We start from the raw sequence: 122,072 nt of genomic DNA, 5'->3' as shown, positions 1-122,072 counted from the left end.
ACCAACACAGCCTCACAACATCCAGAGCCTGAGGGTACTCAGGAGGACAAATCTCATCCACCCCCGGGGCCTTGCCACCAAAGGAGCTTTTTAACCACCTCGGTGACCTCGGCACCAGAGATGGGAGAACCCGACCCGGAATCCCCAGGCTTCCGGGTCGGGTTCCTCAATGGAAGACGAGTTGGTGGGTTAAGGAGGTCTTCGAAGTATTCCGCCCACCGACACACGATGGAAACAGTGTTGGTATTGCACTGCCTCCCCTCCTGAGACACCGGATAGTGGACCAGAATCGTTTTGAAGCCGTACAATTCAAAGCTGGCTCTAATGCAGTACTAAAAAAACAATAAAAATAAAGGAAAAGTAAAAAAACAAAAACGAAATTAAACTAAAAGACTTAATAAATAAAGTGGGCATTACATTAACAGTTAATAAGATAAATGAATGAATTAATTCTTCAATATTAGCAGAGAAACGGAAACTTTACACTACCTGCTGATGCAAAGGAGAAATTGCGAACACCGCATTTACTGGACATCTTAAAGTAAGTAGAGGCGCAAATAAGATGCAAATAATTAGGATGCTGCTAAGGTCTGCCACTCCGACAGACATCAATAGAGCGACACGAAGATTACAGGCTAAAATGGATAAAACTGCGAACTTGACACAATGACCAGATTTGTTAACTAACAATGGTAAATTGAGGATTAACCAGTAAACAATTGTTTTGGAATTACACGCAGTTACCTATAAGATTTTTGGAGATTTAATATCCCAATAGTTCTCCTTATAACCAGAATGTTAAAAACATCCTGTTGTTAAAAAACACATCTTATTTAGCTAACTATTTGCCTAGGGGTCCTTTAGGCCAGGATAATTTAAAGATTTTCCTCGTATATACATTCATGAAAAGAAATAAGGGTAATTTGATTATTTGGATATTTTGGATCTGGTCAGGATAGCGAGGTGGCGGTGATGATAAAAGGGTAACAGTTTGAAAATGATATCAGTAAATGAAAGTTGACTCTGAGGAACATCAAAGCTGCAATGGCACCCAACATTGGAACTCCTGCTGTGCAAAGAACATCTTGAACGGGACATAAGGTGATACCTTGGGTTTACAACGATGCTTTGTGATTCAGCCTATGAGAAGGCATGAATATAGTTGCTCCAGGAGGATGATTTGGAGAGAAGTTTCACACCCAGGGGGTGTGGAGCCAGGACAAGCTGCTGTGGTTTGAAACTCTTGTGAACTTGTCACAGGTGGTGAAAGTGTTTTGATGGCCGATTCACTTGGAACCAGGTTGGACACAGGAGAGGTGGTCCCACAGGGATTACCTGAAACCTTACACTGACTGTAAAGGGGTTTTGGAGTTTTCCGGTGTTGCCCAAAGAGGAAGCATCAGAGAAGATGGTCCGCGGTCAAAACGCAAAGATCCAATTACAGAGGTCTAGACAAATATGGACACAGAGGCGTGTCCATGTGAGGAGGACAAGGGCCGATAGTGGTGGCTGTGTGCTGGGTGTGAGGTGGACCAGTTGGTGCCCCTGGAGAACCAGGGCAGGCTGGTGTGGAGGTCCAGGCGTGGCTGCTGCTGCCTGGGACATCCATGCTGCATGTGGAGGTTAGGAGACCCAGAGCAGGCTGCTGCTGCTGCTGCCTGGGACATCCATGCTGCATGTGGAGGTTAGGAGACCCAGAGCAGGCTCATGCTGCTGGGACAAGACCCAGAGCAGGCTCATGCTGCTGCGGGGAGATCCATGCTGCATGTGGAGGATAGGAGACCCAGAGCAGGCTCATGCTGCTGGGCAAAGACCCAGAGCAGGCTGCTGCTGCCTGGAGATCCATGCTGCATGTGGAGGTTAGCAGACCCAGGGCAGGCTCATGCTGCTGCGGGGACATCCATGCAGCATGTGGAGGTTAGGAGACCCAGAGCGGGCTGCTGCTGCCTGGAGATCCATGCTGCATGTGGATGTTAGCAGACCCAGGGCAGACTGCTGCTGCTGCTGCTGGGAGATCCATGCAGCATGTGGAGGATAGGAGAACCAGAGCAGGCTCATGCTGCTGCCTGGAGATCCATGCTGGATGTGGAGGTAAGGAGAACCAGGGCAGGCTCATGCTGCTGGGCAAAGACCCAGAGCAGGCTGCTGCTGCCTGGAGATCCATGCTGGATGTGGAGGTTAGGAGAACCAGGGCAGGCTCATGCTGCTGCGGGGACATCCATGCAGCATGTGGAGGTTAGGAGACCTAGAGCGGGCTGCTGCTGCCTGGAGATCCATGCTGCATGTGGATGTTAGCAGACCCAGGGCAGACTGCTGCTGCTGCTGGGAGATCCATGCAGCATGTGGAGGATAGGAGACCCAGAGCAGGCTCATGCTGCTGGGCAAAGACCCAGAGCGGGCTGCTGCTGCCTGGAGATCCATGCTGCATGTGGAGGTTAGCAGACCCAGAGCAGGCTGCTCCTGCTGCGGGGAGATCCATGCAGCATGTGGAGGATAGGAAACCCAGAGCAGGCTGCTGCTGGTGCGGGGAGATCCATGCTGCATGTGGAGGTTAGCAGACCCAGAGCAGGCTGCTGCTGGTGCGGGGAGATCCATGCTGCATGTGGAGGTTAGCAGACCCAGAGCAGGCTGCTGCTGCTGGGACATCCATGCTGCATGTGGAGGTTAGCAGACCCAGAGCAGGCTGCTGCTGGTGCGGGGAGATCCATGCTGCATGTGGAGGTTAGCAGACCCAGAGCAGGCTGCTCCTGCTGCGGGGACATCCATGCAGCATGTGGAGGTTAGGAGACCCTGAGCAGGCTCATGCTGCTGCGGGGAGATCCATGCTGGATGTGGAGGTAAGGAGAACCAGAGCAGGCTCATGCTGCTGCCTGGAGATCCATGCTGGATGTGGAGGTAAGGAGAACCAGAGCAGGATGCTGCTGCTGGGCAAAGACCCAGAGCGGGCTGCTGCTGCCTGGGACATCCATGCTGCATATGGATGTTAGCAGACCCAGAGCAGGCTGCTTCTGCTGCGGGGACATCCATGCTGCATGTGGAGGTTAGGAGAACCAGGGCAGGCTCATGCTGCTGGGACAAGACCCAGAGCAGGCTCATGCTGCGGGGACATCCATGCTGGATGTGGAGGTAAGGAGACCCAGAGCAGGCTCATGCTGCTGGGCAAAGACCCAGAGCGGGCTGCTGCTGCCTGGAGATCCATGCTGGCTGTGGGGTTAGCAGACCCAGAGCGGGCTCATTCTGCTGGTGCGGGGAGATCCATGCTTCATGTGGAGCATAGAGAACCAGAGCAGGCTGCTGCTGGCTGGAGATCCATGCTGGCTGTGGAGGTTAGCAGACCCAGAGCGGGCTGCTGCTGCTGGGCAAAGACCCAGAGCGGGCTGCTGCTGCTGGGACATCCATGCTGGATGTGGAGGTAAGGAGACCCAGAGCAGGCTCATGCTGCTGGGCAAAGACCCAGAGCAGGCTCATGCTGCGGGGACATCCAGCATGGGGTGGATACGAATTTAACTGGAGTAGCTCAAAGGAGAAAATAGAAATATAATAATAATAATAATAATAATAATAATAATAATAATAATAATAAAAAGTAAAAAAAAATTATAATAATATTAATAATGATATTAATAATGATGATGATAAAAGAGAAAAGAAAAGACAAAAAAGAAAAAAAGTCCCACCTCCAGCATAGGGGGGGGGGGGGTCTGTGTCACACAGCTCTGCCCCAGAATAGTGCACCTTGGCTGGGCTAGTGAGGCTGGACAGCTCCCTTCCAGCCCTGGAAGTCCAGCATGGGGTGGATACGAAATCAACTGGAGTAGCTCATCCCAGCTTTACCATGGGAACAATTTTGATTTTTTTCTCTAAGTTCTCCAGCATGGGGTGGATACGAAATCAACTGGAGTAGCCCAGGGAGATACAAGGGTCTGGAGGGATCCTGGGGCCTTACGCGAAAAAACCCCTTCCGCAGATATGCAAGAGCGAGTCATTCGACGAGCTCTGATGGGAAATATTTCTAAGTCTTTCAACGCTTAGTCTCTGGAGTCTGTCAGGGGGACTCCCAGGGCCCATCTTTTCCACCCAGACCGATCTGCAAACGTGGCCTGCCATAGGAGGGCCTCCGTCGGCCCCGGTGCGCGGCACCGGCGCTTCGGCGGTCGGTTCCTCCAGGCTCGACTCCAGACCCCGTAGTGGGCCGCACGCTCGGAAGCGAGACCCAGACGCCCCGTCTGACCCAGCGGTCCCGCACCAAGCCTCCGCCGCCGGGCGCACGTCCCCCCCGGTCCCGGCCTCCTGGCCCGCGCTGGCGGTGCGCTTGGGAAACACGCCTTTCTCTCACCCTCCGGTCGAGCCCCCGTGCGGCTGTCCGCCCGCAAGCCAATCGACTAGGGCTCGGGGCGCCACCGGGCTACGGAGGAGCACCAGCGCCTCCGCCCGGTGCCCGCACCCTCCCCCCCCCTTGCTCTGCCTACGGGCCCGGCGCGTGCCGGGTTCTGGAGGCCTACCTGGTTGATCCTGCCAGTAGCATATGCTTGTCTCAAAGATTAAGCCATGCAAGTCTAAGTACACACGGCCGGTACAGTGAAACTGCGAATGGCTCATTAAATCAGTTATGGTTCATTTGATCGCTCCACCGTTACTTGGATAACTGTGGCAATTCTAGAGCTAATACATGCAAACGAGCGCTGACCCTCTGGGTCGTTCCAATGCTAGAAATGCATTTTCTAGCATTGGAGAAAACTTAATTTATTATGATGATTAATCTGCTGGGACAAGATGTAGTGCAAACATAAAATAAGGATTTATAGATCACTCGGTGATAAAATTTTACAACCGCTGGGGCCTAAATTTGGAAGAACTGTAGGAAATGCAATAGTAATAATAATGGACAAATGACAATGTAAAGAACATCACTCTGAGTGCGGTCTGCCTAATTTTCCTTCCATCTAGAGGTTTTGAAATTGAACACATGAGAGCTGGGAACAGCATTCAAACAGGGGAATATAGAATTACAACCAGGGTTGAGTAGATAAACTGTCTGTTAAAGCCAACAGGGATTATTAAAAAAATCAATTAAAAGGGGTTAGAATTGCAGTACACTTTAGGCATAAGAAGTGTCACCTGCTTTCAATTAGAAGTCCTTTTAGTTTAATGCATGTGAAGCTGAAGCCACTCTATTTATTCACTGGATTGCTGATAAACCCGAAAAACTGAAGACACTGGCTGCCATTTTGCTACTCCCTAATCTCACAGAATCCCATAGGATTTGGCTGTAACAACAAAGCAGTTTTCTGGCTGTGGGAAAACATTTCACAGGTAATTTTACAGTCAGTAGAAGTACTAACACTATCAAGTACTGAGAAAGTCACATGCTGAAATATTTTGCATGTACTTCCTTTTTCTCAGCTGAGCCTTATGCTTATGCGCGATTAGATTCATGTCTGCCATGTGCTCTGAACAGCCTGAAGCCTTTCTTTACTTTGCGTTCTTTACGTACCAATTATTTTTATGTTGTATTACTGTGTTTTTTTCAACTGCTCTGTTCCACTGACTTACATGATCCTGTTTGATTTTCTGTGTTGTGACATTTACACTGATGTTGCATTATGTTGATCATTATGGTTTTATGATAAAGAGTGGAAACTGTCTGCTTCGGACACACACACACACACACCAAGACCTACTCTTTATGTATTCTTTTGCTTTGACATGGGGAGACCTGGGATCTGATTGGCACTAAAGATCCTTTAAAATTAGATGGTAATGGCAACTCCTAGTTTCAATACAGGGTTTTCTGGCTCAGGCTGGCCGAGAGCGGATTTCCATGAGGGTCTTACAAGTTTTTACCACCTCTGCACTGAACCTTTCCTGCTGGTGCTCCTGGTTTTGTAAGTGGGAGAGTGGTGGATGTTTATCCATCTGGGTGGTGAATGTAGGATCGAGTAGGAGGGTTTTAAGCCATTTTAAGTAGAAGTGCGCATGTGCAACCAGCAAAGCATGGACACTGGCGTTACGTGAGCGTGTCAGAATGATTGGCATGTGGGACAACCACAGAGGGGGATACTTATATAATGTCCATGGGTGAGAGCAGGTTCAAAACTTTGACAAATCCATGCCCTTTGGCCGAACAGCAAAGATTGGTTAGAGTTTTTACAGGCCTGCAGCTCCCACAGAGAATTATTTTTTTTAAACCTCCTTTTTGTGAAAACAATGTATTAACTACTTTCAGGATGGAAGGATGATTTTATTCAGTATAACAAATGGTGTTTCTGAACAGGATTACCAAATATAGCTTCAAAACCCAGGATGTTTTTTGATTCAAGCTAACAGTGCTAACAATTGCACTACCATGCAAGCCCTTATGCACAAAAGCTGCATCTATTTCGTTAGACTTTTAGGTTTCTGTGACAGTTCTCTTGTTTTAACTCATCTCAGTGACAGACTGTTTAGAACAGGTGTCCCCGACATGGTGCCGAACGGTACCAGGTAGACCCCAAGGACCAATGTGGTGCCCTCAAGCCTGTTCAAAAATAGCACAACCCTCCAATGAGCTGTATCTAAAATGTGATTTTATTTAGCTGCTCTTCCTTTTTAATCACTTGTATTTACATAGATTTTAAATGATAAATGCAAAAAAACTACACCACATTACTACACTGGTAAAAATAGCTAAAGAAATAAAACTCTATAGCCCCATTTACTCTACCCTTGTTAAACCGATCCATGCCGAGCTCGGACCGAGCATGGATCAGTTAACCATGCCGAGCTTGGTTCTGACGACCGTTTACACACCCTAGCACGGTTCCTCGCCTCCTAGTGACGATCTACGTCACTACTGCTCCCTGGGATTGAAGGAGGGACTCAAGCAAATAAAAATAGCGGGGCCCGTAACATTCAGGAAATCATGCTTGGTTATAATTGCTTTTTGCGGAGAGTCAGGAGAAGGCAACCTTTGGTGAATTTACTTGACGGAGTTGGCTTTTGGGATGTGGGTAAGAAACAAATGTCTAATCAGGGCTTTGTGATTTATGTATTATTGGCCTAATCCTGCTTCGCTACTAAAGGCCCATTTTTACCCCGGTTTAAGATTTGACAATAAAATAAGGAATCATTGATCAGAGGTAGAACGGTTTAAATACATATTTAATTCATAGAAATTAAATATGGAGACAGAGTACATACCATTACAAGATGTTGTTCTCACCGGTGGATAAGTCTGTCTGTCTGAAGTAAGTTTTACCAAGACATTCCTTTTATCAACTTTAAACTCCTCCTGCATGGCTCAGTGGGAGGATGACTGACCCCCTCTCCTTCTGACCACCCCCTCAGGACAATAAAACTCCATGTTTATCTTACGCTGGAGCAGGAATGGACAGACCCAACTCTGCTTTCCTCAGTAACCCTAACTAAGATATATTTTTAATTCTCAACAACCCCTCTGTTTTGATCCCTCAAAGATCAAACCAATAACTAGGCTAAACTAAGTCTATGTCTTGAAACCCTTAAACAAAATGTAAATAGTAAGATGTAATATTGTAACCCACTGTCCCCTCTGTTGGCGACTTATGAAATCAAATGAAGTTCAAATGTTCCCCTTAAATGTAAACTAACCCAAGTATAAGCTAAAAAGCTACTAAACCTATCTGAATCTCTAACCTACTAGAATTAAGAAAAGTAAGCACCTTTATCCGAGAGGTGCAAGGCTAAGATAAATGTGCAACTACCAGAAACTATTATATGATCTAAATATGACTTTAAGAGTTCTAACCTAGATTAACAAAATGTCTTCTTAGAAATAAAGATAACCCATGAAAGCACTACACTCAGATCAAACCACAGAATAAAAAACAGATTTTCATGCAATGCAAAACCAAGATTCTAACGATACTAATATTGAACACCTTATGAATATGGAACTTATAAGACATATGCAGTGATTACAAAACTCTCATTTTCTTTTTTCTTTTTTACACAATGCATTCAATTGTGGTCATGATGTCTTGCATCTCGGAGATGTCTTCTTCTCGCCTTTAAAGAAGATGGTGTAAAGAGCCAGTGTTCCAACCGTGGTCTCCACACAACTGTATGTTAATCTTTATTAAAAATAAAAAACGAAAACGAAATAAAATTCCAGTTGCCCCTTCCGTGGGTGGCTCTGCGAGATAAGTTGTTCCGGTGATCTGTCCTGGAACTTTTGTTTGGCTGGTACACACGGCTCTGGAATCAGATGGGCCCCTGACCTCTGGCCCACCACATCAGTCTGTGACTCCTTCGAGGTTGGGGGTCGGTGGACTCCATTCACATTTCTCCTAATTTTATGTCTCCTGAAACTTACACGACAACCGTTTAGATATCACATGTTGTGTGCTACCTGTAATTCCGGAGGTTGACTTCTGGTCCCGAAAAGCTCCTTTCAGTCATATGGAATCATATCCTGTAATGAAATTAACTGAACACTCCCAAAAGAAACACACTTATCTTTTTCACCCCAACTTCAATGTAGTCTGTGCACAGAATTATAGTCAATTGTGTTTAGAATTCTCCCCATTAATCTGAACCAACCTTCTTGTTGTTTCCCCTCCAGCCTATGAGAAACCTATTTTAGAAATGTAATAGTTAATGAGACATTTTATTGCAATTCCTCTTTCCTGACGCTGGGCCTCTGATTGTCCTGCAAAAGAATGCCTGCACAAAAACTTTATACCTCCGGTGGGAATCGCCATGTCTGTGGAATCTAAAATTAGTTAATTTAGTTTGAAATCAAAGTACATTTTCCTGTAAGAATGTCAGAATGTTCTCTGGATTAAAGATTACCATTCAGCACACCACTCCACACAAAACCTTTCAGCAGTCACCACACCTCACTTCTGTACCATTTCCTCCATACTCAGATGTGTATGCTGCGAAAAAGTTCCTATTATTTTTCCTATCATTTTATCCAGTTGTTACAAATCCTGATCCAGTTTACTGCAACAGATATACGTGGCTTTGAATCCTTAACAAACCTACCTGACACACCAATGGTTTTAAAGTAAACTAAATATGCATTAAGTTACCCTCTGTTTATCTCTGTTTTATCCAGTTTTTTGAGGTTTATGTAGTTTTTCTGTTTAATTTAACATTCACTTTATTGTCCTGCTTAAACTGTTTAAGCCTTTTTCCAAGAACCCCCTCATATAATCTATCTGTAGCAGATACGTGGTGTCTGACACTCCGCCCATTAAATCTAATGTATGGTTCCGGTCTGTTTTGGGAGTCAACTGAACAAACATTCCAGAGAGCCATGGGTAAGGTCTTTTGTGAGGGTTTCTTTTTGTTTAAACAACCGTTATCTGATTTACAATGCAGTTACATACCTCCGTGGTGTCCTGCACAAGAATCCTTCCTCCGAATTACTTGTGCCAAGGGTTGATATAAAGTTTAAGATCTGAATAACTTTACAATATAGTGTTATCATATAAATGTTTATGTCATATCCCTCTGCTTGGAACAAAATTAATTTTGTTACAAAACATTAACAAAGAATAGTATTAGTCATCACAGGGAATCAATTAACTGCAAATAATTATCTGAATTGAAGTATGAAAAACACTGCCTTATATCCTGGATTCAGATCAAAACTTAATGCAATTTCATAATCCCACAGATCTACAAGAAGTCCTCCAAAAGTTGTGTAAGATCAGTGTACCCATTGAAATAATGATTATTCTAATGTGCTCACAGCAAGTTGATGGTATGAGAATGCTGACTGTTCCAAGGTACTTACATACTGATAAAATATTGGGTTTTACCTGAATAAAACACCTGGTAACGGCAAAGTCTGGTGAAAATCTGATAATTTTTAGCATGCAACAGTTATATTGTACAATAGAAAAATCTCAATACTTATGAGTTATCAAGAGATAGCCTAACAGATCCGTTTAACCTAAAAAGTGTATCTCTGCAATGAATAGGAAACCAGACGTCACACCCAGATCACCACTGTGCCTGCTAGTGAGAGGTCCCCTGCGTCATAGAAGCTGATAAGAACTTCCAGTCTGTAAATTTATGGCATGCAGCTGTGAGCATGCAGCATCACAGAACCCTAAATGTGAAAAATATCCCCATTTTTTTTTTTTTGCTCTCCGCCTCTCTGCCTACTCGGACGCTCTTTTCTCTGCTCCCTGCTTGCTTGCATTTTCCTCCCCTTTTTATCTCCTTTTTATCTCTTAACCAAAATTACAGAAAGTTGGATTTAGTTATTTTATTTTATTTATTTTCTGTGATTTATTTTTGATTTTGGTTTTTTCCCCGTGTCGACTCTTTTAGTTTTCAGCTAATCCACACAAGATGCCGCTTTACAACAGCCCAGAGGAGGCAGTTCTCAGGAAAAATGCTCTTATGGAAAGACTTCAACATGAAGCGGATATGAAGGAGAACCACCCGATTCAAAGGATGCCTACCTTCACCACAATGGACTTTGACAAGCTTTTACAGAAGATAGCTGTTATGGAACTGAAAATCTGTCGACTCGAAGTGAATTATGATGTAAACGCCACGCATGGAAATGAAACAACCCTGCCTGTGTTTCTGAATGGTGACCACCAGCCCAGCGACTCGGCGAACAAACAGTCCCCGGAGGAAAATGAGAATCCCTGGATCACTCAGGGTGCAAGACCAAAGGATCAACGGACCCCGCACCCAGACAAAGAAAACTGGCCGAGACTACAGAGAGATGTCCCAAGACAAATGAAACAACAACGGGCTGTTCTCAAAACAAATGATAGGAGTAAACCTGCTGGAAATGCAGGAATTCCTTTACGAAACAGATTCGCTCCGCTCCAAAATGTGACCAGGGAGGATCACGACAACAATCAGAGGTATGTCAACGATTTTCGTTCTAAGACATCACAGAAAAGACATGCCACAGGGCCAAGGACCCTGATATTATGCAATGGATCTGTAAGGGGGATTAAACATTTCTGTAACAAGAAGAACACAGAGGTGTTGATTTATAACCCTTCGAACTTTGGCCTGGTGTCTGAAATATCAGACAACCTTCAGAGGATCATGAAAGAACGCCCGACCTTGGAAAAACTCATAATACAAGCTGAAGCCCTGGGCGACATCACCCGGATAAGAAAATCAGAAGTATTGAAAGAGGATTACATTCGTTTGTTGAACTTAGTTCATGGCCTTAATGTCAAGGTTTTTCTTAGCGGGCCTCACTCACCAGTTAACTGTGGAGACGAGATTTTTTCCAGAATTCTGATGTTAAACAAATGGCTGGAAAAAACATGCAAACAAACAACTGTAACCTTCATAGACAACTTTAACATCTTTTGGGAGAGGAGACATCTGTTCAACAGAGATGGCTTCTCTCTAAATAGGTCAGGTGCAAAACGGCTGATTTCAAACATCTTCTATTCTGTGAACCATACGTCATCAGCTTTGTCCCAAAACAAAGAACATCCAGTGCCAAAACAAAAGATAAGCCCAGTGCAGCCCGAACAAACCAAGATAAAGATGGCCAGAAAGATGACACAGAAAGAGGCTACGTCAGAGCTACAGGAGGATCCATCCCAGATCTCAGCAGCACAAAGACAGGACCAAGAATCTCTATTGTCACGAACACCGGTCCGGACTACACCCGCCTCGCCTTCCTCTCCACAAAGCCCAGAGGTTCCTTTTCTGGAATTTTCTCCCAACATGAACAAAGTATTTAAGATTGGCCTACAGATGACATCCTCTCCATATAGCCACAGCTCTGTGACTAAACCAGCATCTTCCAAAGGCCGCAGAGCCCCAGATCCTCCTCTACGTATCACGGAACATGCCTGTCCTCAAGACCTTCAGATTACTTCGCGGTGATACACAGCGGGCCCTCGCTGCACGTTTATCAGACAAGACAGTTTCGAGAATCAGCTTGGGTCTTTTCCCGGGAATTACGGAATATCTGTGATGATTCGTGGCAGAAAAAAGAAAAACAAAAGGATAAACAGGAACAAATACTTGAAAGTCATTAACTGTCAGATGCAACCTGCCACAGAGACATCATCAACCACCAAATCATATAAACTAGGTTTATTAAACATTAGATCTCTGTCAGGAAAATCCCTTTTAATTAATGACTTTATTATTGACAACAATCTTGATGTTATGTTTTTAACAGAAACATGGTTACATGAATCTAATGAAGCAGCCATTCTGCTGGAGTCGACTCCTCCAAACTACAATTTCCTTTGTGAGAGCAGACAGCAAAGGAAAGGTGGAGGAGTAGCAACATTGTTTAATGATTCACTAAAGTGTAAAAAGGTGTTTTTGGGAAAATTTGACTCTTTTGAACATTTGGCTCTCAAGGTAAAGAGCCCGGTACGAACTATGTTTCTGAATGTTTACAGGCCTCCTAAGTCCACATCAAACTTTTTTAAGGATTTTAGTGACCTCTTGTCTGTGATATGCGTCGACTATGAATGTTTAATTATTGTGGGAGACTTCAACTTTCACGTTGACAACCCTGAAGACAGAAGTGCAAAAGAACTGTGTGACACACTTAGAAACTTTGGTTTAACTCAGAATGTTAAACAGCCAACACACAAGCAGGGGCATATTTTAGACTTAATCATCACTAAAGGTCTAAACATTTCACAGGTCAATGTAACTGATGTTGCCTTATCCGATCACTTCTCCGTTACCTTTGAATGTATCATTACCAGTGACTCATTTAGCCAAAGGGACATCGTAAGAAAACGCACCTTTAAGGACAATGCCACTGAAACTTTTAGTGAAGCTTACTCTGCTACTTCAACCTTGGGCTGCAACTCAGTAGATGAGCTAGTAGATAACTTTCAGTCTAAAGTCTCAGACATTATTGACTGCATTGCTCCAGTTAAAGTGAAAGCTTTTTCCGGGAAGAAAAAATCTCCTTGGAGGAATGCTCCAGCAGTTAGAAGTGAAAAAAGGGAATGTCGAAAAGCTGAACGCAGGTGGAGAAAGAATAGACTCCTGGTTCACTATGACATCTATAAAGAGAGACTTAACAGATATAACTTACAATTGAAAAATGCAAGAGAATCTTTCTTCTCTGAGATCATTAAGAAAAACATTAATAATGCTCGTGTCTTATTTTCCACAGTCGACAGGTTAACAAATCCTCCTGTGTCCGTGGCTTCAGAACTCCACTCCACCAGGGCCTGCAATGAATTTGCAAACTTCTTTACTGAAAAAATCCAAAAGATTAGAGGATCTGTTTGTACATCCATACTAAGTTCAGTACCAACGTTATCTCCTACCAGAATTGATTTTGACCAAATGTCCCAATTCAGCCAAATAAACTCCAAAAGCTTAGAGCAGATAATTCAGCAGTTAAGTTCCTCCTCAAGCTGCCTTGATGTTCTCCCCGCAGCTTTCTTTAAAAAAATTTTACCTGTCATAGCGTCTGATTTGACTCAGATAATAAACGCGTCCCTTCTGTCAGGTGTTTTCCCCCAGTCCCTAAAAACAGCAATTATCAAACCACTGTTAAAAAAGAACAATTTAGACAAACTTCTACTCCAGAACTACAGGCCCATCTCAAACCTCCCCTTTATCAGTAAGATCATTGAAAAAGTTGTATTTCAACAATTAAACACCTTCTTAACTACGACCAGCCGCTTTGATGGTTTCCAGTCAGGTTTCCGTGCTCACCACAGTACAGAGACCGCCCTTATCAAGGTTTTTAATGACATCCATATAAATACAGACTGTGGAAGAACCACCGTGCTGGTTCTGTTGGACCTCAGTGCAGCATTTGATACTGTTGATCACTCCATCCTGTTAGAACGCCTGGAGAACTGGGTCGGCCTTTCTGGTACAGCTCTCAACTGGTTTAAATCCTACTTAAAGGACAGGGACTTTTTTGTATCAGTAGGTAACTTTACATCAGAGATGACAAAAATCACATGTGGGGTTCCCCAAGGGTCCATCCTGGGTCCCCTCCTATTCAATATCTACATGCTCCCTCTAGCTCAGATAATAAAAAACAACAACATCAGCTACCATAACTATGCAGATGACACACAGCTCTACATCACCATGTCACCAGGTGACTATGAACCAATTCAGGAACTGAGTAAATGCCTAGAAGAAACCAATGCATGGATGTGCCAAAATTTTCTCCAATTGAATAAAAACAAAACTGAAGTAATAATATTTGGACCAATAGAGGAGAGATCAAAAGTTAACACACAGCTTCAGTCGCTTCAGCTAAAAACCACCAATCAGGCCCGAAATCTGGGAGTAGTGATGGACTCAGACCTGAACCTTCAAAAGCATCTAAAGACAATTACAAGGTCAGCTTTCTATCACCTGAGGAACATTTCTAGGATTAAAGGACTGATGTCTCAGCAGGATCTGGAAAAACTAATCCATGCGTTTATATTTAGTAGAATTGATTACTGCAACGGTGTTTTCACAGGACTTCCTAAAAAGTGGGTCAGACAGCTGCAGCTGATCCAGAATGCTGCTGCCCGCGTCCTCACTAAGACTAAGAAAGTAGAGCACATCACCCCAGTTCTAAGGTCCTTACACTGGCTCCCTGTATCTCAGAGAATAGACTTTAAAATACTTCTGTTAGTCTATAAATCCTTAAATGGCTTAGCACCTAAATACATCACAGACTTGTTATCAGTGTATCAACCCTCCAGACCACTAAGGTCTTCTGGCTCCAGCCTACTCTGCATACCTAGAACCAGAACTAAACATGGAGAAGCAGCATTTAGTTCCTATGCTCCGCTTATCTGGAACAAACTTCCAGAAAACTGTAAAAGTGTGGAAAGCCTGAGTTCTTTTAAATCAAGATTAAAAACACATCTGTTTAAAACTGCCTTTGACTGTTCTAGTTAAACAGTTTTACTGTTTTTAATGTTCTTTTTTGTTACTACATTCTATCCCTACTTGCTTTTATTCTATTTTCTATCTACATTTTATTATTTTGGTATATCTTAATCATGTAAAGCACTTTGTATTGTCTTGTACTGAATTGTGCTATATAAATAAATTTGCCTTGCCTTGCCTTGCCTCACCCCAGTGAATTTTCTGCTAATAATTGTGATGGTAAAATACACCTTCTGCTGTCAATTATGAGCAATACGGTCCTGGACATAATAGAATTAAAATTCATGTTTAAAAGGAACATATCAGTTATATAGTAAAACATTTAAGAGACAGTAGTATATTTTTCAAAACCGCAAACCTGTACTGCTGGTATCTGCCCAATCGGCTGCCTTAAGAAGTTATTACCTGCACCAATCCATTTGCCTAGAAGCTCAAGAGTTGGAGACACAGAAAAAATATTAGAAATCACATTCCATTCAATTTGGTCAGAAGTATAGTGGTAGAAATAGAAGTCTGAATTACCTTAACAAAAAGTCTGTTATCAGTCTGTGGTCCTTGAGATGGACTGGACTGATATGTACAGCAGATCAGGCAGAAAAGAGATTGGAGTTTAGACGTCGCACTCACAGCTTCCAAGTATGGAACTCCACATTTCGTCCCCCACGTGTTGGAGTGATTCGCTGTCGATGCACCTCAGTGACAAAGTTCTGGTCCATGACTCAGAAACTGGATGAGACATTCAACTCCGGTGTATGCAGACAGTCATTTTTCCTTGACAGCTTAGGATCTGTGCTGTTCATAGGCGTTGGCCATTGTTCCAGGGTGAGGAAACATTGTTCATGGGAGCGTTATCCCCTAGATGGGGCACTGACCTTCTTGAAGGTGAGGTGGTATTAGGACTTCTTGCCAGGATTTAGTGATGTGAAACAGTCCTTGGCCCAGTGTCCAGCGTAAGCAACTGTCCCAGATGTGATGGGTGCCCCACGACACACATATCGGCTGTAAATGCTCAGTTTCATTCTTCCAATCCCAAATCGGCACCGATCTGCGTCTCATGTCAGACGTGTCCATACTCCAGAACGAACAGACCTGTAACAAAATTAAGATAGAAAAAGAAAAACAGGGGGGAGGGAGCTCCCCCACCTTAAATTAAAATAGAGACAGTTCTCGATGGAATCAGCTGCTTACTGTCACTCCTTCCTATATTGTTTTCCAATAACTGTAATTTTACCAACTTTTAGTAATTAACAAACTCAAGCATTGTGTATCACCCTTCCTTTGAGTCACAGGCAAATGGTGTATCAAATATTGTCTGAGCGAGCGTATCAAGATTGAAATTCATCAGCTGAGATATTGAAGAGGGCACATTGTTTTTGTTGTTGTAACACTATTACTCTAAATAATTCCCCTAAATTGGACTGATTTATTTAGGATCCACACCTGTGTGTTAGATCCAGCCTACTGATTTTTTTCAGAAGATATCAAGAGTCCCAGTCAAACTCAGGAACCTTCTGCTAAAGTGTATAAAGAAAATGCTGTGTAACTCCATCTATCAAGGAAAAAAATATAAAAAACACCAAAGGTACATTTTAAAACAGCTCTAAAATCAGTTATGCGCCTGTGTTTAGTAAATTGTTAAGTCAAATACTGCCGGCCACAAACAATCACCAGCAACTGATGTTGAAAAGTTCATTCACCAGAATTTGCACATTACCAAATGAACAAAGAAAAAAGATTCCTCGGGCTCTAAATTACTGTGTAACAAGGGCATCTGCATTTTGTGGGACTATGAAAATGTGATTACATATAATGAATAATTTGGGGACCGTCCTGTGATGATCCCGTAATATTTTCTATTTCTACTAGGTGTTGGCACTCTGCAATATCAGTATCTATAATAAAATGATACACGGCATTAACATTTGTCATAGATTCCTCAATTTTAGCTGCTTTATTTGAGGATAACTTCAAAACTGACTCATGACTAAATGCAGTGTTAACAAAATCTGTCAAATTAACCGCAATATCCGTTTGCACACACTATAAAGGTACAGTTTAACCCAACTTTTAACTCTGTTTAGTTCTGCTTAATGTGGTTTTCCCAGGCCTGCAAATGAGCAAAAGTTTATAGGGTGGCTATTTTCTGCTCCCTATTAATCAGCCAGATTTAAGTCTGATGAATTATATTTATTTATTTATCTATTATAACTAGGGCTATCAAACAATGAAAACCATTTAATCACTATTTAATCGCAAATTATATTTCATGTCTGAAAGTATATATATTCATTAGGCATTTTAAAACGCTATTTTGCAATAGATAATGCTAGCTAAAATTACACTCTAACAGAAGGCATTTTCCCTTTTTTGTGTTTTCCCAATTTATAATGCCTCAAACAGATGTTCAATGTTCCGCCAAATTTTCAACAACTTTTCCAAACTTCTAACCACTTTCTAACTTTTAGGCTACAGTTCAAAATAAAAAGTTTTCTCCAAAACTCACCAAAATGCAGCTGTTCATGCTCTCCAATGCAACTCACCCATACAGCTTGCAGCCAATACCTCAAACGTTTTACTGCATTGAAAGTTCTCCTGCACTTCAACAAACATTATTAATGCATCAACCTTTTTTCTAATGATTTCCAAATTCCCCTTAGTTTTTCACCCATATTTTTACTTATCACTTTTACTTAACAAAATTAAACTGCTCCCCAGTCATTGCTCTAATCTTGAGGCCCACGCGCGTGGAGAAATTCACACCCTCATGAAGAGACACACACACACACACACACACACACACACACACACACACACACACACACACACACACACACACACACACACACACACACACACACACACACACACACACTCTCCGCTGAGTTGCAGGGTCCAACCAATCTCTCCTTCTCTCAAAACCATGGATCCCATATTACCGAGACATTCAAAACATCAGACAAGACATAACAAATATAACATTTAAGACAGACAGCCTTGCGCGCGCAGAGGGTCTCCTTTTAATACCCTTCCACTCGACGAAACCAACTATTCATTTTAATACCACCTCGGTCTAATCGTCGTGCAATCAGAATCCCCGTTCTGATGCTAGAGAACAATGTAAATGTTCCCTTGGGGCCCCTTTTTTAATCGTTTATCTTCTTTTACAGCTCACTTTAAAGGTCTTGCTGTCTTAGCCTCAACTTTTAGATGGTTTTGTATTCTTGGCCGTTCCTATCGCTACGTTTCTGTGGAGAGTCCCCTTTCTCCGAGGTAACGTTCCACCTCAGTCTTAAAATTCACCAGACTCGTCAGTCCTGGAGAGGGAGCGACCAACTTCCGAGACTTTGTTTTATCTTTGTATTTTATATTTTTTATTGTCTTTTCTTTTACAGCTTCAACATTTAAGTTTTAACTGTATATTTTTTATTTCTCTTATTTTACGGTTTTTCCGACGTGGACATACAGATAACTCTCATTCTCTCATTTCTCGGTTTCAACATAAATTCTATTTAAACGTATTTGTACTGTTCAGCCTCTGATATTTTGAGAAGAAAGCTTCTCATTTACAGCAACACTTGATTTAGCCTACATCTAATCTTTAGCCAATAGGAGAATCAAAATCTCCTTACTTTTTTTCGGGTCGACCCTGTTTTGCTGTAAGTGATTACTTCTTCGTGCCCAAATTCAAAATGTTCCTCCACTTTAATGTCAAATCCGGGTCACGGCTGACCAAATTGTGATTTATGTATTATTGGCCTAATCCTGCTTCGCTACTAAAGGCCCATTTTTACCCCGGTTTAAGATTTGACAATAAAATAAGGAATCATTGATCAGAGGTAGAATGGTTTAAATACATATTTAATTCATAGAAATTAAATATGGAGACAGAGTACATACCATTACAAGATGTTGTTCTCACCGGTGGATAAGTCTGTCTGTCTGAAGTAAGTTTTACCAAGACATTCCTTTTATCAACTTTAAACTCCTCCTGCATGGCTCAGTGGGAGGATGACTGACCCCCTCTCCTTCTGACCACCCCCTCAGGACAATAAAACTCCATGTTTATCTTACGCTGGAGCAGGAATGGACAGACCCAACTCTGCTTTCCTCAGTAACCCTAACTAAGATATATTTTTAATTCTCAACAGCTTACAGACGCAGGAAACGACAGACATTGAGGTTTGTCACACTGCTAAGCAGAATCATCACTGGAAACCGTGTGGCACGGCAAGGAAGCTAGTATTTTTCTGAATTTCTGAAACCGCAGCATTAGTCATCTGACGGTCTGCTCATGTGCTGTTTGTTATCCGAGAACTGAGCCAGGAAAAAACCGGGCTGAGCCCACTCATCGAACTGGTCTAGATTTAGCGCAGTCCATTTGTGTCTGGCACGGTTCAGTTCAGTTTGCGAACCATTTACACTCGATAGTTATCTCTGTTACCGAGCTCGGACTGGTCTTGGCACGGTTAAAAAGGGGTAGTGTAAACGGGGTATATGTAGCCAAACCTTGTTAGATACAGTCTTTCCTATTAGAGGAGGTGAAAAAGTGGAAAATGTATTATCTTCATCAATGAACATAGAAATTAAAGACAGAATGAAATGCTTTTAAAATTCAGCACCAATCCACAGTTAAAAAGCTCTCTCTAGCAACTCTATATACACTACTATCCAAAAGAAAAAAAGCAACTGGTGACTGAAAGAAAACATTTTAGAAAGAAACCTCTTACCACACCTAAAGAGACTGTTTTTATTTTGAAACAAATGTAGGAGGATATAAATGTTCCACAGTATAATTTTTCAAATATAAAATGGAAAAAAAACCTCTTAAAACTCTTACACTGTAATGCATAATTTAAACAACATTTTCAATGCAAGTGTTAAGATAAGTCAATGAACTTATGCAGATAAACAGTAAAACTATTTCAGAAATAATTAAAAATTGGTTTTCACAGGATGCGACATTTCCTGGATCACAAACCAGTAGTTTTTACAAGTTTTAAACAGTTTTGACTTAAAAGAAAAAAGCTAACAATGATGAATCAAGGTGTGTAGACATTAGGACTATTCCACAATGAAAAGGTTCTTTTGACAGGTGACTTTGCAGAGTTTAATGTTGGTCAGGTGACACTCCTTTTGTGAGCAGTTTCAATCTAAAGCTATACTACACCCCCTGACTTCAACTACACAGTTCAAGTTCAGTCCTTTACTCCATGCTGTCTGGGTCTGCCTGGGCCATGTAGGCATCCAACTCTGCGTCCAGGTGACCTTTGGTCTTTGACATATAAGCATCCAGTTGGTTGTCCAGCTGTTCACGGGTTACAGCTGGCCGACCACTTCCTCTACCCCGCCCACGACCACGCCCTCCTCGACCAGCAAATCCACCACGACCACGAAGTCCACCACGGCCTGTATGACAAGGCAAGGAAAGTTTATTTGTATAGCACCTTTCATGAACAAGGCAAAGTGCTTTACATGATGCAAACACAAGAAAAGAAAACACAGGTAAAAGGAGTATTGCAGTGGCATAAAAAGTACAAAAAAGAACATCTGAACCACATACTGAAATAATGAAGTTTCTTTTACATTAGTTATTTATTAGTTCCCAGAAATGCTGACAACCCAGGTTTGCAGTTTAACAAACCTCTTGGCAGCTTCTGTACTGTTACCCATCAACTATCCTCAAAAATAAAACAATTAAATGTGTTTTACTATAAGGTTTCTCTCTTAAAGACTTTGTTAGCTAATGACTTGATTTGTGATAATCAGATTTATTTTGTCCCAGAAACATGGCTGCGACAGGATTACGTTAGAATAAATGAGTTAACTCATTATTTAAATTTTCACATTTCCAGAAATACGGGATGTAGAAGAGGAGCAATTTCAACTATTTCAGTTTGATTTATTAATTAGTCTAAGACCAATTAATCTAAACTAAACTGTAACGCACTAAATTCACTTCTGTTTGTCATTTTGTATCATCCATCAGGCCCTTAGTCTCAGTTTGTGGATAAGTTCTCCGACTTCATATCTGTTTTAGTGACAAGGTTATTATAGTGGGGTATTTTAACATTCACATTGTGACTGATTGTGATAATCTTAATATAACATTTAATACTATCCTTGACTCAATAAATTCTATTCAAAATGTGCATAAACCTACGCATTCTTGCCTTCATCCTTAGGCCAGAGTTGTGAAGAAGTATTCCTAAATTCTTCGCAATCAATGCCATATGTCAGCACAAGGTCCAATCTGATAATTTTTAATAACCTTTGAGTTCAATTTAACTGAGTTCTCAACTCTAAAAACGTTCTATTATAGTAGCTCAGACAATACTGTATCAAACTTTAAAGATTCTGTCGCCCTTTTAATTTCCTCAGTATCACAGAAAAACACAGCAGATGGCAGCAATTTTCTTCCTTCCTCTTCACAAATTGATGCTTTTGTTGATTGTGTTACGTCATCATTGCATTTTGCATTAGACAACGTAGCCCCTTTGAAAAAGAAGCCGATTACACTGAAAGCTGACTCCCTGGTTTAAATACTGAATAAAACAAAGTAGTTTTAAGTTATTTACTGTATTATTACACTGTTACACATTAATCTATGGGTTTGTTTATCAATGTAGATCTACAACCTCATTGGTGAATCAGGCTGAGTTTCATCAGGCCCACATGGTCCGACATTTTCTCCTCAGCTGCAACACTTAAAGCACACATGGGTTCATGCTGCGTCTTTATGCATGATCCAGCTGCTGATGTTTTCCCTCTTTTTAGCTCCATGCACTTCCAGCCTGTTACAGTTTATAACCATCATCATCATCATCATCACCTTTTACAGCGACAGGTTTCTCATCTCAGTCTTCGCGCTGACCAGACAAATCTCCTCTATGGTGCAGGGCGCTCTAGTGCGTAATTACGCAAGCCTAAGGCTGAGTTTTAAGTTGTTCTCTGAGTGCATTTTGTCTGTTTGCCTTCTGCGTACGTGGTACTGGACCATACCGGCTTACTTTCACTATTGGTTAAGACCAAAATTATTTATAACTGACCACTCTTCTCGCTGCTCTGTTAACACGAGTTGCAGTAGAAATTACTGATGGCCACAAGTTGTGAAAGAAGCAGAAACAGCTCCGTAGAAGGCAGGGTTTAGACAGCTCTGGATGGACAGAGCTATGAACGGATCATCCGCAGCCCATATGGGCTTTGTCATTTTATTGCGTGAGAAATGCCATGTGTTGCGTGTGAGCGTGTGAAGTCAGTGAAATGTGTGTGTCACACGGTCAATGCGTGAGAGTTGAGAGCCCTGAACATAGCTCTAGATCAGGGGTTAAAGCAAAAATCCATTTGACTGAACATTTTTTCTAGACAGCCAATATATTCCCGGGGCCATGGATGTCATGCCACATTAGTTACCTCACTTGCTTATTTTGCAAAGTCAACTTTAACCAAATCTGGTAGTTTTAGAATTTCAGCTTCAGAGACGTGGCCCCCTCCTGGAAAGCCCTCTCCATCATCTACTTCACTTTCCACATCTACAACGTCACCTGGTTAACTGTCATCTCTGCAGCATCAAGTCCTTCCTTCTCACTTTTGCCAAACTGGTTCACAGTCCACTCACCTCTCGACTTTACAATTTCATCTCCCTTCCCCTCCTTGTCCCCCAGAAACCCTCCATAAACTGCAATTAGTACATAAGAGAGCAGCTTGCATCATTACAACATCGACTTCATACCTGTACATTAACTCCACTGGCTCCCTGTCACATTCAATATAAATCAATCCTATGAACATAAAAGGCCAACCACAACCTAGGACAATGCAGGACACACTAACACTATGATGAGTTCATACATTTCAATTTAACAGATCGTACACATATACATATATGTGTACGATCATATATATATATATATATATATATACACACACACATACATACATACATACATAGTACTTGTTGATGACTGTGTTCAGACAACATAGCACCTCCTCATGCAGTGTTGCATGGGATCCAAATGTTGTTCACAGACCGTCTGATTTTCCTACGTTAGTGGCAGTAAAGCTTGCTCCAGCAGTTGATGTGCTGTTTGCGGTAGCTAATGCGGACAAGACTGCATTGGTTACAGAAAAGTAACTTGACATTGTTAGCTGTTGTCTGCCCCTTGCAGCTGATCTTTGGCTGGCTGCAGTGGTGTAGTGGTCCCTGGAGAAGTGGGTATACTCTCATTGTTTGCCCTTTTAGACGCAGCTCAGAAAAATGCTGCTCAGAAACAATGCCATGTAAGACTGCTCTATTTAGTTTACCCAAAAATCCATCACTAGGGTTTTAGATATTTAGTTTATCTAGATATTTGGCCTAAAACATTTAGATTAAAATATTTCCTTGAGGTGTGAAAATACTGTTGTCTCTTTTTTTAAAGATTTTATCCAGCTTCTGGCAGGTAATGTAAAATTTTCTTTGGTTTATATTGAAGGAATTCCTACACTACATCCACAATCAACATTTCATTACTTTACTGTAGGTTTTTTAATATATACCTAGATGATAAGGCATATGGAAAGTCCTAAATTGAATGAGAAAGAGAATCTATAGAAAGAGATAAAGGTAATGACGAGGAGAACATAAAAACTCAAATCTTTGCAAATTATTAATTGTCAAATATACCAGCTGAAACACCCAAAGAACTGTTGATCCTGTTGATTTAGATGCCCTGACAATGAATGTTTATCCCCTCGATTTTAAAAAGTCAAAAAGGACCTCAGTTCGGTCATTTTTATCATTTAAGGAACAAAGCAAAGGTAAAACCTATTCTTTTAAGGCAAAACTATGGAAACCCTACTCTAAGCCTTCATTTCATCATGGCTGGATTAGCGTGATTCTCTTTATCTCTGAATCGTCAGTCCTCACTCAGATGTCTGCAGCTGGTTCAAATGCTGCTGCACAACTTTTAATGGAAAAACATAAAACAAAGTATATTACCCGATCCTGGCCTCCCTTCACTGGTTGCCTGCTTATCTTAAAGTTCAGTTTAATGAACTTCTGTTTGTTTTTAAGGATTTAAACAGCTTATTATTATTGTTGTTTTTTTAAATTGTTGAGTCTTTACCCAAGTCATTTTATTAGATGTTATTTTGTTTTACCTCCTGTTAAAGTGCTCTTTAAATAATGATGACAATGATGATGATTATGATCACAAGAAACTTTTGCATCATCACCCAGAAGCTGGAAAGAAGAGACAAAAACATTTTTCACACCTCACTTAGTAACTCAAGGAATTATTTTAAACGAAATATTTAAGGCTAAAATATTAAACTGTTTATTGGTTGTTGTTTTTTCTTCAATCCCACTGTTATGTTTAGTAATTTCTGCCAAAAGCTGCAGCATTTTCATGTAATCCATCTGAATGCAGTATTTGCAAGCCATACTTTGATTGGATGGAAAGAAACCTGTCTGTGATTGGTTGGTAACGTGGACAGCTTTTGAAGTCGAGCCAACGGAGAAACCATACACATTATATATTGTGTCTATGGGAAAAAAAGCCGAGCGAGCGCACAGCTGGTCTTGAGCGTGGAAGTAGCAGGTCACGGACAGACACGGAGCCGAGCGCGAGCAAGCATCGTGGGTTGAGTAGAGTTTATCAGAGCGCGCGCGTGACGTTTAAACACTGAATACCTGTCTCACTGCGCGCTCAAACAAAAGAGACAAATATTGCTCTAGAAGTTGGTATACGTAATTCTGACTGAAAAATAAGTGGTCATATGCCATACACCCGCGTACACGCCTGTACTACACCACTGCCTGTCCGACTTCATGTGAGATCGTGAAGCATTGACACCCATTGTGCAAAGCTTAATTTTTTTTTTTACAAACACGGCAAAATCCTTCGTCATCCTTACCGTTGACAGACTGCAGCCATGTCCCAAATTTCTCGTTTTCCATCCACTTTTGTTGAAATTTGCATTTTCCCATTCTCTAAATCTTTCTGTGCCTCGAGCTTCTTTTCCAAACATTGTAAAAACATACGGCTTTACGATCAACCGGAAGCAGTTCAGCGCAAACACGCAGAATCAGTTATATCTGATATTTTATCTGACAAAACTGTTTTTATGACCGTATTTTTTTTTTGAAAAAAAAAATAATGCCACCAATAATCACATTTAATGACTTTTAATGCTAATTAAGGCCTTGATTTTAAAACATTTTATTTAGTGACTTTTAATGCCCCGCGGAAACCCTGTTAATCTGTTTGCATCAAAATCTTTGTGATTTTATTTAACGAGTGGCTATAAGAGCACTACGTTAGTATAAATCAGTCAACTCCCTCCAATTATTTAAATTCTCAGTACTTGTCCTGTTAGATCTCAGTGCTGCATTCCATACAGTTGATCACAATATTCTACTAGAAAGACTTGAACATACTGTAAAGATTAAGGGGAAAGCATTAGGCTGGTTTAAATCTTATCTGTATGACAGATTCAGTTTTTTCATGTTAATAATAAATCTTCAAACTCTAGGGTCACTTGTGACCACAAAGCCCAGATGTTCCTTTTCTGGAATTTTCTCACAACATGAACAAAGTATTTAAGATTGGCCTACAGTTGACATCCTCTCCACATAGCCATTCTCACAACCGCAGCTCTGTAACTAAACCAGCATATTCTAAAAGCCTCAGAGCCCCAGATCCTCCCCCTCAACGTATCACGCAACATTCCTGTGCTAAGGACCTTCAGATAACCTCTCTGTGATACACACCGGGCCCTGGGAGCACGTTTATCAGACATGACAGTTTCCAGCATCAGCTGGGGCCATTTGCCGGAGATTATGGAATATCTGTGATGATCCGTGGCAGAAATAAGAAAAACAGAAGGATAACAAAAAGGAACAAAAACTTAAAAGTCATAAACTGTCAGATGGAACCTGTCACAGAGACATCAACCACCAAGTCATATAAACTGGGTTTACTAAACATTAGATCTGTCAGGAAAATCCCTTTTAATTAGTGACTTCATTATTGACAATAATCTTGATGTTATGTTTTTAACAGAAACATGGTTACATGAATTTAATGAGGCAGCTATTCTGATGGAGTCGACTCCTCCAAACTGCAATTTTCTTTGTGAGAACAGACAGCAAAAGAAAGGTGGAGGAGTGGCAACATTGTTTAATGATTCACTAAAGTGTAAAAAGGTGTTTTTGGGAAAATTCAACACTTTTGAACATTTGGCTCTCCAGGTAAAGAGCCCGGTACGAACTATGTTTCTGAATGTTTACAGGCCTCCTAAGTCCACATCAAACTTTTTAAAGGATTTTAGTGACCTCCTGTCTGTGATATGTGTTCATTATGACTGTTTAATTATTGTGGGAGATTTCAACTTTCACGTTGACAACCCTGAAGACAGGTGCAAAAGAACAGTGACACGCTTAGAAACTTTGGTTTAACTCAACATGTTAAACAGCCAACACACAAACAGGGACTTATTTTAGACTTGATCATCACTAAAGGTCTAAAGATTTCTAAAGTCAATGTAACTGACGTTGCCCTAGCTGATCATTTTTCTGTTACCTTTGAAAGCATAATTTCCAGTGACTCATTTAGCCAAAGGGAAATCCTAAGAAAATGCACCTTTAAGGACAATGCCACAGAAAGTTTTATTCAAGTTTACTCTGCTACTTCAACCTTGGGCTGCAACTCAGTAGATAAACTAGTAGATAACTTTCATTCTAAAGTCTCAGACATAATAGACTGAATTGCTCCAGTTAAAGTGAAGGTTTTTTCCGGGAAGAAAAAATCTCCGTGGAGAAGTGCTCCAGCAGTTAGAGGCGAAAAAAGAGAGTGTTGAAAAGCTGAATGCAAGTGGAGAAAGACCAGACTCCAGGTTCACTATGACATCTATAAAGAGAGACTTTACAGATATAACTTAGAACTGAAAAATGCAAGAGAATCTTTCTTCTCTGAGATCATCAACAAAAACATTAATAATGCTCGTGTCTTATTTACCAGTCGACAGGTTAACAAATCCTCCTGTGTCCGTGGCTTCCGAACTCCACTCCACCAAGGCCTGCAATGAATTTGCTAACTTTACTGAGAAAATCTTAAAAATTAGAGGATCAGTTTGTACATCCAAACTAACTCCAGAACCAAAGCTGTATTCAGCTGGAACTTATCCTGACAAAATGTCCCAATTCACCCAAATAAACTACAAAAGCTAAGAGGAGATCATTCAGCAGCTACGTTCCTCCTCCTGCTGCCTTGATGTTCTACCCACAGTTTTCTTTAAGAAAGTTTTGCCTGTCATAGCGTCTGATTTGACTCAGATAATAAACACGTTCCTTCTGTCAGGTGTTTTCCCCCAGTCCCTAAAAACAGAAATGATCAAACCACTGCTGAAAAAGAACAATTTAGACAAACTACTACTCCAGAACTATAGGCCCATCTCAAACCTCCCCCTTTATCAGTAAGATTATTGAAAAAGCTGTGTTTCAACAATTAAACACCTTCTGAACAATGACCAGCCGCTTTGACGTTTTCCATTCTGGCTTTCGTGCTCACCACAGTACAGAGACCCCCCTTATCAAGGTGTTTACTGACATCCATATAAATGCAGACTGTGGAAAAACCACAGTGCTGGTTCTGTTGGACCTCAGTGCAGCATTCGATACTGTCGATCACTCCATCCTGTTAGAGCGCTTGGAAAACTGGGTCGGCCTTTCTGGTACAGCTCTCAACTGGTTCAAATCCTACTTAAAGGACAGGGACTTTTTTGTATCATTAGGTAACTTTACATCCCAGTCGACAAAATTTACATGTGTGTAAAATCCTTCTGTTAGTTTAAAAATCCCTGAATGGCTTATCACCTAAGAGTTCCGACGGTGCCTCCCGGCAGCGGCTTGGGCATACAGCTCTGACCAACTCGCGGACATTTTCATAAAAAATGTCGCCAAACTTGCTAGAAACTACTCATCTACCCAGCCGACCAGTACATGATTGCCAGCGCCTGCTGGATTATGGTCATGTAGTGTTTTTGGACTTGTAACCACTACTACGCTCGATTGGCTTCGGAATTCTCCGGGAGGAAGTCCCGGGGGCCTGCGAGGCGGCGGACTCGACGAGCAGCTCATGCCGGTGGAGGGCGAAGCGGAAGCAGTGCAGCCGGCTGAAGAAACGCGGTTGTCGCGGAGGTTTACCAGCTAAGCTAAAGGCTAACCCCTTTAGATCGCCGCTCCCATCCATCTTGCTCTCCAACGTCCGCTCACTGGACAACCAAATAGACCATTTACAACTCGAGCTCTCTGCAAAGAGGGAGTTTAGAGACTGCTGCACTCTGATCCTGACGGAGACATGGCTTACCTCATCAATCCCGGACAACGCCGTTAGCCTGGAGGGGCTAGCTACTTTCCACGCCGACATAAGTACAACTCAGCGGTAAGACCCGAGGAGGCGGACTCTGCGTTTACATCAATAACACCTAGTGTAAAAATGCTAGAATAGTCAAAAGCTTTTGCTCTCCGGACATTGAGCTCCTGATTATTAGCTGCAGACCGTTTTATCTGCATAGAGTTTACTGTTGTTATCATCACAGCGGTTTACGTGCCTCCCAGCGCAAACACAAAAGAGGCCATGAGTGTTTTCTATCGGAATATCTCTGAGCTGCAATATGCACACACAGAGGGGGTTTTCATCATTGCTGGGGATTTTAACCAGGCAAATATGTTCTCCCTCATTTCTACCAACACGTGGATTTTGCTACTCTGGGAGAGAACACTCTAGACTTAGTTTACACAAATATTAAAGACGCATTCAAGGCAGCCCTCCGCCCCCACCTCGGCTCTTCAGACCACCTTTCTGTGATGCTAATTCCTGCATACAGGCCCCTGCTGATCAAAGCTAAACCTACAGTGAGGCAGGTGAGGGTGCGGACTGAGGGAGCAATGGAGGCGCTCCAGGACTGTTTTGAGTGCTCTGACTGGGACATGTTCAAAGCTGCAGCAACTTATGAGGACAAGATCGACATTGATAAATATGCCATGACTGTGTCAGCCTACATCAACAAATGCATTGAGGACGTCAGCACCACTAAGACATCATCACCCGAGCCAACCAAAGACCCTGGATTACTGAGGAGGTCCGTTAAGCGCTAAAAGCACGGAACTCAGCCTTCAAGTCTGGTGACAAGGAGGCACTGAGAACAGCGAGAGCCAACTTGAACCATGCCATCAGGTTAGCGAAGCGGAGCCACACTAAGAAAATCCAGGAGCTTTTCCACGACGCCAGCAACACCAGGAGCATGTGGCAAGGCATACGGGCGATCACTGACTACAACACGCCCTCCCCCCCGGTGGGTGAACTTGATGCTGACTTCCTTAACGGACTAAACAGGACTCCAGCAGTGAAGGCTGTTCCCCATCAGGAAGAGGAGGTCCTCTGCCTTGACACCGCCGACGTGTGGAAGACTCTGAGGAGAGTCAACCCGCGGAAGGCCCCAGGTCCAGACAACATACCTGGGCGGGTCCTCAAGGAGTGTGCAAGTCAGCTGGCTGGTGTCCTCACAGACATTTTTAACACCTCGCTGGACCAAACCACAGTGCCTGCATGCTTTAAGTCTGCCAACATCATTCCAGTGCCGAAGAAACCTCAAGTCACCTGTTTCAACGACTACCGGCCTGTTGCACTGACTCCCATCATGATGAAGTGCTTTGAAAGGCCTGATCAAAGACGACAACGACCGGGACTACCGAGAAGAGGTGGAGCAGCTGGTGGGTTGGTGCAGAGACAACATCCTGATCCTGAACGTGCAGAAGATGAAGGAGATCATGGTCGACTTCTGGAAAAACCAGCCTCGCCATGCTCCACTGCTCATCAACAGCTCAGCTGTGGAGGTGGTCAGCAGCACCAAATTCCTGGGGGTGCACATCACAGACAACCTCACCTGATCTGTGAACACCACGTCACTGGTGAAGAGGGCACAGAAGCGCCTGTACTTCCTGCGGAGGATGAGGAGAGCCCACCTGCCACCTCCCATCCTCATGACCTTCTACAGAAGCACCATAGAGAGCATTCTGACCAGCTGTCTCTCTGCGTGGTGTGAAGGCTGCAGTGCCTCCGACTGGAAGAACATGAGGAGAGTGGTGAGGACAGCAGAAGGGATCATCGGGGCTCCTCTTCCCTCCATTAAGTGTCCCGAGCCCATAACATCATCAGTGACCCCTCACACCCCCACCATGGACTGTTCTCCCTGCTGCCTTCTGGGAAGAGGTTTCCGCAGCATCCGCTGCAGGTCCACCAGGTTTTGCAAAAGCTTTTTCCTTGGCGCCATCAGACTGTTAAACTGCTTAACTATAAACTGGACTCTGCACCACATTTGCATCATTGTATCTCTAGCATACAAATGCTGCCGAACCTAGTTTCTAAATGCACTCTTGCACAAATGCCCTTTGCACAATCATTCTGCACATACAAATGGTTTTAAACTACTCACTTGTACACTGTGATCGCACACTGTCACTGTCTCCTGCATTGTTTACATTGCAATTGTTTACATTTCAATTGTTTACTTTTAATCACTGCAGCACTTTATACTGTAATTTACTGTAAGTACTCTAAGTCTAAATACATCACAGACTTGTTATCAGTGTATCAACCCTCCAGACCACTAAGGTCGTCTGGCTTCAGCCTACTCTGCATACCAAGAACCAGAACTAAACATGGAGAAGCAGCATTTACTTCCTATGCTCCACTGATCTGGAACAAACTTCCAGAAAACTGTAAAAGTGCTGTAAGCCTGAGTTCCTTTAAATCAAGATTAAAAACACATTTGTTTAGGATTGCCTTCGACTGGTTTTAATTGAACTGTATTACTGAAACATCATTAGTTTACTTTGTAGTCCAACAGTTTTTTTTTATTTTCCTATATTTTAATCATGTAAAGCACTTTGCATTGTCTCTGTACTGAAATGTGCTATACAAATAAATTTGCCTTGCCGAGTACCACAGGGTTCAGTCCTCAGGCCAATTCTCTTTACTATATATATATATATATATATATATATATATACACACATGCAAAATTATCAGACAAGCATGGGATTAATTTCAACTCTTTACTATATATATATATATATATATATATACACACACATGCAAAATTATCAGACAAGCATGGGATTAATTTCGACTGTTATGCTGATGACACTCAGCTATATTTATCCATAAATCCTGATGAATCTAATCAATTACTTCAACTACAGGCATGTCTTCATGACATCAAAACCTGGATTACTTTAAATTTCCTGCTTTTAGGTACAAGGCAGAAGTTGTAATCTTTGGACCAGAGTGCTCAAAAAATAAACTTCTTTATTATTCACTTAATCTGGATGGCATTAAATTGGCCGCTGGTAATAAAGTAAAAAAATCCTGGTGTTATTTTTCACCAAGACTTTCACTTAAATCCCATATTAAACAGGTTTCCAGAGCTCTGTAGATCCATCCATTCACTTAGCTCTCAGCAGTAATGATTTATGGAATTCTTCATAAATAAAATTGAATCTATTAAAAATAAAATCATTGGTACCCTCCCAAACATGGCCCCCTTCACATTGGCTCTCAAAAGCCTGGGGCTTTGCAAATCACATGCAGTGTTTCCATACACATTTACAAGTCTAATTTAATTTACCTGCTGTCATGGTTTGCTGGCAAGGACCTAGGCAGCAACGAGGCAGAGGCAGGTGCATGGTGAAAAAAAGACTTTACTTAAGGAAAACTTACAGGATGCACAGGAGAACAGGAAACAACCAAGGCTCAGAAACGGGGTCTCAAAAGGAAAACACGTCCGGCTCGGGGACAGGCTTCAACCAGAGGCTACAACACAGAGCTACCCGACAACAGGGAAACAAACCAAAGGAACTTAAATACGGCTGGGAATTAAACATCAACAGGTGATTCTGATCCTGCTTTGCTATGTCTTGTCTTGTCTTTCTGAGCACTTTCTTCATATCAACCAAATTAATGGATCCATGGAAAACATGGATCTGGTAAGCTGCTCTCTCAATACTATTGATACATTTTTTTCGACGGGTAGGCAACAAAAGGGGGACCCGTCCGGTCCTGATTTGAATAATTTTGTGAGATACACCCTAAATTCCTGGATGGAAAACGGTGTGTCTTTCGACTTTGTCATTCCTGGACGTTTGAAACTTTTACATTTGGATTAAGGATACTTGGATCTCTACTTATTGGTTTTTGTGGATTTTTGAAGTATCAGCAAATAAAGCGGATGTCGGTAGCCATTTGGCCTTGATCAGGCTGCCGGCTGCATATGACGCGCTCACTATGGTTGTGAACAGACAAACCTGGAAGGTGAAGGAGCAGAGCCGAAAGCTGGCTGTACTGGAACGCAGACTGACTTTGTTGGTTGAACTTAAGGGGGTGATGGGATAAAATGTGGAAGTGAAATGTGGATAAGCCCAACAAATCGGAAAATTGGATTTACCATTTGGAGCCAGCAAAATGACTTAAAGCTGACAGGAAAGGCAGTGCAGCTTGCCCACATAACAAATAACATATATGGATTATGCCCTCCCTATCTCTACTCCTGGATTGTTATGGTGGAGAATGCTCAGAAAAGCTCCCAGCTACCCCCCTTCCCCGAGGACACCTGTGGATGCTTTTTCTGAACTGTTGGCTGGCTGATAACATCAAGGACAATGGAGAGTGTTCACGGAGATATAAACACTTTCACCCAAACACACACACATAACTGATACTCATAAAACTGATGAACTTACGTACACGTGACGGGTCTCAAATGTTTACCTTCTGCATATATGTGTCTTGTGTTATTTGTGCTTTTCGTGCTATGAGGGGTTTTTTTTGTCAGTTGTTTGACTCTTTATTTGTGAGAGCATAAATAGTCCACAAGGCAGCGCCAACCGACATAGAATTTCTCTGTTTTCTCTGGGCTTCGCACAATGAGCGGGGCTTTGTGCAGTAATAAAAACTGTCTGCCACAAGGGAAAAGTAAGGGGATGAGGAGTTTACAGACCTATCCATTTTATAACCTTTTTATTATAAAAAGTTGTTTTAAGATGATTTGAGGCAAGATTGCACACCTCCAAACTTCCTCTGTGCAGTCAGTTCATCAGGATTATGAGCCAATTTAATCCTTCTCGCACTGCTTAGTTGAAGCAGACCTGTGGACGGGGTGATATTTGGCGCTTCTTACCTCGTTGCGCATGTAAATAAATCACGCTGTGTGAGTTTAAGCAGATGTTGTTCTGTTTCAAAACACGCAAACATTTGGTTTGTGTCTCTGTCTTTAGACAGCAAGAGCACAACATAAACAAGTGACGGGGAGAGAAAGAGAGATCTGTCCAAGTCTCTTGGCACAATCTGATCCGGTCTGCGTGAATGTCTGGTGGGGCCAGATCACAGTTGGGCAGGGCCGTAAAGAGGGAGGGGGCAATGGCCCCCTAGCCCCTCTTGTTCCGGCGCCAGTGCGCACGGAGCAGGATCGCTTTCTGTAGCAGAGAAACAGGAGGAGACCTCAGCACTTAAAGCCTTTAACCTATATAAAAATAACTTTGCTGTGATCAAAAAACCCGCAATACCTTACTTAAAAACTGTCCTCTCTGAACTCGTGTGATGAAAAATAATACACCCCCCATCCATCCAACCATGATGGATGGCACACACAAACACACACACACACACGTCCCTGAGCAGTACAGGCAAAAAGAAGCAATGCTTTGTACTGGTGTAGAGCGTGAGAAATAGGGTTGGGGGCGGTGTTAAAGGGACTAAAGAAATGTAATGCCATCAGTTGCATGGTGTCCTCCCATATCTCTGGAGTACAGATTAGTGGATGAGTAGCAGGATATGATGAACTTCTCTGCCTCTGTCTGACCACTGTCTTCTTGCCGCCACCCGCTGGACCGGAGTGGTACATCACTATGTCATACACGTCATTTGGCTGTTTTACATAAATGGCCTCTAGGCTAATGGAAATAGGAAAACCCAAAAGCCCCAGGGTTTTGTTTAACTGGGTAATACAAAACCTGGGGCTTTCAATTGAAAAGTGGGTCATGATTACCTCGTCCTCAGTAAGTGAGCCAGCATTGGAGGGATCTTTAAAACCTGATCGGTGTTTGGACTGTTTAGACCCAGCTGAGCTTCCAAAGTTACATAAAATTTTAGCTTCATCTAAACCTTCGTCTTCTATGTTAGACCAAATCAGAACCAAATTATTTAAGGAAGTATTCCCTTTGACCACTGCCCCATTTTACATGATTAATCTATCATAGTAAACGCATATGTACCGCAGGGTTTTAAGGTAGCATTATTCAACCTTTATACAAGAAACCTTCTCTTGATCAAGATTACTAAAAAAATTACAGACCTATAGCTAATTTTCCTTTCTTGTCTAAAATCCTTGAGAAAATCCTTGCTAATCAATTAAAGAACATCAACATAGCAATGACGTGTTTGAAAAGTTTAAGTCAGGATTCAGAGCTCATCATAGCACTGAAACAGCTCTGGTGAATGTCACTAATGATATTCTCATGGCCTCAGATAAGCAGGGCAGTCAAAAGTAGCCGGTCAACGGCGGCAATTCGGTGTCTATATCAGCTCTTGCCGCCGCCTACATTTCCTCGATTATATAATGGAGCAATATTTGTGCCTTCTGGTTGAGCGCGCAGGAACCAATCCAAGCTCAACTCTGAAAAACTGTTCTCGCGCGATGCTCGCGGAGAAACAGCCAAGGGAGCGCACAGCACAGCTGGTGTTGAGCATGGAATGAGCATGGAATGAGCAGGTCGAGCGCGCAAGCAGAGAAGGACCTGAGCGCACACGAGACCGGTTTTGAGCGCGTGCGTGTTGTCTTACTGTGCCCTCGGAAGTTAGTAAATTGTCATATATTCACCTAATCTGATCTGTTTTATATGGTGCTAGTAATTCAAATTCAACTAATTTTATGTAAATTTGTTCAAAACCTTTGTTAAAACATGATTATAACGTGAAAAAAATGTTTCAATAATAAAAAAAACAAAGGTTGTTTTTGAAGAATTGATCATTCACTTTTTTTGCTTTTTATTCAATTTAAAACATGCACTCTGACTCTATTCTTTAAATAATCACCTGCGTTATCGCGCAGGGCTCTCCGGATTGTTTTTTTACCTTCGGCGTAGTTCCAAGAATGCCAGAGACTCTAGCAAAAAAGACCCGTGCTCACTGTTGCCAAGTCCGCTTATTTCATGCGACTTTGGGCTTCTCTTTTCTAAAGTTGCTTGTATATTTCATGAGTCATGGGTTGGGTTTTTTTGGGCTTGTTTCTGAAAGTGAAATCGCTTATTTGGGCTCAAAAATAAGTGATGATAAACACCAGTTATTAAGAGACCTGCTTGCACTACAGACACTTTGAGTATAACTAGATGAAATATCCCTCCGCCTCATTACGCGCTGGAGCGCATCGTGACATAGGAGCCGAGGGAGTAAAGGCAGAAAGGGCAACTCTGCCCGCATATTCTGCAGTTTAATTAAATTCAATTCTATTTATATAGCGCCAATTCATGAAATATGTCATCTCAAGGCACTTTACAAAGTCAAATTCAATCATATTATACAGATTGGGTCAGATTAAACAGATTGGTCAAAAATTTCCTACATAAGGGAACCCAGTTTATTGCATCAAAGTTCCGACAAGCAGCATTCACTCCTGGAGAAGCGTAGAGCCGCAGGGAGAGTCGTCTGCATTGTCCATGGCTTTGCAGCAATCCCTCATACTGAGCAAGCATGAAGCGACAGTGGGAAGAAAAACTCCCCATTAACGGGAAGGAAAACCTCCAGCAGAACCAGGCTCAGTATGAACGGTCATCTGCCTCGACAGACTGGGGGTTAGAGAAGACAGAGCAGAGACACAACAAGTCTGAAGAACTGTCTTCCCTGGATGATGTCACAGCTAACAGAACGCCAGACCAGGTGTACCTATTATTACCTACTATTGCAATTCTTTACTATCTGGAAGTCAACAAAATTCAAAGCCTTCTGCTGATCCAAAACATTCTCCTTCTTGCATCTTAATAATCAAGCTCCGTCATACACCAGAGATCTGATAGCTCCATTATGTTCCTAGCACAGTACTTCGCGCTCAGACTGCATGTCTACTGGTGGTTTGTGGTGTCTCTTAAAGTAGAATGGGGTGCAGATATTTCAGTTATCCTATCCTATGGAACCAACTCTAAGTGTATGTTCTTTTTGTGTCTCTGCTTTGTCTTCTCAGACTCTCAGTCGTGGCAGACGGCCGTTCCCAGTGAGCATGACTTTCCTGGAGGTTTCTTCCTGTTAAAGGCATACTATGCAACATTTTTCAGTTAATTAATGTGTTCCATACCATTTTGGATGATTAAATGAGTCATTTCAGGTCGAACAAAGGTTTTCTCGGCCGCCCTAGGGGTCTGTGGGGGAAATACCGCACTTGCAATTGCAAGAGCTCACGGCCCACACACACAGAAGTCTCGCTTTACGGGGAGAACTGTGTTTTTGCCCTGCCATTCACTATATGCACGCGCGAAAGCAACAACAAAGAACCGCGTGTTAACGTCAAATAAACATGCAAGCATATCGAGTTTTTTTTTATTATTATTATTATTATTATTATTATTTTTTTATTTATTTTTTATTTTTTTTTTTTATGTTGGCGAGACGCTACCGCGGCGGCCGCGGCGAGGCGGCGGCTGCGGCTTGGCGAGGCGGTGGCGGTAGCGTCTCGCCAACATAAAAAAAAAAAAAAAAATAATAATAATAATAATAATAAAACTGCCGAGGCGGCGCTGCGGGAAGCTTGATGTTCATACCTTCACTGTGTTAGTCATTGTTTGTACTGCCGTTTTTTTCCACTTTTCGTTGCGTTCGCCTGTCTGCTAAGCTTAAAACAACCGCGCCTGGCTTGATGGAGAAACAAGAACAGCTGAGCATCTTTACGACAGTGCACTTTTACTTTCGCCCTCTGGGGGGAGCCTCGCTGGAAAATCAACCCCGGTTGCATAGTATACCTTTAAAAGGGAGTTTTCCTCTCCACTGTTGCTACATGATACCTCTGTATAAGGGATTGCTGCAAAGCCAATGACAATGCAGACTGTGGCTACACGCCTTTTCAGGAGGAGGGATTGCTGCAAGTCAATGACTTGATCCTTTTGTCCAGAATCTGCGCGGTAAGCAGTACAACCAAGAGGGTAGCCTAAGCTAGTTGTCACTCCTTTTCTTTCAGTTCAGAGTCAGTTGCATTCGCACACAGGTAAATTTACACTCCTGCCAGGAGAAAAAGCGCTCAGAGTCGCAACATAATGTTTACCCGGCTTGTGCGTTTTGTGTGGACTAAATTTTTGAGGATGGCTACACTAAAAACCTCTACTGGCCGTGAAGACGTCGGTGGAGTCTGTTCTGATGGATGAACATGGGGCGTTCATTAAAGAGAAATGCTTTAATGACCAAGAATTATCTCCAAAAGAATTAGTATCGCATGTGTCAGGAGAGCGGGATACAACAGGATAAATGCGTCCTTTGTCATTTTTTTTTCTGTTGTTACAGCAGAAAAAGGACACATTTGTTTATTTCGCGTGGTACTCAGATTATTTCAACATACCCAGAACGTTTGTCTAATTTAAATATGAGAATGATCACATGTGTTTAAACTCCATTATTTTAAACATTAAAGCTCAACATAACACGTTCTCAACAAGTAAACAGCTCTATGGTCATTTCCAGATGTCCTACAAAAATATAATTAGCTTTGATTGACAAATCACCAAAAGTCTCTCTGTTGGAAACAAAAAAACACCTTATAAGACCGTCTGATTTCCTGACGCAAGTGCCGGTAGAGCTTGCTCCAGCTGTTGCTGTGCTGTTTGCGGTAGCTACTGCGGATGTGACTGCGTTGGTTACAGAAAAGTAACTTGACATTGTTAGCTGTTGTCTGCCCCTTACAGCTGATCTGTCGCTGTCTGCAGTGGTGTAGTGGTCACTGGAGACGTGCGTATACTCTCAATGTTTTCCCTTTTAGACGCAGCTCAGAAAAATGCCGTTTTAGAAACAATCACATGTAACACTGCTCCATTTAGTTTACCCAAAAATCCATCAGTAGCGTTAACTCATTTTAGCCTAAATTATTTAGATTAAAATATTTCCTTGAGCTACTACGTGAGGTGTGAAAATACTGTTGTCTCTTTTTTAAATATTTTTTCCAGCTTCTAGCAGGTAATGTAAAATTTTCTTTGGTTTATATTGAAGGAATTCCTACACTACACCAGAATCAACATTTCATTACTTTACTGAAGGTTTTTCAATATTGGCCTAGATGTTAAGACACATGGAAAGTCCTGAATTGAATAAGAAAGAGAATCTATAGAAAGAGATAAAGGTAATGACGAGGAGACCATCAAAACTCAAATCACTTTGTCTTTGCAAATCATTAATTGTCAAATATACCAGTTGAAACACCCAAAGAAGTGTTGATCCTGTTGATTTACACACCCTGACAATGAATGTTTGGCCCCAATTTATGAACCTCGATTTTAAAATGGACGGTGATTTTAAACTTGACAGTCAAAAAAGGACCTCAGTTCGGTCATTTTTATCATTTAAGGAACAAAGCAAAGGTAAAACCTATTCTCTTAAGGCAAAAATATGGAAACCCTACTCTAAGCCTTCATTTCATCATGGCTGGAATAGTGTAATTCTCTTTTATCTCTGAATCGGTCAGTCCTCAGATGTCTGCAGCTGGTTCAAATGCTGCTGCACACCTTTTAATGGAAAAACATAAAAGACAGCACATTACCCCATCCTGGCCTCTCTTCACTGGATACCTGTTTATCTTAGAGTTCACTTTAAAGAACTTCTGTTTGTTTTTAAGGTTTTAAACAGCTTTCCTTGCTTAAATGAGCTACACCTTCACCTTTACAACCCTGCTTGCTTATTCACGTCTGCTGACCAACTGCTTACGGTCATTCACAGTTCTGCCCAGAAGCTTAGAGGGAACAGGGCCTTCTCTATTGGGTCCCCCTAGGTTATAGAACAACTTACCTTTGTACATTTGACAGGCCCCTCTGCTGTCCAGTTTTAAAACCTGTCTTAAAACCTATATTTACTCATTGACCTTCAACCTTACTGAGATTTTATCTTTCTCAGCTTTTCTTGGCACTTGTATTTCTGCCGTGCCGGCTGGTTCTATTATGTTTGATATCAAGTTTATTATTATTATTATTATTATTATTATTGTTGTTGTTGTTTTAAACTGTTGAGTATTTACCCAAGTCATTTTATTAGATGTTATTTTGTTTTACCTCGTGTTAAAGTGCCATTTAAATAATGATGACAATGATGATGATTATGATCACAAGAAACTTTTGCATCACCTCCCAGAAGCTGGAAAGAAAAGAGACCAAAACATTTTTCACATCTCACTTAGTAACTCAAGGAATTATTTTAAACTAAATATTTTAGGCTAAAATATTAAACTGTTTATTAGTTGTTGTTTTTTCTTCAATCCCACCGTTATGTTTAGTAATTTCTGCCAAAAGCTGCAGCATTTTGATTTTATCCATCTGAATGCAGTATTTGCAAGCCTTACTCTGATTGGATGGAAAGAAACTTCTCTGTGATTGGCTGGTGAGGCGAACAGTTTTTGAAGTCACGAGCGCACAGACAGAGTCGAGCGAGTGCACAGCTGGTATTGAGCGTGGAAGGATCGGGTCAAGCGTGTGAGTAGACACGGAAACGAGCGCGAGGATAGTGGGTTGAGAAGAGTTTATCAGAGTTGAGCGCGCGCCAAACGGGTTTTGAGCGCGCGTGTGATGTTTAAACGCTGGATACCTGTCTCACTGCGCACACGGCACAAATATTGCTCCAGAACAAGGACCGCGGCCCTACCTACTTTTGATGATCAAACATGTAAAATAATATATATAAATAAAATTAAATTATTCAATAGCTATTTTTTCTAATGCACAGTAGTCTATGGCAGCAGCATAATTCTCCAATGAGAAAGCGATAAATCATCCCATCTAAAAATGTATAGGGTAGTTCACTGCTATTGTTTTCATCCGGGTTTTTCGCGCATGCGCGACTGGTAGGCAAAAGGCGAACACAATGGCGGACGCAAACAGAGAAACTGCTCCAGACAGCCGCAGAAGCGGCTGCTGCTGCTGTAGCAGCCGCTTCTGCGGCCCGTGTAGCGATCGCCACCTCCCCTCCGCCGCTATTTAAGTAGAACAATGACTAGAGCAGAATTAAGTTGTATTTACCGGAGATGAAGTGTAGACTGCAAATTCTGTCGTAGCATGATGGCTCCCCCAGTCCATTGGGAGTGTCTGCCTGCGCTCTTTTCATTGAAAATATCCATGTCTTTCTTCGTCCTTCCTCCTTCGGTAAACCACAGAAACGTACATCCAACGATTTGGAATGCCTCTCTGTGCAACCGGGAGCACAACAAGTCGTAGGCATTGTTTAGATTCCAAAAATAAACTAACTAAAAGTACGCTCTAAATCACCCGTCTTTTCATGTAGTAGACGAGAACAGTACTGTTTGTGCCTACACGCCGGACCTGGACCGGACGTAGCGCTGACGTCACGCGTGAACTACCCTATTGGCTGATTGTGTCATGTGATGTAAACAAAATGACCGCTACTTCGTTTGCTTCGTTAGCTTAGCTAGCTTTAAGGCTGTGTCCACTGCAAGTGCTGAGAGGTGTTTCTCGTCCCTCCGTCGTATCAAGACCTATCTGAGATCAACAATGACCCAGAAAAGACTAAATAGCTTGATGTGCGCCCACACACACAGGGATCGTTTGACCACAGTGGATGCTTTGACGATTGGACTTCATCCATCATAATGGCAGACGGAGACACTTTTTCGGGAATATTTAGAGCAGGGGTGAGTTTGACCTTTCTTTTTAAAGTATTTTTATTCTGTAAATATTGTGTTAGCTGTAATATAATGATTGTAAGTGGAAATAAATCCGGGGCGTGTGTGCTGGAACGTCAGAAAAAAAGTTAAATAAATGGGTAGTTCACTTTCATCCGGGTTTTTCGCGCATGCGCGCCGGACTGATGGGCCTGACCAATTTGAAATGCGTTCCGCGGTCCATGCTCCAGAAGTTGGTATAAAGAAAGCTGACTGAAAAATAAGTGGGAATGCGCCATATACCCGCGTATACCCTGGACTACACCACTGCCTGTCCGACTTAATGTGAGATCGCAAAGCATTGACACCCATTGTGCAAAGCTTAATTTTTTTTTTTTTTTTTTAAAACACGGCAAAATCCTTCGTCATCTTTACCGTCGACAGGGTGCAGCCATGTCCCGAATTCTTCGTTTTCCACCCACTTTTGTTGAAATTTGCATTTTCCCCATTCTCTAGCTCTTTCTCTGCCTCGAGCTTCTGTTCCGAATATTGTAAAAACATACGGCTTTACGATCAACCGGAAGCAGTTAAGCGTGTTTGGTTCCGCACAAACACGCAGAATCAGTTATATCTGATATATCTGACGAAACTGTTTTTATGAACATATTTTTCAAGAAAAAAAATAAGGCATTTTAAATGCCACTGATAATCACATTTAATGACTTTTAATGCCAATTAAGGCCTTAATTTAAAAAAATATATTTGACTTTTAATGCTTTTTAATGACCCGCGGAAACCCTGAATATGATGCCTGCTTTATGTATTCCGCAATGTCAATGGAAAGCTAAGTGGAAGAAAACTCTTTGCAACAGTCCAAAAAAGCAGCACTATATAGATGTTAATTCCCCCCAAGACAACATTTCTAAGGGAAACGGTGCATGTAAACCCATTTCATGAAGCTCTCTGCACCCTGTTTTTCAGCTACTCTGAAGGCCACATGAAGTTTGGAGGTTTGTAGTGATTGACTGCAGAAAGTTGGCGACCTCTTCGCACTATGCGCTTCAGCATACACTGACGCTACTCCGACATTTATGTGGCCTACCACTTTGCGGCTGAGTTGCTGTCATTGCCAAACACTTCCATTTTCCTATGATACAGCTGACAGTTGACTGTTGACAGTTGACATTTGACTGTGGAATATTTAGGAGCAAGGAAATTTCTTCAAGGCTGGACTATGAAATTTCAGATTTGTTGCACAGGTGGCATTCTATCATTCTATCACAGTACCATCCTGAAAATCACTGAGCTCCTGAAAGCGACCCATAATTTCACAAACGCTTATAAAAACATGCATAGGTCATTGATTTTATACACCTGTGGCCATGGAAGTGATTGGAATATTTGATTTCAATAATTTGGATAGGTGAGCAAATACTTTTGGGAATGTAGTGTAAGTACAGGTTCGGCTCTACAGCTTAACTTTAAATGTAGTTTTTTTCATATTAATTAATCTTTTGTGTAAGTCTGGTGTGTTCAGTCTACTTATCTGTTACACCCATATTTTCCCACTATGGGACAATAAAGGTATTTCCATTCTGCTTTTAAATGTAAAATAAACATAAAAATCCAGAACACAATATGCAACTAAAGCATAATGCAATTTTTGTTTGTGACTATTTTCAAAACAAAGGCAGCTGCACTGTATTGATGCTAGGTCAACTAGAAAGAGCTAAACTTATAACATATTGATGTTAGAACTTTTTTAGCAGCAGATGCATCCTCACTGTTCAAAAAAGGAATTGAATTACTTGCTTATTTGCATTTTCTCATTTAATTCTATTACTCATAAAATAAGCTTAAGTGAAAAATCTGCAGAATGTGCCAATTTCTTTATTCAATTACTTTATCTTCAAAATAATTAAAAATTAATTAACTAATTAAAACTTATAAATGTTTAAACAAATGTTTTACATAACCATTTTTAGTGACTTTGTGTGTTGTCATAATACCAGCCACTAAGAAACATGTAAATGGAAAAAACAACAACAAAAATAAAAAAAATAAACTCTTTTCTCTATGGCTTGCAATTCTCAACATGATGGGATGGCAACTACAGCGAACAAAAATAAACATTAAAAAAAGAAAGTTAGCTCTTGCCCCTGGGTGCTCCTCCTCGACCACCTCCTCTTAACATCACTCCTCCTCGTCCAGCAACTCCTCCACGGTAACGGCCTCCTCTACGCATCGGCAGACGGTTAGCCATGCCTCGGCCTCGCATGGGGCCACCTGTAGGCATTCGCTTTCCTGAATTATAAAAGTCATATCTTAGTGCATATCTGATTAAAAAAATGTATTGTGTAACTTAATCAGTTGCAGCTGTGTGGACACACACCCCTCAGGGACAAAGCCCCTCGAATGATTCCTCCTCTGACTCCTCTAAAGGCTCCTCTTGTCATTCCCCGGATGCCGCCTCTGCTCCCAGCAGGTCCACCACGCGTTATAACCCCAACGGGCCGGCCCAGTCTGGCTTGGATGCTACCCTTACCAAGTCGTTGCTTTAGGCTCTGACATGAGATGAGCAGATGCATTTGTGACAATTAACAGCAAAATCAGCAATACTGGGAAAAAGTCAAACTAGAAGCATTAATATTAATATTGTACCATATAAACTTTAATTTATATTTAAACAACACCAACTTTACATAAATATTGAAAAATAAATTTGAATAACTGTCTTTTTTCTGGTCAGAAACTGCTACTTAAAATTAATTTGGGACAATAAGAACCAGTATGTAACTCAACCATACTTAAACAGCTAAGAGCATAGTGCTTCCTCTATTTTTTGGGAAGACAATTTAGAATTTTTTCCAGAGGAAGGATAATGGCAGCCTTGCATTTACCTCAAAGGGCAGTTAGCAAGCCTGGGACACCCCTGGGGCCACCCCATGTGAAATGCTGGCTTCAAACCCATTGGTTAGAGTTACAATTTTGGAAGACGGGTAACATTCCTATGAACTCAAAGCTGCAGGAAGGGCACAGATATGATGTTCAACAATTTTTAAGCTTGTGTTTAATATGTTAGAGTTAAATTAGATGTGGGCTCTTTATATAAAATTATTCCATATGAGAAAGTAAAATGAAATGCAATAACCTGTGCAATAACCCATCCATCTTCATAGCAATATCCTTATGTGTCTAAAGGCCCCCTCATACTCAAGCGCAATTTACTCCACAGAGGCCCGCTCATACTCGAGGCGGACTGTACATGGACTCCGCGAATGCAGGTACGTGCAGAGCTCAATTTTTACGACCACATACGCCGTGTCACATTATAAACTGCTCGGCGGCAAAAAGCCTTCACATAAAACTGTCTTATATGTGCCACAAGCTCGATACACTGTGCTGCTTCTAGCATGCAGTCGCAAGAAGGTGTGGCAACACACTCCCTCTTTGTTCGCACTGACAGGTGTGCGGTGGGAGGCTGCTGGAAAAGAAATGGCTCTAGGTGTTCAGCTAGCTAATCAAATATTTTACTACTCAATCCGCTGCTTTGTTCCATTGGCCGAAAGTGTGGGAATTGTAGGAATTTGCCACAAGAAATGTAGGCAATAGTACGCTCCACTATGAAGGATAAAACGTACGTGGAGAGTCAGTGCAGCTCACAGTATGCGCACAGTAGGCCTGAGTATGTGAGAGCCTTTACTCAATGGAGACTCATCTTTCCTTACTGCTCCTGAATTCAATTCAATTGTAATTATTTATATAGCGGCAATTCATAACATGTCATCTCAAAGCACTTTACAAAGTCAAATTCAATCAAATCATACAGATTGGTCAAAAAGTTAAGGGAACCCAGCAGATTGCATAGAGTCTTGACAAGCAGCATTCACTCCTCATGAAAGAGCGTAGAGCCACAGTGGACAGTCGTCTGCATTGTCAGTGTTTTTGCAGCAATCCCTCATACTGAGCATGTATGAGGCAACAATGAAGAGGAAAACTCCCCTTTACCAGGGAGGAAAACCTTCAGCAGCACCAGGCTCAGTGTGATTGGTCATGTGCCTCGACCAACTGGGGGTTAGAGAAGACAGAGCAGAGACGTAAAAACAGAGTAGCACACATTTATCCAGGAATCCTTTCTTTGTTATATGGTAATATCGTATGATCTGTCCCCCCTGCATGATGTCACAGCTAACGGAACACCAGACCAGGTGTACTTACTATGAAGAGGAAAAAAAAAAAAAAAAGACAACAAAAAGTTAAAAGTTCAAATAACAACAAACAATGCAAATTGGAGAACAGTAAGAGAACTCAGCAGAGTGAGAAAAATAGAGCCTGATGTACTCCAACAGCATAAGCCTATAGCAGGATAACTAAAAACATAGCTTAGGAAAACCTAAGTCACTAACAATAGAATTTGTCAAAAAGGAAAGTTTTAAGTCTAGTCTTAAAAGTAGATGGGGTGTCTGCCTCATGGACCCAAACTGAAAGATGGTTCCAAAGGAGAGGAGTCTGCCTCCCATTCTATTTTTAGCAACTCTAGGAACCACCAGTAGACCTGCAGTCTGAGAGTGAAGTGCTCTGTTAGGAACATATGGGGTAATCAGAGCTCTGATATATGATGGAGCTTGATTATTAAGGGCTTCATATGTTGTAAGGAGAATTTTAAATGATATTCTTGATTTAAGAGGAACCCAATGAAGGGAAACTAAAATAGGATAAATATGATCTCTCATGTTAAGTTTCATCAGAACTTTTGATGCAGCATTTTGTATGAGCTGAAAGCTTCAGACTGCATTTTGTGGACTTCGTGATAGTACAGAATTACAATAGTCCCGCCTTGAACTAACAAATGCATGGACTAGCTTTGCAGCATCTCTCCTGGACAGAATATTTGAAATTTTGGCAATATTCTGGAGGTGACATGAGAGCGAGGATTTTCGGTAGGTTTTTCTTTTTTTTTAAACATAGTATTTGCGGGGACATTTGTTTACTCGACCAGAGGGGCAGAGTGATATGACACACTTCGAAAGAATGCTCACTGTTGCGAAGCCCACTTATTTTATGCAACTTTGGTCTTCAATTTCAGATTTCAATTTTATTTATATAGCGTCAATTCATGAAACATGTCATCTCGGGGCACTTTACAAAGTCAAAATCAGTCAGATTATACAGATTGGTCAAAAATTTCCTATATAAGGGAACCAGTTGATTGCTTCAAAGTCCCGACAAGCAGCATTCACTTCTTTTTTAAAGTCGCTTGTAAATTTCATGAGTTGCAGATTGCAGTTTTTTGGGCTTGTTTCTGAAAGTGAAGTCGAGTGTTTGGGCTCTAAAATAAGTGATGCTGAAATATCCCTCGTCTCATAACGCACTGGAGCTCATCCTGACAGGAGCAGAGTAAAGGCAGAAAGAACCGCTATGCCCGTATTTTCTGCAGTTTACGGTTGCAATAACTGATAACTGCTGAAAGTAGATTTGGGAAATCACCATTTTGAGCAGAGGTTGAGAAGAGTTTTTAGATGAGATGAGTTTTACTCCCTGATAACATTGCAGAACCCAAACCATAAACTGTACTTCAATGCTTATTTGTTGTCTTTTCATGTCTCTAAAATGTAAAATTAGTATTACTTTAAATTGAAATGCTTAATACCATGTCTATCTTTGTTTAAGAGGCAAAAAACTATATTTCGGCATGAAAACGGGTATTTATTTACAAGGGGACAGATAGGGCATTGGGACTTGCTCAACAGCCGATCCCGCAACCTGACGTCACAAACTGGGAGGTGGCAGTACTGTTCTTGACCACAGGGTTTGCCACAGCGCTATCTTGGCGAGGCAGCTGCCTCGCCAAACTCACGCTACCGCCTCGGCAACATTCCAAAAAAATAAAAAATGTGACGTTAACACGCGGTTTGTTGTTGTTGCTTTCGCGCGTACGTGAATGGCAGGGAAAAAACACATGGATACCCCCCGCTCCGCGAGTCGGTCCGCGGAAAACGTGTCGTACACCTCCCCCCCCAAACTTACCGCCTCGCCTGAGCAAATTCCTGCGGGAAACACTGGACCAACATAGATGCCTCCACTAAAGGACATTCAAATGGAAATTAACTTATCATTTATTGAAAAGTATGTAATAATTTTATATTTAAAGTACTTTCAGCAGTTTGAATTCTGAAAAGTGACGTTACCTTCTCTGTAACCAGGCCAGACTGACTCAATAGGGCCAGCAGCTCTTCTTATAAATTCTAAGCCCCGCCCTACAATTAGATCTGCAAACAATTGAGCATTCATTTTATTACATAACACAAAAAAACACTTATCCAAGAAAACAACATATTTATATCCTGGTTCTATTCCAAAGCTACTTTCTTTAGTTAAAAAAATACAATTAACCTTCCATTTATGAAAAAAAAAAAAAAAAAAAAACAGGAAAAAGAAACCGGAAGTATTACGCCCACTTTCCCTCGAACGCCACAGTCGGACAAAACATCACTACCTGGGTGAGTGCAAACGTGTGTATGTGTTTAAGTGTAAATGTATGAGTTCCGATTCATGAGCGTTGCCAAGTGTGCACCCTTAGTCGCGCCACATCTTACAAGGGAAAAAAGTGAGTAGGTAAAGCGATCCGACTGCAATTATACACAGAGAGGGACACGTAGTTGAATGAGTGTGTGCGCACGTGAATTACTTTGTGTGTGTGCGTGTGTGCGAGTGCGTGCGTGCGTGCGTGTCAGCGGGATGAACCGTGCTGCACCGTCACATGCTTATTTGTTGTCTTTTTATGTCTCTAATTAGACATAAAAAGATGTGAACCGTGCTGCACCGTCACATGCTTATTTGTTGTCTTTTTATGTCTCTAATTAGACATAAAAAGATGTAAAATTAGTAATACTTTAAATTTAAATGCTTAATACCATGACTATCTTTGTTTAAGAGGTTAAAAAATATATTTCGGCATGAAAACGGGTATTTATTTACAAGGGGACAGATAGGGCATTGGGACTTGCTCTACAGCCGATACCGCACAGTGACGTCACAAACTTGGAGGTGGCAGTACAGTCATGGCCAAAAATATTTAGAATGACACAAATATTATATTTTCACATGATCTGCTGCCCTCTGGTTTTCATGTGCGTATGTCAGATGTTGTCATCACATACGTACAGAAATACAATTGCAATCACATTATGAGTAACAAAAGCTTTTAATGACAGAATGAGTTAATGCAGCAAGTCAATATTTGCAGTGTTGACCCCTCTTCTTCAGGGCCTCTGCAATTCTCCCTGGCATGCTCTCAATCAACTTCTGGACCAAATCCTGACTGATAGCAGTCCATTCTTGAACAATCAATGCTTGCATTTTGTCAGAATTCCTAGGTTTGAATTTTTCCACCCGTCTCTTGATGATTGACCACAAGTTTTCAATGGGATTAAAATCAGGGGAGATTCAAGGCCATGGACCCAAAATCTCTATGTTTTGCTCCCTGAGCCAGATAGATATCACCTTTCCTTTATGGCAAGGTGCTCCATCATGCTGGAAAAGCCCATCACCAAACTGCTCTTGGATGGTTGGGAGAAGTTGCTCTCGGAGGACATTCTGGTACCATTCTTTATTCATGGCTGTATTTTTAGATAAGACTGTGAGAGAGCCAACTTCCTTGGCTGAGAAGCAACCCCACACATGAATGGTTTCAGGATGCTTTACAGTTGGCATGAGACAAGACTGGTGGTAGCGCTCACCTCGTCTTCTCCAAACAAGCTGTTTTCCAGATGTCCCAAACAATCGGAAAGGGGATTCATCAGAGAAAATGACTTTACCACAGTCCTCAGCAGTCCACTCCCTGTACCTTTTGCAGAATATCAGTCTGTCCCTGATGTTTTTCCTGGAGAGAAGTAGCTTCTTTGCTGCCCTCCTTGAGACCAGGCCTTGCTCCAAGAGTCTCCGCCTCACAGTGCGTGCAGATGCACTCACACCTGCCTGCTGCTATTCCTGAGCAAGCTCTGCACTGCTGGTAGCCCGATCCCGCAGCTGAAACACTTTTATGAGACGGTCCGGGCTGCTCCTTCAGTGACAGACTTATACACCCTGTCTGTAAAAAGGAGCGCTACTGCAAGTCATTCATCCCAGCTGCCATCAGACTTTACAATGCTGCACTATAACTGCAATAACTTGTGCAATAACTAATGTGCAATTACCATTTAATAACTAATGTGCAATTACTATTTAATACCCAGTGCAATAACCTGTGCAATAACCCCGCTAAATAAGAGACTACAGCTACCTCACTGTTCTTTACCTGGTACCACTTTAATGCACAACGCCAAATCCATATGTATACAAGTCACTTAAATTTACATAAGTCATCTTAAATCTCTGCTTTCTTTTTTCTCATATATATAGACACACTGTATATACCTCATGCACCCTTCTTTTGATTATTGAGCCAATGTGACAAGTGAATTTCTCCACTGTGAGATTAATAAAGTATATCTTATCTTATGTATACAAGAGAACTTAGAACGACACAGAGATGGTGTGACATCATACCATAGTCTATTAAAAAGATACCTTTAGTTCGTAACAAAAGTATTTTTTCGTTCTTTTTGAAATAATTATATTTTTCGTATTGTTCCTTTAAATATCAGGTTTTCATTATATGTAAACAAATGTAATGTCATCGCGCCATGGCAAAATTCAGATTGAATTTTGAACAACATGCGACATGGGGGAGGAATCAAAATGGATTGTGAGCAAGGAATTTCACACCCACGCAGGGACAGCCCCTCGCAACAGGGATTCCCTGCTATGAGCCTAGACAGCTTTTCAGACTCTTCACACTTCTTCCTGTAACTCTCAAGGAGAGAAACTCGTCCTCTGTGGAGCGGAGTACCCGACTGAGTTCAGAGATTCACAGACTAGATCGAAGCTAAGTTGCAGTCTGTCTTCTGCGCAACCAGCTGCAAAGTAAAGAATGCCTAAAAAGCTTTGTTTATTTTTGTTAGCTGTTGCAGGAAAGCAGACACGAGACGGCGGATTGGTTGCCTTCCCTCACACAGCTGAGAGCTCAGAGACTGTATGCAGGACATCGGACCGTCCTGCCCGGCTCTGACCACGTTTCAGCTAGCCACAGAGCCACATGCTAGCCCGCTGCTGAAATAACCAACGTTTTCCTGGACCACTGCTCTCTTCCTTGGAAGGCCAAAGTGAACCGAACTCACACGAGGCACCAACAGGTTTGGCAGAGAAGCAAACAGGGAAAGTTAAATGGTTGTCTGGAAAGTTTGTTTGATGTGTCCACATCATGTTTTCAACACTTGGAGCTGACCAACATAGTTCCTGTTAGCATATTGATACAATGCCATTGTAGATATAATTTGAGTGTGTTTTTATGGTTATAACAAACGTTATCTCCACAAGAGTTTTATACACTGTTGGGATATTAATGTTTGCATTATCTGGCCCACTCATTATGGCTTAAATAGAGCCGAAGCTTATTAAAGTTAGCGCCAAAAGTCCGCTAGCCAAAATGCTATTAGCTTCTGGTAACTTCTGATTTCCGGATATTGTTCGTTTCAAACATAAGGTTTATCTCGTTTTGCTCCACCATCGTTCGATAGGGCCACAAACATTATTATTAACGCATTAACATGGAATATTAATGTCGATTTAAAGGCGTTTTGTGTAACCAATTTTAGCACCCTATCACCACAGCAACCCCTAGCCTCCCAGAGGTATAATCGCATTAGTAAAATCAAGCGTTCCTAAAGTTTACAGATTCTTGCTGAGAAAATCTTTCTTTAAAATGTTATTTTGTCAAAGAATGTTTTGTTTATCTCAGGATTTGCATTGTGAATGGGTTGAAACACATGCCAAATGTGGTTCTTTAAGCTAATTTAATTAAATTTTTTTGTTGTCACTCATTCTATATGTGTGCAGAGTTTACTGTTAAAAGATCGCCAGTGCTCAAATTATCCCTTTCAACTATTGTCCTGATATCAGTTCTACAGTACATGACTGTACGTAGAGCTGATATCCACCTGACAATACCTAACAGACAGAGTTATTTATTAAACATTAAATGACTTTTAAACAGTGTATAATTGCGCAACAAAAATATAATTGTTATTAACTGAAATGGGAGCTTTAAAAAAATAATAAATCAGTCCGAGTAATTAATCTATATAACGCCTAAGCCCCATTTCCACTGGCTAGGTTTGGCCTTTTCTGCTCAGGTCAACCCACTTTTTTTTTTTTTTTCCCTCCCCAGGAACAGCCTGGGTTTCTCTGGCCCTGCTCAGGAGCAGGATCAAACTGAGTGGACTCAAGCTGGAACATACTGCTTTTCAGTGACCCTGTTCTGTCTCTTTTCGAGATGGGTCATGTTTTTTCTCTCCTCTCCAGCTCTTCACCCGCCATCCCCCCTCTCCTGCTTCTGCTGCTATGTATTGTCTTTCTGAGCACTTTCTTCATATCACCGAACTCTGAAAACCATGGATCTGGTAAGCTGGTCTCACAATGCTATTGATGAAATTTTTTCGACGTGTAGGCAGCGATAGGGGGACCCGTCTAGTCCCGATTTGACTCATCTTGTGGGATACACCCTATATTCTTGGATGGAAAATGGTGTCTTCGACGTTGTCAGTCCTGGATGTGGAGACGTATACATGTTTGGATTCATGATACTTGGATTTCTACTTATTGGTTTTGGTTAATTTTTTATGTATCAGCAAATACAGCGAATGTCTGTAGCCATTTGGCCTTGATCAGTCCACCGGCTGCATATGACGTGATCACTAAGGCGATGAACGAACAGACCTGGATGTTGTAGGAGCAGAGCCGAACAGCTGGATGTGCTGGTACGCAGACTGGCTTCGGTTGTTGAACTCAAGGGGAGATGGGTAAAATCTGGAAGTGAAACGCGGAAAAGCCCAACTAATTTGGAATATTGGATTTCGCCATTTGGAGCCAGTAAAGACTTAAAGCTGACGGGAAAGTTAGTGCAGCTTGTCCCAATAACAAATAAAGTATTTGGATTATGCCTTCCCTATCTCTACTCCTGGTTTGTTATGGCGTAGTGCTCAGAACTATCCCCTGCTCCCCCCTCCCCCGCAGACATCTGCGGATGCTGTCTGAACTGTTGGCCGGCTGATGACATCAAGGACAATGGCCTCTGGAGAGTGTTCATGGAAATATAAACATTTCACCCAAACAGATACACATAACTGATGCTCACAACAACATATGAACTTACACGCAACTGGTCTCCAATGTTTATCTTTCTGCTTTTATGCGTCTCGTCTTGTTTGTGCTTATCATGCTGAGGTTTTTGATATCTCAAAAATATGTGTTTTTTCCTCCCCCTATTGTGGCTACTATCTTTCCACAGAGTAATGGTAGCGCCCTGTGGGCACCGTGTAAGCGGCGTCCTTGGCAGCATGATCTCAGTAAATCGTCTCCCCCTGAAATGTTTGTGATGTATATGATGGCGGTTGTACTGAAACAGTAATTTCCCTCTGGGATTATTAAAGTATTTCTGATTCTGATTGGCCAAGGGTGATAAGAAATAATAGAAGTGGGTTTTTTTCTGAGAAAATCCAGGAAAAACTAAAGAGCGACGACATCAATATTAAGGACCACAATGAACGAAATAGGTCAAACTGAAATATATACTATTTACAAATCATGTACTATTTACAAAAATTACACTTCAAGTTTTCTATACACAGACACGCCTTATCTTTTCCACAAATTTACCAAGGGTTTCCCTCATTTTGCATACAGCAAGAGTTCTGATGAAAATCAACAAGAGGGATCATATTTCTCCAATTTTAGCTTCCCTTCATTGGCTTCCTGTTAAATCAAGAATAGAATTTAAAATTCTTCTTCGAACGTATAAAGCCCTTAATAATCAAACTCCATCATATATCAGAGCTCTGATTACCCCGTATGTTCCTAACAGAGCACTTCGCTCTCAGACTGCAGGTCTGCTGGTGGTTCCTAGAGTCTCTAAAAGTAGAATGGGAGACAGATCCTTTAGCTATCAGGCTCCTCTCCTGTGGAACCAACTCCCAGTTTTGGTCCGTGAGGCAGACACCCTGTCTACTTTTAAGACTAGGCTTAAAACTTTTCTTTTTGACAAAAATTATAACTAGTGGCTCATGTTACTCTCAGCTACCTTTATAGTTTTACTGCTATAGGCTTAGGCTACTGGAGTATATCAGGATCTAATTTTCTCACTATTGAGTTCTACTGTTCTTCAATTATGCATTATGTGTTGTCATTTCTGCTTTAACTTTCTGTTCTCTCTCTTTTCTCTTCATAGTAGGTACACCTGGTCTGGCGTTCTGTTAACTGTGACATCATCCAGAGAAGACGGCTCACCCGCTACTACCATCTAATGTAGAACAGATTACTAGATCAATGTGTGCTTCTGTGCTTTTTTGTCTCTCTTGTTGTGTCTCTGTTCTGTCTTCTGTAACCCCAGTCGGTCGAGGCAGATGACCGTTCATACTGAGCCCGGTTCTGCCGGAGGTTTTTCCTTCCCGTAAATGGGTGGTTTTTCTTCCCACTGTCGCTTCATGCTTGCTCAGTATGAGGGATTGCAGCAAAGCCATGTACAATGCAGATGACTCTTCCTGTGGCTCTACGCTTCCCCAGGAGTGAATGCTGCTTGTCGGGACTTTGATGCAATCAACTGGTTTCCTTATATAGGACATTTTTGACCAATCTGTATAATCTGACCCAATCTGTATAATATGATTGAACTTGACTTTGTAAAGTGCCTTGAGATGACATGTTTCATGATTTGGCGCTATATAAATAAAATTGAATTGAATTGAATTGTATTTTTCAGACTATAAGGCACATGTAAAATCCTTACTTTTTCTTAAAAATTGATAGTGCTCCTTATCATCCGGTGTGCCTTATGTATGATTACCATACTTCGTTGTGCTTAGTGCAAGGGTTAAAGCAAAAATAATCAATTTGGCAGACATTTTTTTTCCTAGTCAGCCCATATATTCCCGGGGAAGTGGACGTCATGCCACATTACGTACCACACCAAATCTTAACCAAATCGGGCAGTTTTAAAATTTCCATTGACAATTCTTGTATCTCTCCCACCTTTCAGCTTCAGAGCCTTGGTGTTGTCCTGGACAGCCCTCTCCATCCTATCCTTCACTTTCCACACTCATAACACCACATGGTTAACTTTCATCTTTGCAGCATCAAGCAAGTTCTTCCTTCACACTTTTGGCAAACTGTTTCATAGTCCACTCACCTCTCGACTTTACAATATCAACTCCTTTCCCTCCCTGTCCCCCAAAAAATCCTTCATAAACTGCAACTGGTACAAAAGGCAGCAGCTTGCATCATTACATCATCTACTTCACACCTGTAAATTAACTCCACTGGCTCTTTGCCACATTCAATATAAATCCATACTATGAACATGCAAGGCCAACCACAACTTGTTATTTTGTAAATTTCTTACTTTCATATCTATCCAAGTAAATGCAAGTTCAAATTATTTGCCATTTGTCTTTATTATTTTATTTAGTACCATGTTTTTCCATAGGGTGAGCTTAAGGGGCTTCTAAATAAATTTTTATACAACAATAAAAGGGGAAACCACACTAGTGAAATACTGAACAAAAAAAAAAAACAGAAGTGATTTAAAACTAACTAAAACTGGGACTTTGTGGTTACACACATGGTAGGCCATGGGTAGAGGTGCCTCGGTTCTGTAGCTGTTTTACATACGGTGACAATCTCAAATGACCAACTATGGGACAAAAGGATAGGACATTGCGGGACACATAACCAACACTATGATAACGTCATACCTTTTAATTTAACATGGATCGCACATTACAATCATCAGGTATGGCTTGAAGTAACACCTGCGCGGTTGGTAAACTTTAAATCAGAAAAAAGTTATTTAACCTTTGTGTAAAGTTTAATATTGTTGAAGGTAATCTTGGCTGCTGTAGCTGTCTGTCTAGCAGGTGTTTTTGGTTTGTAGGAAAAATGGATAACTATTTGAGAGGTTGATTTGGTCAGCTGATGACATCAGTTTAGCAACACCCAACTTAGCACTGAGTAAATTACTTTATTGCTAATTACTCCTCACTGACAGTGTTTCTGTTTGAAATATCAACCAACATCAGATAATAATTTAAGACGACATTTTCAAAACACGACAGGACGTCTTTAGTAACATTTCGCCCCCAAACAGGAACATCGGATTTTGGCCAAATTTTCAATACTTTTCACCAGAGCACATCTAAGCCTGGTGCTGAAGCTTGCTCGTGGTACCCGCTAGTGGCGACCTGCGTAACGGCAGAGGAATAATGAGGAGGCACGTAAGCGGCAATACAGGCCATAGCGGCGATGTGCTGCGAGGGCCACATGTCGCCGCTTGCGGCTTTATTTTAGTATGCTTAAATTCAAAGGATAAGTTTCAGCCAATTCTGATGTGGAATTTCAAAATAATAGTCAATCAAAATCTCTACATTTAGTCACTCTGAACCAAGTTGGACAGGAACTTTGGTCAAAATTACTTAATATATACAGATTTCAAGTGGCTCTTATTTTGAAATCCCACATCAGAATTGGCTGAAACTTGTTGAGTGACATCAGGAGGTTTTCTATTGTCATGCTGATTTAATAGTATTCACATAAAACGTCCAATTCTGTAGCAACATTTACAACAACACAGGTCAAATTGAGTCAATGTGGAGATTTTCAAATGCCTTTATTTTTAAATCCCAAATCACGTAGATTGACTTCTGGAGATCATCATCTGTCATCTGTAAGTGAAAGTAGTCACATGTAAAAAAATAAGTTGTTTGAGCAGTTTTGAGGCTAAAGAGCGTGACCATAGTATATATTTCCATTTTCACCAGCAAACCAGAATAGAAAAAAATGACACATAAAGCATAAAAAATATAACTGATGTAAATGTGTAAAAACTAGGGCTGGGCAACGATTAAAATATTTAATCGCGATTAAACGCCCTGATTAATCGCGATTAATCACATTGTATTTACAAATTCCAAGAATGAATTCAAAAGTAGTGTAAAGAGCACTTTTATTTTAATGTTCTGCTGCCATATGAACAAAAGTGTTGTAACATTTGTAGCACTTATCAGTAACACATATTTAGTGTAAAGCTCAACCTAAACATGTAAAACAAAAAATAGCAATAATAATAAATTAAAGCTTATTGCCACTGACAGGGAATTCTCTTTATGGGGAAAAAATCTACCAAAAACAGGCAATTTCTGAGGTAACAGCAGGGAGCAGCATTACCATTTTATGTTCAATACCAAAGTTTAACTTGGCAGTGGTTACAACTAACTTGTTTCTGTCATATTCGATGCTGGAAGAACTTTAAACTGAAATGCTTGCTAACTCGATATGCTTGCGTTTATTTGACGTTGACACGCGGTTTTTTGTTGTTGCTTTCTCGCGTGCATATAGTGAATGGCAGGGAAAAACAGGCAAAAACACATGGATACTTTGAAACGAGAAGCGACTTCACCGACGGCGTCTAAGCAGACCCCCGCTCCGCTCCGCACAAAACTTGTTCCGGCCACCAACTCACCGCCTCGTCTAAGCAGGGAAACACCGCCTTCCGCATGTCGGCTTTGTTTTATTCCGGCCAGCACCTTTCTTACTCTGAATCCGAGGTTTGGCTGACAGCGAGGTTATTGGCGCATTATCGCCACCTACTGTTCTGATTCGAACCCCTACACCGCAGCAACAGACCTTCACAAAATAAAAGCATGTGAGCAACATGCGTTAACGCGCGTTAAAGAAAATATCGCCGTTAATAGTCTAATGAGTTAACGCGAAATTAACGCGTTAACTTGCCCAGCCCTAGTAAAAACACCGCGAAAATGTTGCTTTTATTTTGAAAAGTAGTCTCAGCCGTCACTGCTGTAATCCTTGGTGTTTATGTGACCAACAAAAACAAGTGAGGGTTCACTTGACCGCAGTCTCAAACTGATGTGTACACCGTGTAAACATGACATGTCTACGATTACAGCGTACGAGTGACCCTCATTAAAATAATGTATGCACTGCTGCAGCATATCTGGGTCTTCCGTCTGTTTTGTGGAGTTTAAAAACTCCAAGGACCGACCACACGAAAAACAAAAACATGTTAATCTGCTCATATGTGTACTGAAAAACGGGCAAAACGCAACTCGATTGGCGTCCATCTTGGTCCATCATGAAGGCTCCAGTTATCACTTCCGGTGTAAACTTCGAAGACAGTCCCTCCCTTTCCGTTTGATTTTGTCATTTGTAAATGAGTTTTCTTTTTTTTTTTTAGTTTTTTTTTTGGGCTCTAGTGGCTCGCTTTTTATTACAGTAGGCTGACAGGAAGGGGGGTGGAAGAGGGGGAGAGACATGCGGCAAAGGACCGCGGGTCGGATTCGAATCCGGGTCGACCGCGTCGAGGACTAAGGCCTCCGTATATGGGTCACACTACCTGCTGCGCCACAAGCGCGCCCGTAAATGTGTTTTCTGAAATGTAAATTTGTTTCAAGATTTGTAAGAATGTTTCGTGTGTTGTAAATTTGTTTTCTGAAATGTAAATTTGTTTCAATATTTGTAAAAGTGTTTCAGATTTTGTATTTTTGTTTTGCACATCCCGGCCACCGTATTCTAAGTCATTATCCTCGTCATCATCAACTTTATTTATAAAGCACTTTAACACCAGCCACAGCTGAAACAAAGTGCTTAACATTAAAAGACAATTAAGGATAAAATGATAAAATTAAGCACCCAATAATAAATCAGGAAACTCACTCAACGTCTCTAACCCTTCTTTTATTTCTGTTTAGCTGCCATAAATAAATGGTAAATAAATGGACTGAACTTATATAGCACACCAACTATTCTTCATATCAACTGTTTCTTCTCTCTTTGTTTCCTGCATTTCCACAGGTCATGTTGAGTACTGCCCCCTTGTGTTTTTGGAGAAACCACCTAAGTCCACGGCAAGTATAAACGTTGACAGCTTTTCTATGGGCTTGGGCGACAACTGTACAGACCCGCAAGACAACCCAATGTGCGAGTATAACTCAGCCTTTGTTCTCCCAGGGTTTCCTCAAGTATTTTTTTTGTAACCGTGATTGTGGTTAAAGGAAAAAAAGAGAGAGGGGGGTTGTCATGTTATTGAAATGCAACATATGTTAAGATTACTCTATGAAATAATGAATGAATGAATTTTTATTAATTGCCTGAATCCACACTATGTCCATCTAATTTTACCAAAAACATCAGAGGCAGACAACTTGAATTAAGTAGTAAGAAGTAATTAAAGCTGTGCATGAATCAAATTCAGGGGATTATTTGAATTATTTTTATTGTAACAGTTCCAGAGAAAAAATAAGAGGCTAGATTAAAAATTATATTTAGATAACATAATGACATCAAGCAATTTCTGGATAAAATAACACTTCCTAAATTATCATAGTCAAACAATGACCCTGGATTCACCGCTGGCAACAGTTGAAATTCAGGATGCTATCAAAAGCATGCCCAATAAAAAGGCTCCTGGTCCAGATGGATTTCCAGCTGAATTTTATAAAGAATTCTGCAATATTCTGGCACCAAAATTCCACAGAATGTTGCAGGAAACTATGGAAAATGGCAGATTCCTAGCTAATATGAATTCTGCTACCATCTTGCTTAAGCCAGGCAAAGATCCTACGTTTCCTACCAGCTATCGTCCCATATCCCTAATTAACGTGGATATTAAAATAATCTGTGAAGCGCTTGCAAAACGATTAAAGTCATTCCTCTCATAATATACCCTGATCAAACTGGTTTTATTAAAGCAGGGTTTATACAGGAATGAGTAACCCCAATTTAATGCTTTTTAATGCTCTTTTAATGCTCCAGGGTTCTTGCACCATTTAAAAAGTAAAATTTAATGCTTTTAAGACCTTTTTCAGACCTCAACAAATATAATTTAAGTCCCAAAAATTTTATAATTTCTTTGGAATAGGCTACTCAATTTATTTCCTCCTACAATGGAAATCAAAACTTAAAAGTTTTCCATTTGGTATCAATTGTGTGCAATGTGTAAACTCGGTAAGTAAAAAAAGTAAAAATACTTTTCTTTGAGACCTTTTTATTTTATTTTATTTTGGTCCTTTGTGATGTAGAACAGAGCCAACGTAACATAAGTTAGATTACACTAAACACCACAATGCCTTGTATGAAGGAACCATATAGAATACTGAAAATAAGCTCACTCACTAATGTCCTCAAAACAGCCTTTCACAAGCCAAAATGTTGACAAATAATCTACATAACTGTTAGAAAACACAAATGTTATTACATGACTTTTAATGAGAGAAACCCTTTGTTTCATAACATCTCAAATTCTCCTCAAGACATGTGGCGCAGCTCTGCTGCTCTCTTCTCAATTTCATGGTCTAGGTCCACCAACTCCCTTCTCTTTTCCTTGCATCTTTTTCTCATGGAATTGGATTTAGTGAGAAGTTCTGCCATCTTGGTCCCTGCTCTATTCTCAGCCTTCTCTGCAAGGCCATCTGCATCCTATTCTAGAGTTTCACACACAGTTGAGATTGTTCTTTTCTTGCGTAGCTCTTCAAGCTCATCTTCAACCCCTTTCCTCTTGTTCATCTGTTTTGTCTTTTCCTTTTTCTTCCTCTCATCTTCCAAGAAGATCCTGTACTGGTTGCGTGCAGATGCACACTCATTTACCAGCTCTTTAGTTAGAGGCACTTTGACCACTCCACCACACATCCTCACAGAGTCGCAGATTAGTCTCTGTGAGACTATAGTGTCTTTGTTCATATTGCACATCTCCACCTCCTTGTTTATGGAGAACCCATGCTCCACAGTACTTTGTCCATGGGACAGAAGCAGCAACTTTTCCACAAAGCTCCAAAGTTCTGCATATCCATTCATGGCCTTATGCAGGAAGTTGTCAACTCGCAATTTTCCATCCAATGCACTGAAGGCCATGAATTCCTCTCCTCTGGCCTCACTGAAGACGAACTTGTGAAATTGTTGGGCAATCTTATCACCTGCATTTAGATAAAGACAAGCATAACTGTAATATTTTCTAATTAAAATTATACTTTGTTGTAACAAGAGATTTATTTTCACTATACTCTGGAAAATGCATCTCATATTTTCAACTATATTTCAATTATTATGTCTAAGAACATATATTAGGCCTACATACATTTATTATAACTCATACTAGGCTGTATTTCCAATAAAATAAAAACAAAAAATGAATTGCAAAATAATAGGCTAGTATGATACCTAAAATAAGATTCCTTTTGATAAACACTAGTCTAATTGTTCACATTTCTGATATGCCTACAGATGTTACCCGCTGTGACTCCTGACAGCTTCTTATCCTGCACAAATTTCTTGATGAGGGCCTTAATTTTTTTGCAGGCACATGTCAGGTTCTTTGTGCATCTTTTGGGGGTCCAGCCACATCATATTTCGGACAGAGGGGTACTTCAGGGGACACTTCAATAAAATGTTCGGACACATTTTTGACAGGGCACTCAGGCTGTCTCGCATGAACAGTAACAACTCACGCTCACTTCCACCACTCTGACTGCCTGACATTCCCTGACAAAAGCACAAAAGTCACATCACCTGAAACATCAAATAAACTCTCCCTATGTGTAACTTACACTACACAACATTTGACAGATCCAATTAATAGGTCAACTGCTTGATGTCAAAACAATTAAACTGATCTCTTTAATTTCTCAACATAAATACTTCACTAGTCAAATGACTTTGCAGCTCAAATAGCACAATGATAAAGTATTTTAAGATAATTACCACCTTGAGGGCAGCTGTGGCTCCCATGTCAATGTCCACTTGCTTTGGACTGACCCAAAGCTTTTGGTCCGTCACATCAAGCTTGACCAGCTTTACTGGGGAAACATCAACCTGGACGTCTCGCTTTATGAAGCGTCTGAGAAGGCTCTGAAAATAGAATAGCACAAGCATAATAATTATAAACAAAATTGGAAAAAGTATTACAGTATTTACAATACTTTCTACAAACATCACCATGCTGAAAACTCAGTACTTTATTTTATTGTTCATATCCTCTGTAAATGACGGGTGCTTGAATGATTAAACCATCAATATACTTTTAGCAGTCATTAGACCTACCCTGATTAGATCCTCCAAATCTCTGCCGAGGAAAGGACTCATCGGGGCATCTGCCTGGTACTTGGTGAGAAATGGCTAAAAACTTCTTGAGACGCTCATGAAGAAGTGTAACTTTGCCAAGATGAAGTGATCCATCCGGGCTTCTGCGATGGTGTCATATGACGATGACCTTGGATTGGGGAGCTTCCTGGCTTTGACCTGATCCACATAGGTGACAATATATGGCCAAATTTCAATGGCTCGCTCCACTGCTGGAAGGTTTTCCAGCCATCGATGTCCGCAAAATGGCAGAGGAAAAGGTATCACACTTTGTCACTAACACAAAGTCCTCTCTCCTTGCAGGTGCACAATGAAACAGGTAGTGCAGGGCTTTCAAGACTTTCTCAACTTGGCACACTGCGAAGCCGTTCTTGAACGAGTTGTGCATCGTGTGAAGGCCACAACTCCCAATTATTTGTAGTTGGGTTCCACCACACTGCTCTCTGTGTTCCTCTTGTAAGAGTTCAACAAACTTCCAGTTTACAGCAGGCCCATCCATTGATAGTGAGAGCATGTTGTTCAGATTCAGCTCCTTTGTACCTTCCGGCACATTTGTTAGAAAAAAAGAAAAAGATCAATTCAATGTGCTGAGTAATCCACATTATAATATAATAATGGTTGTGCTTATATAGCAGAGAGAAAGAGAGAGAGAGAGAGAGAGAGAGAGAGAGAGAGAGATCAAAAACATCCTTCAAAACCCTGACACAAACACACAAATATACACCTAAACAATAAAATGCAAACATACACAAAAACAGGCTATAATTAACGTTAATCATTATATAATTGGTATATGTTCAGTGAGTTCAATTCAGATTTGTTTTATTACAAATGAAAAGACATTAGTTATGATACAAGATGCCTTCGTACATTAAAAATGTGAGCTTTTACATTAAAAAACTTTATGCAGATTGTAACAGTGGTACTGGTTAATGTGCTCTTTTCAACTCAGTATATGGTCACAGTGGTCTTTCTATAGGCCCGTTTACACTACACTTTTTTAACTGAGCCGAGACCAGTCCGCGCTCGGTAACCAAGATAACTCTTGTGTGTAAATGGTCAGCAGACTGAACTGGACCGCACTAGACATAACCGGACCGCGCTAACTGCAGACCAGTTCCTGAGTAGGTCTCAGACTGTTTTTTTTTAATCCCGGTTATCTGATAACGAAGAGCGCATGTGCAGACCGCATTATCCCCTTTCAGTCAGCTGACTGTCCGCGTTTTTTCCGGCGTGTCTGGCTGCACGTCCTGATTCACACTCCATTCAGACAAATTTCAGACATTCATAATAATACTAGCTTCCTTACCATGCCACACGATTTCCAGAGATGATTCTGCTTAGCAGTGTGATGAACCTCAGTGTCTGTCGTTTCCTGCGTCTGTAAATCCTTATTAAGCCTGGCGTACACTGTACGAGTTTTTGCCCTATTCGGGCCGATTCTTCAGTCGTGCGGGCATTTTTTGAATCGGGCCGAATTTCAGCTTGATTGTAGAGGGGGGGAGGAGGGGGGACTGGCTTCTCACGACTACCTCCCGATCAGGAATTGGACGGTCGGTGAAAATCAAATATGTTTGAAATTCAGTCGGCTGTCGTGAGGTTTTTGTGAGCGCATCCTGCTGTTCAAGCAGAGCTACGAGGGGGCGCCCTCCCCTCCTCTCCGTCCCCGCCAGCTGAGGGAGGGGAGCGGGCGTCCCTGAAGCGACCTCCGCCCGGCCCGCTCGCGGGGGCGTTGGGGAGGGCGGCAACGCGCTGGCCGCCTGTTTCGGCACTCCTCCGCCTGTTTCGGCACTCCTCCGCGGTCCACCGCCTGTTTCGGCACTCCTCGCCGGTCCGCCGCCTGTTTCGGCACTCCTCGCCGGTCCGCCGCCTGTTTCGGCACTCCTCGCCGGTCCGCCGCCTGTTTCGGCACTCCTCCGCGGTCCGCGCTGGCCGCCTGTTTTGGCACTCCTCCGCGGTCTCCGCGCTGGCCGCCTGTTTCGGCACTCCTCCGCTCGCGGGGGGGGGGGGGAATTGGGGTGCGGGCCGGGCGACCTGCCGTGCCCCCGGTGCGTCTCGTCCCTCCTCTCTCCCCTCCGTTCCCCCGACGCCCGGTGCCTCCTGCGGGCCTCGCCAGAGCTGGGCTCGAACCCCTGCTCTGGGTCCCTGTCACCCACCGTCGCTCGCCTGCCTCTGCCACCACAGCGAGCGGTCCCAGAGGGGACACGACGTACAGTGTGAGCAGTCCGGTCTCGTCCAAGCGTCGCGCCGCACAGATCGTGAGCGGTGAACTTTTTAAACCCCGCGGTTCCATCGCACAGTTTGAGATGTATACAAGTACCACGACTGAAAAACTCGTACAGTGTACGCCCGGCTTTAGACGTTCGTTTGTCTTATCCACGTCCCAAAAGCCGATTCTGTCTAACCATAACATCCTGAATGTTACGGGCGCCGCCATTTCGATTTGCTCGGTCCCGCCTTCAATCCCAAAGTGCAGCAGTACCGCAGATCGTCACTAGGAGGCGAGGAGCAAACAAGGAACCGGGATAGTGTGGTGTGTAAACGGTTGTCTCAGCCTGGTTAACTGATCCAAGCTCAGACTGGTCTCGGCTCGGCTAGGTTTAACAAGGGTAGTGTAAATGGGGCTTATGTGCGTGGCCTAGAAATGTAATGGTCAATTTTGATAATTAAATATTTTCTATAGGTTTACAAACTGGTTAAAATCATGTATTTTGTGGTAAAATACAACATATCTAATGTGTATACAAACATAGCTTGTTTCTGCATTTCTATTTACAGCTCATTAACCCTTAAGTGAATGTTTACTGTTGCTATGTGACAGTGACAGCTTACATCAGCAGCTACATTTCCCCAACAGCCCATAAAATCACAATTCGGCACATTTAAACTATAAAACATATCTATACAACAGTTATACATCTTAAACTCTGAGCTAATGTGTTGTTACGTTAGATTGTCAAAGTGACCATAGACCTGTCACCTGTGACCTGACTGGAGCACATAACCAGTCCTATACCCGGAGTGAACACCGTGGGAGTGTTGGTGTTTAGTTACACCGCTAGCATATGAGCTTTAAACCGCACTAACATTACTCAATTTTACGCCACACTTAATATGAATAATAATATGCAATTTCAAACACAATCTTAACGTTACTTACATTGAAATGACCCAACATGTCCTCGGCTCTGGAGTGACCCATGAATACCGATCCATAGTAGCGGGAGATGACGTAGTGTGTGCCAGTCTCATCATCAGTAGTCCAGAATCGCAAATGAAGGTCCATTTGCTTGTTCTTTGTCGTTTTTTTTCCATGACGATATATGGCTTCTCACTAACGCTGCACGATAGCTTCTTTTTCATAAATGAAGCGATTCCATATTTGGTGACATATGCCGTTTTATTTTCCCCACAGGTGAATGACTTTGCAAGCTGCGAATCAGGGAACATGGCAGCAAAGACGTCACGTATGTCCTTGTTCGATTTAAATTAATTGTGCCTCGTCACAGTATGGAGAACCCACAGTAACTCTGCCTTTTGGGTATCTGGCGTTGAAATGAAACTTGTTATAGCCAACTGTGAGGTGGCATCTGAACTAGTGAGGTGTGAAAATACTGTCTCTTTTTTAAAGATTTTATCCCGCTTCTGGCATGTAATGTAAAATTTTCTTTGGTTTATATTGAAGAAATTCCTACGCTACATCCAGAATCAAAATTTCATTACTTTACTGTGGGTTTTTCAATATAGACCTAGATGATAAGGCATATGGAAAGTCCTAAATTGAATGAGAAAGAGAATCTATAGAAACAGATACAGTTAATGACGAGGAGAACATTAAAACCAAATCTCTTCGTCTTTGCAAATCATGAATTGTCAAATATACCAGTTGAAACACCCAAAGAATTGTTAATCCTGTTGATTTAGACAACCTGACAATGAATGTTTAGCCCCTCAATTTTAAAATGGACGGTGATTTTAAACTTGACAGTCAAAAAGGGACCTTAAGTCATTTTTATCATGTAAGGAACAAAGCAAAGGTAAAACCTATTCTTTCAAGGCAAAAATATGGAAACACTACTCTAAGCCTTCATTTATTCATGTCTGGATTAGTGTAATTCTCTTTATCTCTGAATCGGTCAGTCCTCACTCAAATATCTGCAGCTGGTTCAAATGCTGCTGCACACCTTTTAATGGAAAAACCTAAAATAAAGCACATTACCCGATCCTGGCCTCCCTTCACTGGTTGCCTGTTTATCTAAGAGTTCACTTTAAAGAACTTCTTTTTGTTTTTAAGGATTTAAACAGCTTATTATTATTGTTGTTGTTTTAAACTGTTGAGCCTTTACTCAAGTCATTTTATTAGATGTTATTTTGTTTTACCTCCTGTTAAAGTGCTCTTTAAATAATGATGACGATGATGATTATGATCACAAGAAACTTTTGCATCATGACCCAGAAGCTGGAAAGAAAAGAGACAAAAAGATTTTTCACACCTCACTTAGTAAGGAGGAATTATTTTAGACTAAATATTTTAGGCTAAAATATTAAACTGTTTATTGGTTGTTGTTTTTTCTTCAATTCCACCGTTATGCTTAGTAATTTTTGCCAAAAGCTGCAGCATTTTCATTTAAATCCATCTGAATGCAGTATTTGCAAGCCCTACTCTGATTGGATGGAAAGAAACCTGTCTGTGATTGGCTGGTGAGGTGGACACTTTTTGAAGTCACGAGTGCACAGACAGAATTCAGCGAGCCGCGCACAACTGGTATTGAGTGTGGAAGAAGCAGGACATGGGCAGACACGAAACCGAGGGCGAGGATAGCTTGTTGAGAAGAGTTTATCAGTTTTAAGTGCGCGCGCGTGATGTTTAAACGCTGAAAACCTGTCTCACTGCGCGCTCAAACAAAAGACACAAATATCACTCCAGAAGTGGGTATACGTAGTTCTGACTGAAAAATAAGTGGGTATACTCTGCATACCCGCGTACACCCTGGACTACAATGTCTGACTTCATATGAGATCGTAAAGCATTGACACCCATTGTGCAAAGCTTAATTTTTTTTTTTTTACAAACACGGCAAAATCCTTCATCTTTACCGTCGACAGGCTGCAGCCATGTCCTGAATTCCTCGTTTTCCATCCACTTTTGTTGAAATTAGCATGTTCCCATTCTCTAGCCCTTTATCCGCCTCGAGCGCCTTTTCTAAACATAGTAAAAAAAAAAAAACATACAGCTTTACGATCAACCGGTAGCAGTTCCGCGCAAATACGCGAAATCAGTTATATCTAAAAATATATTTTACGAAACTATTTTTATGACCGTATTTTTTTGGAAAAAAAAATCTGACATTTTTAATGCCACAAATATTCACATTTAATGACTTTTAATGCCACTTAAGGCCTTAATTTTAAAAACTGTCATTTAATGACTTTAAATGCCCCGCGGAAACCCTGTCAAGGAAGGCAGTCATCCACAAATGCATGCAGATAACTTAATTTAATAGATTATTCTTACAGTAAAAAAAAATATATTTGCTTTTCTACATTAATTTGGTTTTGGAAATGTTTTTATAAATTGATAAAAAAAATGTATACAGCTCCCCAACAGCATGTGTCAGAACAAATATCTTCTAGTTTTTGTCTCCAGAGGGGTACAAGGCAAGGACACCCGCTTTCCCCTTCACTATTTCCCATTTTTATTGAACCACTAGCAGCAACAATTAGACAGACTATTGTTGTTAAAAGTATTAAATGCATGAAAATAGAGCATAAAATTAGTTTTTTCCAGCATAAAATTAGTTTTCTCCAGCACTCAAACATGTCTCTCTCTCTCTCTCTCTCAAGTAATTATCTTAGTAGAATTTTCCTCAAAAGTCTATGATTACGCTATAAATTGGTCTAAACTACGGTACTGCCAATTAACTGCTGTTTACAGAACCCCTTACATTTACCCCCTGCAATCATGGAGATTTACATATTTGGGTATTACTGTGTCATCTAAATTGGTGGATTTACAAAAGCGTAACCACATCCTGCTTTTAAAAAAGATAGAAGAGGATCTTGAAAGATGGAAATCACTTCCAATTTCACTCAAAGGTAGGGTTGATTCAATTAAAAATCATGGTTTTACCTAGAATTAATTACCTATTTTCAATGATCCCAATAAACCACCATACAACTGGTTCAAATCTCTCGACTCCTCCTTCTCTAAATTTCATTGGAATGATAACCCCCCCCCCCCCAAATATCAGTTTAAAGACGCTACAGAAGACTAAAGATAGAGGGGGACTATATCTGCCAAACTTCCATAAATAGGCTACAATACATCTCTAAATGGATAAAACATAATCCCTTAGACGAGCCCTGGCTAGACACAGAACACAAAAAATGCAATATGATTTCAGATTTGCCGTTTATTAGCTCAAATATAAAACGGCATACCTGCTTTAAAAATATAAACATCAGCTCTTCTTTGACAACATGGTGGGAGTTTCTTAAAATGACGGAGTCATCCCTTATCCCATGCAGTCGTACACCCATCTCGAATATTCCTAACATCCTCCAAAATAATAATATGATAAACCTTCCATACTGGAAGAATAAAGGTATTGAATACCTGGAACACATATTTGAAGGAACCGAGTTTATCACATTTGATAGATTAAATACAAAATGTGGTATTAACAAAAATAAATTTTCAGAATATGAAAAAATTAAATCCATCCATCCATCCATTATCTATGCAGGCTTATCCCTCATGGGGTCGCAACAAATTAAATCTATAATTAGAAATAAATTTAAGAATATTAAAGGTGGTTTACAAATTCTAACAAATATATTAGAATTCCTAGATCTAAACCCCCCAAAACTACTGTCTAAATTATACAGGACACTCACTCAGTTCTACTGTTCTTCAATTATGCATTATGTGTTGTCATTTCTGCTTTAACTTTCTGTTCTCTCTCTTTTCTCTTCATAGTAGGTACACCTGGTCTGGCGTTCTGTTAACTGTGACATCATCCAGAGAAGACGGCTCACCCGCTACTACCATCTAATGTAGAACAGATTACTAGATCAATGTGTGCTTCTGTGCTTTTTTGTTTCTCTTGTTGTGTCTCTGTTCTGTCTTCTGTAACCCCAGTCGGTCGAGGCAGATGACCGTTCATACTGAGCCCGGTTCTGCCGGAGGTTTTTCCTTCCCGTTAATGGGTGGTTTTTCTTCCCACTGTCGCTTCATGCTTGCTCAGTATGAGGGATTGCAGCAAAGCCATGTACAATGCAGATGACTCTTCCTGTGGCTCTACGGTTCCCCAGGAGTGAATGCTGCTTGTCGGGACTTTGATGCAATCAACTGGTTTCCTTATATAGGACATTTTTGACCAATCTGTATAATCTGACCCAATCTGTATAATATGATTGAACTTGACTTTGTAAAGTGCCTTGAGATGACATGTTTCATGATTTGGCGCTATATAAATAAAATTGAATTGAATTGAACTATCTAAACTAGATGATTCAATATATCTTCCTATTATGAAATAGTAAGAGAATTTATCAGTCAGCTTTGAACAAAACATCTGGGCTCAGATATGTCTAAAAACTTTCAAAACGACTAGAAACCCAAATTTACAACTAATACAATACAAAGTCCTTCACAGAGTACGCAGTACAGGTCAAAGATTACTCAAGGTTGGTTTTGCACAATCTAATATCTGTCCACAGTGCACAGGCAATAATCCTGACAATTATATTCATGCACTGTGGTTATGTACACCTGTTCAGAGGGTCTGGGTCCAGATATGTAAGGACTTGTCAAAGTGCCTGAGTTGTAAAATTTCACCTTCCCCCTCAGTTTGCTTACTGGGTAACTTTGGCGATAGCACTTTGGAAAAAAAATCTGTTTGCATTGCTTTCACTGCCTTATGTATCGCAAAGAAAACTCTCCTGATGAATTGGAAAAGCAAAAAAAAAAAACCCAGTATCAATCAGTATAGAGATCTTTTGTTGGATCATATTAGTCTTGAGACAGCATCTGCATCCGCATCAGATCGATCTCTCTGGGCTCCTTTGATTGGCTCCATCACTTAGTGGGGGTGGGAGACCGTGGGATGCGTCCTGTGGGGCATGATTCAGGGGTGCCTGGGTCTTGGGGCCTTGGGGGGTGCCCGGAGTGGGGTGTATGGTGGGGTCTGGCCCCAGAGTCTGTGGTCCCCACCTGGGCGAGGTCTGGGGGACTGCAGGAGGACCTCCAGCGGCTGCTTGCGATGCTCTTGAAGGGTTCCACGCTGACGGACGTGGGTTATTGGCCTCGTATTGTGCTGCCACTGGGTGGGTCACGGGATTTGGGTTCCTAGGGTGTGTATGGACATTAACATCTCATGGCAGATGCTCTCCCCTCTAGGGGTTTGCACAGCCAGTGGGGGGGGGGGGGGGGGGGTGGGAGGAAGGGGGAGTGGGTGTGAACCCAGCCTGGGTGTCTATTGTCATGTGTGTTGAGAGTTGTGTTGAGAGTCACGGGCCCTGCCGCCTGTCATTGTTTGTGGGGGGGGGGGGGGGGGGGGGGGGGGTTAAAGACACCTACACATATCATATTGTGTAGGCCTCATCCCTGATGGCTTCCTCTACACTCACTCCCATTTAGACATTGAGAGTTCTGGGTAGCATGCTTGGGGGGGTGCGCCCGCTACCTTCCGGAGGGGGGGGGGGGGGGGGTGGAGTGTGCCGGGCACCCCCTTTGGCACTCCCAGTTTTAAACAGCATGCGTCAACACATTTGAGCAAGTGAAGGCAGGATCGGGGTCTTTCTTACACCTCTTCTCAGATTGCCGGCCGGAGTCTGGGGCCTGGAGGAGCGGGCCATCTGATCCGGGGTCTTGGCTGGCGGATGTTGTTGGGCCCGGGTGACTTGCCGGGACTGGACTGGGGCTGACACTTTCTGCCTTCCCATGGAATATGTTTGGGGGGGGGTGGCTAGGCTATGGAGGGGGAGGATGTGGGGGGTGGTGGTAGAAATTCAGGGTTTGTGGAGGGGGGGGGGGCTCTGATTGATTGGCCTGTTCAGTTCATGCTGGCCCCATCACCGGGAGGATGGGCTCGGGGGCCGTCTGGTCTGGGGACAGGATAGGGGGTGGGGGGGAGACCGAAGCAGGAACCAGGTAGGTTGGATTGTGGTGGTGCCCCCCTCCCCCATCTTGATTTTAGGGTTGACCTACGGGGTTCGGGCCATTGCCTGGACCTGGGAATATGGGATGTGAGTAGTAAGTACGAATGTGAGTACTGCGTTCCCCTTTTTTTATTATAGGAGTGTTTGTGTGTGGGGGCACTAGAGTGGAAACAAGTGAATGAGACTGTATGTAGTTTTCTGTTTATTTGTGAGGTTGGGTTTGTACTGCCCCCTCTCCCAAGGACATCTCAGGTCTCCACTAAGTGTGAAGCCCACCCCCACCCCCATCCTGCTCCCTTCCACTGGCTGGCACCTTGGCCCACAGGTGCATTGATGGTACTCTGTGTCTGGGGTTGAGTGCCCAGGCGGGTGCCAACTTGCTCCTTGCGGCTTCTTCGTGGGACCGGGCCCCTATCGGGGGTTGGGACGCCCCCGGGGCCTCGAGTCCCTAGGGTCCATGGCCGGATCCACTCCAGCGTAGCCAGCTATGGCATTGTGGCGGTTTCCTTGGGGTTGTTTCTCCTCTTCCCTTGGGTGGGGGAGGCAGATTCTCTGTGTTGGCACCTCTTGGGCACCTTTGCACTGAAGGTCCCTTTGGGCATCTGGGGTATTAGTTCCCCTGACGTCTGCCTCGGTGCTCTGGGGTGCGGGTCTTTGGCTCTTCACAACCACTATTGAGCATTTTGTTTCATGGATAAATCTTACATACATAGTTAAGGTGAAACTATGCCAAGCCTTGGAAGAACGAGCAAAGATAATTCAAGAACAACTATGCAATCCAAGTTGACGGTCTACGGACATCAAAACGTGGAGCTTAGCACAAATGAAGCTAGCAAAAAAGTTGGCAAGGAGCCGAGCAGCAGCAAAGGGAGTTGATGACGAATTAGCAGTTAACAGCGGCGAAATGAATAACTCACCCGGCGACAAAGCAGATATACTTGGAGCAATAAAGAGCTTAAAGTTCAAGTTTTCGGGAAGATTTGATGATGTTATGTCAGCCATAGAAGCGGTGAGTAAAGAAGTAGGTGAGTGTGCGAAACATTGCAGAGGAACGATTGTCCACAATGGAAGACAAGCAAATGTCACTAATTAACAAAGTTGTGAGCTTGGAAGAAAGGAAGAAGCTAATGGAGGAAAAAATACTTGACATGGAATCTAACAACATTAGATTGGTGAATCTCCCTGAAGGCGCAGAGGGCTCCGATGCCTGTGGATTTTTGGAAAGCTGGTTACCAGAAGTGTTGGAGCTGCCTGCCCTGAGAAATCCTCGAAAGAGCTTGCCGCTTTGGCCCGAAAAGAAACGCAGAAGCACCCCCGAGAACCGTAATTATGCGGTTCCTTAACTACAAACAAAAGGACATGATATTCAAAGTAAAGGAAAAACTGATGTCCTCTACAAGAACCAACGAGTGACATTCTACAATGACATCACAACGGAGATACACAAACAGCGCAAGCAGTACGATGGAGTCCGCAAACATCTCCGCGAGCTCGGGCTGAGACACGGCATCATTCCTCCGGCTAAGCTGGTGCTAACGTTCCAAGGGTAAACTTTCAGGTTCAACACACCAGCAGAGGTCTAAATGTTCATCGATCGGATTCAGAAGAGACAGATAAGTACAAAGGAATGAATAAATAGACGCAGTACTGATAGAATGTAGCGTTGGTGTGTCTCTGCTAAATAAACCTTATTGTTTAAACATCATTATGTTCACATTGTATAACATAAGGTTGCACTCTTTATTATACTTTTTTTTCAATATGTTATGCCATAATATGCCATGATGAATAATTGATCTCGGATTGGATTCTGAACAGTGGAAGAGTTTAACAAAGGAATTCCACTCTGGCCGCAACATGAGACACTCAAGGCTTGGACGGCCCCTTCTTCCCAGCAGAAGGTCAGCTGTGACCCTTGCTTGCTAGAAAACCTTTCTTCCACAGACACAGAGCTCTCTTCTTCTTCTGCGACTCTCTCCTCCTGACTCCAAGCTGCTGAGACATCACACCTCCAAACCCTATGAGGACCAGCACTCAAGGAGAGGGGGGAGCCATGTGACTGAAGGCCTCAAGGAACCATCCATGGGACCTGGAAGAGGCCGCGAGCTAAGTGAGAATGAGCCTTTCTGAAACTCAGTTCCTCTCTGGCATAGGGAGAAACTGCCAGCCGATTCAAAGATAAGTCTCTCACTTCTGCTTAAAACAGATGCCGAAGTGAAGGAATCCATCTATGCCAGCTTTGTTCTGCTTTCTCAGCGGACCACAGACGGAGCTGGTTCCAGGCAACGCAGAGCTGAAAAGCCGGCACAGAAGCCACCTCCCCATGCCGAGGAGAAATCTGCTTAAATCGTGACAGCAACCGGGGTCAGAGAACGCGGCAGGGACCAGGCCTCCGATCCCGACAATGCTGTTAGCTCATGCTACAGAACTAACGCTAACCAACCACTTCCTCCTTCAACGCCCCTTCCGTGAATGGCCAAACTGAACAGAACTGACACGAGAAAAGGACAGGTTTGGGCAGCGAGCTGAGGGTGAAGTAAAAGGTTTATTGGGAAATGTCTTGTAAACCGTGTACACCTGGTGGTTTGATCAAAGGGCTAACAATATAGCATTGCTAGCATTTGGTACTATGTTAGCGCCGAGCGTCCGCTAGCCAACAAGCTATTAGCCTTGCGAACATCCGGTTTCGGACATTTCAAAAGGAGTTTGTTTTAAAGCATAAAGTGTAACTGTTCTGCTCCGCCATCCTCCGATGGTGTTATCTGCCTTATTCCCACATCAATATGGTATATTAATGCCGGTTTTAAAGGCAATTTTGGCAACTTTATGTTGTAACCTCTTAGCCACCGAGTTGCTGCAGCGACCCCATGCACCCGGAGGGAGAATCGCATTAACAAACTCGGTCGTAAGGGTTTAAATGATTTTACAGGACAAACCGGTCCTCAGAAAATTATTTCAAGAAATAATGTTTTGTTTAACTTGGGCTTTGCATTGTGAATGGATTGAAATACATGGCAAATGTTTTTTTAACTCCATTACATGTTTTTTTTAATCAGATCTTCAGTGAACAAGGATTCACTACATTAATCTGATTATGATCAACCACTTTTGTTTTGTCGTTTGTTGTTTTGCATGCAAGTTCCTTAGCTTCTTTTATCTTCATTTTTTTTGTAGTTTAGTTAAGTTTCACTAGCCTAGTAGAGAGGATTTATTAATCGAATTATTGTGTTCAGGTAAACAGCATCACACAGTGATGTTCTCTGGATGTTCATTTTATTTCTGTTATTAAATTCTTGGACTTGAAAAGAAGTTGTCGCTCCTTTTATTCTATGCATGTGCAGGGTTTGCTGTTAAAAAGATCGCTAGTCCTCGAATTCATCCCTTTCAACCATTGTCCTGATATCAGCTTAAGAGCTGATCATCACCAGACAATACTTAACAGACAGAGAGTTATTTATGAAACATTAAATAACTTTAAACATTAAATAACTTTAAACAGTGGTTAGAGCAGCGTGCTTGCACTCAGAGAAGGATGCAAGTACCCGGTTCGATCCCCAGTCACGGCACTCTGGGTCCCTGAGCAAGACCCTTAACCCCTGATTGCTCCTCAGGCGCCGCACAGTGGCAGCCCACTGCTCCCCAAGGGGATGGGTTAAGATGCAGAAGTGAATTTCTCCATTGTGAGATCAATAAAGTTAAATTATTTTATTATTATTATTATTATTATTATTATTATTATTATTATTATTATTATTATACCTTATACTTCCCGGTTCATTATTCTGTTGAGACGCTCTACCTCTGTTATACACCACCTCAAATATATAGGGATAATTAGAGTGTTGGAAACGCGGGAGAAAGTCGGGTACAGTACATATATTTATTTATTTATTGTTGGTGGAGGTCAAGAATTGAGATAATAGACCATAAGGATCTATACATGTCAGTGGTTGGAAGCAATAAATTGGGAGGGTCTGACCATTTGGTTAGGAACGGGGTTATGTTTGTTCAAGTGGTTCAAGGTTTGTGGATATATGTTGATTGTTTAGTTGTTTTTGTTGCCCATCTTGGACATGTTTGTGGAATTATCGCATCAATGTCTTAAGTTGACATGATGCAGAGGACGGAAATTAAATGCACATCCTGGAATTGTAGAGGCTTACATTAAAACAACAAACAAATATCAAACAAGTCATGAACAAACTAAAAAATGTAAACTCTTTTTTACAAGAGACCCATCTCTTGGAGGAAGAAAATTTAAAATTGCAGAGGGGGTGGCAGAGGGATATATATGCAGCTCCATTTACATCAAGAGCCAGGGGAGTAATGACCCTAATTCATAAATCCGTTCCTTTTCAGGTGACCATTGTTATTAAAAGATAAATTGGGGTTGATATCTGATCATTCAGGGGTCTATTTTACAATAACATAAGATAGTCTTTATTGATCTCACAATGGAGAAATTCACTCGTCACATCGGCTCATACAAGAAGGTGCAGAGTAGGGAAGGTGCATTCAGTTATATACAGTGAATCTTCATATATACAATGTATCAAAAAGAATACTAAAAAAATACAAAAAAGGAAATAGGAATGGGCATATGATGTCTCATTTACATTCTTAGTGGTCTATATATATATATTGTTACGGCCCCTGGCCTATGGAGGCTGTGCAGGAGGCTTGTTATGCAAATCCACTGTGACGTAACATCTACCTGATTGGCTGTAAGGAGGCTGCAGAGAAGCTGCAACCTCATTGGACCAGAGGACTACCATGCCAATCTGACTGCTGATGAGACCCACCTGCAGCAGTATAAAAGACTCCAGCACTCATTCCTTCTTTGGGGACAGCTAGTAGGAAGTGGCTTTAGTTAAGCTGTTCCCCCACCTTTGGTGTTTGTGATTGTTTTGGGCTCATTTTTAATTAGTTGTGCTTCCTAGTTTGGTTAAACATGTAGTAAGTTAATTTACCCTAAGCACTGTTAAGATTATGTGACCTTTATTTTGTGTTAAACTGGGTTGTGTTGTTTTGTGTTTGTTAAAACCCTTGGCTTGGGTGTTAAATCAGGAACTCCTCCTATTTCTCTAGATGCTGAGAAAGCGTTCGACCGAGTTGAATGGCCCTATCTATTCAACATTTTAAGTCGTTTTGGTTATGGAATTAATTTTTAAAAAATGGATACACTTATTATATTTGAATCCTACGGCAGAAATATTAACAAATAAAAATGTGTCTAAACCAATTGTTATCAAACGAGGATGTCGTCAAGGTTGTCCTTTATCCCCTTTGTTATTCACTTTAGCATTGGAGCCCCTTGCTATAGCTGTAAGGTCCCATAAATCTATAGCAGGCATTACAATCAGACAAGTAGAACACAAACTTTCATTATATGCAGATGACATAATCCTGTTCATTTCTAACTTAAAAGAATCTATTCCAAATTTGCTTAACTTAATTTAGGAATCCAAATATTTTGAAATCTAGATATGATTGTAAAAGAGGAACTATGATTGTTAAACAAAAAAACAAAAACAAAAAAAATCACTGAAAATATCAATAGATGGATGCCCCTTCCCTTATCACTGATTGGCAGGATCAACACCTACAAAATGAATATACTTCCAAAAGTATTGTACATTTTTCAAAATGTCCCTCTGCCGCCCCCTTCAAACTGGTTTGATAATTACAGGAAATTAATTGTTGGGTTTTTATGACAAAATAAACGGCCCAGGATTAGAATGTCGCTCTTACATTTATCTCACAGTAAGGGAGGACTAGGGTGCCTGAATATAAAGTTGTATTACTGGGCAGTACAACTAAGGACTATTAGATGTTTAATGCCAGGGACGCCACCCAATAGACAGAAATGGAATCAGTAAATCCACTTTTACCTTTATACAATTTTTCTGATTCAGTCCCAAGACTTGGGGAAAAACAGTTAACCCTATTGTTAAAAACATGATCAAAATATGGTATGATGTAAAGAAATTCACAAAAGAACCAGTTACACTATCCCAATTTACTCCAACCAAGATTTTACTCCTGGAAGAGCAGACTCTGTATTTAAACAATGGGCCACAAACGGAATAGATAAAATTCAGGATTTATATCAAGCAAATTGAGCTTACATTATGTCTTTTGAGGAATTCAAGCAGAAATTTAATATAAATAGAAAATACTTCTTTAAAAATACCTTCAGCTCAGAAGCTACATTAGGACAAACAACAAAGATTTATCCAAGCCACCAAAATCCCAACTAGAAGAAATTGCTTGCAAAGATAGCACAAGTAAAGGTGTGATTTCAGAATTCTACAACTTTTTGGTTTTGAATTCCCTGGAAGACTCAACACTAGGGCTGGACGATATAGAAAAAAAGCTTATCGATAAATGTTTTTATCAAAAAACATGATTTAATTTTAATAAAGAACACAAACACAGAATTCCAATTAAATCTTTGTTTAACCAACTTTTTAACCATAACAGGATTTTTTTTTAGACCTGAGATGTTCTTGGGAGAGGGGGTAGTACAAACACAACCTCACAGACAAACAGAAAATAACTTAAGTGACCTGAGTTATGTTATTAAATACTGACAAAAAATAAACTAAAGTGACCAGTAAAATGACCAAAATAAATATACCAAATAAATAAATAAAATAGCCTATTTAGGTGGGAATAGTACACTAGTTACTTCTCAGGTTTCATAATTGAGAGGCTGACGCAGGGCTGAGGTTCGAGGTTGTGGCGTGGGAAGACACAGGTTGCAGCTCATTTTGCACCGATTCTCTGCACTAGTTGCACAATTTAGGGAGCGCTGTTAGAGGAAAAACTTGCATCCAGGAACTTTATATCGCGGATCAAGAGTGGCAAGTAGTTGTTTGAAGCCAGATTTTTCAACTGCAGACAACAGCAGCATATCCATCACTATGAAGCATGTTACTGCATGCGTGATGTGCTTTTGCCGCTTGGACGGTTTTTAATTTTATCACAAAGAAGGGAGCCCAGTTTAGCTTGCTGTACCTGCTTTGTTTTGGAAGAATTTCCGGAAGATTCCTACAAAGACGCGGAGTCGCGCAGGGCTGACACAGCTCGCGCTGCTGCAGGTGTGAGTGGCTGAGCGGCTTACGTGATGAAACAAGTTGATTACGTTACCAGACTTTGTTTTTACTGGTTCCTTGCAAGTTTTACAAATCACTGTGGTTTATTTCTTTCAGGCTGGCGAACTAGTAAAACCCCGTTTTGAGACCGTTTCCTCCGCCGCTCCTTGCTGCGACATATTCACATGCTCTGTGTTGTGGTTTGAGAGGGTGGCGCTTTGTGACGGCGTGCCTGGGTTCGCGATTACGATTGGTCGAGAGGAAGTAGTGACTGTAGCATCAACTAATATGTTAGGATGAAAGGAAGGAAGGAAAACTGTCTCTATTGAACTTCTATGGACCCTTTTTTTCCTATCGCGCCACACGTCTATCGATCGATATATATTGTTATTGAATTATCGTCCAGCCCTACTCAACACTAAAACTAGAAGCCTGGAGGTTAGACCTAGGAGTAAACCTGTCACTGGAGGATTGGCAGTCTGTCTGTACAAGGGCCCAGAAACAAACAGTTAACTCATGCTTAAGGTTACTGCAATACAAATGGTTAATGCAAATCTATATTACAGTCAATTTAAATCAGTACAATCCTAGTATACTAGATATATGCACAAAATGTTTAGATGAAAAGGGGACTTTGTTTCATTGTATCTGGGAATGTAGGGAAATCCAAAAATTTTGGAGCAATAAAAAATACTGTAGAACATCTTGTCCCTAAGGATGTTGCACTAGATACGGTTTTTCTAATTTTAGGTTTGTATCCAAAAAATACCTTGTTTACCAAATGTGAACAATTATTGATTGATATGTGCCTACTACAAGCTAAAAGACTTTCTGGAAGAAACAAACAGGACCAGGGGCCCGTTCTTCGTACGTCGCTAACTCAGTTAGCTGGATTTGATTGTTGACGATTTGGCATGATCTTGGATCGTTTGGTTCTTCGAAACTCATCTTGGACTTGCTGTCATAGCAACATGTGCGCCAGCTTAAACCTGCTCGAGAGCAGGCTTATTTCATGTAAACAGGATTAGATCGCAACTGTATAATCGGAGGAGATGGGAAGTCTGTCGTAGCCATGTTTTGTCCGTTTTACGACAGCAACCTGTTGCGGAGGAAGGTGCAAGAATAATTTGCAGAGTTTTTCGAATTAATTGCGTATTGCGCAATAGACAGGATCCTTTAGCGCAGCGCGACAGTGTAATTGTAGAGAGATTTTTCTTGGTGGCTGTTATAAACAGACAAACATCATTTAACAGTGGCTTTTAAAGAGGAAAAAGTGGTGTTAGAGCCATAAATAGAAAATATTTAAGTTATTTGTATGATGGTTTGCTTTTGTTCAGGCTATTTTATTGTGAAGTTTAGTTTACTTTGAAAGGCTTGCTTCCTGTCGAGCCATATATTGTATTAGAAAAAAATATGGCTGGATTATCTAGACACGGAGCAATTCAGTTTTACCGTGTAAACTGTGTATGACTTGGAAAAGGAAGAACTAAATATGTTATGGATAAAGAATTTTTTTGTTAAAATTCCCAGTTTGCACGCGTCCTTTACTTCTAATGTCTAAGGAATGACACTGAAATTTGGATCTCTTGACATAACAAGTGCCTTTTTAAAATACAGTATAATAATTAAAGGCTACCATTTTGTAGAATATTCTTGTACTTCACTTTTACTTGTCCCCATGTTCTAGTGGGTCCCGTGGAGGCTCTGATATAAAAGAACAAAGTAAATATGAGATTATGAAAATGCAAAAGTTCATACTGTAGAAAGTGATAGAAACATCTACCATGGACAGTATTTACGCATTAATTTGTCTTCTGCTTTTTGCCAGCCCTCTCTCCTGGCTTTAACAGGTTGAGGTGTTACCTGTCGTTTTAATTAATGACTCAAATTCGGCATAACCTTCCATTAAAAGCTCGTGTTCTGCTTGGGAGAAAAACTGTGGCCATGCTGAACAGCCAACAGCAGCGCTGCTGATCAATGTTTCTACTAATGATACATTTCCCCTTTTAAACAAACACATGAACGCGCAGTCATCTCAGATAACTCAATCCAGCGATACTAATCATAAACAACAGGTGTGTTCGAAGAACCCAATTAGCCGGATCATGATTAGCCGGATGAAATCATCTTGGATGTCTCATTTGATCTCGGATGTTTTAAGCAACGTATGAAGAACGGGCCCCTGGTATCAAACAATGCATCAGGCAAATGCTGAACACGTTACCTCACCTCACGCATAACATATCTCCAAAAAGGGAAAAGCGAAATGTTCGAAAACATTTGGAGACCCTTCTGGAATTTTGTTGAAGGAGCTAAAGAGAAGATTAATGTCGGACCATAAATTTAAACAAGGGAGCCTCAGCGATGGACTATTATCTTCTATAAACCTAAAGGAATTTATGCAAATATGTGTCTAAGAGGGCGTTTTGTTGTTGTTCATTGTATTGGTTATATGGTAGATACATCTGTAAAAAAAAATACAATAAAAACATTGTTGGAAAAAAATATATAATACTGTATTTTCTTTAGTGATGGTATCAAGACGTTGCTTGTTTGTACCCGTAATACTGTATCGGCCTGTTTTGCTATTCTTTTTATATCTCTCTTTGCAGGTGAAGAAGCAGACGTATAATGTAGGATGTACCGTGCTCTCCGTTTTCTGTCTTGCACCTTTTCTCCTTTTTTTCTCTTCTACCTTCTTGTTTCAGTGTCCATTTAACATTAAATATTCCTTGCATAGGGAATGAAGAACACATTTTGTTCTTTAGCAATGTTACGCTGCTACCTCTCTCTAAATTCCAAGGTATGTTGTTACTGTTTATTTTAGTGTAAAATATTAGCAAAAATCTAAGGGGTGTACTCACATGTGTGAGATACTGTGTATTGGTTACAGTGCAGCTCTTGGTTTCATTACTTTTAGGTTTTTTTAAGTTTTAAAAATAGTACTGTTCTGGGACTACAATCCATGCCTATTCTAAGAGAGCCAAAACCCAACAACAGGTTGATAGCCTTGTTTCTGAAGAAACACCAGGACCACCCTATAAGGGAAAGAAAATAAAAGGATCTGATACTCCACCTTACCTGCTTGTGATTTAAAGCTGCTTGGACTGAGGGGCGGTTCTCCATCTGCTGGGCCAACCGGCGATTGCGGGCACTAGCCAAATGCTGCTGTTGCATGGTGGCTCGAATGCTTACCGCAGTGGGCTGCTTGTTCTTCAGCATGTTAGTGAAGCTTCAGAGGTGGGAGGGAAGAAGAGGAAGTAAAAGATGGGGATGGGATATAAAGACCAGGAGGAGGAAGCAGGGTTCCATATCAAGTAATTTCTTACATTGTAGCCGTCATTATAAAGGCTGTCAGGGCTCTTTGGTTTGAGTAGAAGGTACTTTTTTCTCTCTCTCTCTTGTATGACTATGCTAGAATATTAATATTTGGAGTACTTTAAGTTTACACAAGGTGAACTAAAAAGAAAGACAACTGAAAAATAGAGATCTAAAGAGAGAGGCAGAAAATATTTTAAGAAAAAGAGCTGTAATTTGCCACTTACAGGCCTCCAGCTGATTGGCAGGAATTTCACCATGCTGCAGCAGAGGCCCTGGACATTCGTTTGACTCACCCACTTACAGCATGGACCGTGACTTGTAAACCACCCTTTGAGTGAGCGAGGTTGGGCAGGGAAGATAAAGGAGGAATAGGATAAAGGGGTCAATTTTGTCACGTCCAGGCTTGGACTGAGTCTTATAGAGACTGTAGCAGAGAGAAAAACAATGACAGAATGAATGTGTAAAGAAGCATATGCCTCGTTACCACTGGGTTGAGAGAGAAAAATCTGAATTAGTAGCATATGGAGCCCCAACATTTCTCTGTTCTGTTTGAGCCTTCCTGCCCATTTTAATTGGTGTACACTGAATGTATACAGTGCTGTGTGCTACATAAACATTAAAGCCTGCCTTGGCATTTTTAGGAGAGTGGTGTGCTCCACAGGCTTATCAAAGGCTTACCCCTTTTCTACATGTATGCACTGCTTACACAATACTTTTAGGAAGGGTAGACCTCTTCTGCATAGTATGTGTTTGACATTTAATCTGGTTGACATGTTAGAAAATACTGATATGAACAACGTTGAGTGAGCAGTGCACACATTGGGAAGATTCAGAACAGCATCCATGTATGGTTCAGTGTCCCAGAGCAGCCTCTTGAAGAGATTACAACCTTAACAAGCCATAGTTGGTCTTTGCTTCTGATGACTAACTGCTGACAGGGTGCATGGTGCCTCACCGCTCATTGAGAGACACTTTGGTGGTGCTTTTCAGGACCACTTTTTGAGATGCAGCAGCACTCATTTTGAGAAATTTGATTGTAGACTCCTGGAAACAAGAGGGAAAAAAGACATCACTTAGTCTTTAAGAAAGGATTCAATAGTCTAAACTAAGAATGCATAATTATTACAGACCGATAACATAACTGTAATGAATAAATACCACTCCTTAAATAGTGCAATTAATTTAGAAATTGTGCTGTTCAGGTATTGCAGGGTTACCACACTTTGGTTAACATCAAATTCACGGACCCTCAAAGGACTTTCCAGGGCCAATTTCCTCAAATTCATGCATAAGCACAGTGACATTTACCAACTGCTACTGCTGAACGTTACAAATAAGCTATTTTAATCTAATGCCAAATCAATAAAAAAAACTGAATGGGATTGAAGTTGCTGGATAAGAATCCCGTCAGGCTTATATTACGGTGTGGGAAACCCTGCCTTCATATACAGAACTGTGCAATCAGACATTCCTGAGAAATCAGAGGGTACAATCGGACAATACCAGTGGTGTGATTGCAGTGTTTCCCATTCTACTTGGTCCGCCTGCCCAAGTAAATTGAGACCCATCCAGGAAGATAAATAAATCCCCCCACCCCTTCAAAGAAAAAAAAAAAAAAAAACAGCATCAGCAGCCTATTATTTGCACCTACAACCACAGTGTCAAGCTTGTGTTTCAGAGCCAAGTAACCTTTTCCCAATGATTCAGTATTTTGACAGGGATCAATAAAGTAGCTAATTGCTGGGGCCCCAAATTCCGTGATGCAGAAAACATGGACGGAATCGCAGAATTTACAGTACACAATTAAACCCTTAATCTACCAAACGAACTGCGGGAGCTCAGTGCGCACTCCCGGTCAAATTGAAATAAAAGCTAGCAAAAAGCTGATCACTTATTTGAACAAACAAGTGCAGCCATCTGAAGGTTCCCACAGTATGCACTCAGTACAATCGAGCAGACCGAAAACAAATTAAAGGGTGTTGTGCCATCAAGCCATACGGAAAAATCAGACTAAGTTGGAAACAACATGAAACATGACACTGTAATAGCACAACATCTGGCGTCCCTGAGTGGGCTTTCATAAACATAGCTTGAGCTGCATACATATGAGAATATCAACAAGGGGGAGGGCTCTGGCTGGACGATAATTCAATAACGATATATATCGATCGATAGATGTATGGTTCAATATAAAAAACGGGGGTCAATAAAAAGTTTAATAAAAGAACAGTACCAGGGCAGTCAAAAGTAGCCGGTCACCGGCGGCAAATCGCCGTCTATAGCAGCTTTTGCCGCCGCCTACTTTTCCCCGATTATATAATGGAGCATTTCTGGTTGAGGCGCAGGAACCAATCCGAGCTCAACTCTGGAAAAACCCTTCTCGCTGAGAAACAGCCAAGCGAGTGCCCAGCACAGCTGGTGTTGAGCATGAAATGAGCAGGTCGAGCGCGCGAGCAGAGAAGGAACAGAGTGCGCGAGCAGAGAAGGAACAGAGCGCACGTTTTGTATCACTGCGCGCTCGGAAGTTAGTAAATTCACCTAATCTGATCTGTTTTATATGGTGCTGGTAATTCAAATTCAGCTAATTTTATGCAAATTTGTTCAAAACCTTGTTAAAACATGATGATAACATGTGAAAAAATGTTTTAAGATTAATAATAATAAAAAAAAACAAAGGTTGTTTTTGAAAAATTGATCATTCACTTTTTTTTGCTTTTTATTCAATTTAAAACATGTACTCTGATTCTATTCTTTAAATAATCACCTGTCTTGAAAGTCAAAATTCTCCCTTCCGGGGCTCGGGCACCGGCATGAGTGCACCCTCCTACTTGATAGTGTGTAGCCTGCTACTGTAAAAAAGTTTGATTGCCCTGCAGTACATTCTAGCCTATCATGTAGGATAATACTACAGTACAGTCATTGCATCCTCCCAACCCAGGAAAGCTCCATCAGCCTTCAGAAAGTTCAGAGAGCACGTGTTCTTTTTTTTTTTTATAGTTCAGCCCTAGGGAGGGCTTTCTATTTTTTTAAGGGTGCACACTTTTTCAGCAAACATTTTATTTGCATTAGGTTGTACAGTGGCTCTGTGACCACTCCTACAGTGCGAACGGAGAAACAGCCGAGTGCACAGCTGGTGTTGAGAGTGGAAGGAGCAGGTCGAGTGCGAGTGCAGAGCCGCGGGCAAGCAGACACGGAGCCGAGCACACACAGAGATGGAACCGAGCGCGGGGACAGTGGGTTGAGAAGAGTTTTTCAGAGTTGAGCATGCACCAGACAGGTATTGAGCGTGTGTGTGTGTGTGTGTGTGTGATAATTAAATGCTGAATATAGTGCTGGGTATCATCTAAAGGCCCGTTTACACTACACCTAAAAACCGAGCCATGCTGAGACCAGTCCGAGCTTGGATCAGTTAACCGGGATAAAAACGGCCGTTTACACACAAGAGTCATCTCGGTTATCTTGGTTCCTTGGTTGCTCCTTGCCTCCTAGTGGCGATCTGCGGTACTTACCGCTCTCTGGGATTGAAGGCGGGACAAAGCAAATCAAAATGGCGGCACCCGTAACTTTCAGGATGTTATGCTGGAGTATTCTTGTCATATTTCGGCGTTTGCGGAGAGTCAGGCGAAGAAGGCAACCACCGGTGAACCTATTTGAGAGAGTCGGATTTTGGGGAGTTGATGATGAGACGAACGAACGTCTACTCCGGGTTTACAGACGCCGGAAACAACAACAGACCCTGAGGTTTATCACGCTGCTAACCAGAATCATCTCCGGAAATCGTGTGGCACGGTAAGAAGCTAGTATTTTTAGGACTGTCAGAAATTTCATCTTTACGGAGGCTTATTTACTGTTGCTTCCATCCACCAGCTGATCACGTTTTATTATATATTATTCGGTTTTATTTAAGTCTCCCTTATTTTTGTTGTGCTTATAGAACTGTTTGGACGCGAGAGCGGAGCCAACACTGGTGGCTGTATATTGTAAGAGAGACGTTCAACCCTCAGCAATGGATCGAAAACTTCAGGTACTAGTTACAGAAAAAATAGCGGATTTTCTCCCATTTTTATATGATAGGCTATTGTTTTGACACTATTATTTGTTTTGATTGATTGCCGAATTAATAAGGTGAGAAATGCACAACGAACTGTGTATAATAACTAACACTAATATTGTGATTGTTTTTTTTTTTTATATAGAATGAGCTACAGAACCTTCCAATGGCTTTGTGAGTCGCTCAGGCCTTACATCTCCAAGACAGAAACCAGGATGTGACGGCCTATTCCTGTGGAACAGAAAGTTGGTGCTGTATTGTGGTTTCTGGGAACTACATCAGACTCTATCGCACCATTGCTCACCTTTTTGGAATATCCAGAGCCTCACTGTGCATCTTTGTCAAGGATGTTTGTGAGGCAATATGTTACCATCTGACACTACAGTTTGTGAAGCTACCCACTGATATAGAGGCTACAAATATTATAGTCATTTAAAGAAAAATGGGGATACCCTATTTGCATAGGTGCTATTGATGGCTCACACATACCCATTGTCGCACCGAATGAGAGTCGAGTAGATTATTTTAATAGAAAGGGCTGGTATAGTATTAATATGCAAGCACTGGTAGATGACAGGTATATGTTTAGAGATATCTGTGTTGGATGGCCAGGAAGCACTCATGATGCCCGTGTTTTAGTTGACTCCCAGCTCTACCAGTTTTGGGAAAATGGTGTGTTCCCCCATCTTCAAACAGAAATCGATAGTGTGATGGTACCTGCCGTTATACTTGGCGATCCAGCATACACTCTCCTACCTTGGCTGATGAAGCCTTATCCAGAAAATGCAGGGACAACAGAAGCCCAAAAAAAAATACAACTTCATCCATAGCCGTAGCAGGATGGTGGTCGAGAACACCTTTGGGCGGCTAAAAGGCAGATGGAGAAGGCTTTTGAAGCGAATCGACAACAACACATGAAATGTTCCGAATGTCATTGCTGCCTGCTGTACCTTACATAATATCTGTGAGACCCAAGGAGAGGATTTCCTTGATCAGTGGGTCAATGAGGCAAATCAGCCACCTAGTAACAATGTGGTTGATGGAGAAAATTATCCTGATATTGACAATGCCCACGATATAAGAAATGCTGTGTCGTTACTTTGCTAATCAAAATTAACCTTACCTTGATGAAGTATTCCATGTTTTGTAAGTAGTTTATTACAGTATAGTTTCAGACATGTTTTTGAAATTACTGGTGTGGTGTGTAGTTTGAAAAACGTAATAAAGAAAACAGAAACAATTTTTGTATTCAGAATGATATGTATTGTAAATTTCTAAAACGTGAGTTATATATTGCACAATTACTGATATGGTCCATAGTTTGAAAAGTTAGGGAAAGAAGTAGAAGGCGATGGAGGGTTCAGGGCCTGTAGTTGTGCTGGTTGCTGTGGCAGCCGCTGGACCATCATCTGCATCAGTCGTATCTCGTGTTCCTGTTCCTGTTTTCTCAATCTCTCTTTAGCCTGTTAAAATAAAAAGCATATTCATTTACGACTATGTCAAATATACATATATTACAATTTTTGAGTTATAAAAGAAATGCATTCTTACTTGAAGTCGATTTATTTCTACTTCGCGTATCAGGTTTAGGTGCTGTTCTTGCTGCTGTTGTTGGTGGCGTTGGACCGACTCCTGTTCTTTAAATGCTGCCAACCAGCGTTCATCAGAATGTCTCTGAGCATTTACGAAAGCCTCTATAGTACTATCTAGGGCTTTTACTAATTTGCTCTTCCTCCTGCTATTGATCCATTCAGAGATAGTTCATCATCCATTTCTGTAACAAAAAAGCAAAAACAATTGATAAATACTTAATTTGAAATACATGGTCACTCTTTCAATTTAATCAATTTACAAATAGAGCTACTTCATTTAATGCCGCATTATAAGATATAAATATAAATGTTTACATTATCTAGATATAAATAATATAAAGATTGAATTTGACACATTTCGATTTTGCCATTTTACTACTGATACTGTAAAAAAAGTTGTAGAAGCATACATGTGGAAATGGTGTAGAGCCTACTTACCATCCTGTGTGCTGCTCAGGTTCTCAGGCTGCTCCTCAGTCAGATGTTGCATCATCGTCCTCTAACAATGAAAATGAAAGAAATTAATGAAAAAAATAAAAAGGTACAGAGTTTGGTCATTTTTGATCCTCACAATCAAAAATTAATGACTCTCGGGAACTTACTTGTTGCTGTGGTATTCAGCATAGAGCTCTCTAAAAGCACTGGAGGCCTCGACGATGCACGGTGGCCCAACACTTCATCCATGGCATCATAGAATCTCCACGATTTTCTTCCTCTCCCTGACTTGTTGTTATGATCAATAACCTTTTTGTACTGTATCCTGAGTTTTTTTATCTTCTCCCGACACTGTTTCGGGTCTCGGTCGTATCCCCTCACCTTCATTTCGTCCGAAATCTTTTGGAAAACTTTGTGATTGTGCTTAGCGCCCTCCAACATCGCCTGGATAGCGTCCTCCGCCCAAACTGTAATGACAGCCGCAGTCTCGGCGGCATCCCAGGTCGCACCACGCTCTTTTGAAGCCATCTTTAAAATGTAGCGTGGAGATGATTTTGGTTGTTGTTTACTGTTCTTCTTCTTCCTCTCCTTCTGTTTTACGGTGGTTGGCAAGCTACTACTGGAATGGAGTGTGTGAATCGGGACGTGCAGCAGCCTGGGATGACGCGGTCTGCTCATGCGCTCTTCGTTATCAGGTAACCGGGCTAAAAAAAACAGTCCGAGACCTGCTCAGGAACTAGTCCACAGTTAGCACGGTCCGGTTATGTTTAGCGCGGTCCGGTTCAGTCTGCTGACCATTTACACACAAGAGTTATCTCTGTTACCGAGCTCGGACTGGTCTTGGCTCGGTTAAAAAAAGTGTAGTGTGAACGGGCCTTAAGTGGTTTTCAATAGGTGAGGTGCAACTTCCCTGTGGGGCGCCAAAGAGTCACAGGGGAGGCGCGAAGAATGCGCTGGAGAAGACAGCGATATTTGTGCCTTCTGTTTGAGCGCGCAGGAACCAATCCGAGCACGGAGCGAGACAACTCTCAACGCTCAAAACTGGTCTGGCGTGTACTCTGATGAACTCCTCTCAACCCACTGTCCTCGCGCTCAGTTCCATCACTGCTCAAGCGCGACTTTGCTCACGCACTCGACCTGCTCATTCCACGTTCAATACCAGCTGTGCGCTCGCGACTTCAAAAACTGTACACCCCACCAGCCAATCACAGACAAGTTTCTTTCCATCCAATCAGAGTAAGGCTTGGAAATACTGCATTCAGATGGATTAAATAAAAATGCTGCAGCTTTTGGCAGAAATTACTAAACATAACGGTGGGATTGTAGAAAAAAAAAGAAATAAAAGTTTAATATTTTAGCCTAAAATATTTGAGTTACTAAGAGTTAATAAGTGAGGTGTGAATTTTTTTGTCTCTTTTCTTTCCAGCTTCTGGGAGGTGATGCAAAAGTTTCTTGTGATCATAATCATCATCATTGTCATTATTATTTAAAGAGCACTTTAACACGAGGTAAAATAAAGTGCCAAACATCAGAAATACATCAGTGTGATGGCTGCATTTACAGCCACACAGATGTGGTAAAAATACCATTTATGTAACTTAGTTTCTTTTTCATATAGGGCTTCATTTACAGAGCCATTTCATTATTTGGAATTTATTTATCATCATGACACTGTATTTCAAAATTAGTGTGCACATTTGGCTTTACCCTGTTTTGTTATGATTGTTTGAGTTTTCAGTTGCTCTAGTCCCTTGGCTGAGGAACCAGCAGGTGGCCAAGGGGCTGAGCTGATTTGGACCATACCAAATCAGTCTATGGGGGGAAATGGGGGTTTTGCTTCATTTGGTTTAGTTAGGTTTGTGTATGTTTTACCCCATGTGTTTCTTTTGTGGACTGCTCAGCCACTATTTAAGTTCCTCTTTGTCCTATTGAGGGAGGTCAGTTTGTTTGAGTTATTTCTGTTATTAGTTATTTTGAGTAGTTTTGTTCCTTTGACCTCTTTTCTGGATCCATTTTTGTACATTTTATCCTTTTTGGGTTAAATAAAAGAACCCTGTTTTGAAAATATACCAGTGCCTGACTGTCCTTGCTGCTCGGTCCATCACAATCAGATATGAGATAACATCTTATAAAATGCGTTTGTTAAAATAGCAATAGGTTTAAATTGTGTATAATTAGCTTAAAAAAATTAAATTGGAATACGGAATATGTTGACGTCTGTTAAATTCAGGTTTTCTTTTTTATTATTATTACTTCATTTGACGTCTCATTATATATATATATATATATATATATATATATATATATATATATATATATATATATATATATATATATATATATATATATATATATATATAAAATTCACCAATGTCTAAATCTCTGATGCCTTCACGGAGTAGATGCAATTTTGGAGAGACTAAGTCACAAAAACTTGGACGTGTAGACCTGTATCTCTCTACCTAATATTATAAAAATCACATTATAATATAAACAATATCTTTTAATCTTACTTGTGAAAAGTTATCTCTCGAGCCCAGACGTCAATAGTCCGTCGATATAAACAAAAATAAGCTGCACAGTGCTGAGGTATCAGTGTGTTCAGCTTGAATCAGCAGGTTAGGGTAGCAGGTCGACCGCCCCAAGATGGCGGCCGTAATTCCTGCGCCGCGACAGTCAATGCGGGGTCTACTCTTATATTATGTCTATGTTGGCGCACGTCCTCCGGAACTACTCGAATGATGTTCCTGTTTAAGAGAAGTCAAGGTGCGCAGAAAAAACAGCGCCTCCTATAGTCACGATACACAATGGTCGTATAACTATTATAAATGTAAAAAATAAATAGTCAAAAATATAGTTTCTCTAAGACATAGATTGTGTTTAATATATACAATTTAAAAACAAACATAATATATTGTCCGTTTTTATCGGAATAATGGATGGATAGATGGATTATGGACAGACCAATATGATGCTTAGTAATGCAATTCGAACCCAAACGTAAAAGTAAAAATGTAACATGAACTATATGAACAATACCTTCTTACGGAAAGCTGCTAAGTTTCAGTTTTCTGTCATGCTGATACAACATTAACCAGACACTTTTGTACGACCCGCATTAAAGTTGCTTTTAAAAAGCAATGGTGGCATAGTTGCACGTGTTTTACCCTAACAAACATTCTGGGTCTTGAGTGTTTCCATATCTCTAGTAGTAGCATGTATGGTTTGTACTTACTGTTAATGCTGCGTCGGTCGCGAAAGGACTGAGGAATCTGGTATGGGTAACTTTAGCAGCTAGCTCCAGGGGTCTATGTTTCTGTAGGGATCCTTGTGAGACTGGTTTTAAAGGAAAAATAAGAGGCTGGTTTCCTATTCAGTAGCTGCATAAAGTGAAAGAACTGACTTGAAGCTGCCAGTTAACGGAAGAAATAAACTAAAGTCGCGTCCAGTATCGGCACAACCAGCTATGTGGCTAAAATGGTGCAGCTTGTAGGACTGGGGAAGGAAATGGAGAGACAGTTATGTTCAAGTACGCGGTAACATAGAAACCGCAAACCAGATCAGTTCCGAGGGTACTTTTTGCCTTCTAAATCTTACTTCAGGAAAATGCCTCGTAACCAAGTTTATTTAGGTTATTATACACAAAAATTCAGACATACGCTTGCTAAAATGTTATGACGTATTGTTAAAATGTGTTTCATTTATTAAATCAAAAATAATACTAATAAGATTGAGGTAAGTAATCAAACATCTGGGGTTTGCTTAAAAAAGCATTTTTATGAGGTGTAAAAGTTGGTGCTTATAAAGCTGATACCCGAATGTCGTTGGCGTATTATTAGCTTTAGTTCGCTCATGAACCTCGAGTGGTCAAGTTCCGGGTTGTCATTGAACGTAGCATTGGTAGTAGTCTAAAAAGCGTCACCATCACGTGGCTTCCTGGCTGCTTTTCTGCTATTTGAGGGGAATGGCTGCTGTTGCTGTGGTGGAAGCTTCGCCCGGTGCCGATCCTGTAGCTGAAGGGCTACTCGAGCTTATAAAACCAGCGATCCAGCAGCTGGATTTACACGTGCACTCAGTCAGGTAAATTAGATTATAGATCAGAACCCGTTACGTTCAACTATCCGATTGTCACGTGACATGTCAATTAAAAAAAACTCAGAGTGACTGTAGGCCTACGCGATAGGTGCTCGTCTTTCGTTCTTTTCAGCATTTAATTTTCTTGTGGATTATTTTCAAAATTGTGTTTTTTGCAGAGAAAGCCAGGTGGAACTAAGAGAGCATATAGACAACTTGGCCACAGGTAAGTTAATCATTTAGTTTACTTTGATTTTTAAAATCAAATTAAAAACTGTTTAAAAGTTTATAGCCACATTATATGCTTAAAAAAGACGAAAAACCTCTTGATCATGATAAAATAAGGTTATATACACCAAGCCATGTTTTTATTGTCCTTTTTGTGGATAAATATAGCCCCATAATATTAGCAGATATAAACAGACATGGCGCCATCTACCGAGAATATTGCAAGACTATCATAATGCCGGTTCGCTTAATTATCCTTTGTGGGGTCGCAAGGGGTGCAGGTGTCTATCTCCAGCTGTCAATGGGCGAGAGGCGGTGTACACCCTGGACAGGTCGCCAGTCCACTGCAGGGCAACGCAGAGAGACAAATAGGACAAAAAAAAAAAAAAATACATTCGCGCACACGCCTAAGAACAATTTAGAGTGGCCAATTAACAGTCATATATTTTGGACTGTGGGAGGAAGCCCAAGAACCCATGCATGCACACGGAGAATATACAAACTCCGTGTAGAAAGGCCTAGGGCAAGGGTAGGACTTGATCACAGGACCTTCTTGCTGCATGGCAACAGCACTACCCACTACACCACTGTGCAACCTGGTTTGCTTAATTAATAAATCAAAATTAAATAATGCCAGCCTGAGCATGACGATTTGCAATGCCTCGTAGTAAAGCAGCAGCTCGGCGTGTTCGAAGACCAACTGTTTATTAATCAAATAAGCCGATGTACAGCAACTTTAAGAGTCTCATATCAGAACATTTATTCACATCAGTCAACTCTCCCGTCACATTTGAGCCTCAGCAGATTTAGTATGGGGGTATTATTGCAGCAATATTATTTGCTAATGAGTGTGCAAAGTTGTGTGCCTGTATCTCAATTTGTGTGTGTGCTTGTCGGATTTGAAAATGTGTAAATAAATGTGTGAGATTTGTGTGTCTATACGAAAATGTGTAAAACTTGTGTGTGTGTGTGTGTGTGTGTGTGTGTGTGTGTGTGTGTGTGTGTGTGTGTGTGTGTGTGTGTGTGTGTGTGTGTGTGTGTGTGTGTGTATAATCTGGTTTGCGAATGTGTAAAAAAAAAAAAAATCTACAAATCTGTATTCAGATCTGCAAATGTGTAGATAAATCTGTAAACACACTCAAATGTCTGAATTATTTTCGATTCAAGACCCAGAAATACAGACAAATCATTGGTTACTTATAACTCAAGCGGCTTCTCCATTGGCTCTCTTTACACATGTGATTTTTACTACACTTCTGCCGTGAGAGATCCACAAATTCGTAATAGGATTTGTATGTGTAACAGACGGGTTTGCGTGCCCTGAACTAAGACTCACATACTGCCTTTTCTGGCTACGGGAGTTCACATGACTCTCACCTGGACAATGAAAGATGGCTGATAACAGCAAGATGGATTGGACATTTGAGGCTACGGATAATCCACGGGTAAGCAACGTTTAGTTAAAACAAACCAAGAAAGAAATGCAATTCAACATATTTATAATGTAATACAAATGTGAAGTTGTCATGGATAGGCTAATTTTAGATAGTGACGCTAATGCACAGGACTAATAGCTACCAGTTGTTGGCTCTCTCACTCTTTTAAGAGGAGCAATCACAAAATGTATGACTGTATGACATCCCTTGTGAATTTGGTGTAATTATTAAGTGACCCAGTGTTACCTATGACACCCATATGTTGCAACTTAAAATATGGCAAATACATTTTCCAACGTTGGTCCAGGGCTCATTGGATTAGATTTTTCACTCTAACACAGCTAATTCAAATGAATTGGTCGTTATCAAGCTCTGCAGAGCTTGATGTTGAACTGTTCATTTAAATACCGGTGTGGTGCAACACCGGCCCTTGAGGGCCAGGGTTGCTTGGCCCTTGGTGAAGCATCCGTGCCCACTTAAATTAATTCCTGATTTTTCCTTGAGGAATTTATTCTATTCCATTCTAAATCTGACATTACTTCACCGTCTCCAGTCATATCTGCTTCTATAAACACCTGTCTGTGCTTTTGTGCGCCAGTAAGGTGTGTGATCTCTACACAAATGGTAAATGACTTGTACTTGTATAGCACTTTAACTAGTCTGACGACCTCCAAAGCGCTTCACACTACAATTTAGTCATTCACCCATTCACTCCCTGATGGTGGTGAGCTATGTTAGTAGCTACAGCTGCCCTGGAGTAGACTGACAGAGGCTGCCATACACCGGCGCCACTGGGCCCTCTGACCACCCCCAGCAGGCAATGCGGGTGAAGCGTCTTGCCCAAGGACACAACGGCGAAGACGGTCAGAGCAGGGGATCGCACTCGCAACCCGAGCAGCGCGCTTGCACTCTGAGAAGGATGCAAGTACCCGATTCGATCCCAACTGCCTGCACTCTGGGTCCCTGAGCAAGACCCTCAACCCCCAACTGCTCCCCGGGCGCCCTACAGTGGCAGCCCACTGCTCCCCAATGGGGATGGGTTAAATGCAGAGAAAAGGGGGGTTCGTGGCCGAGTAGTTAGAGCAGCGCGCTTGCACGAAGAGAAGGATGCAAGTACCCGGTTCGATCCCCAGCGCCGGCACTCTGGGTCCCCGAGCAAGACCCTTAACCCCTGACTGCTCTCCAGGCACCGCACAGTGGCAGCCCACAGCTCCCCAAGGGGATGGGTTAAGATGCAGAAGTGAATTTCTCCATTGTGAGATCAATAAAGTTCAATTATTATTATTATTATTATTATTATTATTATATGCAGGAAGACCTCCCTAACATCTGCACCACTGTCGCAGAGGTTTCAAGATTTACCTGAGCAATAATTTGGATTTGAGCATTGAGGCCTGCAGTGTGAATATAGCCTGAAACATACAGGACAGTGGGCCCAAGACCAATGTTGGAAAACACCGGGCTAATAATCTACATCTTTCATTAGCTGTACAGTTAGTTGGTGGATCAATTATATTTAATGAAGAAACAATCTTTTCTGTATTAGGAAGGGAATTAAATGGGCTCCTATATTAACAGTATACCATGCATTAGTATGTTTAGGAGTTCTCAAATTTGTTTATATAATGCTGTACTGTAAGAGAGTATGTTAAACTAACGTCTAAGTTTTTCTGTTTGACAGGTGTTATTACGCGGCAGCATTCTTGAGAGGATGCATTCTCGACTGCTCTATATTTTAAACCACAGACCATTCGATTTGGACTGCATGGAATTTGTGTGCACTCAAGGCCTTGTCTTCTGCAGTGCCATTTCAAGTAACATTGACATTCCAGTGTGAATAATGGACATGCTCTCTGAACTGTGTGGGTTGATCAGGGATGAAAAGGAGCATGGTCAAAATCTCCAGTCAAATCCTTTGGTTCAAATGGCCACAGATCGTGCTGGACGTCCCAAAATTAATATTAGCCAAGAGTACCTTCAGTATGTTCATCGAATATCCTAATCTGTCACAACTATTGCAAGCTTGTTGGGAGGGTTGATGCATACAATCTATAGAAGACATTCAGAAAACAACACGTCTGTGACCTCACTGTGTAGTCAAATGACAGACAATGAGTTGGATTCCATGGTTGCAGTCAGACATAAATGATGAAAGAGGCCCTTAAATCCAGGGGTTATTTGTTTCATTGGGAATGGGTAAGGGCTGCAATGCACCGAGTGGACACCATAAGTGAGCTGACAAGACTGACTTCCATGGGATGTGTTGTAAGATGCACATGTTCTGTTACATTCTCAATCAATTATTCAGTATCCACTACATAATCAGTATATATTCAACGGTTTATTGATAGTAAATATTAGTTACTGAGTGGACAAGGTTGTAGATTCTGTGGGAATGATACTGATTTCTGCTCACAATTTCACTATGAAGTGTACCAGTGAATTTTATAAAAGCACAAATGTGCTTTGTGTAAATACACAATGGTCAGCAATCTCAAATAATTAGCAGTCTTAAGGTGGTTTTATATACATCAAATATCAAAACTTCATACACAAATTGACATATTTCAAGTGTTTTTTTACATTTAAATTATTTTAACTTGCACTTAAGATCAATTAAAAAATACAAATAGGATGGTGTGGCATGTAGGCAATCAGTCTGTGGCTTTGCTGAGCTATTATTGAAGTCCAGGTTGCTCAGATTGCAGCATTTAGCTTTTCTGTGTTGTTAGGTCTGGTGTCTTGCACCTTCCTCTTCTCAGTACCCTATAGATCCTCTATGGGGTTTAGTTTCGGTGAGCTTGCTGGCCAATCAATCACAGGAATACCAGGGTCCTTAAACCTGGAATTTGTACTTTTGTTGGTGTTTGCAAGTGGCAAATTCTGCTGGAAGATGAAATCTGCATCTCCATTAAGCTGGTCAACTTCTCTGATTTTGGACCTGAGAAAGCACAGTGGGCCAACATCAGCAGATGACATGGCTCCACAAAGCACCACTGACTGGAAAACTTTATACTGGACCTCAAGCAAGTCTGGATTACGGGAGGAGAGGTGCAGGTCCTAGTACCTAAAGTACTAGGACCTGGTTTAAGCCGCAGACTAATTGCCTCTATAACACCCCATCCTTTCTGTGGTCATTTTTTTTTATTGGTCTTAAGTAATAATTTTTGGGGGGATATTGGATTTTGGGTTTTCATTAGCTGTAAGTTCTAATCATCACAATAAATTAAAATAAACACTTGAAATAAATCTTTGTATAATAAGTCTATTTTCCCGTTTTTGAACTGAATTACTTAAAAATTATTTTTGATATTTCAGTTTACTAAGTTGAAAATGTACACTCAAATGGCCATTTTTCGTCAGTCAACCGTTAGCTGTCGCATCGTCATGGGCTGTTTTTTCGGTAGCTTACTAGTGATTTCTCAATGAGAGAAGTGTTTTTGCTTTCTCAAAGCTTTGAACACTGTGTGTGTTTGGGTCCTCTCGGAATCTATCACACACAGCAGGAAACATGTTCTTTATCTACAATCTCTCCTTCCAAGGGGATCGGCCAGGGTAACAAAAAATCACTTTTTTCCGCCTCACACCACAAGAAGTTCAGACACCATGTCGTTTGCAAACATCTGACAATCAGACCTTTGTTGGCTTTGATCTTAAGGGGGAGATCGGGGTGAAAATCGGCCTGTTATGGGTACCTGCTTTAAGTAACCAATAGCAACATACATTTTGTGCTTTTAGCATTTAATGTTATATTGAAGTGAGTTGCATCGTTCATTAAAACTACATATTAAAACTGCTTGTGAGAAAACACCTTTTTAAAAAGGTCTGCCTTTTTTTCAGGAGGAAAGACTTTGGAGAGATGTCTACATGGCAGTAACCCATGTCTTCTACACTGTTCTCCACACTTTGGAAGATGAAGGACATCTTGATCTGTCAAATGAACTTCACTTGTTCAGCTGCCATTATGTCTTAATCTCAAGACTGCAGTTGTTACTTGATGTGTTCAGTGATGGGTAGGACAACTAGCCACTAAAATCATAACTGAACTTGTCACCTAACCAAATGTGGGAAATGGGACAAATGCTGTGTCCTGTTCCAGACCCTGATGCCCCTAATGTACGTAAGATGAATATTTTTGTATTATATTTTTATATACTATTAAGTATTTTTTTATTGTTAAGTTAAATTTAAACAAAATTAGTTTGTGTTACTTTAATGTAAATAAATGGTGGACTGTTAGATAAATGTTTATTAGAATAGGACTAAAGAGGATTAAGCAGCCCAAATGTTATACTAACTAGGGCTGTGTTAAATAATCGATTTTTCAATTGTGAATCGATTCTCATATTGATTCCTAAAGATCGATTCGTATAACCAAAGACCGATTTAAAAAAAACAAAAAAAAAAAACATAAGGCCGCATATGCCATGTCACACTATAAACTCATCAGCAACAAGAAGTATTATATCGATTTGTTGTCTTTGTATTTGACAAACTAAGGCTGAATCATATTGCCTAATGAAGTAGTCTGGAGTTGTCTGCTACAGTTCTCTTTCAAGGTATTAAGCTCCTGCCCCCATTGCAAGCAAAGTGTAAGACTCTGGAATGACCTGGAAATTTCAAACCTTTTTCCAGGCTTTAAAAAAATGTGTATGAATGTGGATATAAACAGCATGCAAAAATATATAAAAAAATGATTATTGTTTGTGTAAAAGCTCAGGATTATATGTGTGTGAGATATGAAAAAATGAACAATAAAACTTGTGACTTTAATTAAATGTAAAATTTATTAATGTATATGTAAATGCTTAATACCATTTCTATCTTTATTTAGGAGGCAAAAAAATATTTCGAGATGAAATATTTATTTATTTACCCATTGTGTAAACATCAGGGCGATATGATTTGTGATTTAGACCATTGTTGGCCAGAGTTTATGATTTTATGGCACTATGATGTTATTATTCCAATTCTGAAAAGTGCTTGTAAAATAGAGAGATATCCCCCTCTGCTAAAGTTAAGTTTATTTTCTGTGATACATGTGAGGTTACAGTATTGAACTAAGACGAAATAAATAAAAAGGTCTACCATCAGGACACTGATCATGCAAACACTTCATAACTTTGGTCATAACTGAATGTGGCCTTCTGAGTTCTTTCTTTAAATGTCTAAAAGAGTCTGTTACACTATTTTAGATAACATCTGGACTTATGGTCAATAGATAGCACAGTGATGGTTGCATCACATCTAACCTCATTATGAACTGCGTCTTCAGGAAGTGAAACCATTCTCATGCCAAGCGCTGCCTGGCAATAACCTTAGCTTCTCCTCTCCTTTTGGAGTCAGAGTTGCTGGAGAGGAAAGGACATAAAGCTGAAAACACTGCCATTTGCAAGTGACCGTACATGGTGCATTTGAAAACCTCTGCTTTTCCCTGAAAAGACGTGGAAAAGATCTCTAAACAATAAAAGATAGTTACAACTATCCTTTATTGTGTGTCAAAAGTATGTTATGCTTGCTATTCAGTTCTACTCATGGATAAAACTCTGCTCCAATGCAAAACACTGTACTAAATTTAGCCTGGCATATTTCCAGCATTCAATTCAATTTTATTTATATAGCGCCAATTCATGATACATGTCATCTCAAGGCCCATTACAAAGTCAAATTCAATCAAATTATTCAGATTGGTCATAATGTTTCCTATCTAAGGAAACCCAGTAGATTGCATCAAGTCTTGACAAGAACCATTCACTCATGAGCGTAATTATAATACAATAATACACATACATCCGAAGATGCTTCTCCTTCATTCACCCTGAGTGAATGTAGCCTTGGCCAGGAGGAATCAATGTCATCAGGTGGCATCCACCGTTCACTGGCTGTTTCGACCCTGAACCACAACAGCCTCCCGGTGGTGGGTCGGCAGTGATGGCCAAGTCACTGCCCATCTCCTCCTCCTGGCTTCCAGCTAACCTCCTCCCTCCTACTCCATAACCAACATGAGGCCTTTTCCGCTGCCTCCCCATCCTGCGAGCTGCAACCTTTCTTTCCCTCCCTCCCAGCCCAATGGCTGTGAACATTCTCCATACCGACTGGGCAGGGAACCCTCGACAACCGACCTCGACTGGGAACAACCATGACTGCCATCCCTTCTCTCTGCACTCATTTAGAAGGTCTTGATACTTCCCACTTTTCCTTTCAAAGGCCTGTTCACACCCCTCTTCCCATGGGACTGTTAGTTCAATAAGGATGATCTTCTTCGCTTCTTCCGACCACAGTACCACATCTGGCCTCAGGGATGTCTGGACAAACTGTGGGAACTTCAACCTTCCCCCCAGGTCAACCTTCATTTCCCAGGATTGGGCCTTTTGCAGTAGACTAGGTTTTGCTGTAACTGTGGTTGGTGGCTTTTCCCCTTCCCTTACAAATTGGATTAATGTTACCTTTGGATGTTTTTGCCGTTTCGTCTTCCTCTCCTGCTCTAAGGTATTTGCAAGTGTCATGAGCACCTTGTGATGGCGCCACCTGTATCTTCCTTGGGCAAGTGCAATTTTACACCCAGACAGGATATGCGCCATGGTCCCTTTCTCCCCGCAGAGCCTGCACAGTGGGCTCTCAGAAAGTCCCCACCTATGTAAATTTGCTGGGGTCGGGAGTGTGTCATACACTGATCGCAGTAAGAAGGAAATACGAAACGGCTCCAGCCTCCACAGCTCTGCCCAAGTAATCTTACGCTTGGGGAGGTCCCACTTGGTCCAGGCTCCTTGGGAAGACAGCGCCACAGCCTTTGACCTTCGCCCTTCCTCCTCCATACTTCTAATCTCCTCCTGAATCATTGCTCTTCTGTCCCTGGTTCCGGCCTTACTCCACTGTTGAAAATGGGATGTTCCAAGACCCTGTCTTCCTGTGCATGGTGCCCCAATGATGTCACAGATCTTCAGCATACTTTCTGCCTGTGCGACCGTTGACTCAGCTCCCCACTTGCGGCCGGATCTTGTGACGATCCCTGCATGTCTAACTTGGTCATCGTGGGAGTCTCTGTAGGTCATGACGGCTCTGCACTTGGCAATTTTAAACTCCTCCACCAATGATGTCAGAGGAAGTTGGAGTTGTCCTGATCTTATATACAGGCCTACTGACGTGAAGCTTGGAGGAATTCCCAGCCACTTCCGGAGATACTTGTTGACTTTCCTCTCCATCCCTTCCACGCTTGTCATCGGGGCCTCATACACAGTCAGTAACCATGTGAGCCTTGGCAACAGCCCATATTGATAGAGCCACGCCTTAAATTTCCCTGGAAGTCCTGACTTTTCGATCCTCCTCAACTATTCCTCTGTCTGCTTCTCTGTATTGCCAATGTTGTTTCGATCGGCCAGTGAGCTATCAAACCACTTTCCGAGACACTTAATTGGGTTTTCCTCCACCGATGGAATCACTTCCCCTTGCACATGCAGCCTAAACTTGTTGGTCACCTTCCCATTTCTGATCACCATGCTTCGGATTTCTTTAATTAAAATATTAAACTCTTAAAGAGTTGACCAGGCTGTCATCATCCCAGGTTCTTTTGCTGAATAATGTGGTGTTTCTATTGTGGACTTCCGTAGTAATAAAAAGACTCTTCAAACCGGAACGAAATTTTACCACATTTAATCTAAAAAGCAGTGGGATGTTTACAGCTTCAGTACTGGGCTCTCATACACAACAATGCGTCGGGCAGATTTCCGGATGCCAGAGAGAGCCCTGTTCATTCCTCACACCACTGTTGTAGTACTCGAGTCCGAGACTCGAACTCGAGTCCGAGTCATTAGCTAAATTTAGAGACTCGTGACTTGACTTGGACTTGAGCACTGATGACTCGAACTTGGACTCGGACTCCCACATTTAGATCATTCTGACTCGGAAATTGAGAAAAAGACTCTACTTTTTTATATCATTAGGCTATAAATTTAATATGTCATTAGAATATTATTTGGTGTATGATTTTAATATCTAAATGGCGTACCGCGCACGTGACGTCACCATCTTATGAGCAACGCCCCTTGCCGCTAAGGTTGGGCAAACAGTGTGAGAGCGCACGTAGCAACCAGCCATTACACAACTTTTACAACAGATACAACTATATGACCAACTTTTCCGCTTCACAAGAGGATGTCCAGGCACCCATTTTACTGGTAGAACTATGGAACAACATACCAACGTTCAGCTCAAACGATGGCTTGAGTGTCGAGAGCTTAGAAACACTGGAAAACGGGCCGAGTTGATAGAAAGGTAAGTCGATGTTTTTCTTCTGCTCGGCGTTCATGGCATCATCGGCCGTTTTTTTTCTGTTTGTAGTCACCGTCCAGGAATCGGTATAAATTGTCCGGCCCGCCGAACAACTTAGTCCGGTCCGGTGGCCAAATGCATTATCATTATTCAATGGCTGTATCTCCCTGCTGCATCGACCGGTCTGCACCAGATTTGTTGTGAGTCATGGGGGAGGGCTGCCGAACGCGTTTGTGTGAATCGCCCGGTGGACGGGCGAGGAAAATGCGTGACAGCATCTGCGGTGGCGGGCGGGCTGGCCGGAGCCACGGCGGTGGCCAATAGGCCAGAGCGCGCTTGGCTGCGAGGGCCGATCGACGCCGCTTGCGGCTTTAACATCCTTCATATGCGGCCTATCAGCGTACCTCGAGTCGCTGTTGCACGTTCCATAACAACAATGTTTAAAAACCATGGTCTTAGACTTGGAAAAAGCAGTCGTTTTACTGAGTAAAACCAAGGGTAACTACAGCGAAAGAGTGGAGGAAAACGCATATTTGCCCTACATGTACCACGTGATATGACGTCACGTTCTAAAAATAGCTCGCTCGCGGAACGCCATTATTAGTGCAATGGAATGTTACTGCTTCATGTCATACATTACGGCATGTTCCTACAACGAACTTGGATCAATAGTGACTCGACTCGGACTTGACTCGGATGAGTAGTGGACTCGACTCGGATTTTTTTTTTAATGACTTGGACTTGACTTGGACTTGAACACTGGAGACTCGAGCCTGGACTCGGACTCGAGGCATAGTGACTTGACTACAACACTGCCTCACACAGACATTTGGTACACCCATTCAGAGGCGTGCCCAGTATGATATCAGTCAGTGGCGGCTGGCCCATAGGGGGCGCTCGGGCGCTGCCCTCCCTAGATGTGGAGGGGAAAAGTCAAAATGTATATAAATTTTAAAAGTATTATTAATGTCAGTTTTTACTTAATAGTACGTGGCTACATGTAATAAGAATTATTAAAACACTTCTACTAATTGACTATATCAATTGACTCTCATTTAACAGTGCATTTCCAACAACAGAACGTATAATTTCTCTTCTTCTACACTTGTGGGGCTGTCACTCAAGGGGCCCTGCAAGTGTAGCGAAATAACCAATCATATACTGTTGCTAGGGAAGATTTATAAATATTTGGCCAATCAGCATCGCCAAAATGAATGGCTTTGGGGCTCCTGGAGTCATAGCCCTAGCTGCACAGTGATAGGTGCATTTCACGCGTGACGTCACGAGCTACATCCGCGCTACATCCGGGTCACAGTGGTTGGCAAAAACAGTACTGTTTTCGCTTACCAGCGCGACAGAACGGGTGAATTAGAGCGTACTTTTAGTTTATTTTTGAAATCTAAACAATGCCTACGACTTGTTGTGCTCCCGGTTGCACACAGAGGCATTCTAAATCGTCGGATGTACGTTTCTTTTGTTTACCGAAGGACGAAGAAAGAAGAAAGAAATGGATAATTTCAATGAAAAGGATGCAGGCAGACAATCCCAATTGACTGTGGGAGCTATCATACCACGACAGAATTTGCAGTCTACACTTCATCTCCGGTAAATACAACTTAATTTTACACTAGTCATTGTTCTACTTAAATATATATCCTAATTTTTTATTTGTATAATGATTTAAGTCAAGACGTAAACGTTTGTTTCGTAATAATATACGTACATGTACAATGTATGCAAACCCTCTGGCATGAGTCTGTGAAAAGGATTAATAAAACAAAACCACCAAAATAATCCTTTGTAAACAATGTTTTTTTTTATTAATTAAGTGCTTATTGTGGAATCGTAGTAATTTTCCGACTTTTAATTTAAATGCATGTACTGGGTTAGGGAAATCTATTGGCCAGCCCCACCAAGATTTGTTTTCACCAGCCGCCACTGCTATCAGTGTTCCGTTCATCACATTGGTGGAGAACACAATGATCCCAGCTCTGCTTCAGGAGAAGCTCTCCCAGCTGACTTTGCCTGGCTCCACCTGCAGGTGGATCATAGACATTATATACGTAGACGCGTCATTGGGCGGGTTCTGCCTATGCTGCGATTCGTCTGAGCATCCGCCATCTTAAATGTGGCAAATCTGCAGTTACTCAGTCACTTAAACAGTATCAGAGGGACTTTAATATATAAATATACTTTGTATTCGGAGTATTTTTGTTTTTGTAATATTACAAGTTTATTTTCGTATCCCTTTTGCTTCATTCTCCTGAATTTATTCTCCTAAAGAATAATATTTAAAATAATCTAACCTGTCCCTATTACTCCAGGAGTGAAATAATTCTGCAAACTGTGACTATTCTGGAAATGTTCCCTCTTAATTCTCATAACATTACCACTTTTGTGTTTTTTTTTTGTGTTTTTTTTTTTTACTTAATGAGGGACTAGGACTTTTTTTCTCATTATTAATTTTACCTCTTTAATACTCCCCCAAAAAGTCTGTTCCTAAAGGTTCACATGTGACACGGTTTTATGAAATAATGAAGACCACAATGTTTAGATTTAACAAATTGATCCTTATATTCATAACACATACACACACACACATATATATATATAGCCTGTGTTGCCACTTTGCAGCTTTAGTGTGTCGAGTTTTGCAACATGGTGCAGCCTTAGTTTATAGAAGGCAGATACAAGTAGTGAAATCAGCCAGAATACATTTCCATGCAGCACAGGAATGAGGCATCTTCTCTGATCCACATTCCATACAACAGAACTTAACTTTTTTCTGCCACATACAATATGGCGGTGACGTTCATGTGCGAACCTGCGCCCTATGACGCGTCTACTTATATGTCTGTGCAGGTGGATTACAGACTTCCTGTCTGACAGGAACCAGCATGTGAAGCTGGGAAAACATGTCTCTGACTCGCAGCTCATCAGCACTGGTTCCCCCCCAGGGCTGTGTTCTTTCTTCTCGGCTCTTCTCCCTGTACACCAACAGCTGCACCTCCAGTCATCAGTCTGTCAAGCTCCTGAAGTTTGCAGACGACACTACTATCATTGGACTTATCTCTGATGGTGACGAGTCCGCCGACAGGTTGGGAGACTGACCATCTGGCGACCTGGTACAGGGAGAATAACCTGGAGCTCAACGCTCTAAGAACAGTGGAGATGGTTGTGGACTTCAGGAAGAACTCAGCCTTAGCTACCCCCATCACCCTCTGTGACTCTACAATTGACATTGTGGAGTCTTTCCATTTCCTGGGAACTATCATCTCCAAGGACCTAAAGTGGGAGCTGAACATCAACTCACTCACCAAGAAAGCCCAGCAGAGGATGGACTTCCTGAAGAAGGCAGCTGAAGAAATTCAACCTGCTAAGGACAATGATGGTGCACTTCTACTCCTCCATCATTGAGTCCATCCTCACCTCCTCCATCACCATCTGGTACGCTGGTGCCAAGGACAAGGGCAGACTGCAGCATGTCAACCGGTCTGCAGAGAAGTTGATTTGCTGCAATCTTCCATCTCTCCAGGACCTGTACGCATCCAGGACTGAGGCGTGCAGGAAGATTGGGGCTGATCCCTCGTACCCCAGTCACAAAATATTTCAGATACTTCCCTCTGGCAGGAGGCTGCGGTCCATCAGGACCAAAACTTCATGCCACAAGAACAGTTTTTTCCCACCCGCTACCAGCCTTTTCAACAAGGCCAAGAGCCGCCCGTGACACTTGACACAGTGCCTCTCTCCCTGCCCTGTTCAGGACCTACAAGCTACACCAACGTAGCATCTCCAAACCTTCTGCGATACATTAACGGACAGTCTACTGTGTATATAGCACTAGATTCTGTGTGTGTGTGTGTGTATATATATATATATATATATATATATATATATATATATATATATATATATATATATATATATATATATATATATATATATATATATATATATGCAAGCTGCCGGGATTCCATTGCTCTCAATTTTGCAAGTGACATGTAACCAATGCTTTGTCTGTATTTCTGGGTCTTGGAGCAAAAATACTTCAGACATTAGTGTCTCTGTGTGTGTTTGCAGATTGATCTACATATTTGCAGATCTTGGCATACATTTGCTTATAGATCTACACATTTGCGGATCTTAGCACACATTTCAGATCTTAGCACACATTTGAAAACTGGGTTAGACACAAGTTGTTTTACACATTTGTAGATCCTCGTACAGACACACAAATCTCACATATTCACAGATTTATTTACACATTTTCAAATCCGACTGCACACTGCACACACACAAATCGAGATAGACACCCAACTCTCCATGCACATTTGCAAATAATATTGCTACAATAATACCCCCATAGTTTAGCATCCGCTTCCATGTACACCAACATTCATACTGTATTTCCAGCGGCATTCCAGTCTTTTCCCTCTTGGGCTCATATTTTTTTGCCATTTTTCTTTCTTACTAGATCTTGGAACATTCTTCATTATTTCGCTCGGAGATGCTATTAGCCATTATCCACTTCCTTGTTTTAACCCCTGCTGCGCATGTACAGTACTTTCGTTAAAATCGTAAATAAACACGATAAGCTTTATTTACTAACAAATTGAGCAAAAACAAAGTATAAAACACCAAAATAACAACTAACACGGCAGCAGGAAGTGGTAATCTTTCATAAAAACTTTTGTATGCAACCCGAGTGAGCTAATGACGTATAAATCTAAAAGAAAGTCAAATAACGTGGCTATGCACCTATAAAATCACACTATCACAGTTTGATTTTTGTAAACATTTATTAAAGCGCCAGTATACAATCATACCGTTTTATGAACATAACAAAACAAACTAAGCAATTGAACAGAGCTTGTGTAATGATTATATTTGTTGTGTGTGCTTCACAGAGTTATACCGGATAAATGAACACCAGAAGGTTGCGCTAGACCTGGATCCTTATGTGAAGAAGCTACTTAATGCGAGGCGTAGAGTAGTGCTTGTCAACAATATTCTACAGAATGCTCAGGTTAGTTGCTGACTTTTTGATTTGGTCCTTTTTTCTTGACTGACTAAACCACATCCATACACAACGACACATAGGATCAACAGTGATTAGAAATGTTTAGTAATTGTTTTTCTGAACTCCCAAAAGAAATGTGAAACTTTTTCTCTCCAGTCAAATTTAGTTGTTACATTGGTATAGTAGGTGTAGCATAAACTGACAGCTATATGAAGTTCATGCTGTCTCAGTAGCATACATTTGTTTTATCAGCCATACAATTCCTTGATTTAGGAATTTACCTATCAAACCAGTGTACAACTGTTTTTTTTTTATGTTGGTATTACACCTCAACTAATGAATCTTCCTGTGAGATTAACGTGCACTTTATTTTGATTAGCTGCATGAACTCCTGATTTATTTATCTACTTTGTTGAGCCGATATTATACCCTAATTTTAGAAATATTTTGTCAGGTTACCATACATTGTGTAACCTGGTGCAACAGTGACTCAGGAGGAAGGAATTTGTCCTGTAACCACATGTTGTCGATTCGAACCCTTGCTCTGTCTGTCAAGTGTCCTTGGGCAAGACACTTCATCTGCCTTGCTGGCACCAATTGTATGGCAGCTCTTCTCTGTCTGCCACAGGGCAGCTGTGGCTACAGTGTAGCTTACCACTGTCATTCACAACCAGTCTCGGTTTGAATGTGTGAATGATTGTAGGATGAAGCCACTTGTAATCCACAGATTTAATAGAAAGTTAAAAGTGCAAGCCATTTACTGTAATCGGCTGTATGTAAAGTTGTCAAAACAAATTATATCTTGACATAATCTATACTAAAAGTCCTTTTATTATTAGATATTTCAATAAATACTGACAACATTCATTCTTTAAGATGTCCCCCAAGTCAAATTTAACTTTTTCCTTAATAACATTGTAATGTTCTCAGACAGGACTTATTGATCTGAGCGGTTTCTTCCACAGATCAGCCACAGGATTTACCTTTTCACTTGGCATGTTGCATACTCAAGGATTGACTACTGTTTTGTGTATAATGGGGAACAAAATGGGGTTAACTGCAGAATAGGTCAAAGATTTCTCTAACTCTGGAGTTTACTTTACATTAAATAACATAAATGGGGGAGTGGTGGCCTACTAGTAGCTTACTCCCAAGCCTTGAAGGCTGGAAGTACTTGGTTCAAACCACACAGGCTGGCACTATTGGAACTTTTCCGTCGCCTCTATTTATCCCGCATCACTCTACTTTTCCTGCCTGAGCTCTGCTGTACTGTACCGCTTTTGGTTCTCAACAGACCCAGTAACGTGGTGGCTTTAAGCCTCCCCCTCCCCCCTTCTGTTTTGCGCCTGACAAGGGCGTAACTTTGGGTCTAATATTGGGGGAGGGGGGGGGGGGGTTAAGCTGTCTGCCTATTTATTTATTTAATCTTTTACTTTAGTAAAAGGATTCAGGCTGATTTAAAGTTCCTTTTTATTATAGATGAATAATGCTTGTATTGTAAATTTATTATTTTGAATGTAGTTGCAACTGTGTACTTGGACAGTAAATTTCTAATGTGTTAGAGAACTTGCAAGACTGTAGCGCCTTCCACTCATTTGATTTCATTATCTATGAAAACATTAAAAAACATTGAAGCTTAATTCTTGCATCACTGTATTGATGTCAATAAACTACACACAGTAAACGTCTTGGGACAATCTATGAAAGCAACACATCAAAAAAACAATGTTACAGGCTGGAGGGCAGATTGTACCTTGGTTCTGAACAAACAAAATTATGTAAAAACAAAATTAGACTTCTTCCGTAAGCGGAAGAAGACGGACGGACGGACTTTCCTGTTCGGCAACCTTAAAAGTGCCTTGATTTTTCATAAAATTGTGTTATCATTGTGACAGCACCTTCTTACACTTTAGTCCAGCCCATCCATTCCAAAATATAATAAGTTGACTTTCTTAAATCTTGGTCAAATTATAAGCTTTATCTTAATTTCTCTTAATCATATTGAGAACTTTGCAATCGTTTGACTATAATTTATTCCTTAAATATGTTGCTTTCTTTATGAAACTGTTCTGTTTTACTGCATCTTTCCAGCCCATCCGTCTTCTTAAGAAGAATTTTAATTTGCCCTGCCAAAATTAATAAATCTAGTCTGTTGTTCTCATTTGAACATTGGATTAGGCCTATTTAACGTAATCTTTACTATTAAAAGCTTTCTGTGGAGAAAAAGATTTGAACTTGATGTGTTTAAAATATAACAGACCTCTTCCTGGACCTTTCTTGAACTCTCATCTTTTGTCCTAATTTACAAGTACTAATTATAGTACTTGTCCCATCACTTAGTACTTATAAGTACTAATTTTAGTTATTAATTGAATGCATAAAATGTCTATTAACTTGAGGCAAACTGTATACTTGTTGTTTAATGAGTAGTTTAATATTACATGTTACATGTATTCAAGGAAATAAAACAGTTAACTAGATAATGATACGTGTAGAACTGGATTGTAGAATTTGCCTTTGCATTTGAAACACAATGTGATGATTAGATGGACCTTCTAATGTGTTGAGCTACTTTATGATTAAGTAGTTTTTGATTGAAGGACTACATATTAATGATGTAAATTCAACTACAAGCTCACAGAGAGGGATCTATATGTACTTTCTATCATTGCCAGCCAAACCATTTAACTTAGTTCAGCCTCAGATAAAAGTCCCTCTGCTTTCAGTCCCTCCTCATGATCGTGAGGTTAACTCGGTTAGAGTTAACCTCCATTTCATGTCTTTGTGTGAACATAGGTAATCGCCTTTAGACATTCTTGCACTGTTCATATTTTTTGTTTTAATTTATGATTTATTTATAATGATGCTTCCAAGGCAGTCTGATCCTATGCACAACACACACCAGCGGTAAAATTGTGGTCCGTGTCCAGGCACATTCATATATATATATATATATATATATATATATATATATATATATATATATATATATATATATATATATATATAAATAAGAGAGAGAGAGAGAATTTTGATTTATCCTCTTTTTACAAGGTGAGGAAGTTGGCCAACAATGAAAAAAATTTCGCCTATTCACTTTTTAGCGCTCTTTTCCATCCTTACCTCATCTCTCACCAGCAATGGCATCCACAGCACAGCGGCAAACTCTAGGTGGAGAAAGTTTAGGCAGTGGAGGGTGGGTCACATTACCAGATGGTTAAACATGCTGTTATTTAGATAGGAAAATTAAAATAAAGAATAAAAATCAAGAAGTCATTCATGAAAATATCTTTGTAAAATGCAATGATGTTACTTAGGAAGAATTATGTGAGAAACAGTTATAAAATGTAAAGAAATCATTATAAATAAAAACGTAAAACATGAAAAAACAACAAAATATGAACAGTGCAAGAATGTCAATTTTTTTTCTGAGGACAAAATAATCCATCAGATATCTGGATCATAGATCAGGCTGTTCATCGTGCTCTACTCAACAAGCACCGTACTACCTAATGAGTAGAATAAAAAAAACCCAGCTAGGAGCACAGTGTGTAGTAGAGTACGGAGCATTGGAAAGTCCCATATGGGTCCCTGAGCAATTGGGCTCCCCAGTTGCCACACAGTGGCAGCCCACTGCTCTCTAAAGGATGGGTTTTATGCAGAGGGGCAAAATTGTGTATCTTACAATGACCATAAAGATTATTATTGTTATTAATAATATTCAAATGGGAGACAGAGGAAATCCTTTTGGAGATTAAATACTGGCACATTGAATTATCCAACTTTTATAAAGGAATTGACGATAGATTTTAACCTGTATTTGCAGGACAATATTAATGGAAAAACGAACCCCAGTATTGTATGGGATGCAGCCAAAGCTGTGGTTCTCAAATGTTTTATGTTGTACCATCTTTGAAAAATGAAAATATTTCAGGCCCTCCATCCTACCGAATTGGATCGAAATTATACGTTTTTTTTTCTTTGATACGTTGAAGCTCTCACCCTGAATATTATCTAGAATCGATTTACATTTTATAACAGTCATGGCGGCTGGCAGTTGAGTGGACGCTGGCGTGATTTCTGGCGCCGCTACTCTCCGACAGCTGTGCTCTACAATTTTTGTGAATAATTTCATGGACTAAATGAACAATCCTCCCCAACCCAACGCTTGGAGCTACTCTGAAACTTTGTTACGGATACTCTTCATGCTTCGTCAAGTTTCGGCAAAAGTGTAAGCTTGCCTGCCTCTCTATCCAGCCCTTCGACCCTCCGGACCAGCTGCTGCTACAAATGATGTGGCCTCCACAGATTTTCACCTGGACCGTAATAATCCTGATCTTCATGCTGCCTCTTCTCCGTCCTGGATTTGGTCTAATCCAGTACACCGCAACAGAGCTCCTCCGCATCCGCTCACTTGACTGAACCTCCGCCGGCATCTTTAAACCTCTACCCTGATATTGCTCTCCTACCCCGCCGGAAATACACACACCGCGGATCTCGCCGACTCTTCCATCCCAGCGACTCCAAACCTGTTAAATCCTACTGGTCCACAACTCGCCGCTCTCAACGTAAATCCCATCGGACTGTGAACCACAGCGTGCTAGCCAGCCCAGCTAGGTCGGCTAAGCCTCCAGTCAAACTCCAAAACATCACCCTCAACTTCGGTCTCCTCAATATCCGCTCGCTTACAAACAAGGGTCACCTCGTCCAAGATATCCTTGTTGACCGTGAACTGGACTTTCTCATTCTTACGGAAACTTGGCAACAGCCTAATAACTATTCACAACTAAATGACTCCACTCCACCTAGGTGTTTGTTTACCTTTGCCAGCCCCGCGTGACGCGCCGAGGAGGCGGTCTCGCGGTACTCTACAACGAGAAATGGAAAGTGGTTCCCGTCACTGTGCCGTCGTACAGCTCATTTGAATCCCTGTCCTGTACACTCTCTGGCCCTACACCTACCATTGTTGCGGCCGTCTATCGCCCCCCCCCAAGCCACACAGTGACTTTTTAAATGAACTAACAGATCTTCTAACCCTCCTCTCCTCTCTCTCACCCAATGTAATATTGGTGGGGGATTTTAATATTCACATGGACAATTTTAACCTTCCCCTAGCCAGAGATTTCCTATCTTGTCTGGACAATTTTGGTTTTGATCAGTTTTCAAATTTTCCAACACACTCTAAAGGTCATACTCTTGACCTAATTTGTTGCTCTGGTCTCACCCCCTCTAACTGTTCAGCTGAGGATCTTCACATATCTGATCATTTCCTCCTTTTATTCAGCATTTCCCCTCGTCTCTTTACAGCAAAGACCCCACGGCTCCTTTCATACCGGAACATTAAGAACATTGACTTGGACACTCTCTCGTCACACATCCTAAGAACTTTAATCCTGGATCCTTCTTCCTCACCAGATGAACTGACATCTCAATACAATAACTGCTTAAATGACATTTTGAACCTCCTTGCCCCAACAAAATCCCGGACTGTCACCTTTTCCCACTCCGCCCCCTGGTTTACCCCTGAACTCCGGACCATGAAGGCTAAGTGCCGTCAACTTGAAAGACTTAAAAAGAAAACCGGTTTAACAATTCACAGCGAAATGTATATAACTCAGATAACTCAATATAAAGAACTAATCACTAAAACTAAATCCACTTACTATTCCAACCTGATCTGCTCACACGAAGGTAATTCTCGGACTCTGTTTTTGGTGTTTAACAATATTTTCAAATCCCCAGCTTCTCTTCCTCCCCACCTATGCTCAACTGACGCCTGCAATTCGATTATGCAGTTTTTCAATGATAAAATCAAAATAATTCACCAGTGCCTGCCTCCTATCCTGTCACCCCCTTCCCCTATAACCCCTTCACCCTGCCAACGTTTTTGCAGCTTTCATCTACCAACCCTCTCCGATATTTCTGATTTTATCAACAAATCTAAATCTTCCACCTGCCCACTTGATCCCATTCCGTCTGCCCTGGTCAAATCCTGCCTCCACGCTCTTCTCCCCTTCATAACTGCCATCATTCACTCCTCTCTTGGTTCTGGAATTGTTCCATCTCTTTTCAAAACTACTATTATCACTCCTATTGTGAAGAAACCTGGACTAGATCCCAACAATTACAATAATCTCAGGCCAATTTCAAATTTACCTTTTTATTTCAAAAATATTGGAAAAAACAGTCGCTTCTCAACTTAATTCTCACTTAACTCACAACAACCTTTATGAACAGTTCCAATCTGGCTTCCGTCCCCGTCATAGCACTGAAACCGCCCTCTTAAAAATAATCAATGATCTTTTAATAGCAGCTGACTGGTCTAATTTCCATCCTCATTCTTCTTGATCTAAGTGCAGCCTTCGACACAGTTTCACACTCTACCCTACTCCATCGACTTTATACAATTGGCATCACTCACACTCCCCTAGCCTGGTTTCAATCCTATCTTTCTGGCCGCACTCAGTTTGTTCAGATTAAGTCATATCGTTCCAACTCCTCTCCAGTTACCACCGGTGTTCCCATAGGCTCTGTTCTAGGACCCCTACTTTTTATCATCTACATTCTCCCCCTTGGCAATATCTTTAGGAAATTCAACATCAATTTTCACTGTTATGCGGATGACACCCAGCTCTATCTTTCTTGTACACCAAACTCTTCATTCCCACCTCCTTCATTAATCTCCTGCTTAACCGAAATAAAATCCTGGTTCACCTCCAACTTTCTTAAATTGAATAATGACAAGACCGAAATCCTCTTAGTGGGAACAAAATCTAATTTATCCAAAGCTGACAGTTTCTCCCTTTCATTTGACAACTCCATAATTTCCCCCTCACCTCAGGTCAAGAGTCTGGGTGTCATCCTTGATAGTACCATGTCCTTCTCCTCTCACATTAACAACCTTACCCGCTCCGCTTACTTTCACTTACGCAATATCAATCGCCTTCGCCCCTCTCTCTCCACTAGCTCCACCTGCACTCTTGTTCATAGTCTGGTCACTTCCCGCATTGATTACTGTAATTCTCTTCTTTTCGGTCTTCCTTCCTCAAAAATCCATTCACAAAATTCAGTCAGTACAAAACTCAGCAGCTCGCATCATTTCTAGAGCCCCTTCTTTTCATCACATCACCCCAGTCCTGCAGCAGCTCCACTGGCTACCTGTGAAGTATAGAATTCAGTTCAAAATCCTCCTACTTACTTTTAAAGTTATTCACAATCTCTCCCCTCCATACCTTTCTGATTTACTTCAAATTTCTACTCCCTCCCGCATACTTAGATCTTCTTCTACCACTCACTTAGTTGTTCCTTCAGCCCGTCTTAAAACCATGGGGAGCAGAGCTTTTTCACGTTCTGCGCCCACACTCTGGAATTCTCTCCCCCCTGACATCTGCAATACCGAGTCTTTACCCGTGTTCAAATCCAAACTCAAAACCCACATGTTCAAGATTGCCTTTTCATTATGATTTTATATTACTTTCCTCTGTGTAATTTGTGTTGTTTCTTTTAATTATGACGACTGCTTTTACCATTTTATTGTTTTTACATGTACAGTGACCTTGAGTGTTTTGAAAGCCGCTTGAAATAAAATGTATTATTATTAGTTAAACACATTTGGTAAAACTAGGGGTGAGTATTGCTAAGAAACCCACAATCCATCCACCCTCTTCCGCTTTTCCGGGGTCGGGTCGCGGGGGGTAGCAGCTTCAGTAGGGAGGCCCAGACATGCCTTAACCCAGCCACTTGGGCCAGCTCCCCCGGGGGAATCCCAAGGTCTCCCTCTGAGTCTCCTCCCGGTGGGATGAGCCCAGAACACCTCACCAGGGAGGCGTCTAGGAAGCATCCTAACCAGATGCCCGAGCCACCTCAACTGGCTCCTGTCAACGTAGAGGAGCAGTGGCTCTACTCTGAGTCCTCCCCAGATGACTGAGCTCCTCACCCTATCTCCAAGGGAGAGCCCAGACACGCTACAGAGAAAACTCATTTTGGCCGCTTGTATCCAGGATCTCGTTCTTTCGGTCATGACCCAAAGCTCATGACCATAGATGAGGGTAGGAATGTAGATCGACTGGTAAATCAAGAGCTTTGCCTTTTTGCTCAGCTCTCTCTTTGCCCAAACGGACCGGTACAGCGTCCGCTTCACAGCAGATGCAGCACCAATCCGCCTGTCGAACTCCTTCTCTATCGTCCCCTCATACGTGAAGAAGACCCCAAGATACTTCCAACTCCTCCACTAGGGGTCTCCTCTCGGTGGGATGTGCCCAGAACACCTCACCAGGGAGGCATCCTAACCAGATGCCCGAGCCACCTCAACTGGCTCCTGTCAACGTAGAGGAGCAGTGGCTCTACTCTGAGTCCTCCCCAGATGACTGAGCTCCTCACCCCATCTCCAAGGATGAGCCCAGACACGCTACGGAGAAAACTCATTTCCGCTGCTTGTATCCGGGATCTAATTTTTTCGGTCATGACCCAAAGCTCATGACCATAGATGAGGGTAGGAATGGAGATCCACTGGTAAATCGAGAGCTTTGCCTTTTGGAGCGCTCTTTACCCAAACCGCTTGTCAACCTCCTGCTCCATCTTCCCCTCATTCATGAACAAGACCCCAAGATACTTAAACTCCTCCACTAGGGGCAGCACATCCTCCCTAACCCAGAGAAGGCACTCTACCCTTTTCCGGCTCAAGACCATGGTCTTGAGCTTCAGACTGAGTTGTGAACCACTCCAGTGAGAGCTTTAGATCATGCCCTGATGAAGCCAGTAGAACCACGTCATTCGCGAATAGCAGAGACGTGATCCTAAGGCCACCAAAATGGATCCCCTCAACACCTTGGCTGCACCTCAAAATTCTGTCCATAAAAGTTATGAACAGAATCGGTAACAAAGGGCAACCTTGGCGGAGTCCAACTCTCACTGGAAATTAGTCCGACTTACTGCTGGCAATGCAAACCAAACTCTGACACCAGTCATACAGAGACCTAACAGCCCTTATTAGAGGGCCTGGTACTCCATACCCCCAGAGTACCAGGCCCCCATAGGATCCCCAGAGGGACACAGTCGAATGCCTTCTCCAGATCCCCAAAGCACATGTAGATTGGTTGAGCAAACTCCCACACCCCCTCCAGGATCCTGTTGAGGGTATAGAGCTGATCCAGTGTTCCACAGCCAGGACGAAAACCACACTGCTCTTCCTGAATCCAAAATTAGACTATCTGACGGACCCTCCTTTCCAGAACCCCGGATTAGACCTTACTATGGTGGCTTAGGAGAGTGATTCCTCTGTAGTTGGAAAATACCCTCCAGTTCTCCTTTTTAAATAGGGTGACCACCACCCCAGTCAGCCAATCCAAGAGAGCTGCCCCCGATGTCCACGCAATGTTGCAGAGTCGCATTAACCAACACAGCCCTACAACATCCAGAGCCTTAAGGTATTGGGGCATTGCCACCAAGGAGCTTTTTAACCACCTCGGTGACCTCAGCACCAGAGGTGGAAGAACCCAACCGGGAGTCCTCAGGCTCTGCTTCCTCAATGGAAGATGTGTTGGTGGGATTAAGGAGGTCTTCGAAGTATTCTGCTCAGCGATACACGATGACCCGAGTCGAGGTCAGCATCACGCCACCCCCACTATAAACAGTGTTGATACTGCACTGCATCCGCCTGCTGAGACTCCGGTTAGTGGACCAGAATCACCTCGAAGCCGTACGGCAGTCTTTCTCCATGGCCTCTCCAAACTCTTCCCATGCCCGAGTTTTTGCCTCAGTGACAAGTCAAGTCACCCGTCTTCATCCCTCGTTGCCTTTCTCGTGCCTGCCTGCAACTCTCCCTGCTGTGCTGCTGGCTCATCCTCAACCCCAGCGCTCTTTCGCCTTCTCAGGAGGTTACCTGGCTCTCAGAGTCTGCCTGGCTCTACAGCACTGCACCCGCAGCTCTCCAGCTCCCGTCCAGCCTCCTGCTCCTACCATCACCACCCTACTGCTCCAGCCTGGTATAAAGTGTTGGTCACATTCTCCACTAACCTCAACCTCCAATAAAAGCTCTTTTTTAAGCTGTTTGTGTGGCTGTGTTCGTGTTCGTCATACAATTCATGACACTTCCGGAGGCCCACAGGCCAATAAAGCCCGATAGGACTCCTTCTTCAGCTTGACAGCTTCCCTCACTGCTGGTGTCCACCAGCGTGTTTGAGGGTTGCCCCCGCGACATGCACCGACAACATTGTGGCCACAGCTCCGACTAGCCCCCTCAACAATAGAGACACGGAACATGGTCCACTCAGACTCAATGTCCCCCACCTCCCTCGGGACAAGTTCAAAGCTCCGTCTCACGGGGGAGTCTGCTAGATGTTCCCAGCAGACCCTTACAATACATTTGGGCTTGCCAGGTCTGACCGTCTTCCTCCCCACATGGCCATTCTGACTAAAAAGTAATGTTAATGCAGCCATATTAAGGAGGACCTGATTTCACTGGATTTCAAATTTGAGCTTTGGCCAACTGAAATACATTTCCCCTCATCACTAAACAGTCCAATTTAACTAAAGCAATGCCATAATATCCGCAATAGCTACTATAAGTATGGCTATCACACATTACCAAAAGTTATTTCTACTACTTTTAACTTCAGTCTTTCCTTTCTGATGAACTCCTGTATCTTCTCCTTGTTATTATTATGAAAGTAGGTAACTATTCAAGGTGCTGCAAAGGTAGACTTTAAACAATAAAGCACAGTCTGTTCTTAATGCTCTGTTTTCAGGAACGCCTGAGGAGGCTAAACCACAATGTGGCCAAGGAGACAGCACGAAGGAAGACCATGCTTGAAGCATCTGGAGTGTTCACCCCCCGCTCTCCTAGTAGACCATGAGCATGGTTCCACTCTGCATGGCATCGTGACCTGTCAGAGGGCATGAAACACTAACACAGGAAGCACAAGTGCCCAGAGAGCCCATCTCACTAGAATATTCAGTTATGTGTTTGTTCTAGATGTCTCGCATTGTTTTGTCCTGAATTAAAAAAGTATGTTTAAAATTAACACAGAATAGCATGATCTATAACAGTTATTTAAAACTCTTAAGGTTTTGCATTCTGCTAATATTTGAAAAATGTTTCCTATTATAGTGTCCGTGTTTTCATTAAAATGCATACATTTTGTTGAGTTTTGGGAAGCACCAGATTTTGGATTCTAATTTAAGTCCTATTCTGATGAGATTAGTTCTACCTAGGGACTACATGTGATTTGTAATAATTGCCAAGAGTGTTTGTGTTGTTAATCCCGGGTGCATCAGCCATGTCCATAATTTGTGGAGTAAAAATTACCCCACAAATGACCTACTATATTTTGCTGAATTCTGATGTCCTGCTATAATAAGACAGAACTAGTGATTTGGACATGTGATTTGGACAGAAATGATATGTGATTATGTGTTTTTTGTTTCATGGGTGCAATTTAATTGACTTTGGCTTAGAATGGAGGCTGCATTGGAGTGTTTAGAAAACCTTTTGGGTCCCAGGCTGGCAAAACCCTATTGGACCATAATGTACAGCATCAAAAAGAAAAGGTTGAAGAGAAGGCACAATATCTGATGCCAATGGTAGATCACATGCTTTGATCTGTGCAGTAAGAATCATTTTCTTCTTTTTGTAGCCTTCTGTTATATAGCAGCTAACATACACAATATGAGCGGATAATACGCGTCACGTTAACATATCCTGGATATGTCCATAAATTTCAGCAAAATCTTGAGGCTTCGCTTGTCCCATGAAAATGCACCACACAAAAAGGGGGTGGGGGGTAATTTATTACTTGGAGTCCCCAAGTAATGCTCATCCCTTGCAAATAGGGTTAATGACGATACATTTTTTTTAAAGTGCAGTTTGATTGCTATAGAATTGTGGTCTAGTATAGCCCTGTTCAAAATTTTTTTAGTTTTAATATGGAGTTTAATTAGTATAATAATCAGGGGTTCCTTTGAAACCATTGTTTCTTTATTGGTTGAGAGGGTTATGGAGTATAAATAGAGCATTTGACATTATAGCTGTCATGATTCATCGAATGATTTGAGGGCCTCAATAAATAAAATTTATCTTCGCAAAATTATCTGCCTCAAAGTTTCATTAAAAGTTATGTTTATCTATCCAGCACAGTGTTTCAGCCACACGGCTACCACGAATAATAGCTTACCCTTCTGATACATGGATGCCAAGTGCAGTTATCAGCAATAGAGGGAGACAGTGACGGGCAAAAAGAAGGACAGAGAAAGATGAGTGTCAGTTTACTTAAATAAAAAATAAAAGACTGTGCAGCAAGCAAGCTTCTAGCTTATAATGGGCCATCAAAACCCAGGCTGCTAGGGATGTACTGAGTAAAAAAGAGGGTGTCAGATGACACCCCGCTTTGATGCTTGCATCGTATTGCTAAAAATAAAAATTTTGTGTGTACACATTATCTTACAATGATTAAAATCAATAATCCCCTAATCCTTCCAAACCAGACATAAGCATTATCTTCAATGGACTTCTAAAAAATTTAAAACTGAGAACACAACTAATTACACACAACTAATTATTAACATAATTTAAAATAATAATGACATGTTTTGGTCAAAAATAACAAAGATTTTTTACTTTATTACCAGAGGCCAAGTTAATGGCATCCAGATTAAGTGATTGATTTTATTTTTTGAGGACTCTGGTCTAAAGATTACAATTTCTGTCTTGTCAGAATTTAAATGCAGGAAATTTAAAGTCATCCAGCTTTTGATGTCATCAAGACATGACTGCAGTCAAAGTAATTGATTGGATTCATCAGGATTTATGGATAAATATAGCTGAGTGTCATCATCATAACTGGAAATTAATCCCATGCTGTCTGATAATTTTTCCAATCGGAAGCATATATATAGTAAAAGAGAATTGGTCCAATGACTGAACCCTGTGGTGCTCCACAAGTGATCCTAGAGTTTGAAGATTTATTATTAACATTAACAAACTGGAATCTGTCCGATAGATGAGATTTAAACCAGCCTAATGCCTTAATCCCTACAGTATACTCAAGTCTTTGTAGGAGAATATTGTGATCAACTGTATGAAATACAGTACTGAGATCTAACAGGACAAGTGTAGACACAAGTCGATTATCTGAGGGCATGAGAATATCATTAGTGACCTTCACCAGAGCTGTTTCAGTGCTATGATGAGCTCTGAAGCCTGACTGAAACTGCTCAAGTAGGTCATTACTTTGCAAATGTTCACAAAGTTGATTAGCAACTACTTTCTCAAGAATTTTAGATAAGAAAAGAAGATTAGATATAGGTCTGTAATTTATTAACTCATCTTGATCAAGAGATGGTTTCTTAAATAAAGGTTTAATAACAGCAACTTTAAAAGCCTGTGGTACATATCCATTTACTAAGGATAGATTAATCATGTCCAAAATAGGGACACTGATCAAAGGGAATACCTCCTTAAACAACTTGGTTGGGATTAGGTCTAACATATAGGTAGAAGGTTTAGATAAAGCTAAAATTTTAGATAGCTCAAAAAGCTCTACTGCTTCTAAACAGTTCAAAAACCACGCAGGTTCTAAAGATTCCTCCAACGCTGCCTCACTTACTGAGGACAAGGTAATCATGCTTGGGAGGATGCCAATTATTTTATTTTTAATGGAATCAATTTTATTTATGAAGAATCCCATAAAGTCATTACTGCTAAGAGCTAAGGGAATGGATGGATCAACGGAGCTGTGACTCTGAGCAAGTTTAGCAACTGTACTGAAGAGAAATCTAGGATTATTTTTATTCTCCTCAATTAATTATGAAAAATATGCTGCTCTAACTCTGCAAAGGGTCTTTTTATACAACAATAGACTGTCTTTCCAGATTAGGTAGGATTCCTTTTGGTGTGTAGAGCGTCATTTTCTCTCCAATTTCCTAACATTGTGCTTCAAGGAACGCAGCTCTGAACTAAACCAGGGAGCCAGCTTCCTGTGAATAATCACCTTCTTTTTCAAGGGAGCTACATTGTCTAATGCAGAACGCTACGAGGAAGTTACACCGTTAACAAAGACATCTATTTGTGAATGGGAAGAAACAACTTTCATGCCATCTGCAGGGCATTTCTGCAATACTGATTGTTTTATTTTTTGTTTCAAGGTGAGCCGTATTGATTTTTATTAGATTTTTATGATTTGTTCCTTTTTAGATCAGTTTTTGATCTATTCAGTTTTGGCTGTGGGAGAGACACCGTCTCAATAGGGCAATGGGTGGGTAACAGTACAGAAGCTGCAGAGAGGTGTGTTAAACTACGGCTCTGCTTGCTGGACTGGACCCTGGGTTGTCAGCATTTAGGAGAACTAATAAATCTGGTCAGATTCCTAAAAAGAAGATCTGCACCATCCAAAGTGGGATGGTCTCTGGGATGCTGTCTCTCCGGATCAGACCAGGTTTTCCCCAGAAAGTTTGCCAGCTATCAATGTAGCCCACGTCATTTTCAGGACACCACCTAGACAACCAGCGATTGAATGACATACGGCTAAGCATGTCATCACTGGTCAAATCAGGCAGGGGACCAGAGAAAATTATGGAGTCCGACATTGTTTTAGCAAACTTACACACCAAAGCAACACCAACTTTAGTGACCTCCGATCGGCGTAACCGGGTGTCATTACCGCCAGCGTGAATAACAATTTTACTGTATTTACACTTCTCCTTAGCCAGCAGTTTCAGGTAGGATTTGATGTTGCCCGTTCTGGCCCCTGGCAGGCATTTGACTAGTGTGTCTCTAGTGCCACGTTTTTGACTATAGAGCTGCCAATAATCAGGGTCGGCTTCTCAGCGGGTGCGTCACTGAGTGGGGAAAATTTGTTAGAAACACAGACGGGTTGGTGGTGACCTGGGGGCTGGAATCTAGAGCTATGCTTCCTACGAACCGTCACCCAGCTGGCCTGGTTACCTGGCTGCTTGGGTGGTGCTGCTGGAGGACCGCTACGTGAAGTTACTCTATGTGGCTCCGCGCTAGCAGAGGAGCGGCTATCAGCTGGTTTTTCAACAACACGGAGCCGGGTCTCCAATTCTGACACCCTCGCCTCCAAAGCTACAAAAACACTACATTTATTACATGTACCATTATCACTTAAGGAGGCAGAGGAATAACTAAACTAGGGGGAGACTTAGGCAGAGACGGAGAAGCGGATGGAAGAGTAGGGAAAGAAGTGAGGCTAAAGCTAGGTTAGCGCCCACTTACCACGGCGAGAAAAGCAAACCGTGTGAAACACGAGGAGTTCCCGAACGTGATGTGCAGCAACAGAAAATGTTTTAAAAGTGTGATGTGTTAGAATGTGTTATGTGTTAGAAACAAATGTTACAGCAAAGAGATTAACGATAAAAGCAAGAGAGTCTGGAGCAACATACTGCAATTCACACCGTGATAACAGGAAGTGACACAATATGCCTTACCGCAAACAGGAAGTCTTAATAACAGCATGTTATATTATTGTGATTGGCAAGCTGTTGTACTGATTTAAGATGTGTTGTCAGTATTACTTAAAGCTCCTTTAACTTTAAATTAGCCTCCTGTTCATTACTAGTCTAGTGTACAACTGTTTTTTGCCACTGTCAACATTCAAATTTGGGTTTAATGAGTGAATGGTTACAATATTGAAGGCTTTATACAACAGACCAACAGCAAGACTGATAATGGTGAAATTGCAGGCATTTTTGGAATGGAAAGCTCCACAAGACAGGGCTGCCTATTAAATCCATTTTATAGGGTCACTAGATTAACCAAAACAAAAAGATAAAAGAAATTAGCATGGTTGCGAGCAAACATAAATTGCACGTCTTGTTTGCAGATGACTACACAGGTAACAACATCACACTTTTGAAGCAAATTGTTTCAACCTTTATTAAACATAGCTTGCAAGAGATAAATATTACAAAGTTATTTCCTCCAAAATTAGCTTATTCTTTTCAATCAATGCATAATTGTCAATCAACTGGCAGTATTCAAACAGCATTATTTTCTTTTACCTTTGAAGATAGTTAAATATCAAGTATGTGCAAAAGGTAAGGATTGATGTAAGCAAAACAAAAATGTCTTCAGTTAGTCTCTGGTTGATTTCAACATCTGTTTCAAGATTATCACTACAATGCAAATTAAATTGTCATTTGATGAACCAGATTATGCAATTTTTCCAGCATAAGCAATACACACAAAAAAAGAAAAGAAAAAAAAAAGCCAAAGAGTGCAGGATCACTACTGGCGTATGCTGGTATTGGCAGAAAAAGTAACCCCTGATTGCAGATGAGCTCCTCTCAGGTCACAATTATTTAGCATGAACACATGTTTGAGCAGGCTGGAGGTTTACTAATGCAGAGACCTCATGGCATTATAAGCGTCTGTAACAGGTATAATAATAAGCGCTCTTTTAC

The 122,072-nt window shown here is 41.5% G+C and overlaps 3 protein-coding genes and 1 long non-coding RNA gene across 6 annotated transcripts in view; 2 read left to right on the top strand and 2 right to left on the bottom strand.

Annotated features, from left to right (window-relative positions):
- Positions 1–19,573: 19,573 nt before the first annotated feature.
- chtopa (chromatin target of PRMT1a) lies at positions 19,574–90,160 on the bottom strand. Of its 2 annotated transcripts, XM_012856563.3 has the most exons (6): positions 89,866–90,152; positions 81,508–81,596; positions 80,313–80,463; positions 43,130–43,301; positions 42,895–43,041; positions 19,574–20,256 (listed from the first exon to the last, which is right to left on the bottom strand). In XM_012856563.3, the coding sequence occupies exons 2-6, from the start codon at positions 81,570–81,572 to the stop codon at positions 20,054–20,056; spliced, it is 738 nt and encodes a 245-aa protein (XP_012712017.1). In that variant the 5' UTR covers positions 81,573–81,596; positions 89,866–90,152; the 3' UTR covers positions 19,574–20,053. The 2 variants fall into 2 exon arrangements, with proteins under 2 accessions (XP_012712017.1, XP_036001512.1); XM_036145619.1 differs by lacking the exons at positions 42,895–43,041; positions 43,130–43,301 and having other exon boundaries at positions 89,866–90,160.
- LOC118565349 lies at positions 84,067–86,004 on the top strand. Its single transcript, XR_004932326.1, has 3 exons — positions 84,067–84,341; positions 84,487–84,576; positions 84,749–86,004. It is a non-coding gene; the product is annotated as an uncharacterized LOC118565349 (long non-coding RNA).
- A 392-nt stretch (positions 90,161–90,552) lies between the features above and the next one.
- Positions 90,553–117,742, top strand: snapin (SNAP associated protein). The gene is made up of 4 exons (XM_036145620.1): positions 90,553–90,710; positions 90,884–90,930; positions 105,544–105,662; positions 116,402–117,742. The coding sequence occupies exons 1-4, from the start codon at positions 90,595–90,597 to the stop codon at positions 116,507–116,509; spliced, it is 390 nt and encodes a 129-aa protein (XP_036001513.1). The 5' UTR covers positions 90,553–90,594; the 3' UTR covers positions 116,510–117,742.
- A 3,777-nt stretch (positions 117,743–121,519) lies between these two features.
- Positions 121,520–122,072, bottom strand: part of gatad2b (GATA zinc finger domain containing 2B) — a 99,341-nt gene continuing 98,788 nt past the window's right edge. For both annotated transcript variants that reach the window (XM_036145617.1, XM_036145618.1), the window contains exon 11: positions 121,520–122,072. This exon is cut by the window's right edge and continues 6,973 nt beyond it. The gene's annotated coding sequence lies outside the window, so the exon portion shown is untranslated.

Source organism: Fundulus heteroclitus, chromosome 13 (assembly GCF_011125445.2).
Source record: "Fundulus heteroclitus isolate FHET01 chromosome 13, MU-UCD_Fhet_4.1, whole genome shotgun sequence".
Classification (NCBI taxonomy): Eukaryota; Metazoa; Chordata; class Actinopteri; order Cyprinodontiformes; family Fundulidae; genus Fundulus; species Fundulus heteroclitus.
Note: the sequence above shows the minus strand (reverse complement) of the source record. Positions and strands in the feature narration are given on the sequence as shown.

What these genes read in the sequence shown, in the direction of transcription:
- chtopa (XM_012856563.3), bottom strand. Translation starts at nt 81,572, where the DNA reads ATGAGTGCTGCTGCATCTCAAAAAGTGGTCCTGAAAAGCACCACCAAA. An exon ending in AAAGTGTCTCTCAATGAGCG is followed by an intron (nt 80,464 to 81,507) that starts GTGAGGCACCAT and finishes CCACCTCTGAAG; the next exon opens with CTTCACTAACATGCTGAAGA. An exon ending in AGGGGCTTTGTCCCTGAGGG is followed by an intron (nt 43,042 to 43,129) that starts GTGTGTGTCCAC and finishes TTTATAATTCAG; the next exon opens with GAAAGCGAATGCCTACAGGT.
- snapin (XM_036145620.1), top strand. Translation starts at nt 90,595, where the DNA reads ATGGCTGCTGTTGCTGTGGTGGAAGCTTCGCCCGGTGCCGATCCTGTA. An exon ending in TATAGACAACTTGGCCACAG is followed by an intron (nt 90,931 to 105,543) that starts GTAAGTTAATCA and finishes TGTGCTTCACAG; the next exon opens with AGTTATACCGGATAAATGAA. An exon ending in ATATTCTACAGAATGCTCAG is followed by an intron (nt 105,663 to 116,401) that starts GTTAGTTGCTGA and finishes CTCTGTTTTCAG; the next exon opens with GAACGCCTGAGGAGGCTAAA.